The sequence below is a fragment of the Sus scrofa genome, chromosome 1 (genome assembly GCF_000003025.6).
Source record: "Sus scrofa isolate TJ Tabasco breed Duroc chromosome 1, Sscrofa11.1, whole genome shotgun sequence".
NCBI lineage: Eukaryota > Metazoa > Chordata > Mammalia > Artiodactyla > Suidae > Sus > Sus scrofa.
In genome coordinates this window covers 194748594-194892772 of record NC_010443.5, presented here as the reverse complement: position 1 = coordinate 194892772, position 144179 = coordinate 194748594, and the positions used below count along the sequence as shown (strand labels likewise).

Below are 144179 nucleotides of genomic sequence, written 5' to 3'. Positions count from 1 at the left end.
CCACGCCAGGGCTTTTGCCCTCCTCATCAACCTCCAGGGGTTGTTCATAGCATTCTCCAATGTCACTTTCAGTTTGGTAAATCCAGGTGTCCCTGAGCCAAGAAGCAAGACCAGGAAAGGATGAAGGTAACAAGCACTGCCTGACAAAACGGAAGGAGGATGCTCAGTCCAAATTGAGGGAAAAGCAATAGGGATGCCAGAGTGTGAAAGGGCCGCAAGGTGGGTCCACGACCAGCGATCTGACCTCTTGCAGTCAATGCCAGTTTCTCTGAAGCAGGCTGGGGAGCTTGTCAGCCACTCAGAAGACCAGGAATCCCAATATCAGGAAGTCCCGTGAGCTGCTGGCAAGAACAGAAACACCCACCATCAAACCTCTTCTCCCTGCTCTGCTCGTGAGATGAACTTTGGGTGTTTCTTTATTGATTAAGGTTCTACAGGCTCTCCTCCTGGTTTCAGCTCAGAATGCCAGTGCTCCAGAGAGCTGGGTAGTAACAGGTGGGAATTCTTCATGCTTTTAGCACATATTCAGTGGGCAGTCTGAAAATGTCTCCTTTTCAGCTGAACAGAAGAAAGAACCCCAGCTCGCACAGTTGTGCTACCTTCTAATGGACCACGTTAGTCAGGAACTAACACAGCTAAGCTGCTCTGGCCCAGAGGCAGTCCTGTCTAATCTCCTGTGGGACATTCTTTTTTTTAAATTTTTTTAATAATGATTTTTATTTTTTCCATTATATCTGGTTTACAGTGTTCTGTCAATTTTCTATTGTACAGCAAGGTGACCCAGTCACACACACATGTATACATTCTTTTTTCTCACATTATCATGCTCCATCATAAGTGACTAGATATAGTTTCCAGTGCTATACAGCAGGATCTCATTGCTTATCCATTCCAAAGGCAAGATTAACCCCAAATTCCCAGTACATCCCACTCCCTCACCCTCCCCCTTGGCAACCACAAATCTGTTCTCTAAGTCCATGAGTTTCTTTTCTGTGGGTAGGTTCATTTGTGAAGTATATCAGATTCCAGATATAAATAATATTATACGGTTTTTTTGTCTTTCTCTTTCTGACTTACTTTACTTAGTGTGAGAGTCTCTAGTTCCATCCATGTTGCTGCAAATGGCATTATTTTGTTCCTTTTATGGCTGAGTAGTATTCCATTGCATAGATGTACCACATGTTCTTAGTCCATTCATCTGTTGATGGACATTTAGGTTGTTTCCATGTCTTGGCTATTATGAATAGTGCTTGAATGAACATGCGGGTACATGTGTCTTTTTCAAGGAAAGTTTTGTCTGGATATATGCCCAAGAGTGGGATTGCTGGGTCATATGGTAGTTCTATGTATAATTTTCTAAGGTACCTCAATACTGTTATCCATAGAGGCTGTACCCATTTACATTTCCACCAACAGTATAGGACGGTTCCCTTTTCTCCACACCCTCTCTGGCATTTATTTGTTGACTTAGTAATGATGGCCATTCTTACTGGTATGAGGTGGTACTCCATAGCAGTTTTGATTTGCACTTCTCTGATAATCAGTGATGTTGAACATATTTTTATGTGCTTGTTGGCTATCTGTATATGTTCTTTGGAAATGTCTATTCCGGTCTTTTGCCCATTTTTCTACTGGGTTGTTGGCTTTTTTGCTGTTGAGTTGTATAAGTTGTTTGTATATTTTAGAGATTAAATCCTTGTCAGTTGCATCGTTTGAAACTATTTTTTCCCATTCTGTAAGTTGTCTTTTTGGTTTTGGGGGTTTTTTATGGTTTCCTTTGCTGTGTAAAAGTTTGTCAGTTTGATTAGGTCCCATTGGTTTATTTTTGCTTTTACATCTGTTGCCTGTGTGACAATTCTGACTTAGGAAAGACTAACCATTTCAAGCACAGGCCAGTACACATTCAAGGCCGACCCCTAGTTATATCCGAGTCCACAACATTTGAATCCCTCTTATTTTGGTCTTTTGAAGAATCATTTAACAGTTTGGTGCTGAATTCAAATTTCCAAAGCTGGAAATCTTACTTGGATCAGATCTTGCAGCATCTGCATACCAAAAAAAATCACTCCAACTGCCCTCCTGGTAGTTGGAAACATATGCAAAACAAAACATCTAAAGTATGGGGAACCAAACATCTACCTTACCAAAGGACAGCCCCTTAGGGTGCTTCTTATAGAACTGGAAGCTGTTTGGGTATCACTCCCTGACTCCACACATTTAATCTCCCTATGTAAAAGGGCCTGGTACCAATACCAGCTGGGAGGTGGGGAGTGTTGCCCTGTCCACAGGTCTCTAAATTACAACACAATTTTACAACTGGACCTCTATGCCAAAGACAAAAAAAAATGGATGAAATTCCCTGTCAGTTTTTTATGGCCTTATATCAGAACAAAGGCCTTCAAAAGGGATGTGGGCTCCCATCCATGAAGGTAACACCAGTCCTTGATCCTCCTTCTGAGTGCCTTTTAGATCTCCTCCCTGCCCCTTCTGTTCCCTCTCTGCTCCCTTCTTTTACAGGTACTGACATAGGCCACAAGCCCGAATGGCCCCCTCCATAACACCCCCTGTTCCCAGAACCCTGCCCAGCAACTACACAAATCAGGACTTATTACTCCCACAGCCCACCAGAAAAGGACTCCCTTTGAGGCAGGTGCCTGATGGAGAAGGGAGCTCATCCAAGTACATGCCCCCTTTACCACTCCTGATCTGTATAACTTTTAAAAAGTCATAGCAAGGGGTTGAGGGAAGATCCAGAGGGATTCCTGAATCTGATTAGGGGAATCTTTCAGACCACGAACCCCCAGGAGTAGCCATCCAAGGACCCTAGGACCCAATCAGTGTGCCATACGTAAACAAGAGGGACCCTGGACGAGAGATGCCTCTGCCACCCTGAAGGGGGATGGAAAGGCTAGACCCTGGCCATTACTGTTAAAGGCAGATTGCCCAGAGAGATGAATAATGATGGAGTCAGTATCCCATAAGCTGATCCTCCAACTGGGCCTGTGGAGTCCCAGCTGGCACTGGACATAGAAGGAAAGTCTGTTCAATTCTTAGTTGACACCGGTGCCACTTACTCAGTTCTAAACACCAGACCAGGAAAACTGAATCACAAGAGTTGTGAAATTATGGGGGCACCAGTGAAGGCCCAAGAATGAGCATTCACAGAGCCATAAGATACACGCACCCCCATGTTCATAGCAGCACTATTCACAAGAGCCAAGTCAAGGAAATAGTCTAAATGCCCATTTAAAGATGAATAGATTAAGAAGTTGTGGTACATGTGTACAATGAAATATTACTCAGCCATTAAAAAGACAATAAATTTGCTGAACAAATTTTCAGCAACATGGATGCAACTAGAGATTCTCATATTAAGTGAAGTCAGAAAGAGAAAGACAAACACCATATGAGATTACTTATGTGTGGAATCTGAAATATGGCACAAATGAACCTATCTATAAAACAGAAACAGACTCACAGACATAGAGAATAGACTTCTGGGGTCAAGAGAGAGGGGGAGGGAGTGGGATAAATTGGGAGTTTGAAGTTAGTAGATGCAAACTATCATATTTAGAATGGATAGGCAATGGGTGCCTGCTGTTCAGCACAGAGAACTATATCCAGTCATTTGCAATAGAACATGATGAAAGATAATATGAGAAAAAGAGTGTGTGTGTGTGTGTGTCTGTGTGTGCGCGCACGTGCGTGTGTGTGTATAAAAAAGTGGGTCACTTTGTTGTACAGCAGAAATTGACAGAACAATGTAAATCAACTATAATAAATTTTTTTAAAAAAGAATATAAATGGGATAAACACTCAACCATTCCTTCCTGTATGTCCTGAACACTTTATAACCCTGCTAGAAAAAGATACCTTACATAAATCGGAGGCTACTATATCCACCTATTGGGAGACAAACTGGAGACTGGTGTCCCCTTAGACAAAAGGTATAAGATAATGTGAATGGCTGAGGACAGATCTCCCTAGACAGAGCAAGTCAACCTCCCCACTGTAAATTCTGAGGTCTGGCCAAGGAACAGGTAGGACAAGCTCTAGGAGCCTGTCCTGTGAGCATCTATCTAAAATCTAGACATATATGGCACCATAAAAAAAAAATAAGCTCTTCATTAGGAGGCCTTGTTGGGCACTGCCCCTTCTGTATAGGGCTAACTCACTAGAGCCTTATTAGACCATGCCAATCAGCCTGTAAGCCCCCATTCTTCCATAAAGAAATTCAGTGGAGAATAAACAGATGGTATATGACCTCAGAGCAGTCCATGAGGATACACATCCATGAGTCCCTAATCCCTACCCCTGCTGGCCACTCCACTGTCCACCAGGACCTGGTTTTCTACATTAGATTTAAAAGATGCCTTCTTCTGTATTCCATTAGCCCTGGAGCCACAAGAAATTTTTGCTTTTGAGTGGGAGGACTTAAGTATACAACAAAAACAATACTGCTGAACAGTCCTGCCTCAAGGATTCAAAAATTTCCCTACCTTCTTTCAGGAATCCTTAGCTAAAGACATAAAAGACCTACCCCTAGAGGAGAGAACTCTTCTCCAGTTTGTAAACGACACTATGATTGCCAGCCCTACTAAGGAAGCCTCAGACAAAAATACTGTAACCACTCTGAACAACCTAGCTGATAAATGATGTCAGGTATCTGAGAACAGGGCTCAAATATCAAACTAGGGTGACCTACCTAGGCTTCATTCTCACAGAAGGTCAGAGAAACCTACCCCAGGAAAGGAAAGAAGCCATTTGCAACCTCAGCCTCCTAAAACAAGACCAGCTATGGTCTGACAACTAGGCCTCTCTATGCAAAGTTGAAAGGAAAGGGTGATAATCCTTTTGAATAGACTTCAGAATTTGAAGGGGCATTTTAACAATTTACAAACCAATTACTTCAGGCCCCTGTCCTGCCCTACTAGATTTAGCTAAACCCTTTGACCTTTACTTTCATAAGAGAAGGGTTATTGCTCTTGAGGTACTAGGACCCCTTACTCAGGTGGCTGTTTATTGTTCTAAGCATTTAGATCAAACTGCAGAGGAATGGCCTCCTTGCCTACAGGCAGTAGCAGCTGCTACAACCCACTACAGGAAGCTGAAAAGTTAATGTTTGGTCAGCCAATCACTACATGGACTCCACACTAGCAGGAGTAGTAAGCTCTAAGGGGACAGAATGGTGATCCCCAGAAGGTTGATTCAAGTTCAGACTGTGCTTTCAGACAAGCCAGGGGCCACCATAAAAACATGTCATACATTAAATCCTGCCACCATGCTACCCACAGAAACGGGGCCCTGGAGCATGGCTGTGTGTAAACCATAGAGATGATCTGTCCAGTCACCTTGACCTAAGAAGTGAGCTTCCCCAAAGGCCAAAGAGGGATGGTTCACAAACAAGAGTGATTTTACCAGAGAGGGAAAGAGGCTGGAAGGCTACATAGTAAGCTCCCAGACCTGAGTCATGGAGGCAAGAAGCCTAAACCTAGGGATTTCCGCCCAAAAGGTGAAGCTGACTGCCCTTCCCTGAGCCTTAGAGCTCAGGACAGGGAAGTTCTTAAATGTTGACACAGACTGCCAGTAGGCGAATGCCATCCTACCTGCACAAGAAAGGAAAGAGGTAGGCTTGCTCCAGAGAATAAACAGGTGAAACATGGCTTAAGTATATTAAAGCTCTTAGGAGCAGTATAGCTTCCCAAAAAAGGTGGCAGTGATTCATGGTAGGGTCACCAAAAGGGGGATGCAGAGGTAATAAAGGGGAAACAACAAGGCAATGCAACTGCCAAAAGGGTGGCCCTAGAACCAGTAATTTGGCTGTTATGCCTCACACCTCAAAGGCCAAATCCATCCAATTATTCCCAAATCTACACAAAGGAAGAATAATATAAAGCCTGAAAATGGGGCTTCAGTGGAGACCTAGGAGGCCATGTTTGGCTAGTTAATGTATATATACAATTCTTTCCCCAAATGCAGCCTGTTAAGACATCAGGGAGGCTTAACCACGAACTCACCAAGTGGGGGATGCCCTATGTTATTAGTCAGCTGAGGTCACAGTAACTCCTGGCATGAAAAATGTAACCAATTGGATAGTTGAGACCTGCCCCATCTGCACAATGAACAACCCCAACACCAGACCTCCTAAAGGTCCCTAGAAAAGGCCCATTCAGACCGGAGGGCCATATCCTGGGGAAGACTGTCAGATTGATTTCACATGCCGAGAGTACCAGGCACATTCAATTATTTCTTGGTGCTCGAAGACACATTTTCTGGGTACATAGAAGCATCCCCTGCTAAACTGAAATGGCAGCTGAAGGGGAAGGCAGTACTAAGAGAAAGAATCCCCAGGTTTGGGCTCCCAGGATCCTCACAAAGGGATAATGGTCCAGCACTTGTGTCTCCAGTGACAAAGCTGATAACAAGTGCCCGCGGCATGATGTAGACCTTGCACTCAGCTTGAGACCCCAGTCATGGAGGGAAGCAGAGATTCAATCAGACGTTGAAATGGGCCTCAGCCAAGCTATGACAGGAAACTCAAGAAAACTGCATTAATTTGCTTCCGATTGCCCTGTTCTGCATTGCAGTTAAACCTAAGGGATAAGTTAAAATACATCTGAACTCACATGAGGTAAACCCATTCCCCACGCCCAAGAGACAGAGCACCCTGTTCTCATGGAATATGTAACTATGTACTGCCAGCACCCACTGACCTGTCCCTGCACCCCTTCCAGCCAGGAGACTGGGTGAACCTAAAAACCTGGAAAGTCAGCAGCCCACAAGACCAGCTCATTCCTAAGTGAACTGACCCCACGTGGTGAGCACCACTCTGCCCTGAAGTTCATGGGGTCACTCTGTGGAGACACCACACTTCATTGAAGAGGCTCCAACCTCTGGAGACAACCTGGGGCAACTGATGCCCTTGACCACTCCTGTGACCTCTCTTTGACCTGAAGCTACTCTTGCAAAAAAAAGAACCAAACTGCAGGCAAAAGACTTAGATATCTGCATTTTTAGGGAAAATGTTGACATATGACTGTTATTCTCTTATCGATATTTGGGCTCGGCATCTGAAACTGTCTGGTGTCTTTTGTCTCCAAGGTTAGACAAGTGGTGTGGCTTAGGGATACAGCTGTTTGGATGAAAGCTCGGGGACAATCACACACACCGAAAGACATCCAGGAGAAGTTTTGTTCTACCACCAGGGCTTATGACCTGTGCCCCTCAGTGCCCCTGAAAAATGAGGAGCAGGACAAAAGGCACAGGAGGAATTGGTCACCAGCAAAGCTCATTAACAACTCCTGGGGATGAGTTCCCATTGTGGTACAGCAGAAACGAATCCAATTAGGAACCATGAGGTTTTGGGTTCCATCCCAGGGCTTCACTCAGTGGGTTAAGGATCCTGCATTGCTGTGAGCTGTGGTGTAGTTCCCAGATTTGGCTTGGATCCTGCGTTGCTGTGCCTGTGGCATAGACTGGCGGCTATAGCTGTGATTCAACCCCTAGCCTGGGAACTTCCATATGCCACAGGTATGGCCCTAAAAAGCAAAAAAAAGAAAAAGAGAAGTACTGAAATAGGAATCCTATAATCAAATGAACATATTTCTTCATATAAGAAAAAATAATTTTAGTATACCCTCATATATGTCACTACTTATAAAATCCATTTCATTGATGGAAATTTAACTGGAATAAAATGAATATTTGCAATTATGATGATAAAAGGATGTTGCCTTAAAGAACATCATGAATTGTAAAGCAGTCCAAAAAGAAAATCAAAATTCTAAAAATGGTTCTTTTAAGTAAATTCCCATCACTTTTTTTTTGTTTTTATGGCCACACTTGGGGCACACGGAAGTTCCCAGGCTAGGGGTCAAATCAGAGCTCTAGCTGTGGCCTATACCACAGCCACAGCAACACCAGATCCAAGCCTCCTCTGCAACCTATGACACAGCTTGCAGCAATGCTGGGTCCTTAACCCACTGAGTGAGGCCAGGGACTGAACCCACCTCCTCCTGGACACTATGTCAGGGTCTCAACCTGCTGAGCCACAATAGGAGCTCAGCATCACTTTTTGATAACAAAATATCTTTATTGTTTAGAGATATAAAAATATAAGTGTTTGTTTTTAACAATAAAAATCTCTCAAAAAGGAAAATTAAATAGCTACTGTGTTTAAGTCTGGGCTCTGATGCCTACTGATTTGGGTGGGGATCTTGGACAAATCAATTAATCTTATAAAGCCTCAGTTTCTTCACCTGTAAATTAGAGGGTAATCATAATATGAAGTCACAAAGTTAAATATGAAGATTAAATGTGACTTGGTAAATAAAGCTGATCTCTAAACTCTAACCTGCTAGATCACCATTATAACCACTGCTAATATGATTCCTATGAGGCAAATAGCTTTCCAAAGAATGACCCAGTCACTTTATGATTTCAGTCCTTACTCCCTATATCTCTTTATTATTGGAGCTGACACTGAAAGATAAAGTTTCAAGATAGTATTATCATGAAAGTGGAGAAGGAAACCTAGTATGTATAAACAAAATGTATATGCAGATTAGTATTTGGGTATACAGTGTATTTGTGTTGGACATTTTAATGATTTTTAGAAAACAAAGCCATAGGAAACTAATGCTTCAAGTTTCACCTTTAGCCACTAAATAGTATACAACAGGGTAGATATTTTAGGCTTTGCAAGCCATAGCATCTCTGTTGCAACTATTCAACTCGGATATTGTGCAGAAATAAACTATAAACAATATACAAACACATGGGTATGACTGTGTTCCAACCAAACTTCATGCACGCTAAAATTTTAATTTCATATAATTTTTGTATATCATGAAATATTATTCTTTTGATTTTTTTCAGTCATTTAACAATGTAAAAACCCTTAGCTCATGGAATATATAAAAGCAAGTGTCAGGCCAGATTGGGACAATGTGCCAATATCTAGTAAAAAAAAAAGATAACATTTCAAATTGAAGATGATACAAAGAAATGAAAAGATATCCAGTGTCCATGGATTGGAAGAATAAATGTTGTTAAAATGGTCATATTACCCAAAGCAATCTACATATGTAATGCAATCACCATCAAAATACCCATGACATTTTTCATAGAACTAGAACAATGATCCTAAAATTTATGTGGAATCACAAAAGACCACAAATTGCCAAAGCAATCTTGAGAATAAGAACAAAGCTAGAGGTATCACACTCCCTGCTTCAGACTATGCTACAAAACTACAATCATCAAAACAGTATGGTACTGGCATGAAAACAGACGCATAGATCAATGGAACAGAATAGAAAGCCCAGGAATAAACCCAAGCACCTATGATCAACTAATCAGTTAATCTACAGCAAGGGAGACAAGAATATACAATGGAGAAAAGACAATATCTTCAATAAGTTGTGCTGGGAAAACTGCACAGATATATATATTTCTTGATTGTTCCTGTGAACATCATCAGAGGAAATTTGAAAATAGCTATCCCAAGGGAGGTCACTATCTAATTTAATTCAAGTTCCACCAATATGTCCTTATGTATATCCTATACCATATCATCTGCCTTCAGGTGGCATAGCATGTAACCTGGAAAGATTTATATATACTGACTTCTCACTGTAAATTTGCATCTACAAAATCCTTGCATCCTGTTTACATATTCTATTTCCCAGGCAACGTAACATGAATGTGGTTTGTAGAGCCACTCAAACCAGGTTAAATCCTAGCTTCCCATGTGACTTGGAATTTGTCAAATCGTTTAAACTTAATTCCTCATTTGTAGAACAAGAAAAATGACAAGAATATTTTCAGAGTTAGTGGAAAGTGAAAGGAGATCACATAGGTAAAAGCACCTGGGGCAAAGTATGGTTCCTTTTCCTCACTCTACTTCCGATTTCAAAAAAGGGTCAAAACACATCTGCTACTCTAAATGAAGGTACGTTCCCATCTTTGATTTCTCTTTTATCTGAATCATTATGACCATACAAGGAACCACCTACATTTCTAAAATTTTTAACAGGCATTAGTATAAATTATCACATTTTATCTACCTTTTATTTTCTTAAAACACTTTCACAATGAAGCTGAGTGCTCATTTTATGGAAACATTTGGATGCCTCTGTTTTTAAAGAAATTCACAAGAATATTTGGATGCCTCTGTTTTAAAAAAATCCACAAGAACATCCAAGCATTAACCTCAAACATACGAAGTGTCAAAAACTTTCAGAAATCACTCATATTTTCCCTTGTAAAACATTAATATCCTTTAAATTTCTCGAAAAATACAAGTCTACTTTGTTTCCTTTTTAGACATACAGATCTTTAAAACTGTCCATCTTTCCATCCTATTTTTCATCAAACAAAAAATCTCTTGAGAATTTTCATTTTCTTTTTTTAATATATGATGATTTTAATTTTTTTCCCATTATAGCTGGTTTACAGTGTTCTGTCAATTTTATACTGTACAGCATGGTGACCCAGTTACACATACATGTATACATTCTTTTTTCTCATATTTTCATGCTCCATCATAAGTGAAATCATAGTTCCCAGTGCTACACAGCAGGATTTCATTCTCAAATTAGAAAAAGCTGAGGAAAAAAAATTCTCTTGACATTGAAAGGCCAGCAATGTACAGATATCAGAGCCAATCACACATTCTTGCCAGTTACTCTATTGCTTGGCCCTTAGATCGCTGTTTTGGCAGACAGAGGTTCTGGAGTTGGACTGCCTACACTCAAATCCCATCTCAGTTTTGCAACCAGCAGGCTGAATAACCCCAGGCAAGTTTAGTAACCCTATCTGTGACTCGGTTTCCTCTCTATAAAATGGAGCTAAGGCTTGTGTTAGCTCACAGGAAGGTCTATAGAGAGAATTAACTGTGTATGCCTCAATCTGGGTTCTCCCAAAGTTGAGACTGAAATAGGTTTGAGTTCAGGAAGCTCCCAGGGGGCAGGGCTGTAAGGAAAGGGAGGGAGAAATCCAAGCCCACTGAGGGTGCATTGTTGGAGTGGTGACTACTCTGAGCAACTGGAGCGCCATCATGTGGGGAGCCTTCTAAGGGGCTTAGAGGATGGCCTTCAGAGCTACACCTTTAAAGGATGGGAAACTGGGGCATTAATCCACAAGTCCCAACCTCATTTGCTGAGGTTCACTTCTAAGAGCTTAATTTCCCCATCACACCATGGCTGGCTGGCTGGCTCACTGACTGAGCAGCCTTTCCTAGTGCCAGAGAATGCCCTGAGGCAAAACAGCAGAGGCATGACCTTGACAAGGAATAGGGCATCAAGCACAGAACTTTTCATCATAGCTGCTCTCAAAACCAATGGAGGCAATAGGTTCAGAACTTATCTGGCACAAATGTAGGAAACACCAAGCACAGCATATGGAAAAATAGTAACTGCTTCATAAGTCATAGTTCTTAATATTAATTTTGCTGTCAGAATCAACTCTGTGCTGTAGGAAGACAAACACCATTAATCCTTTGGGTCCTAAATAACAACACATACCCAGATGCCAGCAAGAGTGCAAGTACTGGAGGGGCACAAAATAAAAAGTTCAGTTAGGACTTCACAGGGTGGCTAATATGGGGAACTGTGGTGCAGATAACCAATAGACACACAGGAATTTGGTCTGGAACTTAGGAGAGAATGGGTGAAAGCTGGAGATGGAGACTTTAGAAACACTAGTACCCCCACGAGTATTCATATGTCAGTATGTGATCATAGAGGAAGACAAATCAGATGGAGAAAAGAAGAGGGTTAAGATGCAACCTTAGGACACAGTAGCATTTAGGAAACCACAGAAGGAGGGTGACCCTGGAATGCCAACACGAAATAATCCTGTTAGGGATATAGGAAGCAAGCAGGAGAGGGCAGTGTCATGGAAACCAGAGCAGAGAGGAGAAGTTTTCAGAAGGAAGGAGTATTCAACAGTGTCAAATACTGCAGAGACTAACATGAAAACAGAAAGATGCTCATTACATATGTATTTTTTTAAATGCAAATTTTAATGGAATATAATTTTAGTTGGGAAAAGTAGAAACAAGAGCAGTTTAAAAATGGAGGCACAGGGAAGCTATCAAATTTAATTCAATACAAAAGGCTTTTACTGAGCACCTAGAGTATGCCCAGAAGGTAATTGAGACTGATTATTCCAAAATCATCTGAAAGTAATAATTTAAACTTCTTTGAATCTCTTCCTCTCATCTTTTTCTGTTCTTGAAAAATGAGTTATATAATGTGAATAGTTGATATTATGAAATTGGCCTCAAGCTTTAACTCCTTTGTACACATTATCAGCAAGCATTCCTGACTGCTCTGTCTCCACTAGAATGTAAAGCATGTCAACTGAACAATGGTAGCTATGCAAGCCAACTTAATTATTAATACGCCTACTGGTTTTCCAAACATACGCTTAAATATCTTCTACATTCTAGGATTTTATAGACTAGTGTTGCAGAGTAAGAAACCTCATTTGTTTCACTACCATAATAACCAATTGTCTTTTAGCTTTATGGTCAGGAGCCATTGGCCACTAGATGGAGAAAGATACCCAAGTGACCCCAGTAGGCAAAGGCATGAACTGAATTTTTCGTTCCCCAGACTCACTTAGTGACCTCAATAGATAGTAAGTTGGATTCAGCTGTGAACAAAAGAAATCTCTGTGAATGGTGATGCCAAGTATTCCATGCACTTGGGGGTCATTATTCTTTTCCCTGGAATCTATGCATTCACTTTCCAAGAATGAGTTCCTTACCCTTCTGATCAAGATAACCCTCAGAATCTGAATTAATGAGTTATTGTTCTGCCTCTCGGCCTTTAGCCCTCCACAGAGCACTGGTAACACAGTTCTTGCTACACGGGTGACATAGAGGAGATTATGCCCCTGCAAGAGCCCCTCCAGGCCCTGAGCCACACTCAGATACTACCCTTTCCCCCAAACACACAAACGACCAACCATAACCTCCAGATACATTTGAATTTTTACTGGGGACCTCAGAAAAACAAAAGGTCTTCTGAATCTAAAGAAATAAAACTCTCAAGGGTAAAATTTGAGAACCATGACTGGCACACCCATCACTTACCTTAAGATCTATCTTGAACTGGAATCATAATAAATTTCCCATCATCTTTGAATAACTTATGCAAATAATATTTTATAGAGAAATCTGTTCCTCTAGCCAAAAGAGTTCTATCCAAGTAAACTTTTAAAATGTACTCTATTAAGTGCCTTTATATTCATTATCATTCAAACGATGTTTTAACTTTGGCCACACCCACTGCACATGGACGTTCCTGAGCCAGGGATCAAACCTGCACAGCACAGCACTTGTGACCCGCATCACAAGCTGTGGGAACATCAGATCCTTAGCCTGTTGTGCTATAAGGGAACCTCCCAAACTTTTTAAATCACAGTATAATGTTTGTTCTTTTTCTTTCTCATGTTTTCCTCTGAATACATGTCTCTCCTAGTTTTAATGAATTAATCACTCTCACAACTTAAATACAGATTTTTAACTTTCTCTTCACATATTTTTTTTGTCTTTTTAGGGCCACACCCACAGCATATGGAGGTTCCCAGGCTAGGGGTCAAATCAGAGCTGTAGCTGCCAGCCTACACCAGAGCCACAGAAATGTGGGATCCAAACCTACACCACAGCTCACAGCAACGCCAGATCCTTAACCCACTGAGCAAGGCCAGAGATCGAACTTGCATCCTCATGGATAGTAGTTTGGTTCATTAACCACTGAGCCATAATGGAAACTACTTCTTTTTAATTTTTTAAAATTTTTTTTGAACTTTCACTAAAAATAAAATTTAACATTTATTTTCTTATCCCTCATCTAAACATGTCCAAACATATGAGTTATTAACTGAAAAATATTTTCCTGCTTTCTAACTAATCACTATTTTTAGAGAGGAAAAATAAATATCATAATTGTTTAATAGTTATGATTTTCTTCTTGCCCAAGAATTCCAGCGTCTGCCAATTTAAACCTTATATAAATTTTAAAATCTAAGAAGTAGATCTTAATTGTTGTTATCATAAGAAAAAAAGTTTTAGGATCTATATGAGATGATGGATCTTTTTTTTTTCTTTTTATGGCCACACCTGTGGCATATGGAAGTTCCCAGGCTAGGGGTACAATCCGAGCTGCAGCTGAGGCCTATGTCACATTCTTGGCAACACTAGGTCCGAGCTGCATCTACAACCTATGCCACAGCCTGCAGCAATGCCATAACCTTAACCCATGGAGTGAGGCCAGGGGTTGAACCTGCATCCTCATGGACACTATGTTGGGTTCTTAACCTGCTGAGCCACAATGGGAACTTCAAGATAATGGATTTTAACTTATTATGGAATAACTTCAAATATATATGTCAAGTCATTATGTTTATACCTTAAGCTTATTTAAAAAATGAAAAGATAGAAGTTCCCTTTGTGGCTCAGTGGTTAGCAAACCTGACTAGGATTTGTGAGAATGTGGCTTCAATCCCTGGCCTCGCTCAGTGGGTTAAGGATCCGGCATTGCCATGAGCTGTGGTGTAGGTCACTGATGCAGCTCAGATCCTGCAATGTTGCTGTGGTGTAGGCTGGCAGCTACAGCTCCAATTCAAGCCCTCGCCTGGGAACTTCCATATGCCGCAGGTGCAGTCCTAAAAGGAAAAAAATTTTTAAAGTAAAGAAAAAGAAGAAAAAAGTGGAATTGTAGATGGACAAAAATAGAGAAGTTAACAAAGCTAAAAAGAAAACTGAGAAAACGAATGAAGTAAGGACTGAATGGAAAAACATCCAATGGGGTCCTGAGGTTGTGTCTGAAGATTTTGATGTTGATTTTTTTATCCCAGGCTCGTCCTTTTCTAATCACGTCTTCTCAAATTTGATTCCTTATTTTACTCCTTCCATCTCCAATACTGCTTTCCTTAATGTTTTAAATCTTGTAAAGATAGCAATAGACCTAAAGATAAGCATTAACTTTGATTATTTAAGGAGAAATCCCTACAAGTAAATTAATAATTAATTAACTACCAACCCATTACCTTTTGTAATTAAAGTAGTTGGTCTGAAAATTGTGAGATCAAATCTTTTACTCTGCTGGATTATCTCGGCTTTTAGGAAAGCATGCCCCATGCACATGTGCAAACTCCCTATTCACACAGGATCGGGGAATTCAAGAATGGAGACCTGGGGAAGAACTAATCCCAGCCCCATCATTCAAATGACAGGACCTTGAATCTTCCTTCTTACTCCTGTCAGTGGATTCAAACCTTAAGGCAGAGCTCCTGGGCCAGTGCTATTCCACATTATGATTTTCCTGAAACAAAGAGGAGTTCAAACTATATCTCATGTGTTGGTTACACTGACTGGAGAACCGCAGACACTCTCTGGTTTCTACCAGTGGAAATAAACAGAATGTAGTCTGTGCAGCTCAGATTTCTCTAACTGCTGGAGCTTCCCACATGAAGGGCGAGAAGGCCACAAACCAAGCCTCAAATTCAGACTTTTCACTTTACTTCACTTTACATCCATTTGAGATTAAACATTCAGTTACAGAAAGACGCAAATGGAACGGAAAGACCTTCGCCACACAACGTTAAACTTGGATTCCTTCCAGAGTACCACGTAGGGCCTGAGGATCGTCTAGATAAAAGAGTCATATCCCTTGATACTTTTTGTGTGTGTGCATATGTTACCAACATTTATTTGTTAAAAACAATCATATATACTAGTATTATTTGCTTTTGTATTTCACTTCTTCCTATATCAGAAGGTTCAAACATGAAAGTGACCTCTTTGGACCTCAAAGATCTGCTGACAAGAATACCAGATTGTGTTGTGGGAAACTAGGGAATTCCTCCCGACAGTGGCACCAGCCACTCATCCTCTGCTGGACATTTCTGTCTAGAGCTTTGTGATATCATATCACGTCACAACATGATATGCCCTCTGATGTAGGTACTTTTTAGCACCCAGTTTACAGAAGAGGAAAATAAGCTTAGGTTCCTCTCTCTAGCACAGACAACTAGTCAGTGGTTGAGCCAGAACTACAGAGAACTCTTTCCTGGCTCCACCAAAGCCATGTTCCAGCCCCTCTAGACCACCACCTCTCAGGGTGGGTTATTTCCATGAAGCAACTCTAGTGATTCAGGAAACTCAGTGGAAGGTCTTTAAACCTGACTCAGTGGACTGACAATCAAGAATAAGCTCTTCCCTTCAGCTCGCACCACTCATTATCATGGAGGATGAGACAGTCTGTGAGAGTCTGAGCATGCATATTACATTCAATGCTTACAGTTAGAGACGTGAGGACCCACTGCTAGTTGATTGTCCTGTAATCTTATATCCTTTCCCTGACCTGTGTTCCTAACACATTTCTGACACTAGCCATTTTTGGACCTGTTTTACATGATAATCTATTGAATGGGTGCTATTATGGCATATTCCTCAGCTTTTCTGCCATTTCCAAATAAGAACCAAATCTCGTTTGTTTCTTTCTCTATTAACCCCAAAAGACAATGTTTTTGTCCAGTATGCTCCCAGTGTCCATGATATGCCCAACCACATCAAAGCCTAAGTTATATGAATATTCACCCCGGACTGGGACATGGTAAAGGAAGAAAAATGGGGAATTTGTCCTCAGTGGACTCTCTGCTTGCTCCCTATAATCGTCTTTTGCTCACATAAAGTTGGCCCTTCCCGGAGATATTGCCATATCTCGAGAGGATGGCTAGGCATGTGTCCCCTTTCCTGAGACAGGATGAAGCAGCTTAGGAAAGAAGAGACAGACCCACCCAGTGAAGAGAGCCAGGCTTCAGGGACACGTTGGGGCCAAGAAACAGAACACTATGTCCAGAGGACTCACAGCAATGGAGATAGGAAATGGCCAGGCAGCTGTGGACTTCAGGAACATAACACAACTTGGCAGGAGCATCCACACAGGCAAGTGGAACAGCAAAGGAAGATTCTCCCTGAGGTGGGTCACATTCTAAGCTCCAAGCAGGATGGAGCCCTGGGGCAGCGGCCATGTTGGGGAGTGGGAGCACCACTTGAATCCCTGGCAAGCGGAACCACAAGACCAAAACAGGTCCCTCACTAGAAAGGGACCAAGATACCAGGCACATCACTGAGATATCTATTTGGTTCAAACAATAACACAAGACTTTATCTCTTAAGTATAAATGGGAAACCTGGGTGTCAGGGCAGTCTCCTTGATCAGAATGCAGACACAATTCAGAGCTAGACTTGGTGCTCTGACCCCTGGATGGAGTCCTACAAGCTCTCCAATTGCAGTCAGGAAGAAGATGTGGATGCTGCTGGCCCAGCCACTGAAAGGACAGTGGTCCCAGTTTGGAGGTGAGGATCCTCAGCCACACATTTAAGCCCACATGACACTTCATGCTAATGAGAAAAAGGCATCTTGTCCGTGCAAAAGGTAAACCTGCAAACATGCAGGCACAGCTCTTCTCAAGCATCCTTGTATCCTTTATAAAGAGATGCCCCTCCCAGGTGGACACAGACCTGTGCAGGGAACAACCTGGTGTCTGGAACACAGGCTAGATTCTAGCTCCCTCCTTATTCCTCAATCAGCCACCTTTAGGCAGTAAAGAATCTGTCCAATCATACCCAGCTGACTTGGAAAGCCCAGTAACTTAACAGCAGGAGAAGGTCTGTTCTGAAAAAGTCTAGAATCAAGGGCAAGGAAAGGGTTTTCCATCGCTCATCTATGGTATAACCAAGCCTCTTCCACATACCCTATGGGCATGAAAAGTGGGATCCAGAGGAATGTACATCAAGCAACTGATCAAAACTCTTTTCCTCCCAGAAAGGACATTTCAATATGAATCCAAGCTAATAAATCTGAGAAACTCCAAAGTAAGTGCTTTGGCAAAAACATGTATTTCATGATTTTATTTTCATAGACAAGTTATGTTCCTTCTTTGTTTTTATCCAGGCCTTCCTCACAGAGTTTTAATTATCTATGACCAAGTGGAAGATAAGTTGGACAGATGCACCATTCAGAAGCCAAGATCCGCACAGCAATTTTTTTTTTTTCTAAAAGTAACATCTGGTTCTATGGCTCTTTTTTCCTTAGAGACTTAGCGGCTATGGACGTGGATGGCTGCTTGGTTTGCTTTGCAGCTGTAGAACTATGTCCCAAGTTGTTTCTGGCATAAGCTGCAGCTGGGCAACATCTGACTTTGCCTTCCACCTCCCCCTTCTGTCCTTTTACAGAAAGCATACCCCCAAGGGAGTTAGGGCAAGGTTCTGGGTGGTGTCAGCATGCTGGCCCCAGGCCCTCCATAGCCAGTTGTCATACCCAGTTGTGTGAGGACTAGCATTCTGTTCCATGTTAAAATTTAGGAAAGAGGTTAATCCCTTCCATCAGGCAGAGGCAGGGGGGTGGGGGGGAGGGGGAATGAGTTCCTGTTCACAGGGGAGATGAAATGAAAAATCTTTTTGGAGAGTGAAGACTTTCCTATCAGTGAAGCCTGAAGATAAAGAATAAAGAGAGAGGCCTATAAAGACACTTATGAGAGAAAGGAGGCCAACAGTACCTAAGGGCTCCAGAAATACCTCTGCATGGGAAGGAGTCCAGTCTGATAAGTCTTCAAAAACAATGTTTTCATTTTCCAAGTTATGCATACTCACTAAAGAAACTATAGAAAAAGAAAGGAAAAAATGCATACCTGTAGAGAACCATATTTCTATCATCTAAACTCAGCCCATTTGGGGCATTTCCTCCCTACCCTTTTTTCCCTGTATATAGAATGAATTACAGGGATCTCCATCGTTTCACTCATACATGATACATGCTTTTATATTCATGATATTAGAGTATATAAATTTTGTCATGTTAACATTCTTCCTAACAATTTTAATGGCTACCTAATCAAGCAGTTACGTAAATTTTCTAAGTTATTCAAACATAATTTAGGTTCAGAGGTCACTGAAGAGACATTTTCAAAGAGGAAATAGAATAAGTTTAAAAAAAAAGATTGGATTTACACAATGGAAAGGAAGGAAAAAGTCGATGTAAATTGCAAGATTTAAATAGCCTGAGAAAGTAGCAGAATGGTACCAACTAGATCTTAGAGCTTGTATAATTCTTTACCACTCAAAGTGTGATCCTTGAACTACCAGCCTGACACCACCACACCTGACAGTGTGTTAGGAATACAGACTTTCATCCTCCACCCCAGAACTACTGAACCATAACCTGCATTTTCCAAAGATCTTCGGGCAGTTCATATGTGTGTTAAAGACTGAGAATCACTGGTTTAGAATAAACACTTTCTGTAATCAGAGAAGTAAAATCTGGTCACAGTTACACAGCTATTAGCAGCAGACCTGGTTTCTGCTTCTTTCTATTAAACCAAAATGGATCTTATTCAACCAATAATAATATATAATATTTATCAACAACTATGTACCAGGAATTATTCAAATTGTTTTATAACTAACCCTCACAACAACCCTATTAGTGTTCCTATTTTGTAAATAACTGAGTTTTTTAACTTAATTTTATTGAAGTACAGTTGATTTACAATGTTATGTTAATTTCCGCTGTACGGGAAAGTGACTGAGCTGTACATTTATGCATATCCATTTCCATATAGGTTATCACAGAACATTGAATAGAGCTCCCTGTGCCATACAGCAGGCCCCCATTGATCATCCATTCCACATACAAAAGTGTATACAAAAGCCTTTGCCATTCCCAAACCCCCAATCCATCCTTCTCCACCCCTACCCTTCCCCTTTACTAACTTTGATGAGTTTGAAATAACTGAGTTGTAAGTAACTTGACCAAGGTCACATAGCACTTGGCAGAGCTGAGACTGAACCCTGGCCCCATTACTTGTGCTCCTAAGCCCTGAACTGGATGGATGGATGGGTGGGTGGATGTAATGGTGGGGGGGTAAGGAGGGAGGGACAATTTTGCCCAGCTTATCTGCTACATATCATATTTGAGTAGGTCAGAGATAGACTCAAAGGACAGTATGCATAGCCATATGGATTTGAGTCAGAGAAGTCTGGTTCCAAAGCCCCCACCTGCTCTGAGTCATTCACTATGCCAGCAGAACAGCAAAGAGAACAGTACACCCTGCTGGCTGAAAATCACTACAGTCAGTGTGAGGAATTTTGCATCTATAAGAAGATGGCTTCTCTCCTTATTGAATTTTCTATTATTTTTTCTTTACCCACCATCGACTTATCTCCCAATTTATTCATTCACCTTAATGCTTATCAGGCCCATATGTTCTTAAATAATTATTATGGTACTTCTCAGAAAACTATAATCTTTAAAGATCTCTGCCCTCATAGATTTTGCAATCCAGAAAGAGCATAAATAATTACACATAAATATAAATATATTGATAATATAGTACATGTTATTTATATAAATATGTATTTAACTTCAAGTAGTGCTATGAAGGGAAATTATAAGCCCTGAGAAAAACCAGCAGGGGGGTTATGGCTTCATCTTGGAGTCAACCTTATTCGGTTTGACCCACTCCCTGCAGTTTCACACATACATTACCTTCCTCCATCAGTGTCTTTCCACCCAAACATCAAACTCGTTTCGCAAACATTCTGTTTCTTTCAAATCACATAATGTCCTATCTCCCCCCATTAATTTCAGCACCTGCACAACTTTCCCACTGCTGCTATAATAATTACTACAAACTTAGTGGCTTAAAACAAAACAAATTTATTATCTTAAAGTTCTGGAGGTAAGAAGTCCCAAATGGATCTCCCTGATGTCTAAATGGCAAAAATCCAGGTGTTGGCAGAGCTGCATTCCTTTTAGAGGCTCTGGGGGTTTGATTTCCTTGCCTTCCCCAGTTTCCAGAGGCTGCCCCGCTTTTAGTCAGCAGTCACATAACTCTGACCTCTACTCCTGTTGTCATATCTCCCTCCCTGACTGTGATTCTTCTGCCTCCCTCTTTCACTTCTAAGGACCTCTGTGCTTACATTGAGTCCACCTGGATAATCATCTCTCTAACTCAAAATTCCTAACTTAATCACTTATGCCATATGTGATAATGCAGGTTCACTCGATGGGGACCATACCCCACCTACCACAGCAGGCTCGTGCTGTCTCCCTCACCCTGTTCTGAGGCTCTGTCTGTACCTATTCTCTTCATCCTATCATCCCTATCTCCTTCTCATTATTTCCCCTCGTAATGCAACCACATAACGATTCCAGTAACACACCAACCAAACAGGAAGAAGGAAGCAGAATGGGTCAACCCCTGGAGCCACACTTTTCCACTGGAGCATAGCCTTTCTTCTGTTTTTTCAAACAAAGCTTTTGTCTTGGACTCAATTTTCTAAAAATCAAAACAGCACATTTCCTGGTTCAGAATGTGCCTACAAAACAATAGAAAGACTATCATTTTTTCCAGGTAACTTTTATAAAGGAAAAAGTTACACTGCAATAGTTCATTGTATTGCAACAGACCTTAGGAAGGTCAATTAGTATATAGCAAAAGGAACTTCAATTTCAAAAATCTATCCCAAAAATAACTAGGGATGAGCACAAAGATACACAATCATTTCTAGTGATTGAGGGAAAAAAAAACCCTAAATATGCAAGATTACAAAACTGAATTATTGGTTGTTTGTGAAGTGGTTCACTATGCAGCCTTTTAAATGATATTGTGGTATATAATAAATGACGTGGAAATAAAGTAGTGATATTACTTTTCAGAACAGTACAACATGGTTAGTTAAGGTGCATGATTATGTTCAGAATAATATAACCACATATAGGAGATAACCACAGGGCTTTTTTTTAAAAAATCATTTTTGCTTTATCTGTAGTCTTCTATCTGTTCCACTATAACTTATATTACTAAGCAATCACAAAGCAGAGTTTTTACAAGTAGAGTTCACTGATAAAAACATACAAGTATTATTTAATAATTAAAAACAATAGCAGGGGTTCCCTCAATGCTCAGTGAGTTAATAATCCAGCATTGTCACTGCTGTGACTCTGGTTATAGCTGTGGCATGGGTTCCATTCCTGGCTCAGGGACTTCAATTGCAAAAATCTATGCCACGTGCCACTGACAATGGCCAAATCACAATCATCATCATCATCATCATCATCACAATAAGAACCAGAAAGCATTTAGTTACTTTCAGTTTGCAAAGCATGTTCTCATGCAAATTCTGAATCAATAAAATGATCTGGACACCAGCCTGGAATATTTATATTCAAAAGAATCAACGACAATCCACATAACCATAAACAGATATAAGATCACTCTCACCATCTCTCCCTCTCCCCATTGCAAACTATGCTCTTGTCACACAGACTATTCTTTCAATGTGCCACACTTACTGTCACCAATAGGACCTGCAGAGTGGCTGTCCCTTCTGCCTGAAATACATTTCCCACAAATCTTCACACAGTTGGCTCTTTCTTATCATTTAAGACCCAGCTCAGGAGTTCTTGTCGTGACTCAACAGAAACAAATCCAACTAGTAACCATGAGGATGTGGGTTCAATCCCTGGCCTCGCTCAGTGGGTTAAGGATCCAGCATTGCCACTCACTGTGGTGTAGGTTGCAGACACAGCTCGGATCCCATGTTGCTGTGGCTGTGGTGTAGGCCGGCAGCTACAGGTCCAATTCAACCTCTAGCCTGGGAACTTCCACATGCTGTGGGTGCAGCCCTAAAAAAAAGCAAAAAATAAGTCAGAAAGAGAAAGACAAATACCATATGATATACTTATATCTGGAATCTAATAGGCACAAATGAACCTTTTCCACAGAAAGAAAATCATGGACTTGCAGAATAGACCTGTGGTTGCCAAGTGGGAGGGGGAGGAAGTGGGGTGGTTGGGGAGCTTCGGGTTAATAGGTACAATCTATTGCCTTTGGAATGGACTAGCAATGAGATCCTGCTGTGTAGCACTGGGAACTGTCTAGTCACCTATGATGGAGCATGATAATGTGCAAAAATAGAATGTGTACATGTATGTGTAACTGGGTCACCATGCTGTACTGTAGAAAAAAATTGTATTGGGGAAATAACTATTAAAATAATAATAATAATAATAAAATTTTTTTAAAAAAGACCCAACTCAAACATCTCCTCCTCCTCAAAGAAGTTTTCCCTCACCACCTCATCTAATGTATCTCTCCCTTTCCTCTCTGCCCGGTCAGTTTTCTTCATGGCACATATCTGAAATTATTTTATCCTTTAAGTTGTCTGCTTATTTATAGTTTGTTCTTCCCTTCATCAGCGTCTTTTACTTTCCCTAAAATGTAAAGCACTTGAAAACAAGGCTAATTTTTGCTCTGTTTACCAATTCCTAGAACATGCCTCATACACAAGAAGTATTCAATACATTTTGTTAAATAAAATAAAGACCAGCCCAACAGAAGAAACTGTATGCATTGCATTAAAGAACATGTGCTACAGGAGAGTTTTCTTTTGTTTTTCTTTGCAACATTCAGTTCCTTACCATGATTCTGGGTTTTTTTCTTTTTTAAAAAATAGCATTAACACTTACATAGAGTAAATGCACAGATCTTAAGCATATAATTTGATGAATTTCTACAATTATAATACTCACTTAACCCCAACAAATACATAAAGCTTTTTAATCACCCTAGAAAAGTTTACTTTGCCCCTTCTAGGCATCTCCACAGAGGCAAAAATTATTCTGATTTCTATCACTATAGATTTGTTCTCCCTGTTCTCAAAATTCATGTAAAAGAAATAATAGAGTACTGTACTCTTTTGTCTAGCTGCTTTCACTCAACATTATACCTCTAAGATTTGTCCATATTGTTGCATTTAGCAATAAAATACTCATTTTCAATGCTATGTAGTATTCCATTGTATAGATATCCTTCTATTTCATTTTTTTATTCTTCTCTTTATGGACATGTGTCTTAGTCACAGTTTGGGGGTATTATAAATAAAGCTGGTATGAACATTTTTTGTACAAGTCTTTTTGTGAACATACATTTTTAACTTTTCTTGGCTAAATACCCATGAATAGAATCACTAGGTTATAAAGTAGTTATATATTTAACTTTATTTTAAAAACTGTCAAACTGTTTCTCCAAAACACTTCTGCCATTTTACATTCCCACTAGCAAAGCATGAAAGTTCCAGCTGATCCACATCCTCACCAACATTTTGTATTGTCATTCTTTTTAATCTGGACCATTCTGATAGGTGTGGCATGACACCTCGCTGTGGTTCTAAACTGCATTTGCCCTGATGACATATGGTGTTGAGTATCCATCTTCATATCTTCTTAGTAAAATACCTATTCAAATATTTTGTCCATTTTTTTTACAGCCACACCTGCGGCATGTGGAAGTTCCCGGGCTAGGGGTCACATCAGAGCTGCAGCTGCTGGCCCATGCCACAGCCACATTAATGCAGGATCCGAGTTGTGTCTGTATCATATGCTGCAGCTTGCAGCAACACCAGATCCTTAACCCAGTGAGCAAGGCCAGGGATCGAACCTGCATCCTCATGGACCCTATGTCAATTTCTTAGCCCACTGAGCCACAACAGGAATTCCTTGCCCTTTTTTTTATATAGATTTGTAGGGCCTTCTTAGTTATGGCAGGACCTTGACATATTCTGGCTGAGTCCTTTGTCAGTTTCACATATTACTGATACCATCTCCCAGTCCACAACTTATCTGTTCATCTTTTTAATGATGCCTTCAGATGAACTGAGATTTTTAATTTTTCTGCAGTCCAATTTATCAAATTTTCTTCTATAGCTAATGCTTTTTGTATCCTGCTAAGAGATCTTTGTGCACCCCAGAATCACAAATATCTTCTCCTATTTAGAATCAATTTTGTGTATGGTGTATGGTAGAGATTGGTGCTCATCTTTCTCATGCAGTACTTAGTTCTTTTTTTTTTTTCTTTTTTTTTTTCCCACTGTACAGCAAGGGGGTCAGGTTATCCTTACATGTATACATTACAATTACAGTTTTTCCCCCACCCTTTCTTCTGTTGCAACATGAGTATCTAGACATAGTTCTCAATGCTATTCAGCAGGATCTCCTTGTAAATCTATTCTAAGTTGTGTCTGATAAGCCCAAGCTCCCGAAGAAGATATACAGATGGCCAACAAACACATGAAAAAAATGTTCAACATCACTGATTATAAGAGAAATGCAAATCAAAACCACCATGAGATATCACCTCACACCAGTCAGAGTGGCCATCATTAATAAATCCACAAATAACAAGTGCTGGAGGGGCTGTGGAGAAAAGGGAACCCTCCTGCACTGTTGGTGGGAATGTAAACTGGTACAGCCACTATGGAGAACAGTTTGGAGAGACCTTAGAAATCTATACATAGAACTTCCATATGACCCCGCAATCCCACTCTTGGGCATCTATCCGGACAAAACTCTACTTAAAAGAGACACGTGCACCTGCATGTTCATTGCAGCGGTATTCACAATAGCCACGACATGGAAACAACCCAAATGTCCATCGACAGAGGATTGGATTTGGAAGAGGTAGTATATATACACAATGGAATACTACTCAGCCATAAAAAAGAATGACATAATGCCATTTGCAATGGATGGAACTAGAGAATCTCATACTGAGTGAAATGAGCCAGAAAGACAAAGACAGTACTTAGTTCTTCTAGCACCATTTCCTGAAAAACCATTACTTCATCTATTGAATTGCTATAGTGACTTTGGTGAAAATCAATTGACTATTTTTTTTAAGTGGCTCTATTTCCAAACTATTCTATTCCATAGATCTATTATTTTCCTACCTTTAGGTTAATATCATGCTATCTTGATTACCATATCTTTACAGTTAATCTTGGAATCAGGTAATGTAATTCCTCCAATTTTGTTCTTTATTTTTCTAAGGACTATTTGTAATTTCTATTTCTTGTACAAGTTTTATAAGTTGTGTCTTTCAAGGACTTTGTTCTTTTCAGTTAAATTTCCAATGTCTCATCATAAAGTTGTTCATAATATTCTCCTATACTTTCAATGTCTAAAAATCTATTTTTATGTCTAAACTTTCACTCCCACTAATAATATTCAGTGTTCTTTTTTTTAACTTCATCAGTTTTACTCGGAGTACATCAATCTTACTAACCTTCTTAGATTCGATTTGGGCTTTGTGGTTTTTCTCTATTGTTTAGCTTTTTTTCTGGTTAAAGATTTTCTGTTTGTCTTAACTGGCTTTTAGCAGTTTGACTAGGATTGTGTAGGTGTGGTTTTCTTTGAAGTTTGTTAAGGCTTGTGGATCCATGAGTTAATGATTTGCATCATATGTGGAAAATTCTTGGCTTCATCTTCTCTCTCCCCAAATCTTATATTCCAAATACATCATTATTATGCACTGCCTAGTATTGTCCTAAAGGTCACACTTCTGAAACCTTCTTTAATCTCTCCAATTCATTCAGGTAATTTTATTGGTATGGTTTTAAGTGCACTGATTTTTTTCTTCTGCAGTGTCTAATCTGATTTAAGCCCATATGCTGGTTTGTTTGTTTGTTTGTTTTTTGGTTCAGAAACTATATTTTTCAATTTGTTAATTTTCATTTTCTTTTTATTTAGAATTTCTAGTTCTCTCCTAAAACTCCCCCTCTATTCACACATTACACTCACTCTGTCCCATAAATTATTTTAAAATTTTTTAATTTTTTTGTCTTTTTAAGGCTGCACCTACAGCATATGGAAATTCCCAGTCTAGGGGTCAAATGAGACTACAGCTGCCAGCCTACACCACAGCCACAGCAACTGGGGATCCAAGCCGTATCTGCAATCTACACCACAGCTAATGGCAACTCCAGATCCTTAACCCACTGAGCAAGACCAGATATCAAACCCATATCCTCATGGATACTAGTTAGGTTTGTTACCACTGAGCCAAGACAGGAAATCCCTATAATGGTGTTTTAATGCCTTTACCTGCTAATTTTTATAGCTGGGTCATCTACAGGTCTGCATCTAGTGGCTCTGTTTTCTCTTAATTGTGGATCAAATATTCCTTTTTTTCATGTCTCAGTTTTGTATTGTATTCCAGACACTGTGTATAAAATAACAGTGATGATTGAGTATAATATTTTTGGTTTGTTTAGGTTTGATTTTTTTCCCCAAAAGTAAACTCTCCTCTATCAGGTAGTTGAGTTAGAAGTTGATTTTCAAATAAGCTAGGCTACAGAATTATTTAGTTTATATTCATGATTATCCTGTGTTTGGCCCCAACCCCTACTGCCTCTTTAACCTCTGCCTTTTTGGTCATCGGTGTTGGGAAACAATTTTTCATGAGTCTGTAATTCTTCTTCACATTTTCCAAGCAGGCACACTGACTGTCTTCCACACTGATAGTCTCTCAGACTATTTGTTCAAGGACATTTATATAGCAAACAGCCTTGAAAGATAAGGGTAGCTTCTCTACTTGGGACAAAGAACAAGTATGCTTACAGCCCAACATAAAACATTTGGGTTCCCTAAGCTCAGTGTTACTTTCCTGTAACAGAACCCACTGGATGTCCAGACATCACCCAACCCTCTTTGCACCATCCTGTGGGAACTGGGGCTTGTGGAATCAATGCAAATATGTTGATTCTCTGGCTACTGCTCTAGCTGCAAGTAAGAAACTATCCATTATCTTTGATCCATGAGTTTTGTGTCACTCATCATCCACAGTGACCTTTATCTCCCTCTGTTGACTGCCTTCCAGATACCTGAATTTTCCTTAGAGCAACAAGGCCACTCTACCTTGCCCTTGAGAGCTTATATTCTCTGCTTCTCATCATCTGTCCCTCTGAATTGAGAAGCATCCTAACCCCACTGTCCAGATCTTTTTTATTCGAGAAATATCTCCTCCTGGTTATACCACAGAGGAATTCTCGAGTGCTCTCTAGTGAACACAGCTAGCATGTATTCACTTTCTAAGCCTCCACATTTCTTGAACACACACCAAAATATAACACATTATACCACAGGAAGGTAATGGTAGGTATTAGCCATTCAGAACCAGATATTCCTCCTTGGTCTTTTAGTCTAACCCTGCATGATTCCCCTAGGCCATAATGAAAATGGAAAGACCACACAGAGCCCATGTAGCTCTTATGCGAATTTCAGACCTGGATCAGAGAATCTCTCAGACTATAATTTTCCTAGGTGCTCTCCAATTCTATATTTTCAGAAGTAAAATTGCCTAGTATTTGCAGTATATTGCTTAGAAAGATGGACACAATAGTATCTCCCATCCCATATACTTTTTGTAATTAGAGTTTTCCACTACTCTCATAAAGCCATGGAGCCTCCCATTAAGACTGCACTGGCTCTCTGACTTGATTTTACCGAAAGAACACAGTACAAGTGAAGATGTGTGCCTTCCTGTGCCAGGTTTCAGAAACTTTGTGGATTCTGTTTCTATGCTCCTGGAATACCTCCTGCTGGAATCCTGTCTTACACTCTATCAGGAAGCCTAAGCTGGTCATGTGGAGAAGCTACAAGAGAAAGAATCAAGGTGCCCCACTTGCAGCTTCACCTGAACCCAGCCTTGAGCCAATCTGCTAGCTGAAAAGTAGCCACAAGAGTGATTCCAGGCAACAGAAAAACCACCCAGCCAACCCACAGAATCATAAAAAAATAACCACATTATGGGTTGTTATACAGCAGTTAAACAATATTTAAGGCCAGTATTTAAGGAACAAAGACAACTTGGTTTTGAATCCCACTTACTCTTTCTCTTACTAGCTTTGTGCCCCTCACAAGTTATCCAACCTCTCTACAGAGCTAAATGTCCACCTCTTCTTTCATAGGAAGACAATTTTCACTGGATACACAACTGGCAGGCTGTACCACGTTCCCAGACTCCCTGGCATTTGGGAATTATGCAGCCAAGGAACATGAGCAGAACAAATGTGTGCCACTTCTTGGTCTGGACCCTAAGACATTGGACATACACTTCTTCATACTCTTTCCTTTCTGAAAGACTGGAACACATATGTGCCCATAACCTAGCTTCAACCATCAACAACAAAGACAACATACTAAAAAAGAGCCAGAGACAAGGTGACAGGAACCTGGTTTCCTGAATGATCATGTGGAGCAGAAAGACCCACCAGTCTACATGTACTAAACTATAGCACAAAAGAAATAGGCTTCTGTACTCCTTTTTTTTTATAGTTGATTTATAGTGTTGTGCCAATTTCTTCTGCACAGCATAGTGATCCAGTCATACATATATATCCTTTCTTTTTCTCATACCATCTCCCACAATGGTCTGTCCCATCAGATTGGAGATAGTTCCCTGTGTTGTATAGTTGGAACTCATTCCAAATGAAATACTCTTTAAGCCTCAGTATTACTAGGTTTCTTTTTTATAGTACTTTAGCCTTTACCCTAACAAATATACCCTCTGTATCTTAGTTTTAAATAATGCTTGAGATCAATTTGAAATTGTTCAATATTCTTTCCATGAAGGAGAAATAAGAGGAACATTATCAAATTATTAGGGTCTTTTGATATTTTTCCCACAGGAAAATTGTCTTGCAGCAATTGAACACTATAAGAGAGTCTAAAACTATGTTGTGCAAGAAAATGTCTTATAATTTATTATAAAGTACAATGTGTTCAAGGCCACAAAAAAATTTTCATAATTTTTATTTAGTTGAAAGTATTCTAAGAGCACTCAAATTACTCAACCTGCTATTGGGCTAGGGTTAGTTGCTCATGTCAGCAATGTGTATTTTTGAAGTGTCCAATCTCAGTACTTAACCAAAGGAGGTAAGGGTCCTGTTTCAAAATGGATATTAAACATTTTAATTTATTAATAATAAATAAGGCAATTGATTATTACCAGATGTGATACACTACTAAAGAGCATTAGATGTACTTTTCTTTCTGTTTTGTGATCCCTTCCATTACTGTGGGGTCAATCATGGAGACTATATGATTGAATGGAATACATGTCCTGTAATTATTTTTAACCCTTGAGGAGATCACTCGAGGGTGAAGCAACCAGAAATACAGGACTAGGAAAGCCAATTTCTATGGGAGTGGATTAAGCACAAATCCTTTATTTGAATATTCATACTTAAAGGGAATTCTCTCTGAAATCTCATTTAGAGCAGTCCTTATACAACAGGAATTTTGGTAAACTTGTAAGCTTTGAGCAGATGTGGAACAGACAAAATGTAGCCCGATGTTATCAAAGTCTGAAAAAAAATCACAGAACTGTACTACTTTATGTGAGTCTGCCAAAATTCATACTGGATGACTCACTAGAAGTTTATAAAATAAAAATATGCATGATTCCTTACACAAGTATGTTATTTTTCATATTTATGGCTGTTACAGAATTTTTGTTAAAACTGGTGACAGTATGTCTACGAAAATAACCATTTAATTCAAGAATAAGATGAAAACAAGCTTTGTTGCACCTTTCTTCACAAATACATGAATAGATTCTTGATGTTTTAAGGCCTGTTTTGGCATTCTAGGATTGATTAGTATCGGGTGTGAGAGACAAGGATAAAAGCCAATACCCACTTCCAGGACATTAGGAATATTAAAGTCCTCATGTAGGGGGGAGTTAAGGCAATGGTAATTTATGTAAAATAATGTGGATAAATGTTGAATAAAAATCAGACAACCTTGTGGTCCAGTAGGGGTAGAACAAAGACCAGATGTCTCCTTCTGTCTCCCAGATGGGCCGGAACCACATCAGGAATGTGATCTCTACCACCAGCCTCCAAGTTTAACCCCAGGGTGTGATGGAGAAATTTCAACAAATACATATTAGAAGCTGAAAAAATTAGCACTGGTCCCATATCACGTTCAGTGAGCTTGCTTCTATCTTCCTAGTTGCACCTTCCTCCTAGAGATCTGGCGATTAACAAACAAAATTTTGAGTTGTAGATGCAGATGTTCAGGGAAAAGTTTTACTTTAAAATTTAACTCTTTCAGATTACTTACGATAAAGGGACCAATGACAGCTTTATTCTGAAGAATCCTGGCAAATACCACTTTAACCCAGTGACTAAAGTTACCATTACCAATAATCAGGTAAATTGGCACCATCTGCCTCCTAACATGGTGCACTGGGAATAATGCAACCATTATTATATAAGTTACATTGTAACTTATATAGTACTCCTACCCAAAATGCATAACCTGAATCTGATCCTTAGAAAACATCAGCTAAACCTAAAATGGGGAGCATTTTATAAAACACTGATTTATATTCTTCAAAAATTACATCTTGAAAGACAAATAAAGGCTAAAGGACTATCCACACTAAAGATGTAAAGAAACATGATGACTAAAGGAAATGCATAATCTTAGGTTGGAACCTCTGGGGAGGGGGAATGGAGAAGATTACTATGAAGAAACTTGAATAGAGACTGCAAATTATAAAATAGTATAATAAATATGCTATTATTTACTGAATTTGATCACTGAACTATGGCTATATATGAAAATGAGCTAATTCTTAGGAAATATATACTTAAGTATTTAGGGGCAAAGGAATATGACATCTGCAACGTATTCTCCAAAGGTCAAAGAAATATCGTGTATATACAAAGGGAAAAGGCATAACAAAGTAAATGTGGCAAGATGTTAACAACTGTTGAATCTGGATTACAAATGTATGGGAGTTCTTTGCAATATTCTTGCAACTCTTCTTTAAAGTTATTCTAAATTTTTTAAATGTCTAAATTAACTTTTAAAACGAAGCTATTCAGACTTGAAAGATAAGAAAAGTTATCATTGTTTCAATGCCTACTATATTGGTTAATAACATTGGAGAATTCTAGAACTAAAAAACAAAAACAAGACAGAAAAACAATGTCTATCTCTTAGAAAACTAAGAATGCAGATCACTAGAGCTACTTATTAAAGACAGTTTTACGTGTTCATGTACATGTTCAAAATGGTTATTTTTCAGAGTGCTTTTCTTTCACGTAGTTTCATTGGAAATACCTGGGGAGTGAGGTTGTTTCAAGTGGCCATTGTTGACCACCTATCTAGAAAGATAAACTTTGATAAACTTTGAATAGTACAGGAGTCTGTACTATATATGGCGTACTCCAAATCCAAAGATTGACGCTCTTCTACAAACTCATTCAGCATCACTGTGTCCCCATTGTGTGTCAGGTTCTGCATCGTTTGTGGGCTGACTTAAAGCATAATCACAGTTCCCAGGAGCCACAGTTCCAAGATAGCTATCTTCAAGCCCAGATCTCTTTCCTGAGCTGCACTTCCACACAGGCCACAGCCTACTGTATATCTTCACTTAGATGTCTGACATGCCAAAATGCACTCCAAATCTACATATCCTCCAGTCTTTCTGTTTTTGATAAATATGGAAACCTTCTAGTTGATTCAGGGGGGAACATGGGAGTCACCTCTACCTCTTCCATTTCATCAGCACCCACAGCCAATGAGTTCCAAAGTTCTCTTGATCCTATCTTGAAATATAGCTTCATCTACTTTTTCATCTCCATCTAAGAAAGCAAATAATTCACTGATTTAGATCACGAAGTATGGAGTAAGATTACTTGGATTGAAATCCAAGCTCCAGTCTCCTAGTTTTGTGTCCTTAGACAAGTTATTCTGCCTCACTGTGCCTTAGTTTCTTCATCTGCAAAACTGGGGCCAATAATTGCATCTATTTCATAGGATTATTACAGTAAGTACTCAATAAATGTGAAATATTGCTGTCTCCTTTGCCGCCACCCCAGTCCAAGTAACCGTCATCTCTCGACCTCTTATTGATACCCATAATTCCACATTTGTACCTCTATAAGGACCACAACTAGAGGATCTTTTTAAAACACTGACAAAAGCATGTCATTCCTCTGCTTAATGTGTTTCAGTGACTTCCCGCTGCCCATAAATACAATCCAAACGTTCTTCTAAAGGCTAAATGTCCCTGCATGACCTACCTAGTATTCCTCCAACTTCTGACAGCTGATGACCACACAATGGGCAGTCAGTTGACAACATACTACACAATTTTGGTTTAAAAAAAAATAAAACCCATCCCAATATTAAATAATAAAAATATAATGTAAAAATAAAAATGATAATGATTACATGCAAGTGTAAAGTAGAATATTGCTTGTAATTTTTCAGCAAGGCATGTAGCTCCAACTTAGATCAGTTTCCATCCACAGATGGGTGATTTATTTTCTTATATTTTCTAATAAACTCAAAAATCCTAAATCGCAATTGTAGATATCAGGAATGGCAGTTAAGGATGGATCAGTCAGAGAGCTTACAACTGAATTAAGCAGAGAATCTAAAAAGTATATGATGATTTTTCACTGAGATCACTTTCAAAACTCTGTCAGATGCTAAATCAAGGAGCACATCACACATAAGGGCAGAAAGGTTAGCAAATGAACCAGTTCCAAATCCCCTCTGACAGCATCCAGTTCTGAGAGCATTTTTTTCAGGCTCTGCTATAATATTTAGATATGAATTTCAAATACACTCTAATAATATATAATCATTTTTTCTGGGTCCAATGAAGAATATAATCATGGGCTGGGGAAAAAAAAAATCAGACTCTCAGCAATGGAGCCCTTTTCACTGTAAGTCAATCTTCATAACAAATTCTACCATTTTACACCCAACATTAAAATCTTCCTATGCCAGCTTCAAATTACAGATCAGGCTATTTGAAATTCTGATATCACTAAGAGACACCACTTGAAAACCTATTTCAATACAAAGTTGTCATTATCATATCATCAAGAAGAAATATTTTTATCTCTTCCCTAGTTGAAAAAATGCAACATCCTTCCCCTCCGTTCTCACCAACAATTCTCCCTCTCTTCTGTATTAATTTTCTCCATTTTATTAGGTCATTCACACTATGCTGTTATTTCTTTCTTTAAAAGGAAAAAAATCCCTCCAATTTCTCTGACTCCTCTCTTAAACCTCCTGTCAGTTTTCTGTCCCTGTCAGCTCCACCAAAACCACTCTTGTTGAGATCATCAGTGAACTTCTAATTGCAAAATCCCACAGGCATTGTCAGCCATCCACCTACTTGAACACCAGCAGCCCTAGGCACTGTGCATGGCTGCCTCCTTTGGGGCACCTTCCTCCCTTAGCCTCCTGGACACCACGTCTTCTCATGTTCTTGATTGAGGCACTTTCCTTGCTCTCTCCATCCCCTTTGCTCCTCTGACTTCAGGAGGTTTCTCTTCTCTCCATCTCCAGCCCCAGCTCTCCCCTGAAATCCAGGACCAGACACACCATTTCCAAAAACCTAAACCTTGGTCTTCCCCAGCACTCCAAGTCTCTACTCACAGTCCCAGTTAATGGAGTTTCTCCTTCTTTTTTTTTTTTTTTTTTTTTTTTTTTTTTTTTTTTTTTTTTTTTTTTTTTAGGTCTGCATGTGTGGTATATGGAAGTTCCCAGGCTAATTTTTTTTATAGGGCTGCACCTGCGGCATATGAAAGTTCTCAGGCTAGGGGTCAAATTGGAGCTGCAGCTGCTGGTCTACACAACAGCCACAGCAACACAGAATCCGAGCCACATATGCAACCTACATCACAGCTCATGGCAACACTGGATACTTAACCCACTGAGCAAAGCCAAGGATCAAACCCACATGCTCATGGATAATAGTAAAGTTTTTAACCTGCTGAGCCGCAGTAGGAACTCCTGGAGTTTCATCTTTCTAAGCCAGAATTGTTATGGTTCATCCGTGATTCATCTTATTCTCTCATAACCTACATACAATCCTTCACATCACTGGTATACCTGGAACATGACCTCTTCTCTCCACTTCCTCTCTGGACCAAGCCACCGCCACATTTCACCCAGATTCCTACAGCTCATCTCCATACTTTCATCCTCCCCTCCTGCTCCATCTGTGTTCCTCATAGATACCAGAGTGATCCTTTTAAAATATGCCCAATACGTCACCCCTCTGCTCCAAGTCTTAAGTGGCTCATCATCACATGTGGCCAAAGTTCATACCAGGACCTAAAAGGCCCATGGCCTGGCACTCTGCTTCCCGCATCACTTTGTCCCTCCCTCATTCTATTCCAGGCACAATGGAGCACAAACATTCCAGAGATACCATCAATTAGGGCCTATTCACTGGCTGTCACTCCATCTAGATTATTCTTTCTCTACCTATCAAATGACCTCCATCAAACATTCAGTCTGAGAATTGCCTACACCCCAACCCCATCCACCTACTGAATGATTATCCTCTTCTTACTATAATCTTATTTTCCCACAGCACTTTTCACTGACTAATTTATATACTTACATGTTTATTTTCTTATTATTTATCTCTTTCCACTAAAATTCAAGGTAGCAATGTTTTTTATCTAATTTGTTCATTACAACATCCTCAGCACCTGGTTGCTCAATGGATACCTGTTGCAGAAGTTAATAAACGCATGGTAAATTATACTTTCAGCCATTTTCCTAAACCTACATTATACATTTAAAATCAGAGAAACAATAAATTACTTTAAATGATTCTAAACAGATATTCCATGTTCCTGGATTGGATATTCCATGTTCCTGGATTGGATATTCCATGTTCCTGGATTGGAAAAATCAATATTGTGAAAATGGCCATCCTACCCAAAGCAATCTACAGATTCAATGCAATCCCTATCAAATTACCCATGACATTTTTCACAGAACTAGAACAAACAATCCAAACATTTATATGGAACAACAAAAGACCCAGAATCGCCAAAGCAATCCTGAGAAACAAAAACCAAGCAGGAGGCATAACCCTCCCAGACTTCAAGAAATACTACAAAGCCACAGTCATCAAAACAGTGTGGTACTGGTACCAAAACAGACAGACAGACCAATGGAACAGAATGGAGAATCCAGAAATAAACCCTGACACCTATGGTCAATTAATCTTTGACAAGGGAGGCAAGAACATCAAATGGGAAAAGGAAAGTCTATTCAGCAAGCATTGCTGGGAAACCTGGACAGCTGCATGCAAAGCAATGAAACCAGAACACACCCTCACACCATGCACAAAAATAAACTCCAAATGGCTGAAAGACTTAAATATACGACAGGACACCATCAAACTCCTAGAAGAAAACATAGGCAAAACACTCTCTGACATCAACATCATGAATATTTTCTCAGGGCAGTCTCCCAAAGCAATAGAAATTAGAGCAAAAATAAACCCATGGGACCTCATCAGACTGAAAAGCTTTTGCACAGCAAAGGAAACCAAAAGAAAACAAAAAGACAACTTACAGAATGGGGGAAAATAGTTTCAAATGATGCAACGGACAAGGGCTTAATCTCTAGAATATATAAGCAACTTATACAACTCAACAGCAAAAAAACCAATCAATCAATGGAAAAATGGGCAAAAGACCTGAATAGACGTCTCTCCAAAGATATACAGATGGCCAACAAACACATGAAAAAATGCTCAACATCACTGATTATAAGAGAAATGCAAATCAAAACTACCATGAGATACCACCTCACACCAGTCAGAATGGCCATCATTAATAAATCCACAAATAACAAGTGCTGGAGGGGCTGTGGAGAAAAGGGAACCCTCCTGCACTGTTGGTGGGAATGTAAACTGGTACAGCCACTATGGAGAACAGTTTGGAGAGACCTTAGAAATCTATACATAGAACTTCCATATGACCCCGCAATCCTACTCTTGGGCATCTATCCGGACAAAGCTCTACTTAAAAGAGACACTTGCACCCGCATGTTCATTGCAGCACTATTCACAATAGCCAAGACATGGAAACAACCCAAATGTCCATCGACAGAGGATTGGATTCGGAAGAGGTGGTATATATACACAATGGAATACTACTCAGCCATAAAAAAGGATGACATCATGCCATTTGCAGCAACATGGATGGAACTAGAGAATCTCATCCTGAGTGAAATGAGCCAGGAAGACAAAGGCAAATACCATATGATATCACTTATAACTGGAATCTAATATCCAGCACAAATGAACATCTCCTCAGAAAAGAAAATCATGGACTTGGAGAAGAGACTTGTGGTTGCCTGATGGGAGGGGGAGGGGGTGGGAGGGATCAGGAGCTTGGGCTTATCAGACACAACCTAGAATAGATTTACAAGGAGATGCTGCTGAATAGCATTGAGAACTATGTCTAGATACTCATGTTGCAACAGAAGAAAGGGTGGGGGAAAAACTGTAATTGCAATGTATACATGTAAGGATAACCTGACCCCCTTGCTGTACAGTGGGAAAATAAAAAAAACAAATAAAATTAAAAAAATAAAATAAATAAATAAAAAAATTAAAAAAAAATAAATGATTCTAAACAGGCTTAAATAGGAAGTAAAATATGGCCTTCAGATTCAGGCATGGGCTTAAACCCCTTCTCCAGCACTTCATCTACCAGCTCTATGCCTCAGCCTGAGCCTCCATTTCCACTGAAGAACAACGGAAATCATGGCACCTGTCTTTCTGATTTGGAAAAGATTCAACACATGATAAGTGTGCAACATTTCTCAGCACAGTACCTAACATATAATTGTTGTTCACTAAATATTAGGAGATCCAGGAGTTCCCATTGTGGCTCAGAGGGTTAAGAATGCAACATTGTCTCTGTAAGGATATGGGTTCCATCCCTGGCCTTGTTCAGTGGGTTAAGGATCCAGCATGGTGCAAGCTATAGCTCAGATCTGGTATTGCCGTGGTTATGGTGTAGGCCGGCAAGATGCAGCTCTGATTTGACCCCTAGCACGGGAACTTCTATTTGCCGCAGGTACCACCCTAAAAAGAATAAATAAATAAATAAATAAATAAATAAATAAATAAATAAATAAATAAATAAATGTTAGAAGGTGCACCTCCCTCTTCTCCTTCCTCCTTGATTACAGGAAGAATTATTTGCTCCATCTGCTGAAGGTTGAGCAGGGGTGGAAAAGTATTTCAATTTGCATGCCGTCCAGTTTGTGGCAGGTGCCTTGAGCACCGTGTTGAGGACTTGGCAGCCATATCTAGACTCTGCTGGAACCAGCACACCACGATGACACCTATCCTGGCATTGGAGGGGAGAATGGTGGCATCTGAGCAGAATTTACCACCCAGGATTTAATAGCTTACCTTACTGCCTCATAGGAGAACCCTCTGCTTCTCCAAATCCTCATTTGACTTTTCTAGCATAACTGTGAAAGAAGCTATGTAATACCACAGTGTCAACTGTAGAATTATTTCAGAGGTTAAGGACAGCTTAAGGAAAGACAGTGGAAAAATCTATATTTCTACAAAGGCTTATGCAACCAATTGAGCTGTCACTTCATTTTATGGAGTCTGCTGATTTTATTCAGTTCTGGGTCTAAAACCACAGAAGGTTAGCTAATCAGGCTTCACAAATCCCATCTCCGCAACCAGATTTTGAAAGCTCACATTTACTTTAGAAGCTTTCCCAATAACATAAAGAGAATTTCAACATTTTTTTAAAAGATCTTCAGTCCAGAATAATTTAAGATTAAGCATTATATTGATTCCAGGGCTGTACAAATAACTGCATGAGACAGATGTTAACCAAAGAAAAGAACTTGAGAAGTGGATGTTGTTATTCTCCCATGATGCTGTTATTCTTCCAACTGACTGTGTGTGGTAAAGTATCTCATGTTATCATGGCATAGAGAATGTGACAGCTTAATTTTTTTAAACATGTATTATATACAAAATACATTTTGGAGAAAGGAAGCAAGTACATAATATTGTACTTAGTTCTTTGAAAAAAAAAAAAAAAAAAAAAAAAAACGTGGTACCAAAGGCAGTCAACTTATCTGACAATATGCTTTGGTATCTAAAGTAGGAGGAAATAAAAATTTCCTATTAATAATAGTGCCAAATTTACCTACCTACCAGAAAAAAAATTAGGCCAAACAAAAGGTTAGATGGCTCCTATTCCATATCAATTCAAGAATAATGTAGCTAAAGATATAGTCATAACATCCAAGCTTACACATTCCAATCCTATTTGGATTATTCAAGAGATATCCAGGAATACAAACAAGAGAGAAGGGTATTTAATTGCAATCTGTGATTCAGGTATGGTTGGAATCAGCTGCAGAGATGAGAGACTAAGAAGTCCAGTGCTTTATCAACACCTTCAGTAAGTGGAATGCCATGTAGATAATGGCCTGAGGTACTGGAGTTCAGAAACTGATGGGCTACCTCACATGGCTTCCACGATCCCTGCAAACAGATCAAATGAGGTGTGCCTTGCAGGGCACGGCACTAAATGTTGCTGCATGTTCCAGGCTCTTCAATAACAGGCCAAAGGTTACCATTGGTGGGTGGAAACTGCATGTAGAATACTCAATGTTTGTGACTCACCACCTTTCCTTAACACAGTCAAGCAAAGAGCAAAGGTTCTACAGCCAGAAATTCTGTGAATTGTGTGATTTCTGGCTTTGCCACTTCTAGCAGTATAAGCAGTGCTGTGTCTTAGTGACCTCCTCTGTAAGGTCATAAATTAATGGGACCTGTCTCATAGAGTTGTGGTAAGAATTAGATATGTTAATACATGTTAACACATAGAGACCTTGTTATGATCATCACTATGATTACTGGAGTGCTATTACTATCGTCATTAGTCATTTTTTCCACTTCCTTTCCTGACATTGTTTGAGGTTTCCTCCCTCCATCCCATTCCCCATCTTCAGCCCTGTGATTCCACAGGCACCAAGGGTAGAGCCTGATTGGCTTAAACCCACCAGCACATCTCACCTAATCCAAGTCAGAGAGAAACCTGGCCCTTGTAAGGAAATGCCAAGGTACCCACTCTCCTCCCTACCAGGCTGGGTGGCTGAAGAAGGGGCGCTTACCTCCATTGTGGCTGAGAGTGGCCCCAGGATGCTGAGAGCCCATTTGCTGAACCTGAAGATGGAGCCCACCTAGAAGTAGGAGGCCAAGAATGGATCCTAGTGGCTACATTCATCCCCAGATCAGCCAAACCCAGTCAGAGCAGCCCAGGTACATGATTATAAACTAGATCATGCCTTCTAGCTTAAGCTGGTTGGGGTCCAAGTGTGTTCCTTAAACCTTTTATATATTCATAACTACATTTGAGAGATATGAATGTAGTTTACTTTTATTTAAAAGACAAAAGGTCATTACTTACTGAAGATTCTCTTATAGTTTACACAAACAGAGGCTTTAAGTGACTTGGTCTGTTCAGGCTGCTATAAAGGAACACCATAGACTGTTATAAACAGCAGAAATGGATTTCTCACCATTCTGGAGGCTGGGAAGCCCAAGATCAAGGTTCTGGCACACCTGGCACCTGGTGAGAACCCACTTCCTGGTCCATAGACTGCTATTTTCATGATGTACCCTCACATGGTAGACAGGGTGAGGGAGCCCTCTGCGATCTCTTTTACAAGGGCACTAACGAGGGCTTCATCTCACAACCTAGTCACCTCTCAAAACCTCTACCTCCAAACCCTATCGCCCTGGGATAAGGTTTCAACATATGAATTTGGGGAGTTCCCATAGTGGCGCAGTGGTTAACAAATCCGACTAGGAACCATGAGGTTGAGGGTTCGATCCCTGGCCTTGCTCAGTGTGTTAAGGATCCGGCACTGCTGTGAGCTATGATGTAGGTCGCAGACACGGCTCGGATCCCGCGTTGCCATGGTTCTGGCATAGGCCGGTGGCTACAGCTACAATTAGACCCCTAGCCTGGGAATCTCCATATGCCGTGGGAAGTGGCCGTAGAAAAGACAAAAAAAAAAAAAAAAAAAAAAAAAAAATCAGTCTATAGTACTATGTAAAAGCAAAAGCACAAATTTGGAGAGAAAATCAGCTCAAATTACATCATAATTATCTCCTAGTGAAGCGGGCACTCACCATGTATAAGTTACCTGTATCATGTGCCCACTCCTGTGTTAGAGGGTGGGGTCAGCCCCACATGAACAGCTTGGATTGAAGGTAGAAAAGAGGTAGAAGGAAAATTGGAGTGTTATTACCAAAAAAGGAAAGCAATCTTAGATAGGAAAGAACAGCAAATTTCCACTACAGAGTCAACAACACCCTGATTATTAAAATAATAAGTAAGTGTTGTTACTGTTTTATATAGTGAATGACAGTAGTCACAGAAAGGGACACAGTCTGTGAGCCATGTTTAAAAGGAATAAAGAAAATTTCTTTATTGTTCCTTTCAGATTCAATGAAATTGAGATTTGGAAAGATTTTGAGACATAATAAAAAAAGTCCAATAGAAATAAATCTTTGGATACTTGGTGTTTGTTATACACTGGAATTAACTATGAATGCTTCATAGATGTGGGCATTTTTGAAGGACTGTCTTTCTTTGATGTAGAAATATTAAATAAAGGTTGGATGTAAAAAGCATATATGAAGTTTACAAAAACAAAACCATTTGAAGCAAACTTTCAGTTTTTCCATTATAAATTCAGTAAAAATGTTATTATTTTATCATATAAAATAAAGTAAAAAGAAGTTATATTGAGACCTCCAGAACAAAGGAGATACATATCTCATAAAATTGATTATAATTTTTTAGTTTTCCAAAAAACAAGCTAAAGTAAAAAAATAATTGACAGATATTATATGACAAACAAACAATAGATGCCAACTAGAAACCATTATTTAACACTGTTGAAGTATTCACGGTGTTTTTAATAAATCAGCACAATAAAAAGTGAATAGAAAACAACAGAAAAGAAAATTGTATAAATTTGTCTGGAATTCTCACTTCATAGGAATACTCTGTCTTAACAACTCTTATTGTCAACAGGCTGCTTTTCTAGGGCACTCAACATGAAAGCCATGTGTCCTTCTCCATAACGACTCCATCCACCCTCTGCCCAGGGGTCTCTTCCTTTCTCTGTCCTGAGGATTCTCATAGCCTTGCTTGAAGGTGTTTTCATCCCCTAACTCCCACTCCACTTATCCCACTGGGAGTCAGTTTCCAGATCTTTCCTCTCGGTCCTTTCCATGTGCAAACCCCGAATCTGAGAATGGAGCTGTGATCTCATTTCAGCCTTGGTAGTCTTTACGTCCCTTTCTTCTGATGCCCATGATTTCTAGATACAAATTAATTATCAAACGGGTGTTCAGGAAATATAAGCAGACATATTAAGTCTACAAAGTAGAATTTCATTTCCCTCCGCATTTGCTAAATTGTTTCACCACAAAGAGTTGGCCAGGAATGTGCAGGCTCTCAAAAGGATTCATTTTTGTGTTCAATTCAGTCACTACAACAAAATGCCTCCTTGTACATATCCCCTTAAATTTTGTACATATCCCATATCCTGTCATTGTTGAGAGGCCCTTCAATCCTCTATGTATTAACTTTTACATGACAATAATGCATCCTAGATAGAGGTCTAATTTTTAATTTTTCAGCAGAGGTGAAGAGCTACACCAATATTTTTCACTCTCCCAATAGATCCCACATGCAAACCAGGCAATAGATGGGGTGTGGTCCAGAATCCACAGAAGTTCGGCTGTGGCACTGACACTGTGATGCTTGTCTGCCCAGACAATGACCAGTCCAATGACCTTAGGCTTCTTGGGCTTATATCGCTAACCAGTTGAGACAATCATCAAGGATCTTTGTTTGATTCTAAGATGGCTATTCCCACAAGCTATTTCCTGCTCCATGAGCTCGATGAGGAACAACCCAGGACCACCCCAATTTCAAATTTCTCCATCTTCCAAAACACATCTCTTCAATATGGGGAATCAGGAATCAGTGTTTCTTTCTACACTGTTATCTGTCTGCTTTTTTGTTTGTTTTGTTTTGTTTTGTTTGGGGGAGGGAGGCGCACTGTGGCAAATGGAAGTTCCCAGGCTAGGGGTGGAATCGGAGATGCAGCTGCCAGCCTACAACACAGCCACAGCAACACGAGATCCAAGCCACATCTGCAACCTAAACCACAGCTCATAGAAACGCTGGATCCTTAACCCGCTGAGCGAGGCCAGGGATCAAACCTGCATCCTCGTCGATTTTAGTCAGGTTCATAACCTGCTGAGCCACAATGGAAACTCAAAATTCCCTAACCTCTGGGTTTCTATTGAGAGAGATTTAAAAAAAAAAAAAAAGTCATGGAAGTTCCCATGGTGGCTCAGTGGTAATGAGCCGGACTGGTATCCATGAGGATCTGGATTCGATTCCTGCCTTGCTCAGTGGGTTAAGGATCCAGCTTTGTTGTGAGCTGTGGTGTAGGCTGCAGATGCAGCTTGGATCCTGAGTTGCTGTGGTTGTGGCAAAGGCCAGCAGCTGCAGCTCTGATTTGACCCCTAGCCTGGGAACTTCCATGTGCCACAGGTACGGCCCTAAAAAGCCAAAAAAAAAAAAAAGGAGTTCCCGTCGTGGCGCAGTGGTTAACGAATCCGACTAGGAACCATGAGGTTGCAGGTTCGGTCCCTGCCCTTGCTCAGTGGGTTAACGATCCAGCGTTGCCGTGAGCTGTGGTGTAGGTTGCAGACGCGGCTCAGATCCCACGTTGCTGTGGCTCTGGCATAGGCCGGTGGCTACAGCTCCGATTGGACCCCTAGCCTGGGAACCTCCATATGCCGAGGGAGCGGCCCAAGAAATAGCAAAAAGACCAAAAAAAAAAAAAAAAAAAAAAAAAAATCAGATCACCCAGAGCTTTCTGGAACAAGGCTCTAAGGATTAAGGTAGTGAAACACAGAAAAAACACACACACACACTTTGACCATTACTGGCCAAACTGGCCTAAAGAAGTTCTTTAGCTTTGCAAGTAACCTATTTCTATCAGAATTAAGAGATTTGGCAAAGAAAATTCCTTCAAGCAAGAAAAGTGAAAGTAATCTCTATAACTATAAAAAGATCACATCTAAGAAATCATGGCTGATACATGTTTATGATATGATCCATGATATATGACATGGGCAATAGCCAGAGGCTGAGTGCAGGTGACCTGACAGATTTAAAAAAAGGCAAGGAGGGGGGGTGGATTTGAAAATGTCCCCAATGGCAATGGCTCCCTGGCCTTGGAGAGGAGTAAGTCCTGCTTAGGCCAGTCCTAGGACAACCTGGTAATGTTTAGCAGTGCTCCAACAATCTTGAGGTTTAGTCTCCATGGGAGATTCGGGTCAGAACCGCTAGAACTAGGCAGCCCTCCTGCCTCACACGGTACCCTCCGCCACCAGAGGCCGGACTTCCATGTTACCGCAAAGGGTGCTTCTTCTGGAGTGGGGGTGACTCGAGGCTGGGCTAGGCATCCAACATTCCTAAGGCTGAGTCAAAACAGTCTCCTACATAGAGGCTAATCCAGAAGCAGAGTAGCTGACCCAACTGCATTATTTCCCTATGTAACATCTAGTTTCAAGCACAAAAGAAAAAAAAATAGATGGGAGAGAAAGTCTACGCTTTTTTATTAAAGTCAGATGAAAACTGGACTTAATCAGAGGAATCAGAACTTTATGTAAAAATGCTGCTGACATTTGGGAAAATTCATTTGAAACCAAAACTCAGAGGACAAGAGGGAGCCAGGGAATTAAGATCTCTTGGAAAAAGCTGGAAATATCGCCCAGCAAGATTTCAACAATGTGCTGGTAAGTTTGTGTAAACTTGGTGCTTGAGGTAAACCAAATAATGAATAGCTACAAAACCACCACTCAACCACAAAATGTCATTGACATCTGGCCCAAGATCCTAAAGTACAGGCATCTAGTAAAGAATATTTTAGCAAGTGGTCTTCATACCACTTTTAAATTCATACCTATAAACTTCTGAAATTAAAGTATATTCTTAACCATTCTATCTGGACAAGTAGTTGCAATTCTATGAAATCATGGACCTATATGAGCAATGCCAAATTGCTTTTATTTTTTTAAGATTCTATTATTCTGATTCAGGTCAGTTTTTTAATATTTAAAAAGATTTATTCTCACATGGACTCATGATCCATATAATCAACAGGCTAATAAAATGCTCATCTTTTTGACCACTTTCACTAGGATGTCTCAAAGATTTTCCCTATAAATAATCAATTCAGTGTGTGGGGTGGCGCAGGGTGCAAGGGGGAGAGTAAACAGCAATGAAACAAGTCTATCTTGAGAATATTGCCAATATTCTCAATGGCCATGATTCACTTTTGTGTATAATCCAATCTGCCAGATCTTATTTTTGAGATAGAGGTAAAAGACCCACAATTGGCTGCTTCAGGTTTCAAACATCTGTTGAATTGCCCTCCACATAGCAATAGGCATGGACTTAAATATCTTGTCTGCTGGTGCACGGTTTAGGTTAACACAGGTGTAAAAATGTTCACCCATCCAATTTCTCCTTTCTTCCTAGGCCAAGTGCTCAGTGGGCTGCGGTGTTATTTAGGTACACAGGCTGGGCTACCATGTTTGAGAACTCTCATGTCATGTTTCCTGCCTGATCTTAGAAACCTCCACGATAGTCCTCAAAGTGCCTCCTCCGTCTTTGGGATGGGGGTTCTTGACACTGTCAATCACTCCTTCACCTGCATGGATTTGTTTGGTGCAGCCTTTCCACTTGAACCAATTGCAATTTTATTACTACATAGTCCAGATGTTTCAAGTAGACTAAATGAAAATACAATTATCTAAATCACATGCAACCATAGGGGCCTTCAAGTGCTTCAGAAAGGCACTAAACATAAACAACTTAACTTCCATACTTCTTGCTTAACTTCAGCTAAACCCTCTCTGGTTGTCTACACTATCTCTAAATTATTCAGGCTGTTCACCAAAATTTAGTTCCCTCCTTCCTGGCACATGGCAGAATGATACTCCTCACCCTGGTGACCCTAGCCTCAGTATGTCTTGCCTTGGTCACTGAATGTGAGCTGGAGTATAACCTCCAGAAGAAAGCTTTAAGAGCCAATGTCACTTACTATGTTAATTTCTTCCTCTGTCACAGTAATCAATATCCTCCATGTGGCTGCTCCATCAGCTGGGATTCCTGGATAAAGATGACATACACTATACAGATACAATGAGAGCAAGATATACACATTATTTATCTATTTTATTGAAGTATAGTTAATTTACAATATTAGTTTCTGATGTACAAAATAAAGATTTGGTATTTCTGCAGATTATACTCTTTTATGGGATATTACAAGATAATGGCTATAATTCCTTGTGCTATATAGTATATCCTCATTGTTTATCTATTTTGTATGTAGTAGTTTGTTAATCCCAACCCCTAATTTGTCCCTCTCCTACTTCCCTCTCTCCTTTGGTAACAATGAGTTTGTTTTATTTCTTTTTCATATACATTCGTTTTTTAGTTATATGTCAACAAATTTGACAACCTAGAAGAAATGCACAACTTTCTAAAGACTTACAGCCCGCCAAAACTGAATCAAGTAGAAGTGGATCAACTGAACAAATTTATCACTAGAAATGAAAATGAATATGTAATAAAAACACTCCCAATAACAAAATTCCAAGACCAGGTGAATTCTACCAAACATACAAAGAAGACCTTATACCCTTCCTTCTTAAACTTTTCCAAAAGGTTGAAGAAGAAGGAACACTCCCAAAGACATTCTATGAAGCCACCATCACCCTAATACCAAAACCAGACAAAGATATTACAAAAAAGAAAATTATAGGCCAATATCTTTGACAAATGTAGACACAAAAAAATTCTCAACAAAATTTTAGCCAACTGAATCCAACATTCTTTTTTTTTTAAGATTCTACATATAAGTATAACATACAATAATTGTCCTCTGTCTGGCTTATTTCACTAAGTTTAATGTTCTCTAAGTCCATTCATGTTGCTGCAAATGGCAGAATCTCATTTTTTATAGCTGAATAACATTCCATTGTTCTATGCATCACATCTTCTTAATCCAGCTGTCTGCTGATGGACACTTGGTTTGGGTCTATATTTTGGCAATTGTAAACAGTGATGCTATGAACACTTGAGTGCAGGCATCTTTTTCAGTTAGAGATTTCATTTTTTCAAGATATATACCCAGGGGTGGAATTGCTGGATAATATGATAGAACTATTTTTAGTTTTTCAAGGAAACTCCATATGTTCTCCATAATGCCTGTACTAATTTACATTCTCACTAACACTATACAAGGGTTCCCTTTTCTCCACACCTTTTCCAGCATTTGTTACTTGTAGACTTTTTGATGATAGCCATTCTGACAGGTCTGAGGTGATATGTCATTGAGCATGTTATTTTAACTTGAGCATGGAGAGTTGTTACAGCAACATAGTCTTATAGTTACACAACCTGACCTAAACACCATCCCTCTATAGGATAGAAATATTGGGATACTTAACACTATGGCAAAAGTTACTATATGCCAACACAGTAGAAATGTGAGGCCACATCTATTACACAGTGGCATATGGATATGGATATATATCAATATTAATACAGACTTATGCCCCCCCCAAAAAAACCCCTCCTCACATCGACTGGATAATTTGAATTCATAAAACTCCATGCTCAAAATTTCAAAGAAACACACAGCTCCCCCATCAAAAAGTACTTGACCCATTTGTCAAAATCACTTGCAGAGTGCCACTTCTTTTCTAAAACCAAGTACATTAATCAAACACAGAGCTTCAAGAGGGCTTCGTTTTGAGTGACCCAATAGACAAATAAATGAGCTGCCATGGCTCCTTTGTAACTGAAGAGGGCCAGGCTGACCAAGTGGAGAGAAGACTAAATCAAAAATAGGACTGTTCAAACAAAAGCAGCGTTTGGGGGCCAGAATCAAACCAATAGAGCCATCCCACATACTCTCATCTCCAAGAATGAATATGAGCCAAGTGCATGTGTGTTTATTCACTAATAAGAAGATGCAAACATCCCACATCTGGTTGATTTCTTATGTGCTACAGCCATAAAAATGTCTGTGTCTGGAATACACATTTGAGCACTGTGCTCCAATGTGGCAGCTTATAAACCTGATTGCACAGCTTATACCTATGATCTACAAGAATGTTTCCCTTGGAAACAATGAATCTCTGGAAGGTTTTCCTCTTCATTGCCAGGACAAACTGCCTAAAGTTTCTCATTTAAGTGTGTGAAGAACTGTCCATTTTTAATTTGCAGGCTTCTAACAGGTCGTGACTCAGTGAGGGATGACGTCAGATGTTATCCTACCAGGGCTGGTGTGGTGTTCTCCACTCATTTAAACCATCCCCTCTGTTTCTAAGGCAGACAGTTCTCTCCAGTTTCCATCCTCTCGTCAGCTTCTTCCCAGCCAGCTACAGGCAAACAGCCTCCCCGGCCAGAGATGAAACAGGAAGTCTGACAGCTTGAGTCGGCAGTGGGACCCCTAGTGTTTTCCCACTCCAGGTCCTGGCAGCCTGCCCCACAAGTACAAACACACACACACACACACAGAGCTCCCATTGTTGCAGCCTTCTCCAGCCCACTGATCCTAATATGGAATGCAGCAGGAAACCCATGATTTCCTGACACTCGGCAAGCTGGAGGAAGCAAGGGAAAACTCCATTAAAAAGCCCGGCTTTCCTCCATGTTAGATGTGAATTGGGAAATGGGGAAGATTTAGCAAAATTCCACTGTGTCTTCAGCCAAGCTTGGAGAACAGGAGACCAGAGTGGAAACCCTCAGGCGGTTGAAATTTCTAGACGGCCAGGAAGCCACTAGAATTCGGTGAAAATGAGGGTTTCTTAGTTCTAACTGATGGGGAAAGCAGACAGATGCTTTTAATCATTCTCCCCCGTGTGTGTTACCTTTCTTGACCAGTATGGTGAGGGAGAGGGCATGTGCCAGACGCCTGGGACACGACCCCAGGTACCCAAAGTAAGACAGAGTGATCCTCAGCCTGCCGCTGGCTTCAAGGGCTTGAGGGGAAGCAGGAGAAGCCCCGGCGGCAGCAGCCTCGGCAGCTGGAGCGGCGAGAATGAACTGCCAGGAGGGAAAGGATAGGAGCTGCGGCTGCGGCCACGAGGAGAAGAAGATGCTCAAGTGTGTGGTGGTGGGGGATGGCGCCGTGGGGAAGACCTGTCTGCTGATGAGCTACGCCAATGACGCCTTCCCAGAGGAGTACGTGCCCACCGTGTTTGACCACTACGCAGGTAAGACAGTGGAAAACCTGCCCCTGCCTGTGGGGTACATGCTGCGGGAGGCGACACCCCAGCTTCAGAGGGGCCTGGCTTAGCTCTCGTGTCAGGACTGGGTGCGGGCCTGGCAGGAGCCAGGTAACGGGCATACGCTCCCACCACTGTCCTTGCTGGAACTGTGAGAACAATGTGTGTATCAACTTGATCGTAACACACTGCTCCCCCTTAACCAAATGAATAAGCTTGGGAAACTCCCTGAACTGCCCTGTAGGTTTTGGGGCCAGAGATTTTATTCAATTTTTGCCTGAAAATTCATCAACTTTTTTTCATGTGGACATTTTAAAATGTAGTGTAATTGTATCACAATTCTTTAAAAAAAAAAAAAAATCACCCCCTAACCACATAACTGGTTAAAAAAAAAAGTGTTCTTGTCACTTCTCATATACACACTGTATGCTGTTGATACATGAAATGCTGAGATTAATAACATTACAACATTCATTTTTCTATAACAATTGGTGCTGTCCTACTGTACTTTCATTTTCCTGTGGAGGTAGGTTGTAGGAAAAGTATTCAAAGATTTTAAATACCTATTAGGTAATCTGTTTCTTAAGTTAAAAGAGACATTTTTAATTAATTATTTTAAAAGTAAAAATAAAGAGAAAAATAAGATTTTTGGTCATTTCAAAGTATGTCCCCAAAGGATGAAACATGCCATAAAATACTTTAAGATCTGATAGTTAAGATACTGTGATCAATAATTTAATTCTTTCAGGTATATATATATATATATAGTTTTCTAAAGTTTATAGTGTGATAGCTTATTTAAATGTTTCCATTTTGACTTTCTTTTTTTCTTAGTCTCCAAAACAAATCTCACTAAATTTCTTAAAAGCAAATTCATAAAATGGTTCAAGTTTACAATAGCCTAGATCGTATAACTTTTTGGAATATGGTAATCCACTTGATCACTGTGAGATCAGCTTGAGTTACAGATTTGAGATTTTGCCAGAGGAAAAGGTCTCTTCCTCCCTTTGGCTTTGGGTCCAGAGCAGCAGAGGGGAAATGGCCCACAGGAAACCTGTGTGAGTGTTGACTTTGCTGTAGGGCCATTTGAGATCCTTTCTGTAGGAAGGAGCTTCTTTTCCAGAGTTAAACAATCACCTTTGTCTCCTCTTACGACAACATGTACATGACTGATGGCCCTATTACCCAGCAGACAGGGGGAGAACCACACTGAAAATAGTATCTACTTCACAGCAAGTTTTTCTATAGTTGGAGAAATTAAGAGCAAACTTGAACGCTGGCTTCCTTAAGTTTTTCTGAAAATATAAGACTATGCCCAGAGAAGAATATTTCAATGAGAACAGAATAAGGAGAAGTACAAATAGACTTTCACTTGGAGAAGGAAAAAAAAAACTAATCATAAAATCAGGTTTGCAACTTCAGAAAGTTATTAGGATACTTGACTTGTAAACATCTTTGCAAAAGTTATTTATTTTACAACTTCTTTTTTGCCAAAAATAGGGAAATGGCTCATCTAATTTCAAAAACATTTAGATCAAAAATGGAACCCAAGGAGTTCCCTCCATGGCACAGTGGGTTAAGAATCTGACTGCAGTGGCTTGGGTCACTGCTGAGGTGTGGATACAATCCCCAGCCTGGCCACAGTGGGTTAAAGGATTTGGCATTGTTGCTGCTGTAGCTGGGATTCAATCCCTGGCCCAGGAACTTCCATATGCCACAGTTGCAAACGCTAAAGAAAAAAAATAGAACCTGAAATCTACTAAAGGGAGAGGTGTCAAGTGCTTTTAAAAATTATGGGAGTTCCCTTCATCGCTCAGGGGTTAATGAACCTGACTAGGATCCATGAGGAGTCAGGTTCCACCCCTGGCCTTGATCAATAGGTTAAGAATCCGGTTTTGTTGTGAGCTTTGGTATAGGTCCCAGATGTGGCTCAGATCCCATGTTTCTGTGGCTGCGACTGTGGCGTAGGCCAGCAGCTGTAGCTCCAATTCGACCCCTAGCCTGGGAACTTCCATATGCCACAGGTGCAGCCCTGAAAAGCAAAAAAAAAAAAAAAAAAAAAAAAAGAAAAAAAAGAAATAAAAAAAAGAAAAAAATTGTATATCCTATCCTCATCTATTGGGTGAACCAATTACAGTCCAGGGTCAAGGAAAAAGGTAAAACCATCTTTAGAGATAAAGTCATCCGATTAAAACAAAAAAAATGTTAGAGGTCAAACAAAGGCTGAACTACCAGTAGATTTCACTAGGATCAAATTACTTTCTATTTCAGTCATGTACATGCTTACTGTTATTTGAGCATCAAAGTATCTTAGATTTTGGCTACTCCATATTTTAGTGCTCAAGAAATCAGTCACTGTACCCAAAGCAATACTTTGCACGTAGGAAGCATTCCCACACACTGTTACTTTGATTTACACTTTGTACTTTTTTAAGTACACAATTATCTCATGCTCTTTCATCTAGGTTATAAGGGAAATAAAGATATGAGCCAAATACACCTAGGAGTGCAAGGAAGTGAGTGTTTCCATAGGAGAGGGATCTTCTCATCACAAAGATGCTAACTCTCCTGCCACCACCCTCCTCATATAGGAACTGATTGAACTCTTACACTGTCACATAAGAATCTACAAGGCACTCCATAACTTGTCCCTGTTTCTTCCCCAACCTCATCTCCTTACTCTCTGCTCATCAGTATTTCTGCTCTAGCCACCCCATCTATCTTGACATTCCTCAAACACACCAAACTCTTTCCTTCCTTGAAGATGTTGCACTTGCTCTTCCCCCAGCTTGACCTTATTCCCTCTACCCAATCTTCCTCAGCTTCAGTTGATCACATTGCTTAATGCATTCATACAAAATAACACAAACACAGGCATGCAGAGTTACTCTTTAACTTTTTATCCTGCTTCATCTTTCTTCATAAGATGTTAACACTATTTGACATTATATTTATTTGCTTTCCATTTCTATCCCACACTGGAATGTAAACTCCATGAGGGCAGACTTTGTGTTCACTGCTCTATTCCCATCTTCTAAAACATAACTCAACGTAAAGCAGATGCTCAGTGGATAGTTACTAAATTAATGAATTAGTCTTAATCATTTGAGTCCCACTACTCCTTAGATAATTCCTGGTCCGTCAAAACTTTGATGCATAAATGAACAAATTGCTAGCCCAAGAGATGTATCTTTGCAAATGAACATATAAAATATTTATGTATTATAAAAAATGTATCATATTTTTGAAATTTTTGTTCACATTTTAAATAATCATTTTATCTCTACTCCAATTGTAATACAGCATTGAATTTTATCGACCCAAGGGTCGATGTCACATTTATGGAATAATGTATTTCTACAATGTCTAAGTTTCATTTGGAAATAGATGGGATGTACTTAAATTCCTCCACTTACATTATATTCAAAAGCTTACCTAAATTTTGAGTAGCCCATTCAAACATTTATAGTTCTTAATAAAAGAGCATGTTCCCAAGAAACCCTGGGTCTAATAAGGAGGCAGTAGAAGGAAGGTAGACAGGGCCACTCATGATTTTTACAATTGTGCCTTATAAGAAACATCTCTGGGCACTACTACCTACTCCCTTCCAGGATGTCTCAAGACAGCCTAACAAGCTTTAGAGATTTCATGCTTGCTTGCTGTAGAAAAACCACATTTCTTCTTCCATCCTGTTTTCATCTTATCTTTAGCTTTGAGCTTTGTGGCAGACCACTCACTGATAAAGTATAATTGATGTTTTATATGACACAAAGATAACACTTCCGTTTCTAGTTTAGGTTATATGTTGAGTTAGATTATACTCATGGTTTGTATGTTTATGTGCATGACTGTGTAAATTAATCCCATTCAAATTGAAGCCTTGCGTGACATACCTCATTCACCATTTCCATCATCCTCTATGTGAGAAGTGGTCTTATCTATTGCTCTTTCTTCTGTTATCCATCCCTCTAAGAAAACCACCTGTGTTTCAAAGCTTAAGTCGCTATTTGCAAACCCAGGCTGCCTGTGCAGGAAATTAACACAATTTGTGGAAAGGGGGAAAAAATCTAGTTTGTTCTATCAGCTCAGTGAGATGTAAAAGGAATCTCTCTTCACAAAGAGCTGAAAGTCAATTCTAAACTTTTTCCACCTAATTAATCGGTGGTTGGTCCCAGGTAGACTCAATCATAACCTTAATGGCCAGAGCCGGGAGGGTGGGAAACTATGTCAAATCCACAAGGAAAAAAAAAAACAAAAAACAAATAACAAAGATTGACAAAAAACAAAGCCTGAGGCCTATAAAGTTATGACATAGTTCTGCCCATTTGGGAATATTTACTCAGGAGTTTCTCTTTTGTTCTTTTTAAAGACCTCTGAAGGTCCCTAGAGAATGGGTGAGATTCATCTTTTGTAAGCCAAAAGGAAACCTAAAATACCTCTCATGGGACTATGAAATAAATCACAAAGTTTTTTACCTTAGGCAAAAATACAAAGGAAATATGTGAAAAAGACAAGACAGGGCCAGTTGAATTACTCACTCTGTTTATTCTAAATTCCATGATGGTCAAAAATCCAAAGTCTTATTGCATTTAGAATGGATAAGCAATGAGGTCCTACTGTATAGCATAGGGAACTATATCTGGTCACTTGTGATAGAACATGATAGAATATGAGAAAAAGAATGTACATATACGTATGAATGGGTCATTTTGCTGTACAACAGAAATAGACAGAACACTGTAAATCAACTATACTTTAATAAAAAAAAAACTTAAATAAAAACAAAGTCTTGTAGGCATTCAACCCAATATCTCTTCCTGAGGCAGTGTGATGTGTATCTGATGCTTTTTCTGGCCTCTTGGATGCCACATCAAAGGTGCAGTGCCAGGAACTATACAGACAGTTCCTTCCACAGTCTGCACTGGATGCCTATGAGAGCAAGTGCATTCAGGGTCTCCTGGCATGGAAATTACACTCAGAAAGCCAAAGCATACTGCAGGGGTAAACTGTGGGCTTCATTTCTTAGAAGTAAGAAAGAGTAGAAGAAGTAAAAAGAAAATTAAGTATTTGCGACCAGAGTGACTCAAGAAAAGTCATGCTCCTGGGATCAGAAACTGCATCTGCAGTTCACAGCCCTCTTGCATTCCAGCTTTAGCTGGCAACAAACCAAGGCCTGCGACCAATTCAGGCTTCAGTGGTCAGGCTCCCTGTAACCAAGACTTTTAGTCCCACATGGCCTGGATCCTTTCACTGTCCAAGCCAGGAAATCCTTCATAAATTTTACTAACTGTCCAATGAGGTTGGGCTTCAGGTAAACAGTACATTATTTGCAGGATAGGGTTTTCAGAATCTGCCATCACTCCCTCTTCTCATAGGGCCAAGAACAAACGTGGCTCAGAGATAGCTTAGTACATTGGCTATCTATGTTTTTGGATATAGTTGTCCTGTTCTACAAAGCCAGCATGACTTTCTGCTCTGGCACAGCAGATTAAGAATCAGACATTGTCTCTGCAGAAGCTCAGGTCACTGCTGAAGCACAGGTTCAATCCCTGGCCCCATACAATGGGTTAAGACTCTGGCATTGCCATAGCTGTGGAGCAGGGTGCAGCTGTAGCTCAGATTTGATCCCTGGCCTGGGAGCTTCCATATGCTGCAGGTGTGGCCAAAAAAAAAAAAATAAAAATTAAAAGATAGCATGACATTGGGCAACTAACATGAGGCTTGGGAGAAAAGGACAGGTAAGAAAACTCATCAGAAACTATCTCCCTCACCAATCCTGAGCACAAGATCACAAGGATCTACAAAGGCCCTACCCTCTGTATTAGGATACACATTCTAATAAGGCTGAAAAGTTACTTTCCCACAAACAAAAATCCATGCCACCCTTTGGGTTAGTTATCGGAATTCGAACAGTTAATTTTCCGGGTATAATGCACTCAGGATAAATTCCACCATGAATTCAATATGACCCACTGTGAATCACAAAGTGACTTGGCATTGCTCCTGAATAATCTGAAGTCTACCAACTTTTTGGATGTGCCTAATTTTTACAAGACAAAAGGACCTGATTCATGTGTATTCATTCAGTGTTTTGTCTTGGTTCACAATACAGTTTTATTTATGATGTTATCCATTTGCAATATCACTGTGAATTTCATTATGGCCATGTGTGATTCAACAAGCAGTGTGGTATTTAGCTATGAAATTCAAATGCCACTAGTTGTTGTACTAACAACAACAATAAGAGCTACACACTTTCATAGTCCTTGCTATGAGTTAGCATATGTGAGATACTTTCATACATCAGTTCATTGCCTCATCACAATGATCCTATTAGGTGTTATTATTCTCCCAATTTTTACTGATGTGGAAACCAAAATGCACAGTTTCTTGTTTTTTTTTAACTGAAGTATAGTTGATTTACAATGTCGTGTTAGTTTCAGGTATACCACACAGCGATTCTGTTATATATGTATACATATATTCTTTTTCGGTTTTTTTTTCCTTAGAAATTATTAAAAACATTGAGTATAGTTCCCTGTGCTCCTTTGTTGATTATCTACTTTATATACAGTAGTGTGTATATGTTAATCCCAACTTCCTAATTTATCCTCCCCCACCTTCCCCTTTAGTAACCATAAGTTTGTTTTCTGTGTCCCTAGGTTTATTTCCGTTGTGTAAATAAGTTCGTTTGTATGTTATTTTAGATTCCACGTATAAGTGGCATATGGTATTTGTCTTTGTCTGGCTTACTTCACTTAGTATGATAATCTCTAGGTCCATCTATGTTGCTGCAGATGGTGTTATTTCATTCTTTTTTGCAGTTACTATGTATATATACCACATCTTCTTTATCCATTCATCTGTCAATGGACAGTTGGTTTCCCATATCTTGGCTATTGTGAATACTGTTGCTGTGAACATTGGCATGCATGCATCTTTTCAAATTATAGTTTTCTACAGATATATGCCAAGAGTGGGATTGCAGGCAGCTCTATTTTTAGTTTAAGACACATCATACTATTCTCCATAGTGGCTGTACCAATTCACATTCCCATGAATAGTGTGGGAGTGTTCCTTTTTCTCCATACCCTCTCCAGCATTATTATTTGTAGACTTTTTGATAATGGCCATACTGACTGGAGTAAAGTGATATTTCATTGTAGTTTTGATTTGCATTTCTTTAATAATTAGCAATGTTGAACATTTTTCATGTGCCTGTTGGCCATCTGTATGTCGTCTTTGGAGAAATGTCTTTTTAGATCTTCTGCTCATTTTTTAATTGGGTTGTTTGGAGTTTTTTGTCATTGGCTTATATGAGCTTTTTATATATTTTGGAAATTAAGTCATGTCAGTTACATTATTTGCAAATATTTTCTCCCAATCTGTAAGTTGTCTTTTCATTTTGGTTATAGTTTCCTTTGATTTGCAAAGCTTTTAAGTTTAATTAGGTATCATTTATTTATATTTACTTTTATTTGCAGTAGTCTAGGACAAAGATCTAAAAAGATATTGCTATGTTTTATGTCAAAGAGGATTCTGCTTATGTCTTCTTCTGAAAGTTTTTATAACATCCAGTCTTACACTTAGGTCTTTAATACATTTTGAGTTTTTTGTTTGTTCTTTGTCTTTTTAGGGCCACACCCATAGCATATGGAAGTTACCAGGCTAGTGGTCGATTTGAAGCTGTAGCTGCTAGCCTACACCACCGCTGCAGCAGTGCCAGATCTGAGCCACAGTTTATGGCAACATGAGATCCTTAACCCACTGAGTGAGGCCACAGATTGAACCCACATCCTCATGGATGCTATTTGGGCTTTTTACTGCTGAGCCATGACAGGAACTCCTGTTTTGAGTTTATTTTCGTATATGGTGTTAGAGAATGCCTCCAATTTCATTCTTTTACATGTGTCTGTCCAGTTTTCCTAGCACCACTTATTAAAGATACTGTCTTTTCTCCATTGCATATTCTTGCCTTCTTTGTCATAGATTAACTGACCATATGTATGTGGGTATTTTTCTGAGTTCTCTTTTCTTTTCCAGTGATCTATGTGTCTATTATTGTGCCAGTACCATACTGTTTTGATTACTGTAGCTTTGTAGGATAGTCTGAAGTTAGGTAGCCTGATCACTCCAGCTTTATTCCTTTTTTTTTTTTTTTTTTTTTTTTTGCCACACCTGCAGCATATGGAATTTCCCAGGCCAGGGATCATATCCAAACCACAACTGGGTTCCTAACCCACTGTGCCACAGAAGGAATTCCATTCATCTTTGTTGTCTCAGGATTGCTTTGGCTATTTGGGGTCTTTTGTGTTTCCATATAAATTTTTAAATATTTGTACTAGTTCTATGAAAAATGCCATTGGTAATTTGATAGAGATTGCACTGAATCTATGGACTGTATTCAGTAATATAGTCATTTTGACAATATTGATTCTTCACATCCAAGAACATAGTATATCTTTCTATCTGTTTGTGTCATCTTTAATTTCTTTCATCAGTATCTTATGTTTTTGGAACAAAGATCTTTTGCCTCCTTAGGTAGGCTTATTCCTAGGTACTTTATTTCTTTTCATCCAAGTCATAAAGTTATTAACCAATTCACCCAATGTTAAATAACTTAAAGTAGAGGCCATGAAATAGTAAATAAACAATATAAGCAGTGTGTAGGTTCATAGGTAATAACGTTAATCAAAAAAACCACTCTTAGTTAGGGTATGATAACCTGCTATATAACAGGTAAACAGGTAAAGGATTAACACCATGGCCAGGATGTTCCTTGTTAATTTATAGTCCTGAATAGGTACTCAACTCAGTGAGGCTATTTTCCTCCATTTAGTCATTTAGTGACCCAGATTCTTTGCATCTTGTGACCCTCCCATCCCTTAAGATCTCATAGTTATCTGCATCCAGCAAGCCTAAAGAAAAAGAGATGGAGAAACCTGAATAGAAAGTTTTATGGGCCAGGCCTGGATGTGATGGACATCATTTCCAGTCAAACCCCAGGGAAGGTAACTTAGTCATAAGGCCACACCTGGGTCTAAGGGAAGCTGGGTAATAAAACCCACCTACATGTCCAGAGAGAGAAGAATGGATTTTTTGTTTTGTTTTGTTTTTTATAATTATTTTTATTTTTCCCATTATAGTTGGTTTACAGTGTTCTGTCACTTTTCTACTGTACAGCAAAGTGACCCAGTCACACACACACACACACACACACACACACACACACATAGATACATTATTTTTCTCACATTATCCTCCATCATGCTCCATTACAATTGACTAGATACAGTTCCCAGTGCTACACAGCATGATCTCATTGCTTATCTGTTCCAAGTGAAATAGTTTGCATCTACCCCAGATTCCCACTCCATTCCATTCCCTCTCCCTCCCGCTCCCCCTTGGCAACCACAAGTCTGTTCTCCAAGTCCATGAGTTTCTTTTCTGTGGAAAGGTTCATTTGTGCCATATATTAGATTCCAGATATAAGTGATATCATATGGTATTTGTTTTTCTCTTTCTGACTTATTTCACTTAGTATGAGAGTCTCTAGTTCCATCCATGAGGAAGAATGGATTTTGATGAAAACTTAAAAACATCTCTCTTTGTGTCAGACCCTCCAGCCACAAAATATCCTTGCCCACCTTTTCTCACATGTAAAACAAACTCACCATTTTCCCAAGAGGGACCACCCAGAGACCCTAGTCTTTTACCAAAACAAGTTAAAGTCCAGCATCTGTAGGTGATGTCTAGTATTTGCAAACATGGATCTTGGGGTCCAATAAAAGATACATTATGGAAAGTACTGTACTTGGGTACTTGGCTTCTTGGGGTTCAGTCACCTCTTAGACAATGACAGAACAGGGATGAAATAACCACAATATTCAAACCCCCTTTCAGAAAGGAAAGAATAGGGGAGACATAGCAATAACAGAATCCTGATGGCAAACATTGGGAAGATTCCTGCCCTGGCAGTGAGGGAAGTTTCTTGAATTTACCCTCATGCTATTCTCTGGGAGTAACTTCTTCATCAATTATTCTCAACTTTCCCTGGCTTGGGTTTCTAGAAAGTTTTCCCTATCTATTATTCACCATAACACATGTCTGAATTGGGCCTTGGGGATTCTGAACAACTTTCACGGTTGTGCAATTTCAGGGCTCAGGTGTTGTTTTATAGTCATAGGACTATTTAGGCCAAGTTTGGAGTTTCTTTGGAAATACAATTCTCTCAAAAACTTATTAGGCTTCTGGTAAATTCCCTGTACCAATCATCACATTCAAGACCAAAGTATGTCCTTACTAGACATACTTCTTGAACATACTTTGTCTGCTTCTTCTAGCCAATGCCTTTTGCTCTCAAAATAATAATAGCTACATAGAGGCCATATGGAGCAGAATGCTTAGCTTTGAAGACAACATCCTAGATCTTTGACAGAGAATTTTTTCCCTATTTAAACAGAGAAATGGATGTGTTTTTTGCTTAAATCCTTTTTAAATTATATCTACTACTTGTGGAACCCCAAAATAATCAATTTTCCAACTCTATAAGACCATTAATGTTTGTGTTCTATTAATCTCTGCTTTAAAAAACAACAATTCAACTCTTTTCTTTCTTGTAACACCTTGATAAACATAGTAATAATTAATATACTCTAATATTCTGGCTTTTCCCAATCTTTTCTTTGAGTGCTATAGACTCAGTAAGAACTAGGTTTACCTTCCAGACAATAGTTTTTCAAAATGTCTTGACATGGTGTAACACAGATCTTCATCTTTCTAGTCTGTTCTGTTTTTTGTTGTTGTTGTTGTTGTTTTTTAAACCATCTGCTACTTAAGAATTAAGCTAACACCCTTTTTTTTTTTTTTGGTTTTGTAATGATGGCACCACACTAGATAAGCTAGGATACTGAAGCAAATAGACTCAAATATATAATGATTCAAACTATTATAATTCTGTTTTTTGTTCAGACAACAGGTGTGGACAGAGTCGTGAGATGGTTCTGCTCCATTTGGTCATTCAAGGATCTACTTTTTTCCATCTTGTGGCTCTCCTTCTGGGTAGGACTTTGTGGTGCACTATATCTAGACAGTAGAAGATGGAAGAATACAGTGGAGTGAGGGGAAGGAGGGGTGGTATTAGCCAGGTCCAAAGGCAGCAGGCATGGCTTATATTCACATTTCATTGGAAAGAAGTTAAACTGTAGGCCACACACCACTGTACGGGAGGTTAGCTATATCCCCAAAGAAAGGGTGAACAGATTTTAATGAACACTTAGTAATTATCACCACATCAACATACTCAGTTTAACTTCCTTACTTCAGGTACAATAGACCCATAAACAATATAAATTGCCCTACATGCCATATTTAATTGGATGTTTATTCCACTATGAATGACATGTTGTGCTTCCCACATTTGCCTGGTCATCATAAAAACCTGCTTGTTAAAAATGCAGATACCCCGGTTCCCGTCATGGTGTAGCAGAAACAAATCCAACTAGGAACCATGAGGTTGCGGGTTCAATCCCTGGCCTCTCTCAGTGGGTAAAGGATCTGGCATTGCCATGAGCTGTGGTGTAGGTCACAGACACAACTCAGATCCTGCATTGCTATGGCTGTGGCGTAGGCCAGCAGCTGTAGGTCTGACTGGACCCCTAGCCTGGGAGCCTCCATATGCTGTGGGTGCGGCCCTAAAAAGCAAAAAAAAATGCAGATACCATAAATTGGTGCAGCCACTATGGAAAACAATATGGAGGTTCCTTAAAAAAACCGACAAAGAGCTACCACATTATCCAGCAATCCCATTTGGATCATTGATTGCAGGATCAATCCCATTTATAGGCATATATCTGGAAAAGACAAAAACTCTAATTTGAAAAGATACATGCACCCCAATTTTCACAGCAGCACTATTCACAATAGCCAAGACATGGAAACAATCCAAATACCTATCAGACAACTGGTTTAAGAAGATATGCTATCACACACACATACACACACACACACACACACACACACACACACACAATGGAATATTACTCAGCCATAAAAAAAGAATGAAATAATGGATTTGTAGCAACATGGATGGACCTAGAGAATTCCTTAAGTGAAGTAAGTCAGACAAAGACAAATATTATATGATATCACTTATATATGGAATTGAGAAAAAATATAAATGAATCTATATACCAAACAGAAACAGACTCACAGACATATAAGACAAGCTTATGGTTACCAAAGGAAAAAAGGAGGTGGGAAGGATAAATTAGGAGTATTAAATTAACAAATACAAACTACTGTGCATAAAATAGGTAAGCTAAGCAATAAAGATTTACCATGTAACACAGGGAACAATAGTCAATGTCTCATAAAAACCTATAATAGAAAATAATCTAAAAAAAAATTTACATGTATATATTTATACATAATTGAATCACTTTGCTTTACACCTGAAACTAACACAACTGTATACTTCAACTATACTTCAATTTTCAAAAAGGAAAAAAAAAATGCAGATTTTTTTTTTTTTGTCCATACCAGGGCTATTATTCCAGACCCACTGAAAAAAAGAGCTGTAAATATAAATTTCAACAAGCAACCTATGAAATGACCATTTTTTGTTAGTTCAAAATGATTTAAGTATCATAAGTACATATAGTTCAGTCTATTGTAATTTAGAAAGTTTAAAAAACCCTTTATGCTATAATTATGCCTTCAAATCAAGTAAAGAGGAACAATTCTATAATCAACTATTAATCAGTAAAAAGCAAGTTAAAATAGATATACATATATATATATAATTTCTTGACTTGTTAGTTTCTAGTAGGAGAAATAAAACAGAAGAGGCCTTTAAAGCCTATCAGAAACAGGTGGCAAATTCCTAAATGAGGATCCAGAGTGTGTTTTAAAAAGTTCTGGGCATAGAAGAGACCCTGGAAGAAATAGAATCTACAAGGCTGAAAATAAAAAAGTGTTGGTTGCATCCATGTTGCTACAATAGCATTATTGCCTTCATTATTGTGGCTGAGCAGTATTCCATAGTAGGTGTACCCCATCTTCTTAATCCATTCATCTGTCAATGGACATTTAGGTTGTTTCCATGTCTTGGCTGTTGTGAATAGTGCTACAATGAAATAGGGGTGCATGTATCTTTTTGAATTATGGTTTTGTCCAGATATATACCCAAGAAGTCAGAAAGAGAAAGACAAATACCATATGATATCACTTATATGTGGAATCTAAATTATGGCACAAATGACCCTAACTACAGAACAGAAACAGACACAGACATGAAGAGCCGATTTGTGATTGACAAGGTGGAGGCGGGAGGGAGTGGGATGGACGGGGAGTTTGGCATTGTCGATGCAAACTATTACATTCAGAATGGATAATCAGGAGCTCCCATTGTGGCTCAGTGGGTTAAGAAACAGACTAGTATCTGTGAGGATGTGGGTTCAATCCCTGGCCTCACTCAGTGGGTTAAGGATCCAGCGTTGCTGCAAGCTGTGGTATATGTCACAGATGTGGCTCGGATCCCATGTTTCTGTGGCTGTGGCAGAGGCCAGCAGCTGCAGCTCCAATTAGACCCCTAGCCTCGGAACTTCCATATGCTGCAGGTGCAGAACTGAGAAGAAAAAAAAAAGGATAAGCATCTCTTGGGATAGAACATGATGGAAGTTTATATGAGAAAAAGAATGTATATACATGTATAACTGGGTCACTTTGCTGTACAGCAGAAATTGGCATAACACTGTAAATCAGCTATACTTTAATAAAAATAAATGAATAAAAGCACTAGCAACAACCCGAAAAAAGGAAAGAAAGAGAGAGTAAGGCAGGCAGACAGGCAGAAAGAGAAAAAAAGCAAGAAAGAGAGAGAAAGAGTACTGGGAGAGGGCTAGTGTGAGGTGGGGAAAGCTAGGAGAGTCAGAACAGGGAGTCGTGGAATTTATAAAGCAGAGCAGAAAGAAGACTAACTAGGCAAACTCGGGTGCACCAATCACCAGCTGCTGGGAGCACAGCCTCAGGCATAATTGGCAGAGCTGTCTAAATGTGAATCACTGAGCCTGCTGTCTGCAAAACAATAATCAGCATGACTGTGAGGCCTTCAGAGCCATCACAGAGGAAAACTTAGAGAACACTACTGCATGGGAAGAAGCAAAGTAGTTTTAACAAAACAGGAAAGAGCCTAAGATCCTTGGGGTGGATTTGGTGCAGTTCTGTCCTGGATGCTGTTCTTACTGCTCCTTTTCCACCCAGCCCTACGATTGTGAAATAAGCATAAACATCTGTTTCCCCTCTTCAGATCCTTCTATCCCTCATGCTTTGACCTAACATTTGGGGAAAAAGAGGAAAACAACAAAAATGGAAAGATGCCTAAAATTCAGTTTCTCAGGGTCCAAAAACCTTCTACTTAGGCTAGAGTCTGCCTCCTGAAAGAGAGAACATGTAAATCCTGGAAAAGGCAGAAATTTTTAGCTGGGACTCAGGCACCCTTATTTGAACAACCAGCTCACCAGCACTCCTGCTAGTGTGGACCAAGCTTTCCTTTCAGGGTCTCTCCAGCTGTTTTAATACAAATCAGTCAATCAGGCCCCCAGGATGGGATTCTCCTTGCCAATAGAGAGAAACAGTGCTCCTTGAGGCCAGAGCGGAATGTACCATCATGAAAAAACTGCTTCTTGGTCCTTTTGGAGTAATATTTACTTTATTAGCAAAACAGTAATTACCCGTTATTAATTAGCTAAGTATTTAATATGTGCTACCCTGTGTTACTTTGCTATCTTCTTTGGGCCTCATATTAGCTCTAGGTAGTATTTTCATTTCATAGATAAGAAAATTGAATTCAGAGAAGTTTCAATATCACAGAACCAGGGAGAATTGAGATTAAAATCTGTCAGCTCAAATGTTACCTCTCTAGGAGGTCAAATCAAACTACCCTGATTAAACTAACCACTCTTTCAGAACCTGTTTATTTTCTCTATAGTTATTATTTGTTTATTTACTTGTCCATTGCTTGTCTCACCCTATAATGTACACTTCCTAAAGGCAAGCTTCTTTCTGTCCTGTTTATTCTTATGTCCCAAATGCCTGGGATTAGCCTACAATGCAGTAGTCAGCCAGAATGTCTACTGAATGATTGAATGACTAAGTGACACCCAAGAGTCTTAGTTTTAACCACTGCACTACACTGAAGTCAGCACCCCATGTGAACAGTGAGGATAATTTTGGTTTTTTAATTTTTATTAAAGTATAGTTGATTTACAATGTTCCTTCAGTTTCTGCTGTACAGTAAATTGACCCAGCCACCCACGCACATCCATTTTTTTTCATTTTCCATCATGTTCTAACCCAAGAGACCAGATACAGTTCCTGTATATACAGCAGGACCCCATCACCCATCCATTCTAAATGTAACAGTCTGCATCTACTGACCACAAACTCCTCATCAGTCCCCTTCCCTCCACCCTCCTCCCTGGCAAACACAAGTCTGTCCTCCATGTCCATGATCTGTTTCTGTTCTGTAGATAGATCATTTGTGCCCATATTTTAGATTTAGTGATATCACATGGTATTTGTCTTTCTCTTCCTGACTTACTTTACTTAGTATGAGAGTCTCTATTTCCATCTATGTTACTGCAAATGGCATTATTATGTCCTTTTTATGGCTGAATGGTGTTCCATCGTATATATGTACCACATCTTTTTAATCCATTCATCTGTAGATGAGGATAATTATCTATGTTGAAATTTGATCCTCTCATATCCTAAAAGGATATATATCCTAAACATCATGAACATGCATTCAAAAATAGTGTATTGGCTTTGTTTAAAACTTGTAGAACAATTTTATTTTTCTGGGAAAAAAGTTCCAAATGCTCTTGCTTTCCAGTCAAATTTCAAACTTGTGAGTTGAGTGGTTTTACTAGACAAAAACTGTTTCCCTAATTATATTAAAGATTTCTACTTTATCTCTTTTTTTTTGGACACTGTATACTACAGGCAAAAAGAAAAATTTATTTCTCTAAAGTATGTACTATATAACTTTTTCAAATAATTAAGAGAAAAACAGTGAAATCAATATTCTCCTTAATGTATACCAAGTATAAACTTCCTAAAAATTACGAATGATGTTTGTAAAATGCAACCATTGATTTTCTAGAAAGTAAACTAATTTTCAGCTGGTATGTTTGTAAGAAATGTAATGAACATATGTACCAATAATGGAGCACTTTATCCCTGTTACAATAGGATTTATTAGGATAAAAATGTCTCTACTCTCTCTTCTCAAGCCTCCTCTCTGCTCACATTGGATAAGCCTGCACTATGAACCCTAAATGCTTCTTTCCTCCACTAAAATGAATTTCATATGATATTTACAATAAGTCAAGCTGGTAAATAAGAGCATCAAGAATTTTCAATAGTCCACATGTTTTTAACCAAACTTTTCACAAGAGACAGAGAGTGAATGTTAAATCTTAAGTGTCAATATTAGGCATGAACTTTGCTGTAAAGGTTATACTCTGTTCATTTCATTCACTGACCCTCCTGATAACTCTCCCCACCAAGACCTCCCCTTTAAACTGAATCTTTCAGGCTACAGATCAAAGTAATTTCCTCTCAAGTCAGCAAAGATGGAGAAATCCTTATTATCATGCTTAGAATAATGGCTTTGAATGTATGTGAAGACCAAGGAAATTTTCATCGCTATCTTCATCAGATAATATACCCACATCTTCTTATTCAATTTACATTTCAAATCTATAGCCAGCATACAGTCAGTAGCTTTTGTATTTTTGTGCTTGTTGTTGTTGGGTAGGAATGAGTGTCTTATCAACATGGCTAGGTATAATCCTAACAGGATGTAGAAATGTAGACTAAATAATCTTTTAGATCAGCCCTATCTTTTTTTTTCCTTGATAATGGGGAAATAATGTGTCTGTAGGTTGATACATTCTTTGGTTTTATAGGAGACATTTTGGTCCCTATGGTTACCATAGGTTACTGTATTTTTTTAATATTGAACACTCTACCATTGTAACAGATGTGCCAGTCTTACCAGGCCTTAGTATATCATAGATTGTAAATCATCCTGAGGGATTTTTAGGCTTCATTCACTTCCTACCAGTGAATACATTAAAAACATTTTAAGGATAGTGTACATCAGAAAAACATCCTACTTATCATCAATTACCACAGACTGAATTCCACCTTCACAAAAGATATTCTGTTCCAGCATAATCTATATTTTGCTGGACACAGGAAGAAATCTTCAGCTCTGGACTATAAATAAACCCTGATGTAACTACAAAAGAGCCAGGCTACACCAATGATTAACCTTCAGCAGGGTAATTTATACAGTAAAAGAAGTTACTTTACATTGTGTCTATTTATATATGTGGCTCCTTGAATGATTTCCAAAATTTCAACTGGGTATCAAAGTGCGGGAGCTTATGGTGATGGGGAAGGAGTGAGAAGGGGTTGGGGATGTAGATGAATAAATGCCTAGCTCTCAAAGCATCCAAATGACATTTGGAAAAACACATTTTATTTGTGCCCAGTGTCCCAAGGATCCAGTAAACCTATCATCATTTCCCTACCTAATATTACTGCTTCAACTTATCTATCTTTTACCATGTCACAAACAGTAGAGAAGCCTGTTCCCTATGAAATGAGGAAGGCAATTTCTATTCCATTGACAAAAACACTTACTTAGCTCTACTTTTACAGCCAACATCTGGTTACTCCCACAAACCCCAAAATCACACAAAGCCCCAAGATAAAGAGCACCAAGTAAAGCATTTGGAGGATGAGAAGGATCAGCCCACAGAACAATCCATTTTTCCATTAAAAATTGTTAGCATTATTCTAGGAGTTGCCATTGTATCTCAGCAGGTTAAGGACCTGACTTTGTCTCTATGAGGATGCGGGTTCTATCCCTGACCTCACTCAGTGGGTTAAAGATCCAGCGCTACCACAAGCTGCAGTGTTGGTCACAGACGCAGCTTGGATCTGGCATTGCTGTGGCTGTGGCATAGGCCAGCAGCTGCAGCTCAGATTCAACCCCTAGCCTGGGAACTTCCATATGCCACAGGTGAGGCCCTAAAAAAAACTGTTATCACTACTATTTTTTTTCTTCCTTTTTAGGGTCATATCTGTGGCAAACTGAAGGTCCTGGGCTAGGGGTTAAATCAGAGCTGCAGCTATCACCTACATCACAGCCAGAGTATTGCCACATCCTTAACCCACTGAGCAAGGCCAGGTAGAACCCACATCCTCCTCATAGATACTTGTAGCCACAACAGGAACTGAGCCACAACAGGAACTCTTTGTTAGCACTATTTTATTTCTTTGTAAATGGCACCAACAACCATTGAACAAAGTAACTAAAAAGGTGACTTCAGAGAATTTAGTACACATTTTTTTCTTGTTATGGTTCTTAAAATTAATAATCAGCCATTTAAAGATATGTTATATAAGGGCTTCATAGGAGTTCCCTGGTGGCACAAAAGGATAAGGATCCAGCATAGTCACTGCTGTGGCTCTGGTTGCAGTGGTGGCACAGGTTCAGTCCCTGGCCCTGGAACTTACACATGCCATTGGCACAGCCAAAAAAAAAAAAAAAAAGAATGGGAGCGGGGAATGCTTTATTTAAAAAGAATTATGGCAAAGAAACCTCTGGTAATTACTAATGTGTGCCTTTCCATCAGAACTGGGTTTCTCAGACTGTGCTTGAGTGACAAGGCACAGAAAGAAAAGGGGAGCTGCATCCTGCAACATCAACTCCCAACAAAACAACCCAATAACACTTTATTTTTCACATTTGAACAAAGAAGGATATATTATGAATGCCAAATTCATAAGGATGTTAAAGATAAAACATGGATCTTCAAAGAAATTTTCCACTTGTGGGTGCATTAAAAAAAAAAAGAGTTTACCTCCTGCTGTGAAGTACCTCTATGCACTGAGTTCTCCAGGAAAGGGGATGCATATCTTCTAAGAAAAAGGCTGGGGTATATTAACCTGACACACAGCTCCTTAAGTGCCATTTCATGCTTATAGTATTTAAATTGTATCCTTTATTAAGGAAAAAATTCTTAAGAAATATTGAAATGGTATACATGAAAATCATAGAAATTCAGCTGTGGAAATTACACCGTGATACAAGGGACATGAGGAAGAATTGCATATTTCTTCCTTAGTGACTTAATTAGTGATTCAGAAGAAATAATGCAAATCTACTCCTGAGTGATGTCTATGAAATCTGTGGAAAGAGAAACTCAAGTACCATTTTTCTTCTTGATTCTTTAAGAACAAGGTTTCTTTCAGCTCAAGGTCTTTGGTAATTTTTCCACTGGGATCCATGAGTATCCTTTCTTTAGTACATAGGAATATCTTTCTCTTTTACTCTCCGAATTTCTTCTTTTTCTCGTTTTAACATCAAGCCTTACAGATATCGTATGAGATCACTAATATGTGGAAGCTAATAAAAGATTATACAAAGGAACCTGTTCCCAAAACAGAAATAGACACAGGGATTTCAAAACAAGACTTACAGTTACCAAAGGGGAAACATTAGGGGGAGGGATGGATTGGGAGGTTGGGATTGACATATACATACTACTATACATGGAAAGGATAATAATGGGGACTTATTGTATAGCACAGGGAAATCTACTCAATACTCTGAAGTGACCTATATGGGAAAAAAAACTGAAAAGGGTTGGATATATGTATGTGTATGGCTCATTCACTTTGCTGTGCAACTGAAACTAACACATTTTAAGTCAAATATACTCAAATAAAATTTGAAAAAAAATCAAGTCTCAGAAATAAGAACATTCTTGTATTATAGGAATGAGGACTAGCACTGGAAATTCCTAGGGAATTCTGGAATCCCTGACTAGGTAAACCCATCTCACTGCTCAAGAGGGATGCTTTTTGAAAATAGGACCTTCCTGGAGCCCTGTTCCATTAGACTAGAGCATGCACATAACCTGAGAAAGCTAGATATTTCTAGCAAAGATCAAAATATTCTTGAGTTATAAAAGAGTTGTGGTTTTAACTTCAATTCCCAAATTCCTTTCTTCTTCATACATGCTATCACTCAATGGCCAAAACTGGAGAAATTCAAAGAGCAGAACTAGAAATTTTTACTAAATCTGACATTATACCCTATCTTTAAATATCTATATTGTTGTTCTTGGTCTCTTGAGACAATAAAATTCCCAAAACTTTCTTACTCCTCCTTCTCTGTTGTCTTTCAGCTATGTAAATACTTCCATTAAAATACCTACTTTTTAGTACTCACAATAGCCAAGACATGGAAACAACCTAAATGTCCAACAATAGATGAATGGACAAAGAAGATGTGGTACATATATACAATGGAATATTACTCAGCCATAAAAAAGAACAAAATAATGCTATCTGCAGCAACATGGATGGACCTAGGAATTATCATACTAAGTCAGACAGTAAAAGACAAACATATGATGTCACTTATATGTGGCGTCTAAAAAAAGGATACAAATAAACTTATGAAACAGAAACAGGCTCACAGACTTAGAAAACAAACTTATGGTTAACAAAGGCAAAAGGGGTAGGGGAGAAATAAATTAGGAGTTTTGGATTAACATATACACACTACTATATATAAAATAGATAACCAACAAGGACCCATTGTATATCACAGGGAACTATATTCAGTATCTTGTAATAATCTATGAGAAAAAAAAATCTTAAAAGAATATATATATGTATGTATATATGTGAATATTACTTTGCTGTATACCTCAAACTAACACAACATTGTAAATCATCTATACTTCAATAAAATCTTTTATTTAATTTTTAAAAAGGTGCTTTTCCCCCCCTCTGCCAGTCTGCTCCTCCTAGGGAAACCAAGCTCTATCCCCTATCACACCTGGGCTTATAGTAGATACCAGGTCACAAATGCTGATTATATTTCTAGTACCAGAGAATGGTGATAAAGGATGTAGTACCTTTTCCAGTGTCTGGAACAGAAATGGATACCCCAGGGATGAAAATTGCATGTACACCTCCCTGGACACACCTAAAGAAATCATATTAAACTACAAGATGGGAGATTTCGACTAGACAGGTTCAAATATGACATTGCTGTACAGCTTTCAAAGTAATTTTGGTATCTTCCCCTTCAAAGAATATGAGATAATTTCAGTGTGAATAAACCCACTTCATGATGGGAGCAGGCTGATGTTTTAGTGGATCTGAAGGTCAAGAGAACAGAGGCAAAGGAATGCATCTTCTTTAAAAGTGTTTTTTTGGCTACCTCTTGCTCTCCTAGGCTCTGTTTATCCAGAGAACACAAAGGATGTAAGGTGAGGTGAAGGAAGGACATAGCATAGCTCCTCCTGCTCTGAGCTCACCTCTCATGGTTGAATGACAAGTGATGAGAATAAAGAAGAACAGAACAGAGGGCTTGTGTGTAGATGAGTGGACCTTAGGTTTGATTTTCAGGGAATCCACAGCTAAAAGCCATGTGTGAAGATGTTCCATCATGGAGGCACTTCCTCCAAGTCTTAGCCACACTGCTGGGTTTATTGAAAAGCCATCTGGACATCTGCCAGATTAGAACCTATTAGTGTGAGGAAGAGATCTTTTTGTCCTGCTGTCTCTAGAGCCACTGCATCTTCTCTGCACAGAACCCCCAGCATTGATAGATGCTCTTCCCCAGGGTAACAGATCATCTCTATCCAAGTTCTGCATTGACACAGAACATTTGTAACAACTGCCCTACTCAGCCATCATCCCAGGTGATTCATAGAGGTGCACAGAAAGGGGAGGGGAGGGCGGAGCATATTCAGTGAGTTGCTTATATTGCCAAAAAGCCTCATTCTGTCCTCCCAGGATCAGTGTTTTCCTTACAAGGAGATTACTGTCTGCAGAGTTTCGTGAGAAAGTCGTGAAATATTCATAGAAAGTAATTTCCATACCTATTTTATCAGCTCAGTGCCAGCAGCAGTGTTTTCAATACGAGCATTCCAATCTTTAACTTCATGGACACCTCCAGGAGACTAAAATAAGTGCAATCCAACTCATTGTTGATCTTGACTGTGCATGTGAAAGAGAGAGACAGAGACAGAAATCCCAACTCTCTTGATAGAAAAAAGAAGGAAGGATATATATCGATATACTTCTGCCCTTACAGAACTCTGCTTTTTCAGATTTGTGTTCAATCTCATCCTTACAATATGACTTCTACATGTTTTATTTGTTTTTAAGAAAAGAAGGTCTTATCTGTAAAAAAACTCTTTAAAAGTTTCCATAGTTACATTTCATACTCCAATTTTCCTCTATCCTGAGTCTCTAAAAATACTTGTTAAGCAAATTTAGTACCACTATAACTAATTCTAACATGTAATTTTACACTGAAACCAGGTATGTAGGAAGTAAACTATCTTCTTGGTAACAGTGTTATAGAGGCCCCCAGGCAGCTAATCTGTGTTAGCCAAACATCCTCAAGAAATTATAAATTGTAAAATGTACATCAAAGTACTTTGTGTGCTAGAAAACATTATCAAATGTTGTTTCTTATTAGTAATAAACTGCATTATTAAATGCTCCACGAGCATAGAATGACATAAAGTGTAACTAGACACAAAGCAGAAAACCAACACATCCTCTTTCCCAGGACTGCATCTTTAAGAAAGCAGTTAATCCTTATTTGTTCCCTCCCACATGCAGAAGCAAGACAGATGCATGAGTGCCAGAAATAGGACTGGGAACCAGAGGTCTCTGCTCCATGTACTGTAACTTGTGCACACTGCCTGCTTGTTCCTTTTATGGGTGGAAATGCCTCAGAACTGTTGGCATTATCTCAGCAGCAGGTGTGTGAAGGGGGCAGGCTCCACAGCCCAGATCACCCAGCTGCAGTTCAAGAAGAATCATTTCTACTCGAGCATGTAAATCCATTTTATGACCTTAAAAAGACTCACCATAAGAACATTTGGATATTAAAACGTTCTATTCCAAAGACATAGTTGTAATTGTACTGTTTACTGTTGACAATATACCTCAAACAATTTATTGCCTGGTGAAAAATCAGAGCCTACTTCATACCAAGTTCACAGAGCAGTTAATAATTAGTTGTGACTAGGATAGATCCGGAAGCTTGTTGTTTGGAATATTTTGTTTGTATTTTTCCTGATTTTCCTAGTATTCTCTGACTTCTTAAGTTAATGTTCAGACTTACCCTGTACCCCCCCACCCTAGGGACCTCTCGTTAATACCCAACCTTGTTCCCCAGCTCCTCAACCCCATCACAATTTTTGAAGTGATTGAGGTCAATCCTCAAGGAAAAGTATTTTCTTAATTGCAGTCAAGTATGACTCAACCTCTATCACTTATACAGCTATCATCTATACATTAAATTTTTAAGCTATAGTTTGAGGTTGATGGAGGAGAAAAATTTTCCCATAGAGCAATATAAATTACCTCTAGCTTTCCAGGAGAGGGCTGTATTTGCTACCAGGGAAAAGGTGGGGAGTTCCCATTGTGGCCCAGCAGGTTAAGGACCTGATGTTGTCTCTGTGAGGATGCAGGTTCCATCCCTGGCCTCACTTTGTGGGTTAGGGATCCTGCATTGCCCCAATCTGTGGTATAGGTTGCAGATGCAGAAAGAAAGAAAGGGAGGGAGGAACAGAGGAAGGGAAGGGAAGGGGAGGAAAGAGGAGGGGAGGGAAGGGAGGAAGAGAGGGAGGAAGGGAGGGAGGGAGGAAGGAAGGAAGATAATTAAGATATTAAGATAATTAAGATAATTAAGATATTAAGATAATAATAATCACACAACAGCCCCTGTAAACATTGAAATCTTTTACTTCTCAAGCAATTTCAGCTCTAAAATGTCTATCAAAGGTCTGTGAAAATCAACTCAATATTTTTCTATTTATCTCTATTAAAATAACAGTATTTCATTGTACTTCTGATGTGACCATTATTGCATAAATCCAGTTTTCTCCTCTTCCTGAAAACCATCCAAAAGAAAAATGGAAAACAAAAATACAAACTATATTTTCAGTAAAACTAGGATATAGATTCCAAAATATTTTGAAAAGGATGCCAAAAACAGAAGAATTTACAGAAGAAACAAAGGAAGGAAATAGAAGCTGAGTAGACAGAGCCTACTCATGACAGGTCTCAAAAACTGCCAACAAAATATAATTTTCAAAGGTGAGGGAGACATCTGGAAGGGAAAATAACTATATCCCATTTATATAAAACAGTGAAACAAAGAGAATAATCTGAAGACTTTAGAAGACTCCATATATCTGATTCAGATAGGAGAAGCTAAGGACCTCATAAAGAGTCACACAGATACAGCCATGTGCAGGAGAGGTTTATTCCAAATGCTTAAGAATAGTTCAAGATTAGGAAATTTATTAGTAAAACGTACCATATTAATAGGCCTAAGGAGAAAAATAGTATGCTCACCTTCATGGAGATTGAAAATGCATTATACAATTTAATAATTAAAATTTGATTTAATGAGTCACAACAATAAAATAGGGAATAGATGATATGGTAGCCTCCAAAAGAGGACGACTGTCAATTCCTCCCTTCCTCTATAAATCTGTCACTCCACCATCCAAGGTGAAGTTTATTCCTCAGCCCTTGAATCTGAACTGGTTCTGTGAATGTCTTGACCAAGAAAGTGAAGAGAAATTGGTTTTCTGGTACATCAAAGTCCAGGATTTACTTCCTCGAAGAACCCACCTGTTGATACTATGAAGCCCAAGTAGTATAGAAAGACCAAAGTGAGAAGATCTAAGGGACTCTGGTCCACAGCCCCATCTGCGCTCCCAGACAAATGAGTACGAACTGCCCCACACACGAGTGAGCCATCTCAGAAGCCCAACCTAGTCCAGGCCCCAGACAAGTGCAGCCCAAGATGATTTAGTATAAAGTCTATCCAAGCCCAGTCAACCCAGAGAAACATGAGATAATGAAATAATTATCGTTTTAAGTCACCAAATTTTGATACAGCTGCTTATGCAGCAATAGACAACTTAAAACACATGGTTATGTTGTCTGTATGTTTATCTCAGGCCAAAAGCCAGGTTAATACTTAATGGGAAAAGGCTAGACACATTTCCAACAAAGTTGGGAATAAGGCAAGGGTTCTCATACTAACATTATTATTTAACATTTATAGAAAGAACAAGATGATTGGAGTTCCCGTCATGGCGCAGAGGAAACGAATCAGACTAGGAACCACGAGGCTGCGGGTTCAATCCCTGGCCTCAGTGAGTTAAAGGATCTGGCATTGCTATGAGCTGTGGTGTAGGTTGCAGGCATGGCTCGGATCTGGCATTGCTGTAGCTCTGGCATAGGCTGGCAGCAACAGCTCCAATTAGACCCCTAGCCTGGGAACCTCTATATGCTGCAGGTGCAACCCTAAAAGGTCAAAAGACAAAAAAAAAAAAAAACTAAAAAAACAAAAAAAAAAAAAACAAGATAATAAGTTTGGATAAAAGAAAAGCGTTAGAGTTCTTTAAAAGCTTCCTTTCTCTCCTCGATTCATTCTAGTGTCTTTGATATTCCTTGAAAAAAAAGTTTCCCCTTTAGAGATTTTGCTCTTGCTGTTCCCATTGCTTGGAACTAATGCCAATTATGCTTCCAAAAGCCATATGATTGGCTTGCTCATTTCCTTCAGGGATCTACTCAAATGTCACTCTATCAGCAAGGTCTTCCCCAGTCACACTACACAGTAATGAACTACTCTCCACTCATCCTGCTTTATTTTTCTGCAGAATTTATCACCATGTAATATATTGCATGCATACGTACATGCTTTGTCATCTATCTACATTTCTTTATCATCTATCTACTAAGGTGACAGGCCATATCCCTGGCATTTAGAAGAATGCTTGGCACTCGCTAAATACCTTCTGAATAAACAAATATAAGTTTATAACAGTACCGTACCTTCACTTTCTAGTTGTTCTTTTTTAAATATATGTTGGCCCTTCCTTAATTCCAACAATTATTTGTATCCATCTCTACATTTTCCCCCAGATTTTATAAGTCCTTTGTAGAGGATGTTAGGCTACACTTCTGAATAAGCACAGAAAAGTTGACCTGTTCCAAAATTCAGTGAACCCAACTCTCTTGCTGGATAATATTAACAGCTAGTCCAATAAATCAGAATTATTTCTTATAACATGCTGGGCTTGAAATTATTATTTTTCCTGGTAATGTGGGCAAAGAACTTGTCATGCTTTTGCAAATTTTCATCTTATAATTACACTGCATAACCATGCTAGGAAAGGATACACACACATACAGAGCAGTCAAGATGTACTGTGCAGTCATTCAATACTCTGTGAGAGGCTATATGGAGAAAGGATCTGAAAAAGAATAGATATATGTATATGTATGGCTGATTGACCTTGCTGTACACCTGAAACTCACACAGCATTGTAAGTCAGCTATACTGCAATAAAATTTATTTTAAAAAAATAAAAAGAGGTGCTGTGGATCAAGCATCCCTAAATTAGACACTCAGCTGTGTCATTTAGTAGTAGTTTGATCTTGACCAAGTCACTTAAATTCTCTAAGCCAGTTTCTTCGTAAAAAGAGAATATAATAAGATTTATTTCATATAGGACATGTGAGGATTAAATGTGCCAATGTGTCACAAGATGTATCAGTGTTGAATAAATTTCAGTGGCTTTCTTTTTTTTATGAGTGCACCTGCAGCATATGGAAGTTCCCAGGCTAGGGGCTGAATCGGAGCTGCAGCTGCCAACCTACATCACAACCACAGCAACACTGGATCTGAGCCACATCTGTGGCCTCCGCTGTAGCTTGTGTCAACACTGGATCCTTAACCAGTGAGTGAGGCCAGGAATTAAACCTGCATCCTCAGGGAGACTTTGTCAGGTCCCTAACCTGCTGAGCCACAATGGAAACTACATGTCAGTGGCTTTTCTATTGTATTTTTGGTTCATGTGGGAGAGATACTTGACTCAACTTCTTTGTCTTAATGTACATCCGGCTTCAGAGATGTATTTCCCTTGACAATTGTCAGTTTCCAATATCCAGGGAAGAGCAAACAATGCAAAAGCCTATAGACTAATCCAACATAGATTAATCTTAGTTGTTTTGGTTCCTAAGACAATGAAATGAGCAAAGGAGTTATGGGGCGTACATATATGAAGATCTCTTCAGGAGTTCCCATCGTGGCTCAGCGGAAATGAATCCAACTAGGAACCGTGAAGTTGTGGGTTTGATCCCTGGCCTCTCTCAGTGGGTTAAGGATCCGGCATTCCTGCGAGCTTTGGTGTGGGTCACAGACATGGCTCGGATCTGGCGTTGCTGTGGCTCTGGCATAGGCCAGCAGCTATAGCTCCAATTAGACCCCTAGCCTGGAAACCTCCATGTGCCACAGGTATGGTGCTAAAAAGACAAAAAAAAAATCTTCATACAGACGATAGTCATAATACCTATGTGGCTGGGACACTAACATGCCTGAGACAGTGATGAAATGATATCCTGGAGTCCCTTCTAGATCTCTATTTTTCTTTGTAAAGCCTCCCCACAGTGTGGGTTTCATCAGAGCATTTTCAATTAGAGAATTATCATAGCCTTCCTCAAGTGCATTCTTACATTCTTGAGTATTCAGGCATACTTTCTTCCTTTCGTGTATTTGAAAAGATTAATTTTCACAAGCGCTTATTGAATTTAAATTCAGGATAGAAAGGACATCTTCCTTCCCCAAAACTATACTGTGCTTATACAACAGTCCCAAGGAAGATTTGTTGATACAGCAGCACAAAGGAAAAAGATATGTTAGGGTGCCTGGAAAGTAGGCAGTAGGAAAGCAAACAATATATTTCTTTGAGCCATGTCACTTAAGGAAGTTTGCCAGAATATAGAGACCACAGCTGATGCAGAGTTGGCCCCTGCAGAAAGCTCTTTAGTGCACAGTCTACATTCAAAAGCAAGAAGCCATAGTTAGATTAACATTAGGTCAGATTATTGTTTCTCATACAACGTTGAGAGGAAATAACAAATAAAACATGTTTCTTGTAAATATAACAATGATATAAATGCCTATATTTTTCGATCAGTGAGCCTTATGCATTTGGTTAAGTGGTTTAAACAGCTATCATCTTGACCCATTTTCATAATGGAGTTTACTCATAACCTCAGCTGAAGGATGGAGGGACAACGAAATTCTTGGACCTACCATCTCTTAAGAAAGACATTTTCCTGAGTTTTCCTAGTTCTTCAAAAGGTAAGGTCAGTAGCCAAAATAAAGGTGATCCATTCAAAGTTGAGAAAAATGTGAAGATCATAAAAAGTGGTATACAAAAAAAAAGAAATGGAAACATTAATAAGGAATAAAAAAAATAGAGAGCTTTGTATTCTCAAACAGTAATCAAGAATATGGCTTTTTAGTTCATACCAAGTGAATATGAAATAAGAAACTTCTTGCCTAATCCTTAATTTCCTTATTTGTAAAAGAGTTAAATACCTACTTCATGGATGTGTTTTAAGGAATAAATAAACTAAAATTCATAAAGCATCTAACAAGTATTCAATTTGTGAAAATATTATTACATATTGTTGGGATAAGTAAAAGTAGCATCATTACTGAAAAAGTATCTGTATCGGACCTCTCATGCAGCTCTAAGCACTTTTACCTTCTCTAAAACTTTACAGACAGGGGGAGAAGAAACCCTCAAAGGATTTCTTTTTCTTGCCTCATTGTTCTGGCCAGGACTTCTAATACTATATTGAATAAGAGTGGTGAGAGTGGGCATCCTTGTCTTGTTCCTGATCTTGGAGGAAAATCTTTCAGCCCTTTACCATTGAGTATGATGTTAGCCACGAGCTTGTCATATCTGGCCTTTATTATATTGATGCACTTTTCCTTTATCCACACTTTGTTGAGAGCTTTTATCACGGATAGATGTTGAGTTTTGTCAAGTGGTTTTTCTGCATCGATTGAGATGATCATGATTTTAAACTTCACTTTGTTAGTGTGGTGTCTCACATTGATTTGTGGGCACGGAACCATCATTGCACCCTAGGACAAATCCCACCTGATCATGCTGTATGATGCCTTTCATGTATTATTAGATTCTGTTTATTAGCATTTCAGTGAGGATTTTTACATCTATCTCCTTCAGGGATATTGGTCTGCAGTTTTCTTTTCTTGTGCTGTCCTTGTCTGGTTTTGGTATCAGGCTAATGTTTCCAAATCAAATGAAATGTTCCCTCTTCCTTTATTTTTTGGAAGAAATAGCTTTTTTTCTTTAGCCACACTTTCTGTTATAAGTCCCAAACCAGCATTCCCCACCATTTGCTAAACATATCCACAGAAGAATGATGACCTGTTAAAGAAATCAGTTCCCTTTCTTTTGATTTTAAAATATCTGAAAACCAGTGAACTTAGAACACTGTGCTCCCAAAATACTATTATGTTTCCTGCCAAATTCATTCTGTCCACTTTAAATCTCCTGGGATTTCTATATCAATATGAAAGCATTCACCACTTGGGTGACTCTCTCTTTAATAATCCAAGTTCTTAGGCCACTTATTTTGTGATTATAAATTATCAAAAGGCATATCAAAACTATTACTAGTTCCACAATGTAATGTATTCCACAAGAAAACTGGCCTAGACTTTTTGAAAAAATCAGTAACATAGCAAGGGGAGAAAAAAGATGAACAGACCACTCTAGATTAAATGTAAGGCTTTAATCTGATAGAATCCTCATTTGGGAAGGGAAAAAAACTACTGAAAGTATTTTGTGGGCAATTAAGGAAATTTTAATATGGAATAATTTAGATTATATTAGGAAATTAATGTTAATATTCTTGGGTATAATAACAGTACTTTGGTTTTGTAGGAGAATGCCCTTTTTTAAGGAAATACTAGTAAAGTAGACAATGATAAAATGTCACTATGTTTGCAAATCACTCTCAGATTGTTCAGAAGAAAACAACTAACTTGCACATACAGAGATAAAGCATGTGGCAAAACGTTCACATTGTTAAATCTAGGTTGGGGGTGGAGGGTGTTCACGTCATTCTTTCAACTTTTTAGTATGTTTTACATTTTTTGAAATAAAAAATTGGGATGAAAATCTTTGTTAAAGGAAGATTTTTTTTTTTTAATGATAGTTGTGCCCTGTGCTACAATACACACTTTTTCAAACTGAGATGATCATTTGGTATTAGAGATAAGGAGGTCTTTTCTTAGAATCGATGTTATGGCGATGGTCTTGCTTGTTACTGATTGTTAACTTTGGAACTTTGTTTAAATCAGAAGATTAAATCCTCTAATCCTAGTTTAGAACCTACCAAAAGGCTAGAGATTACAATTTTTTCTCCCAGAGAAGAAATATTAAAATGCAAGTGTATGACTTTAATACTTTTTTCCTCTTGGATAGATATTTCCCCAAGAGAAAATTGTGCATATGGGACACGTGGAAGAAATTCTCCTTCATAAATACATTTCTTCATTTTTTGCCATGTTCCAAAAGCTAGACACAGCACTCACAAAGAGTTCAAATTGTTTATGCATTTTTCTACATGGATTGAATCTTCACTTCTACATCCTTTCTTTTCACTCTGACTCCAGAAAGCAATGTGCATACACGCACGCATGCACACACACACACACACAGTCTATTTTAACAAACTTTGAGTAGACAAAAGAGGGTATTTCATGAGATATACTTTGCCCATGGAAATGAGAGAAAATATGAGCAAAAGGAAAAAAAATCAACGTTTCTCTCTTGTTAAACAGCTTGGCGCTAGCAGGAAACAAGATGACATAACCTAGAAAGTATGATCTGAAAAAACACTGACCAGCTCAGTTTAATCACAAGAGGAAAAAAAAATGTTAAAACCTAAAAAGAATAATTTTCTTTTGTTTCCCAAGTACTCGATATAACACTGGAAGCAGTTAAAATGTCAGATCAATATTGGCCCCTAGAAAAATTTAATTTTTAGCATTAAAATGCATCTTCTCTTGTGAGTCATCATTATTTCTTAAAGCCTCTTCATTTCCCTCTTAGGACAATAGCAGAAGAGCAGTGTGTGACATGGCATTCTGTTAGCTATATGTCAAAAACTCCAATTACACACTTAAGTTTCAGTTTAATTATGGCTCCAAGGGGTAATTTCCTGTTCTGTTTTCCAAAGTGTATCTAAATATGGTAGAAATAGGACATTATCACTGAGAAACACTGATGAAATCTAGGTATACATTTTGTAAGTTCAATTTTAGTGCAAATTTCTGCTGTCTTTGAAGGTGGGGCTGAATATATAGATGAGTATCATCAGACCATCTCCATCACACCTGTTCTTGCTATCACAGCACAGTGAGATCAAGGGATGCTTCACATGCTTCTCATTCTTTAGCAAGTACAACCTAGGTGCAAAAGGAATTTTCATCTCCACTTAAGCCTGGCTGTTCTCCCACCTTGCTCTGTCCTGCTGGTCCTGCAGCTGCCAAGCATTGGCAAGCTTCAGACCATATTTAATTCTCTTAAAATTTACTCTAATGCTTTCACCTCTTGGCCTTAGTTTCTACCAGCAGTAGCTCATGGCCTACCATGGCAATTCTTTCATGTAGGGAAAAAATTTTCCTTGATAACTCGTAAGTGTGAGATGAGGAGGGAAAAATTGTAGAGTTCAGGCGTATTTAGAAAGCTAAGTCAGATTTATCTTAGACATATTATTAAAGGTAACTCCGATATGTTGCTTGCTTGCTTGTTTGTTTCCCTCAGGCATAGGAAACAAATATAGTTCAGACCAGACCACTTTTAGAAAGCCGTGGAAATTGTTAAAGCAATAGTCATCAGCAGCACAATAGACAATTAACTTTTCAAAAACAGGGTCATGGGAAGTCTTGAGTGTGTACCTTTAGTTATGCTTAGGATAAGAATACAATACAATCAGCATAGAGTTTATGGAGAACTTCTCGTGTTTCAGAAAAGGTCATGAGTTGTATGTCAATTACACCATAAATTAATTAATTAATATTTTAAAAAATAAAAATCAATGGAGTTCCTTTTTTAAAAAAGGGAAAAGAGTATGTGAACGTACTTACATTTTGAAGTAGTCTAAGTGTAGTTGTTTTTAAAATAAAGAAGCTAAAGATCCCCTTCTTTTCTAAGGTATTGTCATCAAAACCATTATATGTTTTTGGCATGAAATATTACTACATTAGTGCTTATTTGGAGCAATTTGGACATCAATCTTCCCCTTTCCTTTAGGAATTATAGCTTCATTTATGCAAAGCCTGTTACAGCAACAATATAAAAAATAATCTCTGGTGGATCTCAGAAAAAAAATTAATACGGATGAAGATGTGGAGGACTCCAGGCAGCAGAAGAGAAGTAGTCAGTAAATAAAAAGATACTGGAGTATTTGCACTGAGTACATGGCAGAAGCAGTAAGCAAGTGAGCAGGTGATCAAAGCCCAGCACAAGCTGTCAAGAAAAATGATCAAGCCCACAATCTACAGGACCACCATATAATCATCTTGTTATTAAGCCTCACAGGGCGCACGCCACCTCCTGGCTCTATAGAACATGTAAAACATAATGAAGTCAAGTTATGTTAGGATTTTCAGCCTTGTAATCGATTATTCCAGGAAAATTATTCAACTCATTTAATATAACTTAGACATGTATAACAAGAATCCACTGTTTTCATTTTCTCATTTGCAATAATGGTTCCCTGAGATGAAAATTATATTTTCTTAAGAATATGTAGGGAGTTCCCCTTGTGGCTCAGCAGTAACAAACCTGACTAGTATCCATGAGGACAGGGGTTCTATCCCTGGCCTTGATCGGTGGGTTGAGGATCCAGCATTGCTGTGAGCTGTGGTGTAGGTCGCAGACTTGGCTCAGATCCCACATTGTTGTGGCTGTGGTGTAGGCTGGCAGCTACAGCTCCAATTTGACCCCTAGCCTAGGAACTTCCATATACTACAGGTATGGCCCTAAAAAAAGAAAAAACAAAAAGTGTGTGGACTAAATATCTCACACTTTGGATTTCAAATTCAATGATTTAAATTTCAAAACTGTGGCTGGCCTTCTCCCAATATTTCACTTGCTTTCTTCCCAGAGTATTTGTGAGAAATAAGGACTAATATAACATGAATTCCAGATATCAAAGATATTACCCAGGAAAGTTCCCTTGAAGTGATTATCAGTTGTAGAGTATCTTGAAAAACTCAACTCAGGACAAGTTGACCACAGCAGGGCTGGGGTGGGAGTGGGCGCTGGGGGATACACAAACACCATACATGTGTTTGTTCCATGGTCACTGGAGATCTGTATATATATATGTATATATATATATATATATATATATATATATATATATATATATTTGTCTTTCTGCTATTTCTTGGGCCGCTCCCATGGCATATGGAGGTTCCCAGGCTAGGGGTCCAATCAGAGTCCACCAGCCTACGCCAGAGCCATAGCAACTCGGGATCCGAGCCGCGTCTGCAACCTACACCACAGCTCACGGCAACGCCGGATCGTTAACCCACTGAGCAAGGGCAGGGACCGAACCTGCAACCTCATGGTTCCTAGTCGGATTCGTTAACCACTACGCCACAACTGGAACTCCGAGATCTGTACTTTTTAAGTGTGGATTTTAAATAATGAGTCAGAATGCAATGCCACCCTAATAGTATTGATCATCTATCCTCTAAGGTTTCTGAGAAAGCAAGGACCAAAAATTTTGCATCCTCCCAAGTATTGGATACAGCCATAAATAGACAAAGACAGACATTTCTAATCCCATCAGTGACTCGCCAATTTTTTTTTCTTTATTTTTTCCCTTGCCTTTTCCTCTCCCTGTGCATGGGTGACATCTGCCTGTTTTCTTTGCATGTCTCATAATACTGGTAGAACATTGGACATTTTAGCAATTCTAAGTACCGATTCCGCTTCTCTACTCTGGTCTTGTTATTTCTGCTGTTTGTTTGCTTGGTTGTTTTGAGACTGTTCCGTGGGCAGCCTCCACTGTTACTCCTCCGAGGGCACAGCTTTGGCATGTGTATGATCATCCTTGGGTGATAATGATTTCTGCAGGGCTTTTTCCCTGATTTCTCTACTAGCTGCCTATTTCTGTTGATGGCACAGGTTGCTCCTTGCCTCCACTCATGACGGCTGAGTGTGTTATTGTTGTTGACAGTAGCTTGGGACCTATATTGCTCCACAATCTGATACAGTAAAGGTGCTCCTCTCTGCAGGGGTTGTCTCTGAGGAGCCTTTCGGAGGTTGGTTTCAACTCTCCAGTTCACCTCTCAATTGTCTCCGTCTCTGTTTAACCTCTAGGTCAGCTACATTATGGCTGGTTTTCCTCAAGAAGCCACCAGCCTCCTTTAAATGGCTCACCATCAAAATCTCAGTTGTTTCCCACAACACCCTTAGGCATATACTTCCCCACACTCTGTTCAAAACAAAGTTAATTATCTTACGCAGAGTTGTGCTCTTTGTTCTTTTAATATTCCCCTCTCTCTAAACAAAATTTCTGTGCCTCTGCACTGGAATTGCAGCCAACCATGTGGCCCAGTTTCCCGGAGTGATACCCTGGTCTATGAGTAGAGCTCTGAGTGGAAACAGTAGATCTGCATTTGTTCTTCCTGGCCTGGAATCTTTGTGATCTGAGCTTGATGAGAGCATTTAAGAGTCAGTATTGCCAGCCTACTGATCCTGGATTAGAACTTCTCTTCTGAGTGGGATATGTGTCAGAAAGGAGACGGTTCTTGTGGCTATGTATTTCGAGAACAGTGCTTCTGCAATTCAGAACTGGGAGCTGGGGGCGAGGCTGCTGGGGGCCTGCCCCTTCCAGAGTGAAACCACATCCCTAGATGGGGAACAGGGTAGAAAGAGCCTTGCCTGCTTGGCTGCACATGCCTAGGTAGTTTTATGTTTTAAACAAATGCCTGTCCCTCTGTCTCTGGGCACACATTCAGAAGAATGACTTGCCAGTTGTTTTTGGTGACTTCAAGGGAGGATTTAGGATTTATTGACATAAAAGAAAGCAAGTACAAGCCAAAGACACTCATATTAACTACCTTTATGTGCTTTCTGCAGCTTTGCAGATGACAGGGACATCAATATCCAGTTAACTTTGCAGAGCAGTAAGTCATGTTGTTGAGAGTTTAAGAGGAAAACACGGGCTGGAAACATTGGGGGTGGGGGAGGGGCATGTAGGGGAATATACCTAATAATGGCAAGTGGAAAATTTCTTTGAAGTTCTGTTTTATCTTTAATATCCTTATGAATTTAGAATTCATAATATATTTTTCTTTGTTTGAATGTGAAAATGAAGTGTTATTTGGTTGTTTCGTTGGGAGCTGACAGTGCAGGAAACAGCTCCCCTTTTCTCTCTGTGCCTTGTCACTCAAACCCAGCCTGAGGAGCCTGGTCCTTTTGGAAAAGCACACATTAGCAATCACCAGAGGTTTCTTTGCCATAATTCTTTTTAAATAAGCCATTCACCAGTTTGGGGGAATTTTTTTTTTTTTTTTTTTTTTGGCCATGCCTGCAGCATGGGAAAGTTCCTGGGCCAAGGATCAAACCCAAGCCTCAGCAGTGATCCAGGCCACAGCAGTGTCAATGCCAGATGCCAGATCCTTAACCACTGAGCCATAAGGGAGCTCCTGCCCACTCCCATTTTGCGAGAAAAAGCTTTATTTAAGCTCTTGTCCAAACTAAGTACAACTATCAACAGACCTATATAAGCAGTTATATCATATAGTTATACAAAGGAGATAACTTAGAGATGTAAGATTAAATGACCACAATTATTTGCTACGTGCAGTATTTTCATATAAATGGAAAACTCTGATAAACAATGCAAAAACAAAGGTTCATGTTCTATTGCGTTTTTCAGCTCAAATCGATAGAGGGTATGTGGGATGTCAAACCCATCACCAAATGCAAGGAACCCACCATATTCTGGGATGCATGAGAATGTATAATGTGGGCACTGAGATGTTCAGAAGGATTGATGGCCAAATGGAGAACCATAGTACCTTGTACTTTTTTTATTTATTTAAGCAAAAAAACAAATGGAAGAAAAACTACCAGAAGAAAAAAAATGATCAAATACTCTTTCAGGCTCTCTCAACTCCCAAAATGAGCAAGCCCTTCGAAAAGCCTAGGAAAGAAATCTGTTTCTCCCCTGTCTGCCTCAGGGTAATCCAGATGACTTTAGCTGGTCTCTCAGCTGGGCTGACCCACCCAGAAGCACCAAGGCTAGCTCTTCCCTACCCCTATCCCCCACCCTGCACAATAACACACAGCATGAAACTCAGTACTTCTGAAGGATCTGACTCAATGACGAACCTCCTATTTTGCCTGAAAGTTTAAGGATAGCCTGAGAAGTACTGCCATGAAACAGCTCCCAACAATTAAGGAAGGCTTCACTTATGGCTCCTTTAAACATGATGTGGGAAACACAACAGTAACTACTCTGGAGAGCTGGTCTTTTGAGTTAGGCTGTGAGAGCCATAAAGTCTTTCCCAAGACAAATCACAGTCGTTTCCACAGTTGCGCAAAGGGCACATGTACAACATTCATTTCCGAAACAGATGTTTCCATTAATTTCTCATCCTCAATCTCATCGTCTCTAAGACGGGGATGGTAGAGCTCTGACTTCATAGGGTTGGGGAGGAACACATGAGATAGAATGTGGGTTTTTGTGTGTACACAACAGCAACACAGCTTACTGGAAACAGCATGAGCCTTGGAGTCTAATAGCCATGAATTTAAATAGTGTTCAGGCTTTCCTGGCTGTGTGACCTGTGCACATCAGTGTCTTTCCTTAGCTGTAAAATGGATGTGTCGGCTTCATGAACATTGTCTCTCATCCTTCAACCCTCTTCACATTGGCTGCAGAAATCACAGGACCAAATTTGATCCCACAGACCAATACACAGGAACATACACAGTGCATTTTACGTAATAACATATTCTTTGCCTTCATTTTTTTCTTCATTAATTTTTTTTCTCCCTGATTCCTTCACTTTACAAAAATCTTGTACTGGGTTGGCAATTCCTTTTAAACTCTTTCTGGAAAAGCATAATATTGAACATAAAAAGAACATAACTGAATAGCTTATCAATTATTGCTAAATATTTTTTACCAAAGTGTTTCCATCTAGTTTTACAGAACTCTGTATGCATCCAGGTACTAAACCAAATTAGACTCTCAGTGCTGTTGCTTCTGAACATGACTTTTACCTCCGAGTCATCACAGCCTAAACCCAGCCATGGAAAAATGATCCAGATTGTTTTGCTTCACTGAAAAGAAGGTCAGAAGACCCCTTTGGTTACCTTAATACACCGGATATATTATTTAGTAAACCATGTATTTTTTAAACTATACAAGTATGACCTCAGTCTAGACCAAAGTATAAATCTAGGACTATGATCTTTTCAGGGGCAAATGCTTATAAATGGAAGGGTCTGAAAAACTTCTAAAGTCCATGACTACCAGTGGCAGGGTCCTCACAGAGGACATTCAGTCAGACACAGTAAGTAGCTCAGACCATCAGAAACAAAAAGGAAGGGAGCAGTTAGAGCCTTGGTTTAGAATTCTAAGAGACTGGATTCTAACCCTGGCTTTGTCACCTATTATCTGTGTACCTCTTTTTACTGTGATTTATGGCCTTTTTATCAGCTCAAAGAAGACCTCATAGTGCAGGGATTCCTGACGTTTCAAAGACTCATTTCAGGAGTGTCTCACTCTTCCCTCCCCCACCCCTCACTCTTTCCTGGCAAAGACCGAGGGAACTGGGCGTGAATCCAGGGAAGGGCCGGTCTGTTTCCCATCACCTTCCCCTCCCTCTCCTCCTCCTCTTCTTACTTCCCACCACTCACTTGTCTCCACCTTTCACCTCTATCTTCAAAATATTTCTCTTTTAGTCTCTCCTCTATTTCATGTGTAAGCTAAAAGTACAACATGTAATAAAAAAAAAAATCAAAAGGGTCTTGAGTGTTTAGGAAAACTGAACTTAATAATAAGCCAGTGACATCAAGCTCCTGGTAAGTTGCCAGAAGCTGTCTTCAGAAATTCTGCAAAGCCACATAGTGGGTAAAGGCTGGGCTTTGAGAGCAAACAAACCCACATTCTACTCCCAGCTCTGAGTCTTAACTACTAGTGTGTTCTTGGAAAAATCAGATAACCAGAGACGCCTTTTTCCTTAACTGTTAAAGAGAAATTAAGTGAGATAATTAAGTGCTTTCACCTAAAGCACTTAACAGTGTCTACATGGCAAGTAGGCAGGGAAAGTTAGCTCTTATTAATCCTATCACCCTCCACCTATTAGCTTTTCTTTGACAACCAGGATTCAAGATAAATCGTGTGTGTGTGTGTGTGTGTGTGTGTGTGTGTGTACTCGTGTGCTTTTTAGGGCCACACCTGCTACACATGGAAGTTCCCAGGATAGGAGTCTAATCAGAGCTACAGCTGCTGGCCTACACCACAGCAACACGGGATCTGAGCCACATCTGCAACATACACCACACCTCGCGGCAACACCAGATCCTTAATCCACTGAGTAAGGCCGGGGATCGAACCTGAATCATCATGGATATCAGTCAGATATGTTTCCAGTGTACCACAATGGGAACTCCCAGATTCAAGATAAATTTTTAACAATTTTTTTCTGGAACAGTATATAGAGAAAATTTTCTACTGTTTTTAATACACGTTTATAAGAATTCAACTTTATTATATGGTATCGTGGGCAAGCCTAGAAATCTAAACATTGTTGGAAGGTGGGGAGTGAGGCTGGATTCTGAGCTGTTCCTTCAACTTAACAAACTTCTGATCTACAATCTGCTTGCAGGTTTATAAGAGAAGATGTTAGGGCAGCCCTTAGAGGAAAGGGACTCATTAATTCGTGTCAAATGTTCCCTGGGTTCCAGCTCCATGTCACAGGTCTGCAGACAGAATTAGAAGGGAGTGTAGAACACATCTGGCATCATGAAGAAAAGAAGCTCATCAGGGAGGCTCTTAAGAGGCAAAGGATCTTGGCCCTAATTGTTAGATGAAGTGAGGAATGGAGTAGCCAGATCACAGCCTGAGCAGAAGTGTGTGTAGCTGTGTTGCGGTAGTACACCGAAGCTTTCTCAGAGTACACACGCCTTATTCACCGGCTCCACAGACCTTCAACAAGTTTCTTGAGCAGTTAGCTTGGCAGGTACATCCAATAGCCAGTACGTAGTTCCAGAGCAGCATCTCAAATGGTAGTTCATCAAATGTATCTGAATTGCCCAAAGCATGAAATTTGATATCAAAACCTTTCCTTCACGCTGACTCTTCCCTCTTTCCATTATTCTTCTGTTACCACTTCCCTCTAGACTGTAGTCCTAGAACCTAGTGTATTCTAGTAAGTAGGTGAAAAAAAGAGGAAAAAAAATCAATAAGAGAAGGAGTTCCCTAGTGGCCTAGTGGTTAAGGATTTGTTAATGTCACTGCTGTGGCATGGGTTCAATCACAGGCCCGGGAACTTCCACATGCTGTGGGCACAGCAAAAAGAATAAAAAATCAGTAAGGGAAGAACGGATGACAATTTTCACTGCTTTTTGTCTGGGAAGAAACCATATAAAGTGCTCTTGACAAATGCAAACTCTTTTCCCACTTATGAAAGTGAATTGTCTGCTTCTCATGCTTGCATATGTCCTTGGGTAAAAATCATCACAGAGGTTAATGGTCAATCTTTGCCTACTGATTACCTATGTGTTATGTCTGAAATGAGGCAGATTCCCTATATGAAGTATGCTTGTAGCCGCCAGGAAAGTAGCACATAAGAAATTCTGATGTAGATCATTGACTAGGTACATTTATCTTTTGACTAGTACATAAAAACATGTGAACATATTTTCTTTTATGATATAATGATTCTACAAATTCATATTTGGGCAAAATTTTAATAACATATCAAGGTAAATGTGATTAAATTAAGTAGAACTTTTGTAAAGCTAAAGAAAAAATAAAATACTTCAGTTTGTGAACTCATTGACTTAATACTTTAAATCTGAGTCAGATTTCCCCAGATACTAGTGTTATGGGAAACAGACTTTCTCCCCCTCACCCGTCCCAGTATGTTATTTATTATTGCTTTTTCCACTTAAGCTCCCTTTATCATCGTAAGGTAATCAGAAGGAAATTCCATATTTTGCTATTTCAAGTAGTGTCAGAATCAGAAAAATGATGGGAGTTTGGCCTATTAGTAATGGTCTTTTCTTCTGTAATTACCTAAACTCAATATTGATTTCTATTTCCTAACATTGCTCTCTTTCCTATATTTACCATTCATTCATTCAACAAATGTTTATTGTCATCTGGAGCCAAAGTGAACAAGGCAGACATAGTCTTTATATCATTGTGAGTTACAGGGGTAGTCCTGACTTCAGATGAAGCTTTATACATGACTTACACAACATCTTTCAGCCCTGCTTTCTCTGGATTAGCTCCACTCTCAAAGCAATTTCTTTTCACTGTTCCAAAATGGTGATAAGCGACTACCTCCTTACATTTTCACTTCCAGTCAGAAAGAGAGTCTATTCCCCTCCACCACAAATAAAGAACCTGGAATTGAGTCTTATTGGTCCCAAATGGTCTGACGTGGGTCATGTGCCAACCCCTGAACAATGAATGTGATCAGGGATATAGGATATCTGATAGGCTTAAGGGAACCACAGCTCACGCTTGGTACAGTCAGAGCCCATATTGCATAATGCTGAGAACCTCAGAGCACTTTTAGGAAACAGATAAGGTATGAAATTGATGCTGGAAGAAACAAACTACATCCACGGTACTCCCAAACTTATAGAGCTAATAGGCTCTGCAGAATGGGCAGGATGACGGGAACTCACCAATTCAGTGTATGTGTGAATCACTTCTGATACACGAGGGCTGATGAGTGTGTAGCCCTGAGAATCTTCCCATAGCAACAGGATGCAGGCCAATTGTTCTGTTAAAAAACACCACTCAGCAGCCACCATATGCTCAAAATTGTTGGCCTCTGGCAAGATTTAGAGGTGAAACCTTTCATGTTCAATTAGCCTTAACTTTGATTCATGCAGTGCCTATGAATTTACCTTTATTTAGAAAATCCGAGGTTTCAGATAAATTTGACAAAAGCTGCTGTAAATTAAAGCATCTACAAAGATGTTAGTTTCCTCAGTTAATCATGCTTTAATTTATTTTCCAATGTAGAGCAGATTAGGGAAAACTGCAAATGGCTGGCTCCGTTCTAATCTCACACTAGTAAAAATAATCTTTCTTCACCTTATTTACAGTCTTGAGTATTGGGTTTAATTCTAATCTCACGTTATACCTCATCATTAACCTAATTCTCTATGTCAGTGGTTCTTAACTTTAGCTGCACAATGGAAGCATTTGGGGAGATTTAGAACATGTCCATGCCTAAGTCTCAGCCCCAAAAATTCTGTTATCATTGGTCAAGGGTGTGGCCAAGGTTAAGAACCATGGCTCTGAGTAGAAACTTGTTTCTTGTTAAAGATGATGATGTGTCTCCTGGGAAACTTCTCCAATGTGCACAAGCATCTAATTTAAATCCTAGAGCCAATCAGTTAAGAAACATTTGAAGTTGACAGGATTAAGTCAAATTCAGAAATAGGGAGAAATGTTCCCTATCAACAGCAAAATACCCACCTGTGCCTACTTTTGCCCCAATTGCCATAGATACATCTCCACACCTCTCCTGCCATCCCCTGTCTAAGCTACCATCACCTCCCTGGGCCGCTGCAACAGGCTCCCAATTCTCTCTTGCCTGCCATCACACAGCGGCCAGAGTGAGTTTCTTGAAATATAAATAAGGACATGTCACTTTCTTCCTCAAAAACCTTCAAAGGATTCCCTATGCTCATGTTAAAAAATATACCAGCTCTCCAGACCACTGTCTGCTCACCCCCTCATTCATTACACAATGGCCACATTAACCTTTCGATTCTGCCACATACTTTCAATCTTAATGCATGTTTTTCCTTCTGCCTAGAATGCTCTACACACACATCCACACCCACTACACACACATTCTTTGCCTTATTCACTTAAAGTCTAAGCTTACATGTCACATCCTCAAAGAGATTGTCCCTGACCCCTAATCTAAAGTGAGTCCTCTGCCTTATACTCTTAGTGCCCAATTTTATATCTTTCTGTTGGCAGGGGTAGGGGTGTTACTTGTATAGTATCTGGCTCCCCCTCTAGACAATAGGCTCCCTGCAGACCGGTATGGCTCTGTTTTCTCACCTATGTATGTCCCAGTACTAAGCCCTTGCCCCAACCCATAGAAGAAGCTCAACAAATATTCCATGTAAATGAAGTAAGTATGATTTATTATATCATCTACTTACAATGGGGGATATTGGAAAAATAGCTTAGAAAGGTGAGTATAACCACATTTACTCAAGATGATGTTTAGCATCCTGTTCACATTATATAAGTGTTCTCTTTACAAAGAGCCACAGGAGAAAGTTTTTCAGTTTCAGTTCTAGGAATAGTTCTGTTTCTCTTGAGTAACCATTTGGTGTTTTGCTACCAGATTCCATAAATCATTCTATTTTGATTCTGTATGATTCTATTAATCATTAACCAATTAGGCTTCCCTCTTGGCTTTGACTGATAAGAAGCTCAGAGTCAAATGTGTAACCCTCCCCAACCCCACCCCCTGCCAGCACGAGAACAGCCTCTCCTGAGGTGTATTTTCTTTTGAATCTTGCCAAGTTTAATCTAATCAGTCCTTCCTTCATTTTTGCCTCAGCTTCTCATTTTTAATTATACTGCATTTGTAAACCATCTTAAATACCCTCTGGAACTAAGCAAGATATAGTAAACAAATTAAATAATAAAAAATAACTTTTTCAGTGAAAGAAAAAATGTCTATGCAATGAGTTGTGTTTCAGATATTTGAGTAAATGACACCTTTTTTCCCTGCTTGAGAGAAAAAAACGGAGGCAAACAGAAAAAGAGCAAAACGAGTTTAAGCATAAAACACATTGCAAACAGTATTGGAAAACAAAGGTTTATGGAGGGAGGGAGAGAGAGAAAGAGATCTTTTACATCTGTGGCTGACAGATCTCAAAGGGAGAAGGGAAGAGCTGAGTAGAGCATGCCTGGTAACTGTTCTCAGGTTTACCAGTGAGGCTGCTTCCCTGGGGGCAGTCAGGTCAAGAGTGTTAACACTAAGTGTTGCCTTTACATGGAAACATTAAGCCAAGGGAAACAAACATTATTGACTTTGTAACATTTATTTCAGCTCTTAGATATTTTATAACATAAGTTACTGTATTAGTTTCCTATGTCTGCTATAACAAACTACCAAAAGTTCATTTTCTTATGATCTTATTTCTGACTTCCAGAAATGTATCTCATTGAGCTACAACGCAGGTGTCAGCAGAGCTGTGTTCCTGCAGGCCCCAGGGCAGAATCCACTTCTGGTCTTTTCCAGCCTCTAGAGGTGCTCTTGTTTCTGGGCTCAGGGTCCCCTTCGCATCATTCCAATCTCTGCTTCTGTTCTCACATCTCTTACTGACTCCCCTGCCTCTCTCTGTCCCTTATAAGGACCTTTGTGTTTGAGTCCACCAAGTAATCCAGGATAATCTTCCCAATTCAAAATCTGGAATTTACTCACATTTATAAAGTTCCTTTGGCTATATAAGGTAACACAGTCACAAGTTTGGGGATCAGGCATCTTTAGAGGACCATTATTCTGCCTACAATTATTACATTAAAGAGTTAGGTGTCTTTAAATATCCCAAGGTATGACTTTGGGATATGCTTAAAACCATATCAAAGAACTGTCTCCAGTATCTGGTACCATCCATTCAAACCAATTCATGTATTCCAACAGTTCAGTCCAAAGACAAGATATGAAATGTTTTTTCACCCTGAAAAATAGTTCAAGGACATTCCTAAGCTGCTTTTCAGCATAAGAAAAACCTTACTCCTTTCCAGTTAAGAGGTCTCTACATAGAGCTGTGATGAAAGGAACTACTTAGTTATTCCTCCTGCCTAGAATTCACCATTCTCTCTATGGTCCCCAAGCTCTCTCCACCCTCTCCACCCCCCACTCCTAGCACTTCCTAACCTCCCTTCACTCCTCCACTCCCACTCCCTGAAATGCTAAAGTGTCATGAAGATGAGATAAGGAGTATCTCTTAAGAATAGAAACATGAAAATGAGATAATATTTAACTGAGAAATTAGGAAATTCTCCATAATTGTTCAGGAAGGAATTTATGCTTATTCCTCTTGCCTTTCCTTACCATCTTACACTTATACTTACTTATAAGCCCCAAAAGGTCAATGCCTCTATAGATCTCAAGGTGAAAGCCCTTTAGAACCCAGGGTAGTGTCACGTAAAGGGACATTCATTCAACAGAGGCATGTTGTTAACAGATGCATGGTGTCCAAGAGCTGTATCATCTGCCTGAGTGTCAATTCCTAATTCCTCCATATGCCAAAAGTACACTCACTTGAATACTTCAGAAGAGTATAGGTTTCAATCTTTTGAACAATTTGTTCAATATTTTCTTTCACTGGTTTGGACCACTGCCCCCATCTTGCCTATCTCTGCTTTTCTCTAGGCATTTCAAGCTTTAAGGAGCTCAGCATTTATTAACTTGTAAGAGTCTTCCCTTCTCACTCTTCTTGAGACTATATGCAAAAACAGCTAGTTACAAATGCCATGCCTCACCCAGAGCCAAAAGACCTGATCCTCAGACCAAAATCTAAAAGAGAAACTTTTTTGTTAACAGTTGAAGGGTCAGTCAATGTGATGATTTTAAAAAGACTGTTTGAATTTGTCTCAGGAGGTACCATTAGTGCTCATTTACTCCCATTAATTGTCTATTTTTAGTAAAATCTGTAACATAATGAGTATGTGTGCTTTGCTATTTTTCTCTCCGCTTCTTCACTGGGAGCCAGACTGGGAACAGAACTTACAGCTCTAGAACCCACACCCCTGCCTCCATACACAGTGCTCCTGGCAACATGGTGGTTAGAGGGATGGTACAGCCAGTCCCTGGCAGAGATTAGGGTCAAAGGTTTGGGCTGCCCCCACCCAAACAATGAAATTGACAAACTTAAAGGCTGCTTTATGTCACACAAGGCTGTGTCCAGGGTTGTCTCAACTGTCAGTGTTGGCAATTAGCCAAACACTCCATCCCTATCCATCTTGGAGTGTGTCCAAGACAGGGGTTCAACAGCTTCCCTTGTTTTCTAAAACTGATCAGCTTCAATTCAACAGTGGTGTCTCTGTCATGAAAAGTGTCACCAGGGCCTCCTGCTGTGATTTCCTGGGTGCTAGGAAAGCTACCAGTCTCACAGAAGCTCTGCCCCGGCATCCACATGCTCCTGAAGTCCCCATCGGCTTCACACCATTGTCTCTACAAGTGGAGACCCTCTTGGGAGGGGCTAGATTTTAAGCTATCCATTTATTCCACAAACACCCATTTACTGAACACCCATTATTTTCAAGACACTGTGCTGGGCCCTTGAAGTTTGTCTTTGCCTGTAAGGAGTTCACGGTCTAGTCAGTTATGAATCATTTGTAGAACCTCAATATGTTGGAGGGGGGAAAAAAAGAGGATAGATTTTGATAAAAAAGAAAAGGGAAGAAGGATACCAATTACTAGGCCAGGGAAGAAGAGGAAACAGGGAGAGGGAGGCTCACCCAGAGAAAGATAAATTTGTCTGACTTCACCAGCTGCCCCTAAAGCCATGTCCACACAGACAATTATAGTGGACAGGTGGACAGACGGACAGCAATAGCAGTTATTTCCACAGGTTATAGAGCACACTTGGGAAATTCAGTCACAAAACTTACAAAAGACACCCAGAAAATGCCACATAGAAGAAAGCGCATTGGTTTTTATTATACTCCAAGGTGTTGAATACAATCTACTGAAATACTGAAATAAATGGCTGAGATAATCAGCCCTTTTCATGGGCTCATTTGCCCAAATCACTTGCCTCCCTCCTTTGACCCACACTCTCATATTTTAAGGTCAATGTCCCCTCAGTAATGACCTGGTGAATGAGACAAAATTTTCCAAGCATCTAGATTATTTATAATTTCATCTTTGCACAGTCCTCTTTTTTGGCAGCAGTCCCTTGTGTACCACAAATCCCCACCAAGGAAACTGGCAGCCCTGTTAGGAGGCTCCCCCCATGGTAGATGCTTTGGGCTCTTTGCAGGAGAGCTGAGGCGACTGTGCCCACACTCTTAATTTCTGGAGCCCTGGGAGGAGCAGGTGAGAGTAAGTACTCCAGTGGCTATCCTTTCCGCATTTCTTTGGTGGGTATCCTTCCACACATCTGTCAACCACCCAAGAGTGCTCAAAAGAAGCCCTGTTTCAAGAAAGGATAAGAGCCCTGTCCCTGAAAGAGTGGCCTGCAGACCAATATCTGGGGCACCACCTAGAAGCTTATTAGAAATGTAAATTCTCAAGTCCCACACAGACTAACTGAATCAGAACGCTCATGTTACCAAGAACCATCAGCTCCACCCACCCCACCTCCCCATCCTTCCCCTCCATCCTCATGATTCAGGTGCACTTCTTGAAGACAGCAGGGGATAAAAACCGCTCCTACTCTGCTCTCTCCCCATCTCACACTCAGATGAAGGGCTACCTGCCTGTGTGCTTTCTTTCCTGTCTCCATTTTGGAGCCACATTTCTTGGAGCCTGAGAAGTAGTTGCTGCCTTGGCTTTACTGAAGATGCCTCCTACACCATTCTTGGAGGAATGCTCTAGGTCTGTGGTGACCAAGTCTATCACCAGCACCTTTATCTATCAACTTCACACTGTATCCCTCATGACCTGTATCCCTCTTACCACATGATACACTTGTATCAATTCTCACCTAACACACTCTGTCACAAAAAAATACCCATTTCTTTACTACCCATTTGTTGAATGGCTATGGTAGGCCAAACACTATGCTAGACATTTGTCCTCTACCTGCAAGCTTGTAGGTCAGACTATGCAGTCCTACCATCTGGCCCTGTATTAGGGTTCTCCAGAGAAAGAGAACCAATAGGAGGGGAATGTATAGAGGAAGAGGTTAATTACAAGGAATTGGCTCAGGTGACTACAGAGACAGAGTTCCATATCTGCAGCGTGAGCCAGCAGGCTTAAGAACCAGGAGAGCATATGGTACAGATGGAGCCCAAAGGCAGCCTATTGAAGAATTCTCTGACTTTTCATTCTATTCAGGTCTTCAAGAGTGATGAGATGAGGCCCACCCTCACCGTCACTGTGAAGGACAATCTGCTTTACTGATTAGAAGGTTAATCTTATCAAAAAACACCCCCACAGAACTACCCAGGATAATGTTTGACCAAATATCTAGGCATTCCATGGTCAAGTTGAGACATAAAATTCATCATCACAGCCCTTATTAGAAATTCATACTGGGAGGAGAGGGAGAGGCACAGGCATGGCAAGGTAGAGGCAGCAGAGCTGCAGCAAAGGAAACAGACCTATGTTGGTGTGGCCTTCATTCAGGTCTTCTGCAATGTCCCTGGTCTACTTTTGTCCCTTTATCAGTGTTCTCATGGAAGACAGGACCTGGTGGTGTATGACTCCATCCAAAATAGAACAGGCCAGACTGAAGTGACAAGAGTTTCTTTGTCAACCCTGGTGCCACCCAGTCCTAGGCACCCCAGGAGTTACCATTGTGGCTCAGCGGAAATGAATCTGTCTAGTATCCATGAGGATACGGTTTCGATCCCTGGCTTTGCTTAGTGGGTTAAGTATCTGGTGAGCTGTGGTGTAGGTCACAGAGGTGGCTTGGATCTCTCATTGCTGTGGTGTAAGCCAGCAGCTACAGCTCTGATTCAACCCTTAGCCTGGGAACCTCCATATGCTGCGGGTGCGACCCTTAAATAAAAATAAAAAGAACCAAGCCCAAGCCACACACCCTTCCTGACACAGCCAGCTCACATCAGGAGCTTAATAATCCTTGAGAATAGGTTTGGATTTTCCCAGTTGGAGAGTCATAGGTCAAGACTGAGGGAAGGACAGAAAAGCCATAAGTCATAGAGCTGTCTGGGTGATGGCATCAGTTTAGGGCGACCCTGGAGAAATCCCAGAGAGGCCCAAACAGCCTCAGTACCCAGCCTGAAACTGCCCTGGACTGGAGCATACAGTGGCTTTCAAAGACTGATGCTGATTAGAGAGTAACACGGTCTTCCCAGGTCCATTTTCCTTCTACTCCATCTTATTTCCCATTCCCACCTCCAGTTTTTGTCCCCAGCAAATTCGATTTCTTTTTCCCCCTCTTGATATTGACATCTCTCTGTAGTTACTGGCGAAGCCTCCCCAGATTCACTGCCATACAGGGTCCTAACTTCACATTGTCCCAACCACAGTGCTAGTGGTCTGTGGTTTTCACAGCCTCCCCACACACAGTCCTATCGTACATCCACGTGGCTTCCTTGTGCTTCTGACCAATAAATGATGACCCAACAGGACCCTCACCTTACCTCTAATTACCCCTTCTACCCTTGAGCCTTTAACCTTCTGGTCTAGCAGACTTTGCAGTTCTATCTGCCCCTGGTGTCCTTGATGATGTGGTTTTAAACTGCAGAGTATCTATGGGTTCCAAGAGAAAGACATGGTGCAAGAGTTTTGCAAATGACCCTTTGACTTATAAAGTAAATACATTTATGATAAATGTGTCAGGGACACAAGAACAGGTATTAAATTATAAATATTAATTATCCTTCCCTCCCCCCCAACCCCGACCCTCACACACTCCACCTTCTGCTGAGGACAGAAAGTGCCTTTAATCACTCAGTTATCCTCTCCTCCAAAGGCCGAAGAAAAGCACCAATCAAGCCTTGGCTGTCTTATGTTGGCAGAAAGGAGACAAAAATATTTAAGGAGGGAGTACTGGTGGTGAATGGTGGGGAGAGGCAAAACTTTAAGGCTGTGGTAGGCCAGGAAAAATACTAAGCAGATGTTGACTTTAAGAAGTAGTGCTGTGGTTTATAGTTTGAACTCCCCTTCAGTGTCTTTTCTTTTCACTTGGGGTCAGAATGGTTTACAAGGACTTTGAGTTTTTAGTGTTGTGTGTTCTTGAATGTGAAACCACAAGACCATACTACATGGTCATGCTTATTTGTTATAATTTTAAATACTTGAAAATGCACAGAAACTCTACTAAATTAATTGTACCCCGCCTAAAATTTGACAGAAAAGCATCAGCAAAGAATAATTCAAAGCCTCAGATTGCTAATATACTGGCCCAGTTGACCTCAGACGGCAGGCATTTAAAGCTTCTTTCCAGGTTAGGGTGACAATGTGTACCACAGGTTCTGATGCTACCTGGCATTCAAGGCATCTCTTTACTGGCTATGAAACTCTTCTTAATAGGACCAGATTGCCATGAACAATGCCTTGCTGATAAGCATCCCCATAATTATACTCTTATTTTTCGATGGTTCAAGGAAAGACAATTGGGGAAAAAATATGTGAACAAGGACAAAAAAAGTGGTCGATGTTATCTTATGCAAACTCTGAGAAAATACTTAATAAAGTTATCAAGATGGCCTCTTAGATATTCATTGCAGAAAAGATCCAAGAACTGTTTTACCTCAAATTGTCGCATATTCTTCCTCCTTTGGTCACAATTAATCAGCAATTATTAATATTCCCTGACAGTTCTTAAGAACTAGAAAATAAAGTTGTTATCTGAAAAGAACCCCATTTGACTAAGATAAACGAAGTAAAAAAAGAGAATACAAATACATAAAATTCTAAGATCCTGAATAATGAAGAAGCAATTGAGTAAATATAACCTAAGACAACAACCATGAACAAATGTAGAAAACAGAGAAAAATTGATTAATGTTCTCCAAATTATCTTGTAATACTGTGGAAACAGAAGTACACACTCTAAATATTTGCTTGGCTAGGTTATTTCACTATGCCTAGACATTGTCAATAAAGGGCTATATTTAGAACCAAATTACTACTGTCGTCTTTATAGCTCATACACTTCTTTCAGGTTACAACTAATATATTTGGCAGATTCTAACCTCCTCAAATGCACAATATTTTCTTGGCACCTCTGAAACACAAATATAGGTAGAGCATTATTGGTTCATCATAATTCTCTGAAAAAAGATGAGTTCTCCGCAAAATGCAGTTCATAAACCACTGCAGTAGACCTATGCATCACATGTTTTTCCTCGTAAAAATATAAGCCTAAAATAAACCTGGATAAGCTGAAGATGAAATTAGGGAATGAACTAAGAAGGAGTGCTAAAACAAGTAATAGGAGACAACTTAGATGCCACAGAATCCAATCTACATATAACAGTAGTAATAAAATAACCACTATTGTTATGCACTCAGATACCTTTTTTTTCCTGATTTACATGTTCATGGTAACCAAGTATTGAAAAAAACAAAAAGTATTTTCTAGAAATATTTTTATATATTCAGTGTAGAATTGAATCTCCTATCTAGACATGATATCCTAAATATTTTACCTCAATGTTCTTTAAAAGTTTCCATTGTAAGGTTTTTCCATAACTGATGAAGGCCAATCTCCAATTATTAGATATACAGATTGTTTCCAACTGTTACTATTATAAACTCTTTGGTGATGTATACATGTGCATATGTACCATATATACTTACACGTGTCTGTTGTTGTGCACTTGTATGATTATCCCTGGGGATATATTGCAGAAATAGGATTGCTGAGTCAGAAGTAGACCCATGGTTAGGCTTCTGATCTATATTGCCAAATGACTTGCCAGAAAATTTGAACCAATTTCCATTTCCTCCAGCAGTGTATAAGTGCTGTATTTTCACATATTCAGCAGCCCTGGGTATCATTCTCTACTTCTTTGCTAATTTGACAGACTAAAGATTGCACCTTATTTGATTTTTTTTACACCAATATTCATTGGCCCTTTGTTTATTTGTAAATTACCTCTAGTCTTTTTCGGAGTAATTGCTATCATTATTAAGCAGAAAACACCCTTATGCATCACAGATAATAACCTTTTTTTTTTTATAATAACCTTCTTGACCCTCATACACAGTGAGCATTTTTCACAATATAGGTGAAAATATGTGGTTTTTTCAAAGTCAATATACCAATCATTTTCCTTCTGGTTTTCTTCAATTGCTTTTATATTTTCAGAGTCCTTCTATTTCCAAATAGTAACCAACTATCTAAATACTATACATTGACTACTCCATCTTTCCCTATTGCCACTTACCATATACTAAATCCTTCCAATATAGTTCAGTGGCTGAGATCCCTATTCTGATCTATTGATCCTTGTGATGATGCTTTAATAAGTTTATAATACATGTTAACATATTAGCACAGTTATCCTGTCATTCTTTTTTAATTATTAGCTATTCTAACTAAATTTTGAATATAACTGCTATCATTACTCTATCATGTTCCCAATTTAAAAATCCTATTGGAATTACTTTAAACATATTAAACTGGGACGATCTAACATCTTCACCAAAAAGAGCTTCCCATCCAAGACCATAGGCTCTTTCTCCATTCATCTTCTTTTCTGCATTCATCAAAGTGCTTTTTTATGCTTTTTTTTCATAAAGGTCCTTCCCATCACTAGGCACTTTATCGTTTTTGTTGTTATTGTGAAAAAGATACTTTCCATCATCTTTCCTACCTAGTTATAGCTAGTACCTGATAGAATTTTTATGAGCCTAATAATTCTCTGAAAATTCTTCACAAGAACACACTATTCCACTTTTATCATCACCCAAGTGTTTAAATTTCCTTAGTGACTAGTTCTAAACATGGCAGGGAAAGTGCTGTTCCACACAGACCACCTTGTTCCTATATGTGTCAGATAGGATAGAAAAGATAATATATATGGGTAGCACTTCATAAACTAATTTTTTCCCTTGTGTTACCTCATCTAGTATTCACAAAACTGTCTAAAGTGGATGAGATATTCTAGAGAAATCGAGTTGTTTTTATTCTCATTTTAAAGATGAAAAAAACTGAGGTTCAGATCTGAATCACACACTTGGAGGGTGTGATCAAAATACAGATTTCTGGGCCCCCCTCCAGACCTATTTCCCTTGAATCCTAGGGTTAGGGTGTGAAACCAGGGAGTCTGTGGTTTTAAACTTCCCCTGGTGGTTTCCCTGAAACATTTATTTTACTGAGTCCAGGTCAAGGCCGAAGTAGAAAGTTTCCGTCTCTAAGTTAGGTATTTATTCCACTAGACCTCGATGGCACCTTGATTATTACAAGTTTAGTGACATATGATTGTGACTAAAGGAGCTGGCATGTGTTTTTTTCAGTGTCTCTTTATACAAGGGATCCTGCAAAAAGCACAGCCTAGTTTGCAGACCACACACCTCTGCCTGCAGGCTTCACTTATAATTCAGACACTTCTCCCCAAAGTCTAAATCAGAAAACAGCTTCCTGGTGCTCTGTGGTTCAGGCCACGGGGGCTGGCGACCTCAGCTCACAGAGCCACAGTGAACCCCAGGATGCATTGGCAATGGCCCTGCCCCACTGGTGGAGTCCAGCAGCCCCATGGCTGATGAAAGTGGCCTGGAAAAGTGGCAAAGTGCCCCAAGTACTGATCCCACCCAGTGGTGCCACCTTTCCATGGCATCCTCTCAAAATAGGTATGCCAGCTCTAGTGTAGGACATCATTCCCAGTGATCCCATCCTGTCACTTAGTGTCCAGAAAAGCTCCTGGTAACCCTTTGGGAAAGATCAAAGACTCATCTAGAGAAAGGATATGCGTCAGAGAAAACTTCCACTTTGGGTGGAGTTTACTGCACTTTTCAGTCACTCAACAAGTACGTACGGAGTTACTTGCCAGGTCCCAGTTTGGTGTTGGTGTGAGAGAATAAGTAACACAGCACTTTAAGTCTCAAAGGACGAGGAAGTATGGAAAGAGGCTTAAAGTACGTGGGAGACAACAAGGAGGAGTTATGAAGCCAGTGTTCCAGCTTATGGAAGTTTGCTAGGCTGACAGGTGTGGGAGAAGCATTCCAGAATTTCTTTTCCAGATTTCCAGAGGGAACAGCTTAAGCAAAAGCATTGTGAATATAACAGATTGCAAGAAGTTTGGATTGTAAGAGGGGAAAAAATAAGAGATCTGGAAAGGTAAACCAGAGAGCAGATTACAAGGAGGCTATACACTCTTGAAAAGGATATGAGTTTTATGTGGGGAATGATTGGGAGCCACAGCTGTGGGACCACTGGTGGCAGTGAGGAAAAAGCAGCATGGGAGATGGACCCTAGAGAAAGCAGTTTGGATATTAGGGGACCATGTAATTGACAAGGTTGGGGGTGAGGGGCTGCATGGGGACAGCTGCGTGGATGGTAAAGAGGAGTCTGATTCTAAAGAAACTGAACAGGTAGAACTGCCAGGATATGGAGATGGAATGAATGCTGAGGAAGGAAGGGTGAGGCCCCGCGAGACTCTAAAATCCCAGGATATGAGTGTTGGGCAATCGTGGCCTCATCCCCAGTCAGTTCCAAGAATCCTGGAACTGCACAAGCTCCAAGAATCCTGGAACTGCACAAGCTCCTCCTCTTCCTGCTGACTCTCATCCTCCCCCTCCCACCTCCCATCATCAAACAAGTACTGACAAGGACAGACCTTTCCTGAACACCCACCCCACACCCAACTTTGTTCCAACAAGCTCTGTTCCCAAAAGTATTTGCTCAGTCATGGCACCTTACAACTATCTTAGCTTTCTTGTACAGAATTTTTATATTTATGATCTCCTTTTCTCCTCAAACTTCCATTAAGAAAATCAAGACTAAGGGAAGCTGTGACTTGCTCAAGATCCCAGAGTTCATTCACAGTGAGCCCAGGCCTCCAACCTGTTTTCCTGCCTTAAAATCTGGGGTGTATATCATATCACTTCTATGTGGAATCTAAAATAGGGCACAGATGAACCTATCTACAGAACAGAAACAGACTCACAGGCATAGAGAAAAGACTTGTGGTTGCCAAGGTGGGTGGGTGGGGAGTGGGATGGGAGTTTGGGGTTAGTAGATGTAAACTATTACATTTAGAATGGATAAGCAATGAGGGCCTGCTGTACAGCACAGGGAACTATATCCAATCACTTGTGATAGACCATGATGGAAGATATATAAGAAAAAAAATATATATATATATATATTCAGACGTTTTACTGTACAGCAGAAATTGGCACAATATTACAAATCAACTCTAATTAAAAAAAAAAAAATCCAAGTGGTTGCAACTCCAAACAGGTACAAACCAAGCCCCATGTGGACACACATGAAAAAGAAAGGAGACAGAAGATGCTCGGCAGATGTACAACACCCTGTTCAACTGGGACCCTTGTTACTGTAGGACAAACATACAGAACTAGCAAAAAAAGAAGAAAACCCTCTGCTCAGAGGCCTGTTTGTTTTTGCCTCAGTCTTTGTTCTATGGAAACAGGACCTCCTGCTGACACATCAGAGGCTTGCCTGAGCAACTTTTATTTCACACGCTCACACACACACAGTCAGGAAACATAAGGCAGTCTTTGCAAAGAAGGGAAACAAGCTGGCTGTGGCGGGACCATGTAGATGGATGAGAAGGTTTTGAAGCCACATTAAGAGGAACACCAAAGTTGGAAGGATGAACCCCAGAAGGATGGAATTCATCACTATTCATATTTATGAAAGTGTATTGTCTATTTCCATTGTCATTCTGTTTCCTAACTTATTTTGAGGGTAATCTCCTTCCGAGGCTCAGAGTTGCTTCCTTATCAAATGTACATTCTCCTTTGTGGGACTGAAACCATGTCACAAACACAAGAAGCTCCTAAAAGTAGACCCTGGTGCTAAGTCAGCTGGGATCTTCCAGAAAGAAGATCAGGGGATGAGGGTCAGTTCAGAGATGGAAATGGACTCTGCTAATGATATCCAGTGAGAAAGCCTGATGAGGGTCAGAACTGAGAGTGTTCATGTAAACACCCCTTTCTTTCAGCACCTTAGAGATAGAAAAACTTCAGGGATGATTACCCCTCACTGTGGAACAGCTTACAGAGTTTTTTTGCCCTTATGAGGTAAACACAATTTGTTCATTTTCCAGGTGAGGGATAAACATACTGACATGCCCAAAATCTCCCCAAATGAATAATCCAGTTTTCTTTTTTTCTTTTTTATTTATTTATTTATTCATTCATTCATTTATTTATGGCTGTGCCCGAGGCATGTGGAAGATCCCAGGCCAGGGACTGAAACCATGCCACAGCGGTAACAGAGCCGCTGCAGTGACTATGGTGGATCCTTAACCCACTGAGCCACAAGAAAATTCCCCCAATCAGTAGATAACCAACTATGCACTTGAATTCGGACATGAAGAAAAATTATCTGAAACTTGTATTTAAGGCCAATAGCATGCCAGCTGTCCTTTCAACATCATTCTGGAGCTATATTTAACACCCTCGTCTGGAGGATTAGTAATTTAGGGGAATATACCTTTGTCTGACTCTGCTATTAACTAAAAGTTTAGATTTTCTGAAGTTACAATTAACTTATAAATCTTATTGGGTCAGGTTGCCAGTAATTCCCATTTGGGAGAAAGGAGAACAACAAAGGTTGTCTTTTCCATAGGACAATACCCAGTTTTCTACTGAATTTAGCCATCTTATTCTAACATTTTGCTTTTTAAGTACCTATAAATGCCCAGTTCCTGAAAATGCTCTTTGAATGAGATTCATCAACTTACTGAGTCTCTGTCTTGGCATATCCTCATTCTATATTTGCAAGAGAGCCAGGGTTTTCACGTTCTTAAAATTCTATTTCTTGCTATGTCTATAATCTAGTATCTCTTCCACCAAAATAGTTCCTTTATGGAATTATATCCACACACCAAGTCAGGTCTGCCTCAGAGTGATACAGACACATGGCTGCCTATGTGCTGGGAACAGAGAGGCACAGGGAGGCCTCTTTCCACCAGCCAATTCTCTGGATTCATCACATATTCATCACACTGACTTCAGAAGACTGCTCTTGGCCAGGGAGAGGGCCAGCCCACCACCTAACAGTGAAAGGGCTGTGAACTAGGTCCCTGTAGCGCTGCTTCTGGGCTATAGTGACAGTCTGAGCTGGCTTCCAGGGAGTCCCCAACACTCCCTCATCCAGGTTTGCAAATGACATACAGTTTTATGAGGTGATTGATGTGTTCAGGTCCTGCCTGGACACTTTCTCTCAGGGTGAAACCAACTGACCCTCAGGAGAGCAAACCCGTGATTTCTACTTCATTAGCACCTTGCTCCAACTCCTAAAATGAACCATCCAGTCTGCACCAACAACAAGCACAAGGCAGCAAAGCGCTTAATGGATCTGGGAAGGAAGGCCTTCATTTTACATACTTAACAGGTCACTGACAACTTTTCACACTTTCTTGAGAGAACCGTCTGAGCCATTAGCAGGTCATCTGACCCACTCTCTTTAAAACCTTTCTAAGCCAAAAAAGAAAAAAACCTCTAATAGCTCCAAGAATAGAAGGTGACCTGGGATTTTCACCTGACCACTGTCTGCCAGGCGGGTTTGCTGGCTGCAGGCTCTTCCCAGAAGTTAGTGTCTATCTGGGCATCTCTGAGCAGCAGCTCTGCACATTCTGAGGGACCTTCTGCATGAGCTGTCCTAAGCTTCCTTTCTGTTCTGTGTATCACCATCTACTGTGCATGCCAGGAACTGTGCTGGGTACAGTGGGGTGTCGGGTATGGAGTGTTTGTCCTCAAGCATCTTCCTGTCCAGTGAGAGACACAAGACATTGATCTAAGTAGCTGTCATTGAGGGAAGAAAGTGACCAGTAATTCACAAATATGATGCATTTGTTGTGCCATTTCCTGTGCAGGGAGTGTACAGGGGAGAGCAAGACAGACTGGCCCTACCTTGGAAGAGGTTTGATAAGCATTGGTTGAAGGAGGGAAAGAAATAGTTGTTCAGCCCCTACTATGAGTCAAGCTGTGTGCCAGGTATTTTCTCATTTAACCTCCTCCTCACAAGTATTGTCTTTGGTGGGTGATATTATCCCCCCTCCTTTTTTTTTGGCAGTACCTTTGGCGTATGGAAATTCCCAGGCTGGGGATTGAACCCCCGCCTCTGCAGCAACCCAAGCGACTGCAATCGGATTCTTAACTCACTGCCCCATGTCAGGAACTCCTGTTATCCCCACTTTTTTTTTTTTTGTCTTGTTATTGCCACACCCATGGCATATGGAGGTTCTCAGACTAGGGGTTAAATCAGATCTATAGCTGCCAGCCTACGCCACAGCCATAGCAATGCCAGATCCCAGCCACGTCTGTGACCTACACCACAGCTCGAGGCAATGCAATACCCACTGAGAGAGGCCAAGGATAGAACCTGCATCCTCATGGATGCTAGTCAGATTGGTTTCCACTGAGCCACAACAGGAACTCTGGTTATCCCCATTTTTAACAAATAGGGAAAGAAAAGCTCAGAGATGTTAGGTGACTTTCCCAAGGTCACTCAGAGTGACCAGCAAAGATGGGATTTGAATGCAGAACCATCTGACTTAAAGAATCCTGCTCTCTCAACTCACTAAATTTACCATGAGCATCTGAGGGCAGACCTTCCTTCTGTGCTGATCTAATTCATTTCCAAACTGAGAAGTCTCACAGGAGGGGTGGGGTTGGCTAGCAATAATGCATCCATAGCTGGTCAAGAGAAGGACTCACAAAGCCATTTGTATATCCCATGAGGCATGAGGAAGGCTTGGGTCTGTCTCTGGCACCAATGTGTGATCCACTTATCTTCCTTCTGATAAAATGGGAGGATCAAAGGAGAGCAAAGAGAGAATCAAAGTGATTTCCAGAGAGAGGGGCACAGGCATTTCCCATTCCCTTAGGAACTGTCCAGTAGGGCTGGGTGAACAGAGTAAGCACCGACTCCACAGCAAAGCTGAAAGCCAACCTGGCTTCCATCCCAAAATGTCATCCTGATTCCTCCTAGGATTTTGCTATAAACCAAGAAAATTAATTTCTTCTCTTTCACTTTCTTTGGGAAAACAATTCAGGACTTTCAATAGCTTAACAAAGCCTTCAGAATAAAGCCTACATTAGCAGGTCAGACCTGCATTCATCACCCTGCATGTTCACCTGTTTGGTCCATCTCCTCCAGTGCACCCCAGGTAGCTCATGAACCATATCTATCCAACCCCAATGCATCTTGGGCAATTCTTAGCCATCCCTGGGGCTCGGCTCAGACATGTCCTCCAGAAAGCCTTCTCGGACCACACTACTGCAGGGTGTGTGTAAACAGGCAGTAACGCCCCACTGTGTGTTTCCACACCCCACGAGTACATACACATACACACAAACACAAACATATGTGCACACGCCCAGTAATATCCCTACTGTGTGCTCCCATCCCCATCCCCAAGTGTTTAGTGCATTGCACTATGTCCTTCTCTCCACCCTCCACCACAGGAAGAGCTGCATCTGGTCTTTATGCTCCAACACTGAGGGCAGTCCCAAGACCCCATAAACCTGTGAGGACAGAGGGAATGGAGGCTGGACTCAGGCTCTCAGCCCAAAGCCCAGCCCTCTGAGTGGGCACTCGCCTCAGACCTGGTGCAGTTCCCTGCCTCAGAGCTGCCAAAGGAGAAAAGAGTGAGGCCTGAGGAAAAGCAAGCTGGCAGGCATGTTCACTCTCAGAAAATTCAAGCTCAAGCTTCAGGGCTCTGGTGCCAAAGGTCAGAGCTGTGGTTCCAGAATATAACCCAGTGGGGACATGAGCATGAGGCAGCGTCTGGGGCTCACTGCACAGATGGTCCCAGGCCTGGGGGTCTGGGGACCATCCAAGGGAGATCTCCAGAGCTGCTGCCCCCATCCTGCTTGCTAACAAGAGGCAAGAAATTCCATGCTGTAATGGCTGGATTACTCCCCTTCATTCCTGACCCATGACTAGGTGGTGAATTGGCCATTAAAGAAATCATCTAGATTTCAGGGACACCTGTCTGGGCTCCAAATGTGTGGGAAGAGGAAGATACAACAGGACAAAGAGCTTGGGGTGTTCACCATCTCACCTTCATCTCCATTGTGAGCCTGGCTTTTGAAAGGAAGTAAAAACGTGTAAATGCCCCCTCTTCTGTCAGTGTTTTCAGCATTTGGTGGAACTGTGTTCACCACTTAAAAATACACATTTAAAAGCCCATCTGAGTGGCTGCTGCCATGTTACCAAGCTGAACACATGTTGATCTGAGCAGATTAGAAAAAGGGTTCCCAGGGTCTGGGGAGGCCTTACTTTTAAAGAAGTCCTGTTCTTCAAAGAATGAGCCATTAAGAAGCAATCTTCAGGAGTTCCCGTCGTGGCGCAGTGGTTAACGAATCCGACTAGGAACCATGAGGTTGCGGGTTCGGTCCCTGCCCTTGCTCAGTGGGTTAACGATCTGGCGTTGCCGTGAGCTGTGGTGTAGGTTGCAGACGTGGCTCGGATCCCGCGTTGCTGTGGCTCTGGCGTAGGCCGGCGGCTACAGCTCCGATTCAACCCCTAGCCTGGGAACCTCCATATGCCGCGGGAGCGGCCCAAGAAATAGCAACAACAACAACAACAAAAAAGACAAAAAAAGACAAAAAAAAAAAAAAAAAAAAAAAAAAAAAGAAGCAATCTTCATACCTGTAGCCCATGAACCTGAAAACAAATAAAAGTAAAATCAGTACTAAATCAGCAACTCTGAGCAAAGGACCAGAGAATTTAGCTGGAGTTATGGTTATAAAAGGTTGCTATTCCATTTATCATTCATTTCCTGCACAGCTAATGGTAAGAGGAATCGAAAATCATTTTTATACTGGATTTGCACACTTTATTGAAATACAGTTGATTTACAATATTCCTTGAGTTTGAGGTGTACAGAGAAGTGATTCAGTTGGGTTTTTTCTGATTATACTCTGTTATTGGTTATTACAAGATATTGAATATAAATCCCTGCATTTGGACCTATTTGGGTCAACTAAGAAAAAATCATATTCTCCTTCATATTTTACTTTCTTTTTCAAAAAGAGATTAAATTTTTGTGGAAATTTAGATTTGCTCTTTCCATTTACCAGGAGAATTATATTAAGCCTCACATTCTATCTGTTCCATCTCAGTTTAGTTCCAGGTTGAGACTTTATTTCATGTCCAGCCATGAAAAGAGTGGCTGGTATCCCTCTATTACCTCTCATTTTCAGATACAATTTCCTGGCGAGGCAGTAAGCCCAGTGGGTAAACCAGACCCTCTACTTTTCCCTCAGGTCCGGGAGCCCAAACCTATATAACACCTTCTTTGGCAACCAAGGTTCCAATGGTAATGAATCAGCTAGGCTAAAGCACAGAGCTATTTAATTAAAAAAAAAAAAAAAAAAACTTAGTGAAATAAATGTTAAGCTCTTCTCATTTCATTATGAGCTTTACCTTGGAGACGGTAAAATAGGCAGGTGGGTTACTATCTTGGCTTATTAGTTTTTTTTTTTTTTTTTAACATTTCAACCACAAATAAATGCCAAGAGATTCCTAACAGAGAAGTTGCTTACGTGAGTCTATATTCTGAAAAGCTGGCTCAAACCCAATCAAAGAAGAAAATAACATGGCCCAGAAAGAGTCCAGCATCCTTCTCCTTCAGGAGCTGGATCTGGTAGGGCCCTCACAGGTTTGGTGACCAGGCTGCAGAGTGTCCTGGTGACACTGGAGTGCATACCTCTCCTTAGACATTAGGACTTGGCTCAGCCCAGCTGCTTTCACTGCGGCCCATGCTTGCCTTTCATTCAGAAACCATGCTGTCAGCTTGGTTTAGAACGTACATGGACAAGGCATAGGCTTGTCCTAGCTGCCCAGGGAGATGCTGGTGGGGAGAAATGCAAAGGCTCCTGATTGAAGCTTTTGCACTTACAGACTCTCCCTTCTCTTCTCCCCTAGTTACCGTGACAGTGGGAGGCAAGCAGCACTTGCTCGGCCTGTACGACACTGCAGGACAGGTATGTTTTTATTCTTTGGTTCACTAAGGGTTTAGGAGGCTGGGGAGACTGATCCATTTGGTTAGGCATCTGGGGACGAACGGTACACATATTACCTCCTGTGATCACCTGGGGCAAATTTACAGTCTAACCAAATGACAACCAAAATATTTTTACTATCTTAAAATATTCATCATTACAAAAAAATCATTATAAGACTCAAGGTGTTGACAGGCAGATAATTCATTTACTGACTGATGATGGTCATGAACCAAACAGCATATTTGGTCAAGAGTTCCCATTTCTTCCTACCAATTCCAGACCCAGGATTGCTGAGTCAATTTAATAAGTTTTAGTTTCAGCCATTATTTCATTTATGTTATATCCTTTTTTTTCTTGGCTGTGCCTGCAGCATGTGAAAATTCCTGGGCCAGGGATTGAACTTGCACCACAGCAGCAACCAGAGGTGCTGCACCACAGGGGAACTCCATCATATTATATTCTTTCCTGCTCTTTATTTGAATTGCCTAACAGGCTGTGGAGAAGTACAAAAAAAAAAAAAAATAGGAGATAGGAATCTGGGAGTAGGAAAAAGATGGATTAAGTGTTAGAAAGAAGAAAAGCCAGGATCCTAGATGTTTTCCCAAAGTGAGGAATAACTGAGGTTGACTCTAAACTCTCTAAGATTCTTGAAATAGTCTCTTTCTGTCAGAAATAGTTCTTCAAGTTGGAGCACCTGGCCAACCAGTAATGTAAGGCCATGGGATGGCACTCTTAATGTTTTCTTAGTTAGCACTTGCTCTACTGGGTAAAAATGCCACCTTATCTTTATTCCCTCCTGCCCCACATACTCCACTAGGAAAAGTTTCAAATGGTACAAGTTCACGGGCTAGAGGGGAAGTGGTTAAGCAATTGATGGCTGTGGCCCAATTTCTCTGACAGAGCTTTTGTAATCGTACATCCTGGGTCATTTATTTAGGTCAAAATCAGCGGGTTGCTCAGTCTGTCCAAATTCATACATCTTAAGTCCTTTGGAGTGAACGTTTGACCATGCTTATTCCCACTGTGAGCTTCCTGATAATAGTCATTTGCAGTTACACATTTTTTTTTCACAATTATCTGGAGATACGTCTTTTTGCTCAACTTGAAACCTCTCTACTAGAAAAAAAACCATAATAAATAAATTTTCTTTGGGGTTTCTGTGTACATTTGCAAGGACCACTGCAGAAATGTCTTGGGATGTCAGAGGCTATGGAGAACTTGGCAATCTAGCACCACCCTGAAGTTTCCTTCAAACTCCCTGGGAGATGGCTGGTTTAGCCAACTCCTCTAGGCCCCGGAGAGTGGAGGAGACCTCTTACAATAATAGCAAGACACAGGACTAGGAAAGGCTGCCCCTAGCTACCCAGGGTGGAAAACTGATGTGGCCCCTCTGAGCAAGGGCTCACAGCACAGCTCCTGCCTGACCACACTCCACTGGAAAGCATTGCAGCAGCAGAGGAAGTCCTTTGGGCTGGAGTTGCCTACTCTCCATCAATCACATGGTCACTGAGGTGTCCACATTCATCAGGACTTCACAGCCTGGAAAAGAGTCAACACCCTTCTCCCCCATCATCATATTGTCTTACTATCATCCACTTTGAAAAGTACAATACAGCAAGGACTGCCACATGACTCAAACTCCTCTGCTTCCCCCACTTGCTACAATAGCCCTCTGTGCCCCATGCGCCCACCCAGCTCTCCCCAATTCCATAGCAACCCTCTGCAACTCTTAGCTTCTGTGCATCAAGTGTTCCCCAAACAACCTCCCTTCGCCTCTATTTAATTCCAAATCCAATAAAACCACATAAAAGCATAAAAGAAAGTTTATTCTTTTCTACTGCTCAGTCCTTTTTAGAAAATTTTAAAAAGAATACTAGCATAAGAGTCGAGCCTCTAAAGCAGTAGAAAAAAATATCTTTGAACTCCAAATGGACACAAACCTCTGACACCAGAGAAAGTGACATGTGCAGACAGACTATAACAACAAGTGGGTTGTAAATATTGCTTTTTCAACTTAACTTCCCCTTTAATGTTTTCCACCAGCGATTTTGAAAGCCCAGAGGTGGACAAGGTTGATAGGGGAGCACAAATCATGGGGAAAAGAAATCAGAACACATCTTAAGGTTCCTTCTAGGACTAAAATTCTATAATTGGAAACTTTAAAAATGACCTCAAAAATGCCTAAAAGAACTGGAATAATTAAGCAAAACAATTTGAAGCTAGACTCAAGGGAGAACTTTCAGCAGTAAAGAAGGGTGAAATATTGAATTGCCTCCCTCAGAAGGATGACAGGTTATCCTTTTGTGGAACAGTGGTTCTCACATGTGAGCAGGGATCAGAAATCACCTGTAGGGCTTGTCAAAACCCAGCCACTGGGTGCCACCCTCAGAGTTTCTGATTCTACAGGTCTGGGATGGTGCCCGAGTATTTACCTTTCTGACAGGTTTCCTCATGATGCTGCTGCTGGTCTGCATACCACACTTGGAGACCCACTCTTCTAAGTCTGGTTCAGGGACCAGCATCATCGGCATCACCAGGGGCCTTATTAGAGATGCAGAATTTCAGGCCCCATCTCCAGCCTATGGAACACATTGAAAATGCATTGTAAGAAGATCTCTAGGTGATTCGTCTGCACATTAAAATGTGAAAATCTCTACCCTGGACGTCTTTGGTGGTTGAAACATTGTTCCCAACATTAGGAGGATGCAGTGGAAAATAACCATTACCCATGGTTCTATAACTCTTCCAATAAGGCTTTGTAACAAATTTAATTTTGAAGCTTTGTCCCAAAATTTCCATTCCCAGCCTCAGAGAGAATAACCTAGCCTCTTCAGGTCTATTGTAGCAACTGCTGTTGAGGTCACAAAGCTAAGGGAAATCTATGACTAATTCAAAACTACTCACTTGGTCAGAGTTAAGAACAAGAAAGAGAGGTGGGTCTCAAAACCAATTGATTAATCCCTGAGCCACTAAAAAGAAATAAGTCTCTGAACCCAGCTATAGGGTTCCATCTTGCTGGAATGTTCTAATTAGATGATCTTATATGAGCAAACCAAGAAGCAGTGCCCTTGTCTTTGTCTCGTACTAACTGTGGCTCAGAGTTAACATAAACAACCTCAAGAAGCATCCTTGTTCAGAAAACTAAAGGGATAGGAACTCATTCCGTCTACCCTCAGAGTCCTCCCTGGACAAAATCATTTGACATGGTTCCCCTCACTCTGCACACCTGTTTGCCTCAGACACCACAGCAGCCCCACCAGCCCGGCCAGACACATGCTTCCAGCACTTCCCAAGCCAGACAAGCATTTGCTAAAGAGAGTTGATAACGAAATCATGTGTTCACACTGAGAGCACAGGGCAGTGCTGTCAGACCAGAGCTCTCTCCCCCAACCCCTGAAACAAACTGACATCTGGATTTGGAGTAGAATCCTCTGAAGACAGACAGAATTAAGGGCTTGGGTTCTTCTGTTAGGTAGCATTTTCAGACACTCTGTGAGGCAAGGACATGGAGGGTTTTCCGCAAGGTGACTCTGTGTGTTAGCCCTCAGCTTGTCCTGGGGAGGCAGCAGGGCCAGCTCTGTGAGCACCTTGGCCTGTGCAGCTCAGGCCCCTGAAGTGTGTTGGTGAGAGGATCCCTGTGACAGGGATTCCTGAGCTCAGATCTTTGGCTTCACTGCAGAATCTGAGAGCTGACTTCTACACAACGTACTTGCTGGCCAGTTTGTTTAGACTGTGTGAGATAGACCAGAGGAGAGCAGGGAGCTGGGATAGGGTGTCACCGCAAGCCTGGGCATCTACCAGCATGGGGGAAGGGTCTCTCCTAGGTCAAGACTAGAGTCAGGCAGCCTCTCACTCCCAGCTGGCCATCTGGAGTGGAACCAGCCCTGGTACCAAGACACCTTGCCCCATTCTCTCGTGGGCCCTGACCTAAACAGGCAACATGGGTAAAACCCTGCTCAGGCTACAGCCTCTCAGGCCAAACTCCATGATGGACATGTCTTAAAGACAATATGTGCAAAAGGTGGCCATTAGCAGCAATGCCAGGGAGGAATGGGACCCTCCTGGGGTCAGGACCCTGGCTACTCGGCAGCAGCGTAACCTCTGCGTCTTCTGCACACAAGCCCCACTGGGTCAGGTACTGTCTGCTTTCAGGCAAGCACACAACGATGCCTGTCACGAGAAACCACAGCAGATCAGCTGTCCCAGAGACCATGAGCGTGTGGGAGCAGGAAGGCCATCAGCTGCACCCCCTCACTGAGCCAGGGCTGCATGATGCATGTCATTACCCACCCTGAACTCTAAAGCCTGTTTCTCTCCCCTTTCTCCCCAGGCAGGGAGGCAAGGATTTTGGGGTGGGGGTGTCATTAATAACAACTCAGGGTCCACTTGGAAGGACTTGCTATTGGCTAACCCAATGGGGCCATCTGGAGCAGAGAGTCTGACATCAACCCTCTATGGGAAGTTTGCCTAAAACCTCAGGACAAATGTTCTTCCTCAAAGAGCAGCTCAAATGTCCTTGCTCACATGCCTCTTAACATGGTTTCAAAAGTGCTTAAATTTGGGGGGATGAAGAAGTCAGTCCATGTGACAAGTGAGTAAAAGTAACCTCAGGACACAATCTTACTTCTCTCCAAATGATGATAAATGGAGCCGTAGGGACATTGATTCAGAGGTACACTCAGAGAGTGTGAACATTTGGGTCTCATAACTATTCCATGTAGGAAAAGTTTATCTCAGTTTCAGCCCCAGTGTCCACGAAGGGTAGGAACACTGTACCAGGACCTGCAGCTGTTGGTGACACAGATGGAGGATGGACTCAACCATGAAAGAACTCGCTCTGCTCAAGACACTGTCCTGGAGTTCCTGTCGTGGCTCAGAGGTTAACGAATCCAACTAGGAAAGATGAGGTTGCGGGTTCGATCTCTGTCCTTGCTCAGTGGGTTAAGGATCCAGCACTACTGTGAGCTGTGGTGTCGTTTGCAGATGCGGCTAGGATCCCACTTTGCTGTGGCTCTGGCGTAGGCTGGTGGCTACAGCTCCAATTGGACCCCTACCCTGGGAACCTCCATATACTGCAGGAGCAGCCCCAGAAAAGGCAAAAAGACCAAAAAAAAAAAAAGACACTGTCCTAAGTGGTCTGCAAATATTATCACATTTCATTCTCATAGCAATCCTCTGAGGCCAGCTCTATTACCAACCTGTTTTACAGATAAGAAAACTGAGGCAGAGGGAACTTACCCAAGATTCCCACCAAAGTCCCAAGCAGGGCTGGGATTGAACCCAGAGAGTATCTTCTTCACCCATGCTCGTAAACACTGTGCTGCACTCCTGCCCTCTGTGAGGTGCCCACATTTTCCAAACCAAGCCTGACAGATATGAGTATATTTATGGGAGAATATTAAAGTGAGGCTGTGCTGATAATCTGGAATAAACATCACTGAACCCAAGAGGACTTGGAAGCAGAATTCAATTTCCAGTTTAATGAGGGTAGGGGGCTGGGGAAGGGCAGCACTCCTTGCCACTCTAAGCGTGGCCCCTGGTCCAGCAGCATCAGTGCCACCTGCAAACTTGTTAGAAATGCAGATTCTCAGACTTCATCCCAGATCTGCTGCTGAACAAGAATCTGAACTTTAACATGATCCCAGGGGATTCAAATATGCCTAAAGTCTGAGAAGGGGTGGTCTAATGGTGCCACCTGTGCCATCATGAGGCAGCTGTGACGGACATATTTCGAGCCCAGGTATTTGGCCCATCTGAGCTTGAGGCTAGCCCTGAGCTTTTATTTTTTAACTATTACCCAGAGTTACCCCAGAAAACCAGGTTTGCTTTCCAACCACTCTTCTGCCTTCAGAGTGAAGTTGGGTGGAAAGCACTCAAAAGCCTACCCTATACATATCCCTCCCTACACCACCCCCACCCCCCACCCCACCTCTCTGTCCATTTTAGCCCCTGAAATCCCCATTTGAGATACTCTTCTAGTCTTATACTCTCAATATCAACACTGTGGTCTCATATACCTCCTGGGACCCCCTTTATATCACCTCAACACGTGGGCATCCAACAAAGAAAACATGCCCCATTGAAAAAAAAAATCACACAAGTTAGCAAGTGGCACAGATTCAAGTCCCTCAATGTCCTAGCACCCAGTCCTCAGTCCTGAGGGGACATTTACTCTGATTCATTCTGAACCCACTGCCATGTCTCAAAGCTGCAGCCAGTGGTGATCCAGGGATGAAAGGAATCAGGCCAGCCCAGGTGTGAGCCTTCTTTACAGGTACATTTGCTATTTAGTCCTGATTAAATCATTCAACGTCTAGACTCTAGTTTCCTAAACTATAAAATCTGCCCAGGGCAAAGGGAAGCCCAGTAACCTGTGGTTCTGAGACTTGAGCTACAATGGAGTCACCTTATGGACAACTGAGGGCTTGTTAAGACACAGATGAAGTAGCCCTTCCCCCAGAGCCACAGCATCAGGAAGGCAGGGCAACACCTGGGAATGTGCATTCCAACAAGCTCCCAGATGATGCAAATCCCACAGGTCAGCACCCATACTTTGGGAGCCATGGCACTAGCTGATCTCGAAAACCTCCAGCCTTGAAACTGTATTTCCTCAATTCAGCCAAATAACTATTCTACATTATTCTGTTATCAGACCACTAAAAGCAAGAGAAACTTCACCTCTCTCACTTTCACACAAATCAAACTGTTTCCTATATTTTTGTTTTCTTTCCCCCACTAGATTGCCAATTCTCAGTCACTTTACATGGCTCATAGAGCATCCTTAATGCTCCATGCTAGATGTTTGGTAGGCAATTAAGAAATCTTTTTAGGCAGAATCAAACAACAGGAGCAAGGTTTCCACAGAAGAGAGAGGCAGAATACAGAGCAGGATAAATCCCCATGAAGGGCACAGTCAGAAGTCACTCAGCTGGAGGGCCCTACCTAGCACAGGGGAGATGATGGAAAAACCAAACCCCTCTCAGCTTCCCACTTGATGTCAGTCCAGCAAAAGTCTTCCTAACTTTTCTATCGTGTGAGCAAGCAGAATTTCTTTGATAGCTTATGGGTAAAGACTCAAATAAACATGATCTTTTCAGACTACCAGTTATTCACTTATCTAGCTGTGATCCAGGCTTACCTAGTTTTGACATTTCTCCCAGCTATTTTGTTTCTTTGCTTTGAGGTTTTGAACATACAGTGTCTGCTGCCATCTGGTGGTGATTTCTAGCTGATGCAGGCCTGGCGATAGGACTTTTATAGACATACAGAAATTAGATACTATACCCTAGAGTCTAACATTTCTTTGCTTAGATCCTTGGGTAAAGCATGAATCCATTTTAAGATTGCTGGATAACTGAATTTTCAAGAAAATTCTTAATCTTTCACTTAAAATCCTGAACTGAAACGAATTTCATAGTCTCAATTAAGAACCAGAGCCAGATTCAGGCTAAACACCCCAGCCTGGCATTTAATAGCCCTGTTACTGAATTTCGCTAAACCTTAACTTCCTCCTTTCTATGAAATTTAGATGTTGATGGTACCACCTTTATAGTGCTAGTGGGAACATTCAACGAGATAATGCATGAAAGAGCTTGAAACAGTGTCTGGCCCTCAGTAACAAGCCCTTGATACATCCTCAACTCCCTGTCAACCTCAGACCAATGAAATCAGCAAGCTTAGGTGCCCAGGCCCACTCTGCAGAGATTCTGATTCACTGGCTCCAGAGGAGGGAGGTAGAGGCAGGTAGGTGGCTAGCAGGGTGTTAGGATGTTTTTAAAGCTCCCCAGGGGCTTCTAATGAAAAATATTGCAGTGAATAATCCACAGAAAAACCGTATGTTCATTTGCAGGTCACTATAGACCCAGTGCCATCCAGTCTGTCAAAGCATTTATGAAATATTTGTCACAGGCATCAGTGGGGCATGAGAAAAAACCTAACACAGACTCCGTCCATTTATAACAATCCAGAGGAGAGGCTGGAGTGGCAGAGCCAGGTGGTAGCAGGAAGAGTTGTAGCTTATGGGCTGGGAAGACAAGGTCTCAGCTTGTGGACCTCACAGTTACTGTCAGAGAGAAAGCCCCCAAGAGAAAGGAGAGAGACCCTGGGGGAGGGTTGGTTTTCAGGATGAGTTGTGTAAAGAAGAGGAGGTACTGACAAGAGATAAGCTCTCCCGTCTCCCACCCTAGCCATGTAGACACAAACACACATACACATGCACTCAGGCACAGGCACAACTCAATTGAGATTCAATCAGTGAGCCTGGCCCAATCACTGTTTTAGCAAAGTTCTCAACTCTCAATTATTTGCCTTAATATAAATGAGATAAATGAGTCACAGTAACTGATTTTCTGGGTGTTCTTTCAGTTCACTTTGTAGGATTTTAGGATTTTTCAGCATCCTTGCCAGCTCTCATTGCCTTTTGCTTAGTTCTTGATAGTACCAGAAGCAATAATAGTGCCAGCCATGCACACTGAGCCTTTGTGTTCTGGGCACTTTTGAGCAGTGAAATGACAGACAGTTGCATACCCACCACACTTGACATTCCAGGGGCTTCCCCCTAGGCACACATGTACATGGCTGTGTGCACCCCTTTTGTAAAGATGTTGTTAGCATCAACAGAAAGATAGTGAGGTTGATATTGTAAAGCATTCATTGCATTAAGCCTAAAATAACAAGTGTCAAAATAATGAGCTATGCAATCAATTTTTTTTTTTTTTTTTTTTTGTTTTTTTTCTTTTTAGGGCTGCGCCCACGGCATATGGAAGTTTCCAGGCTAGGGGTCTAATCGGAGCTGTTGCTGCTGGCCTACGCCAGAGCCATAGCAATGCCAGATCTGAGCTGCATCTGTGACCTACACACAGCTCATGGCAATGCCGGATCCTTAACCCACTGAGCGAGGCCAAGGATTGAACCCAAAACCTCATGGTTCCTAGTCAGATTCATATCTGCTGTGCCAAGATGGGAACTCCTTATTTTTAAATAAACATGTGAATGTTATATATGTAAACAAACACTAAAGATTTTGGAAGGCTACTGTTATGTAGGCGCTCCCTCTGGGAAGAAAGGAAAAACTATTAAAGTTCAAGTGGGGGATGGAAACAAAATTTTACTCCTAACTCGATGTCCTCGGGGAATGTTTGAATTTTTGCAATGAGTTTATATAAGTTTTATAACTTTTTAAACGTTTGGAAGAGTAGTAAGGTCAGACGTAATAAATGAATTGAGATATTACCCATGTCTATGTACACAAGTATAAGTGTGAACATACAGACATAGTTGTATCTATGTATGTATGCCTGGACGTAGTGTGTATATGTATATGAGTTATATGCAGTGTGTATGTAAACACAATATATACATATAAAATACACACACACACATAAGGTTCCTCTGGGCTTATGTGTTACTAAATTCTATAAAAATACATAAAACCCTCTGATAAATAGCTGATTTTACCTGAGAACCTCCTGAAACACTTCACATACAATAAAAGGTAGTTGCTGACATTTCCCCAAAGTTGCGGTAACGCAATGTTTTACCTTGTCTCTGTCACCTCTTGCTGAAACAGCACATATGTAAACATCTTATGCAACCAGGAACTCTTCAACCAGAACACATTCCTGCCTGAAAGGTCTTTGGGAAGAAAATAATTAATCTGCATTTGATTTCTTAGGCCGCACTGTGGCTTTTCAGTAGACTTAGAAACAAATCCCCAATTCTTAGCTCTAAACCCTCACACAGTACATTTCTTCAAAAATGGTGATGTCTGATTTGGCCACAACTCTTTGGTCTTCTTTTTAGTTGTCTTGTTCTAAATGAAATCTGAATGCAATTTTTTAAAATTATATAAGGAGAGAATTTCTGACCTTGGCCCACAGCCCACTCCTTTAAATACATATTCAATACAACACAATTCCCATGTGACAAGAGAATTGCAATAATTCTGATTGAGTCATACACATTAAATGGGTGAACTTTATGAGTAAGTTATCTCACCAAAACTGTTAAAAATATTTTAAGATTTTTTTTTTAGTTCATCTTCAAAGGGAGGCAATTCATAATCTCTGTGCATAACAAACAGGTGTTTTCCTGACTGATGGTTCCTCTGCTTCTAGTAATTTAGAGAAACCCCAGATTCTGGGGTGGGGGAAGGGATGGGATCAGGGGCGCTGTGGTGGCACCACTTGAGCCCCACCTCCCAGCCACTGCACAAACGCATACACCCTGTGCTCTCCTGCAGGAGGACTATAACCAGCTGAGGCCGCTCTCCTACCCCAACACGGATGTGTTTTTGATCTGCTTCTCGGTGGTAAATCCTGCCTCTTACCACAACGTCCAGGAGGAGTGGGTCCCGGAGCTGAGGGACTGCATGCCTCACGTGCCTTACGTCCTCATAGGGACCCAGGTGAGAAGGTGGGCAAGCGGGCAGGGTTGCCAAAAAGGAAAGGCCCTTTAGGCCTCTCCTAAACATCCTCTTCTACCAAAGCCTGCTTAAGAGTGTCTCTGGTCCATCAAGCCTATCAACAGCTATTTTTAAGAACTGAGTGGTTATTTAGCCCCTGATTGAAAAGACAATAGGGCTATTTAATATGAAAGAGGGCGTTCCCATCGTGGCTCAGTGGTTAACGAACCCGACTAGCATCCATGAGGACGCGAGTTCCATCCCTGGCCTCGCCCAGTGGGTTAAGGATCTGGCGTTGCTGTGGCTGTGGTGTAGGCTGGTGGCTACAGCTCTGATTAGACCCCTAGCCTGGGAACCTCCATATGCCGCTGCTGATTAGGCCCTAAAAAAACAAAAAAACAAATAATATGAAGCAGGAAGTTTTGATAGGGCCTTTAAAAATTAATCTCTCCACTTTTTGTCTTTAGATAACAAAGTCATTTTTTAAAGAGACACCCTTCTCCAGGCCAGAGCCAGAGGAATGAGGTGCAAGCGTCATTTACACTCATTATCTAATATTTTTTATATCTAAAATCCATGATTGTTTGAAAGTCACAAAATTGGTGTGAATGTCAAAGTAACCCCAGTGATCAGAATAGACTCATTATAACAGAAACTCCTTAACAACACGCCTTGAGAAATGATACAGAAGTCACTGTTCCCTATTCTCTTCAAGGCTCCTGGTTTCCCAGATCTTAGAAAAGAAGTTAAAATGGATATATACCAGATAAAACTGTGATTGTAAACGCCTTTAGAGTGTTTTGAAAGTTAATAAAATTCCACAGTTTGAATTTTCAGCCATAAGCCAGTTGCACAAATGCATTAAATATCATTGCAACTTTTCATAGTTTTAAATAGATTTTGTTCTTTGCTATTTGGGTTTTAACCCAAATTATTGTCTCAAAAATATGGAAATGTAATAATACCAAAGAGCGTTATTGTTAGCTGTCTCATATGCTGCTTTCTATTTCTCATTTTACATTCTGCTGGACAAGAGAAAGATTTTTTTTTTAAATATAAAAGAAAAATACTTCCTAGGGTGTATATGGACAGATAATTAACACAGTCATAAATCAGAATACAGTAATGCTTTTGCTCTAAAGATCATCATTTGTTTGCTTAAATGAAGTCTTTTGCCTTAGGTCCAGATGATAATGTTTGACCACGTTGATGGGAAAATCAGTGATGGGACATGCAAACATCCTTGTATGATCTTAACTCATTTTGTAACAGGTGGGCACAAAGTTGAAAAATTGAGGCAAAAAAACCCACCTACTAGTCAAGCTGAGCAATGTACTTACAAGTAGGACCCTAATGTATGAATTTTTTTTCTTTAAAACACAAACCTGTATGTGCTCACATTTACACCCATGCATATAGTCATGGGTCCACATACACGGTATGATTTTAAAGCAACTACAATATTTAATTAAATTATTACCCCTAATCCAAACATAGATGCTATTTTCAAAGTAGTTCTACCTTTGAAAAGATTAATGCTTATCCTTGAGCAGGCCCTTTGGAAGCTCCTTTTTAGGACTTGACTTCAGAGCCTGGAGCATATTTGTTAGGCTATCCTCATAGGTGGCAACCTTCATCCCTTTGAGGGTGAAGATTGGGTTTGGAAAACCTCTCCTCTACAAAAAAATCTTTAAATATATATATAAATATATTAGGATTTTATATATATGTGTGTATATATACTACATATATTATTATACATTGTAATATATTATTATATATTATATATTTTAATATAATAGATATTTTATATATTAATAATATATAACATTATTATATATATATATAATATGAGTTCCCTGGTGGCTCAGCAGGTTAAGGATCCAGTATAGTCACTGCTGTGGCTCTGGTAACTGCTGTGGTACAGGTTCAGTCCCTGGTTAGGAATTTCCACATGCTACATGTGGCCACATGGCCAAAATTTATATACACACACACACACACATATATAAATAAATATATATATGTGTGTGTGTGTGTGTATATATATGTATATGTGTATGTGTGTGTGTGTGTATATATATATATATATTCAGAGCCAGGAAATAAACTATTAAACAATGATTTTTTTGTTTTGTTTTTGTTCTTTTAGGGCTGCACCCACAGCATATGGAGGTTCCCAGGCTAGGGGTCTAATCGGAGCTACAGCTGCCAGCCTACGCCAGAGCCACAGCAATGCCAGATCCGAGCCATGTCTGCGGACCTATACCACAGCTCACGGCAACGCCAGATCACTGACCAAGGCCAGGGCTCCAACCCGCAACCTCATAGTTCCTAGTCAGATTTGTTTCCGCTGCACCATGACAGGAACTCCTCAAACAATGATTAATATAATTAGGGAGCAAATGAGGCATTACTGTTCAGTAATAAAACTGATTATTTTGTATATCCTATAAATCAGGTCTAGAAATAAAAGGAAATTTCAAAAACATTTGAGACAACTATGGAATCGTTGGAATAAGTCCCTAGCTCCCAGGGTAATAGCTTTGAAGGGGAAACTATAAGGAAAGCTGATGTATACATTTATAAAGAACTCACTTTAATTTTTAGACATAATATGGGCATGTGTTTGTGCTTCCTTAAAGAAAATTCAACAACTTCATAGTGTCAAGGAGAAAAACATCTCTCTTATGTTACAGTTTACAATATCTGGTAAGGCCCGAAAATAGAAATGAGTGTATCACATGTGTGTCTTTTGCCAGATTGATCTCCGAGATGACCCCAAAACCTTGGCCCGTTTGCTGTACATGAAAGAGAAACCTCTCACTTACGAGCATGGTGTGAAGCTGGCAAAAGCGGTACAGATCTGAATTTCATTTTGAATAGCTGCTGAGAGAAGAGTGTGCTGTATGCTTTGGAATGGAAAAGCTATGTAGGCTTTTGCTTTCAAGTGTAATGTGCTCAGAATCACCACTCTGCTTTATACACCTTCCCCTCCGCCCCCACCGCCCCTGTTCTAGTCAGGCTGGAAGGGACCATTCAGTTAGCATTCTTGTCAGCCAGCACTCTTTTCATTAAGAAAGAAACTTGGTGAATTTAAACAGCTGGGGCACTTATCATTTGATTTAGCAATATCTAGAATATCCATTTTCCATATTTAGTGTGAATAAAGGGAGTCATTAGATATATATATTTGTAAATCTCTCTGCTTATTATCGGTATAACTCATTTAAATGACTCCATAAAAGGCATTCTGCGATTTTCCTGGGAGAAACTTAGATTCGCATCTGGCAGGGTTATATTTGTTTAGTATTTCTCACTCTGTAATGAATAGCCACTTAGAGAAGCTGGATTATGTCACAAACAGCATCCAGAAAAGTAACATAGATTGAAAAGTAACTCGGTAGAGAAACTAAGCGGCTATTGCACAGATAATAGCAACTTGCTCACAGATGGAAATGTTTCCACAGACCATTCTTCCATTCCCAGAGCTTAACAGTGATTCTGCTGGAAAATGATCTAGACCAAATCTTATACCTCCCATTTCCCCCCAAGATGTATACAAAAGCAGACGCTCAATGGACATGAGATGAGGTACTGTGTGTGAGGTTTCTAAGTCGTATTTCTGCAACCTGAGTCCACCTCCTCATTGATTTAGTCACAAACCCGTGAACCCAGGCCAGAGGTTTCAGAATCTTCCCTTTCACTTTCTAAAGTAACTAACCCTGCAGAATGCATGACCTAGGCAGAGTTAGGGTCCCCCTTTGCAATTGGTCAAGAACAACAACTACCAATTCTTCATGAATAAAAAAATGCATGCATTTCTCTTAGTAACGTTTTCATATAGGTAACAAAATTAAGTGATACACTTGAATAAAAGTGAATTCAAAGAAATTATGTTTTTATGGACGCAATCCATGAGAACATCTCACAAACATTTGAGAGACGGTATGCTTCCTAGTTCTGTGAATAGCAGTGTTAGAACCGGGGAGGGTGAGCCATTCATCACATTCTTACAGGCTCTGTCTCATTTCAGCCCCTTGCTAGCCTTTTTCAGCAGATAGCTCTTGTCTCCTCTTACAGGTGAGCAAACAGTGTCTTAGGGACATGAGCATGTTTGAGTCACACAACTGATAACAACACAGATAAAAACAACACTAAGCCAGCTCTGTGGACATCACCTGCAAGCACCTGACCATCATGTAAACTGTCTCCTCCACTATTTCCTTTTCCTCCTATGAAATGGGCACAGGTCATAGCTACCTTTTCCTCAAACATCCAGCTTCCATTCTCTCCCTAAGGTACATAAATATATAGCTCCATTCATGATCATATGGGATTCTCAGTTCACATTTTTCACAACAAGAAGGCCCCAAAGACTCAGCACCAGCTTTTTGCAGGAACTTGTTTTCTGGGTCCGTAGCTTCTGGCCTCTCTCTCAGCACCATCCTGTCAGTGTCCTAGACTGACTTCTCATTTGGGAAGTTGTTTCTTCCCTCTGAAAAGAAGTCTTTCCAAAGCCTCCATCTCATTTCATACTTATTTTGGGAACAATAGCTGTGTTCACCACTCCATTGCCGTTTGCCAGTTTCTCCTAGCAACTGCTCTTAGATACAGAGAGAATCATGTTTAGCTTACAAAATCCAATTTAGAAGAAAACCAAGCAAGAGTTTAACTTGTTTCATCACAATTCATGTAATTATAGAGATGCTTTAAGTTTCTCTGCTCCCTGACTTTCCTGTCAAGTAGTTTATAATAACAGCTAGTGTTCATGGAGTGTTTGCTATTCACCGGGCTTCCTACCAATCATTTTACATGCTTCATCTTAATTAATCCTCACAGCAACCCCTGAGGTGTGTATATTGTTGCCTCCACTTGCCTAGAGGAAACTGAGGCTCAGAGAGGCTAAGGTCACACCACCTGAAAGTGGCAGAGGCAGGATGGGAAACCATGCTTTAACCTCCACATTCTGCTTCCTTCCTGTCATCTGAAAAGAAGCCCTTAGGTTTGGGGTTTGTTTATAGACTGAAGCCCTGTATTTTAATGTGTATACTCTCCCCCGTAGCCTAACAGCTTTGCCAGTTCAGATTTTTTTATATCCTTTTATTCAATACTTTTTCAATTCCAAAAGATTTTTCATCTAACATCTCTTTTTGTCTCAAAGGGCATTTTATTTATAAAGGACAGTTTCATATCATACATATTTCCAATTCTTTACACTCCAAAGTCAACTACATTTACGTAACTGTTTTGTATCAATTTAGAATAAATATCCCTTGTTATCCCTTTATCTTCTCTCTTTTCATTATTGTATTTTTTAATCTTAAGCCTTCCTTCCCCATGATTTTCTCACTTGCATATGTCCATGCTGTGGCTGGACTTATTTGCAATAATTGATACCTAATTTATGCCATGTTCTGTGCTATACTTTAGCTCTAAGGTGATACGTCTTCATGCATGTTCTCTTTCCCAACTCCAAAGCATACACACTAAACATGATTTCCTAAGCTCAGACCCCCTAAGATAGTTCTTGATATCAACACGTGACCACGTTTCCTTTTTCAATCTTTGGCCTCTTTCTGATCTCTCCTGCCATCTTCTTCACCCTGTGCCATTTTTCTTGCTGTTCTCACTCCTTGTCTTAGCACCTGTTCCCCCCAGGTTTTTAACTTGACCAGTGGGGTTTAAAGCAGAAAAACGTAGCAAAAATCCTGTCATCGGCATTCATGGAGTCTTTAATACCCTCCTTCTGTCATTGTCACCTTCCTTGCTTTGTATGCCAGCCATTCCCTCTTTCTCCTGTGGTGACTGGAAATTGGTCACTTCACTGCTAGGGCTGGACAACAAAGAGAGAGACAATCCCTGCCCTTCAGAAACCCATGGGCCAGAAGACCAGAGAGACAGGCCAACAAAAGTATGCCAAGCTAAACACATACAGCGGACACATACACAAAGGATTGAGGCAGCAGAAAGGAGAGTGATGGACAGATTCAGGGACCAGGGGCTTGGAGACAATTTCTTGCAGCAGTTGACAACTGAGCCAGGTTTAAAGGACAAGGACATGTTTATCAGGTGGACAAAGTTAGGGGACTATGGAGACAAAATTCCAAATAGATGGATCAATACATGCAAGTGACAGGCCAAATTTCACCCACAAATATTTTGTTCAGCCCACACAAGTATTTTAATGTGGTTTATGGCCAGCATCAAACAATATGGAGTATTTATGTAAATATACAGATTTCTGGCTTCTAAAGAAATATCAGTACACCTGGCAGCACTCTCCCGCATTTCCTCATCAATTGCAACTTTGACTCAGTCTTTTGGACAAAGTCTCTCCCCTTCATATCTACATTCAAGCAATGCACTTACATTGTCCACCCTTGACTTGGCAATTTCTGCCAACTCTTGAAAAAAATCAGCAGCAAACACATCCAACCTAGAAATCCAGTTCCTCTTTCAGCAATTTGGACATAATGCTGGTTTGCTGAGATAGAATTTCTCTCATTTGGTTCTTTCCTTTGCTTGGTTCTCAAGCCACCCTCTCACTATGTGTGCCTTTCCTAATTCTTAAATAAGAAATAAAAACTTCTCTGCTTTTAGCCATTTTGTTAGATACCAGCTTCCTCTGTTTATTCCACTAACCTCTTCTCTCCATTTATAGGAACTGCCTTACTTTTCCTTCCCTTCTTCTCTCATTACCCTCACTCAGTCTCCATTTGTTCATTGGTTTTGTTCTTCCAGACACATTTCTTTACATTTGCTGCAGAGAGCTCAACAGAATGGTTAAGACTCTGGCTCAGGAGACAGATAAATTCAAATTTATGCTGTTTTCTTCAATGTGTGGCCTTAAGGAGGCCACCTAACCTCTTTGAACACCAGTTTTCTGAGGTGCAAGGGAGGATGGTGATAGACTTACGCCATGAAGTTCTTATGATGATTCAATGAGCCAAGGTACCTAGAAGTCCAGCTCAGCAAGCTAGTTGTTGCTGAAACTTCACCCTTTTAGACACATTTGAAACTAGAAAGACCTCTTTGCCTGTATTCCTTCCAGTTATACCTTAGGTTTTGGTTATTTTTTTTGGGGGGGGGTTGTTTGTTTTTTGGCTGCACCTGTGGCATGTAGACGCTCTGGCCCAGGGAGTGAACTCATACCATAGCAGCAATAATGCTGCTAGACCACCAGGGAGCTCCCCAGTTGTACCTTATTTTAATCTAGAGCATGCCCCACCCCCGCAAGGATGACCTAGAAGAAGTACTAGGTTTTCTTCCACTTGATTGGCCATTGCAAGTTTGTTTTCTGGCTTTTTAATTTCTTCTTGTCAGACTCTTTTCTGTTATATACACCTCCGATACATTTCCCAGCTTTTGAGGCAATTTTTTGACAATGTTTTATGTATTATAGAGTTGTAAGGAAAATGTTCTCTCAGTTTACATTCCTCAATCTCTATTTCGTTCTTAAAAACAAATCATTTTGCTAAAGCATGTCCCAGATTACTAACATGTGTATCTAAACAAAGATTTGCAAGTCCTGAGCACTTACACATTGGTTCTAAATATTTAACTGTGTGGATCACTTTGCTCCAAGAGGCAGATGAAGTTACTGCTCTAAGAGAGGTTGTATTTCCTTGAGGCAGTTTTCCGTTTCTCATCTTTGAGGGCACATTTTTTTTAAGCAATCTCTAGAACATGGCTGTGCCTCTTCCCTGAACCAGGATGATTTCTGCTCTCCGGCCCTCAGAGTACTTGATACGTGGTTAACAAAACTCACCTCATAACTGGGTTCTGTTTCACCCATATATTTCCCAAATCATACCCAAAATCAGTTTGCTACTTTCCTGGAACTATCAGTACAAAATAATATGATATTATCCCAGTTACACAATAACAATCTACTATTTTATGATCTTCAGAAATGTCTGAATTGGGAAAATTTGGGCACCTCCTGCACCATCAAAAGGCAAACTCTGACATGCTGTCAGCAGTACATGGAATAGGGGTGGGGGGCAAGGGCAGGACCAGACAGCCAGAAGGCCATATGTCACACCCCCTTCTCCCCCCTCACCCCTGCTCAGCCCAGCTCTCCAGCCATTTACAGAACCAACTGAGGCTTGTGACCATTGGAGGGAGGTATTCTGGATAGAACAGCCCCACAGCACTTTTTGGATATTTTTTCAGGATAATTGACAAGAGCTAGCACATTACAAGCACTCGTTCGATTGTTCATTAGATTAGTGTGCTTTCCATGTGTGTTCATTTCAAGTACTGAACAGACCCCAAAATGCAACAGATGACTTTGCAGGACATTATTGGAACATTTCTTTCTCCTGTACCTCTCTCTTAAATTCAACTGCTTTTAATTATATATAAAAAGCCACTTTCTAATCCAAAGGCCAAACCATGGTCAAAATGAAACCATAAAATAAAATTTCAATATCTAGCATCTTTTCTTTGGATATTTGCCTTTGGCTCATATAGTAACCATTATTGACAAGGAAGAAAGTACACAATGTCTGGACCCCACCAGGACACTTTTACCTCCACCTTGTTTTCTCACCTGTGCACTTTGAAGTGAGTAAGCAGCTCCATTTCATTCATTCTCAACTTGACCAGCTTCTTGCAGAGTTGAGTGCTGAGAGTTACAGTTTCCATCATGGAACTAGGAAAAAACACACATCAAGTGACCCAGATTGTACATCTAGATCATTCACTTTCTAGTTGGATGTCCTTAAACTACACATGTTACCTTCCTGGGCTCCTCCCCCTCTAATCTATGCTAAACCACCAGTCCCTCTAATCCACACATGGCAACCTGGTAGGTTGCTGCCAAAGACACCCCATGTCAGTGTCTTGCTTAGCCCACAAAGTGTTTTCAATGGGTAAATATTAACTAAAATCCAAATGACCAAGTCGTCTTGAAAAACACAAAGATGAGCAACAATGAACCAACATTCCTGCATGGCAATAATTGTCTAAAATCCAGTAGACTGCCCATCACAGAGGGGTGCCCACCTCAGAGGCCACCACAATCTCCCAGCTCCCTGTTTTCTGCACCAGCCCTGTTTTATTCAGTTACATAAGTTACTAGCCCTAATTGGCATGTGATTTTGCTACCCTGCTGTCGTCATGTATCTGCTGTTGATTTTGAGGAGCTCACCATCCAGCCATCCTCTTCTGAATATGCTTTAATTTCTAAGAGTTATTCTTATAATGGGAAGCATGCAATAGAAGCATTTCTCCACATGTCCTTAGTATTAAAAGGCCCACATCAAACTGTTAGCTCATATTGAGCTTGGGAGCAATTAAAACCCCAGGTGTCCCTCACATGAATTATCTCATGAAGTTGCCTGCCAAACATGGTGTGTTCTACCCTGCAATTTTTTTTTTTTAATGTGAATATATAGCCCTGGCCTGAATTTTTCTCTCTCTCATAGGGATTTGTGATTATCAAATACACCATAATATGAAATCATCCAAAGCTTTGAAATAAAGCCCAAAAAGCACAAAATATTTTATCATTTTAATATACTTAGACTATATAATGACAAGGAGGGTGTCTGTGTCAGTAAACGCATTTTATGATTTTTATTTTTACATGTTTTGGGGCTTTTTAACTGCTTTAATTTATACCTTTTAAAGTATCTTAAAACCAAAACAGTAATACCAATCAGATATTACTTTGCTGAAAGACACCTTGTAAGAAATGCACTTTAATCAGGAATGACCTGGAGTTCCCACTGTGGCATAGCAGGTTAAGAACCGGCATTGTCTCTGTGGTGGCTAGGGTTTGATCCCTGGCCCAGTGCAGTGTGGGTTAAAGGATCACCGGCCCAGGAACTTCCATATGCTATGGGTACAGCCATTTAAAAAAAAAAAAAAAAAAAAAAAAAAAGACCTGTAAAACCCTATCATCTACTCTCTTTTCTATGTGCTTTATTGACCAAGTTAACACCGTGCCTTACCATATTCAAAAGGGAATACATTTTTCACTTATACCAGATTTGTTTTTACTGAAGTGTAACACTTGTACCATATTTACATGTTCTGCATACAAATGAGAAGTTACTAAAAATATCACATGCCCTGTGGTTTACAAAATAGACTTAAACCATGTCACTAGTTCTGAATCCTCAATTTTTATTTTTTTTTTATATTCTTATATTTAGGAATAAATGGTTAGGGATCACTTAACAGAATTTGTTGCCTATCAAAAGCAATCCACAACCATTTGTGGTCAATGTCAGAAAGCAAAAAAAAAAAAAAAAAAAAAAAAAAACAGAAATCAGGATCACAGATACAAACTGAAATGCTAAAGAAAAAGACATAATATTAATGCACACAAACACACAAACACACACACAGCCTGTTGGTGGGACAAGCTACAGTAGCACTTGGCTGGGCAGAGGACAGACACCACTGTGCTTTTCTCTCCTTTCTCCCTCTCAGTCTTTCTCTCTTTTGTGTTTAAGATCGGAGCCCAGTGCTACTTGGAATGCTCGGCCCTGACACAGAAAGGTCTCAAGGCAGTTTTTGATGAAGCGATCCTCACCATTTTCCACCCCAAGAAAAAGAAGAAGCGCTGTTCTGAGTGTCACAGCTGCTGTTCCATTATCTGAGGCGGCTTGAGACCCACCTCCAGCCCATCTCAGGGTAAGAAAGGCAGCCAACCTCTGCACCAAAAGCAAAAGGAGGGCATGACCAGAGAGGAAGCTGCGGACACAGGGGACTGTCCTCCGCCCTGAGAGCCCTCCCAAGCACAGCACACGACCAGCCACCTGCCACGTCCTCCCCACCAGCCAAAAGAATCCACGGTGCACACCTACAAGAATGCCAAACCCAAACTCAGCTGCTGAATAGGTTGGAAAGAAAGGCCACCTTGCATTTTGCATCTCCCCCTCCCGGAACATGAAGCTGATAGGAAATCATCACAGGAAAAATGAAAGAAAAAAAAAGAAAAAAGAAAAATAACTTGGTTCCTCCTCTACTGGTGGCCTTACTAGATGTCTCTTTACAAAACATGGGAATACAATGATAACCTTTTTTTTTTTTTCTGAATCTGCTGTTCTACTATGTGTCTTACATTTGTTTGTATTATTTTAAGAATGTCACTAATTTACTCAGGCCTTGCAAACCCATACCAAATTAGCCTAAGACAAAGGGTTTTATATTCATTCCTATTTTCAGCATGTTTTCTACCAAAGCTAATAGGACCAACATGAACTTCTGAATGCCTGACTATAAGATAGAAGAAAACATTAAACACTTTTGGAAATATACAGAGCCATGATTTTTGAACCTGATTGAAATTAAACACCATCTGAATTGTAGGTCCATATTTTTGCCAAAGATTTACCCCAGAAATGCATACATTGATAGTAGCTTTATTTTTTTTCCACATTGTATTGTCATGGAAAAATTACAAATGAACTGTATATAAGAAAGTAGTATTTCTGCTTTTCAACCAAATTGACTAGAGGGAGAAGATGGCAGACCTACCTTTTAAAATATTCTTTATTCAGCAAAGTGAACTTTGCTGCTCCCTCCTTTCCCCATTACAAGCCTCTTTCCTCTCTTGATTTCACACACCCTGTGCCTAGTGATAAGCTGATTCCAAAGAAGGATCTGGACAGGGAGCACGAACAAGTTAAGTGTTTAAAAGTCCCCAGGAATTCCCACTGTGCCTCAGTGGGTTAAGAACCTGACTAGTATCCATGAGAATGTGGGTTCAAACCCTGGCCTCGCTCAGTGGTAAAGGATCTGGCGTTGCCGAAAGCTGTGGTATAGGTCTCAGACACGGCTCAGATCCCAAGTTGCTGTGGCTGTGGTGTAGGCCAGCAGGTAGAGCTCTGATTCCACCTCTAGCCTGGGAACCTCCATATGCCTCGGGTGCACCTGTAAAAATAAGGGGGAAAAAAGTCTCCAAAAGTTAAGCTAAGTGCCTCAATTTTCCCTCTCACTTCAACTGAAAGTGTTTTTCAGTTTGTCCTATGGAAGCTCCCATTCTCTTTAAATGATATTCTCCAAGTACAACTGGTACTAAAATATTTCCTCTTCCTACTTCCTGAACTCATCATTTCAAATGTGTATTTGGGGGCTAGAACTGAGGGGAACCAGCTCTGATCTCTCTCACCCAGCTTCCAAAACAATGTGCTCCAGGGAATAGGGACTTCGGCCTTGGGAAGGTGACCCTTCCGAATGTCCAGGGATTCTTGTATCTCAGAGTTATTTCCTGGCTTTTAATTAGAGAGTCTGAAGACTTCTAATTAGTTTTATCTGCTTCCAATTTCCCTGTAAATAGCCAGGTAGGCACTTGGTTTTTTTATTTCAACGGCATAAGCAAAATGTCTCTTTGCAACATGGAATTACACCAATTTTAGTTTAAGAATTTCCAGATTTACACTCTTGTTAGAAAAAATATGCTAGTTTCTTCTGCTGCTGGAAGAATTGCACGAAAAAAAAAAGTATGTGGTGTGGGTCTTTTCTATTAAGACCTTTCATGATACTCCCTCAGTTTGGGGGTGGGGGGAGGTAGTTTGTTTGCTTTTAATTTCTGAAATATGTTTTCCCTTCTACATTTCAAATTTTATTTTCTTTCTACCCCATCTAGTTGCTAAACATTTTCTTAAACACACACACACACATCCCTAAAAACGGGAGTTTTGTAAGTCAAAGCTTGACATTAAGAGAAAACAAGGACTTTCTCTCTTTGTAAGTGGAAATAAACCATGTATAAACTAACTCTGCACAGGTTATGAATTCACCCTTTACAAACAATAATGAGCTTTTAGCCCAGTAATAAATGAAATGCCGTTAGCTGGTTTTGTTACATTACTGTGTGGTTACGTCTTGCTAAAGAGCCACTCCTCACTTCTCATTGGTGTGGGTGACAAATTGAGGGCAGTCTGTTTGCTCTGCCGAGGAGAATTCCCCAGAGTGTGCACTCCACGGGCCGATGGCTCCTCAGACCTTCGCCTCCCTAATGGGCCATAGGGATTAACTTGTTCACAGTGGGAAGATCACTCTCTTGCCCGGAACCAGAACCTGGAGAGAGATGCTTGGGGTTGGGGTAGAACACAGGCTCTTACCTGCCTTAGGCGCTAACTGTTGAATAAAATAATGAAGAGCAAAGCAACTTAAATGAGTTAATGTTATTCCACCAAAGCAATCATGGATTCCCTATTTCGTGGCAAGTGGTAGTACATTTCACTTAAAAAAAAAAATTTCTGTCAAAAGATTGAATAAAACTGTATTCTGAAACCAAAGGTAAAGAGACAGAAACCCCAGAAAGGATGCTTTAAAAGTTAACACTTCCAAAATGAAGGGGCAGCTGATCTCCATTGGACGGGGGAGACTTTACTTCCCAGAGACAGAGGAAGAAATAGTCTGATCCCCTCATTGTATAGACAAGAGAACTCAAGCCCAATGAGTTATAAGAGATGTGTTGCAATTAATCTGGAACAGATCTCAGCTTTCCTTCTTCCCATCCAGTGTCCTTCAACTCCATACTACATTCATTACCAACATAGTAACTGAGATTTGGTAGGTGTATTATGCAAGCTGCCTCAGTTTATCCTACAGAGCCTAGTCACACTTCAAACACATGACATGGGCCACTGTAAATAAGATAATCCATCAAACTAGTCATAACCTAGAGACAAGAAGAATTTTAGTGCATAATATTATGCCCAGAATCCAGAGTTCCTGCCGTGGCTCAGTGGAAACAAATCTGACTAGCATCCATGAGGACTCAGGTTCAATCCATGGCCTCACTCAGTAGGTTAAGGATACAGCATTGCCGAGCTGTAGTGTAGGTAGCAGACCCAGTTCAGATCCTGCCTTGCTATGGCTGTGGTGTTGGCCAGCAGCTATAGCTCTGACTTGACCACTAGCCTGGGAACCTCCATATGCCGTGGGTGCAGCCCTAAAAAGAAAAAATAAATATGTGTATATATGTGTGTGTGTGTGTGTGTATGCCTGGAATCCACAATATGCAATGTAATATCATCTCAATCCAATGGCTTAAACAAGTAGCTAGTCTCACAGATACTCTTTTCAATCAGCTGGGTGGTTGATTGGTAGAATTAATAGACTCCTTTGGAAACACAAAAGCACCAAGACACAAGTCAGAGCTGTGTTAACAATACAACTCTGGGTTGCTTTCTGCCAAGAAAATTTATACTCAAAGAGAAATTACTGAAAGCAGTAACTAGAGCAATCCTCAATCAGGAAGCCCTAAACTGGGGAATCGAAAACTAAATCATACACATATGAAAGAAAGAGAGGGTGAACCCTGAGACTTCAATAATAAAATATTAGAACATGATATGCAAAGAAACATTTTGGATATTTCCAGTCTATAAGAGGAGTGGATGTAACCAGAAGAAGTGGATGTAACCATACACAATTTTGCAGAACGCCAACAAGGAAATAATATTCAAATGGTGGTAAAGCAATCACAACTATGCTCCCAACTTTAGGAAAAAGTTTTTAAAAGTTAAAACCCATATTTGAAGCCAACAAAATGTCACCATTCAGAGTGTTAGGTTCTATGAGCAATAACCTTGCAAAGTAGAGAGTATTTATGAAGTATTTGACTTGCAGCCAGCCTTTAAAGAGGCAGTACTGCATTTGTAAAGGCAAACTCATCCATAAGATCAAACTGATGGAAGATTAGAAACTGAAGTTGAGCTTGAAAGCAACATTTGACACCACACCAGAGATGATTAACCATTTATGTCTTCATTTTAAATCTATCCCTACGTTTAGATGCCAGAAAGGAAAACATGCATTCTCCTCAAGAGAGAGGACCACAGGTCACCAGATATTCTCCTAAGAGTCACTGAGTAGGCAGTCCAAGGACAAATAAGAAAACTCAAGAAAATATTTTCACTTCAAGGACCATTAGAAGCAGAAAGAAGGTCAGAGAAACTAAGTTTCTTGCAAAGGAATTTAGGTGGTTTTAAAAAGGAAACATTTAGTGAATGGAGAGAAAACTCAAACCAAACAAGGCAAAAACACATAGCTGACAGTTCTTCCAGGGAACTGCCAACTTCTGCCTCGTCTCTAAGGCATAAGGAAAGAAAGTGGCACCATACACATGAAAAGCATTTTATATTTCTAAAGAGCTAAGCAGGGTCAGCCTACAGAGTTAATCGTGTGATAACCCTAGATAATTCTACTTCATGATTCATTAAAAATGGATGAGATGCTGGACAGTGTTCTTTGGGTCCTTAATAGCAGTGCAAGTCATCACCCTTGCACCGTCCCTGCTAACACAGACCAGGCAGCCAAGGGAAACTTACCGAGAAATACAAGTGAGTAAATTATTTTGGGTTTCCTTGAGAATGAACATAACTTAAAACCTGAAAAGGATAATGTTAGGATATCTGGAATGACAGTTTCTTATATGAAGGATATTTATTCATCTTGGTGGAGTATCTCTAATTTAAAATGCACAACAGCAATAACACAATACAAAAAGTATGAGATAAAGCAATAATTCATGGTGCTCCCATGATCAACAAAAACCAGAAAGGAAATTAAAGCACCAAGGTCTACACAGAGGTACATCAAGCATCAAAAGCTCAGCTCTGCTCTTTGGACATCTCTTTGGGTTCAGACAGGAATAAGTCAAGGAGGGTTTGGTTCATCTGTGAATATGTAGGCTGCAAATCCAATAACAGCTCTTGGTTTTCAACTTCCACTACAGGAAATTAGAGGAAAAGCTGCATGATTAATCTTGATCACAATCTCTCTCTTCTCCTTAGGGAATATTATGTTAAAATCCAGAGTCAAGTTGTGTGTATGTGCATGTGTGTGGGGTTTTTTGTTGTGTGTTTTTGTTTTTTGGGGGTTTTTTTTTTTGGTCTTTTTAGGGCTGAACCCCTGGCATATGGAGGTTCCCAGGCTAGGTGTCTAATTGGAGCCGCTGCCGTCAGGTTAAACCACAGCCACAGCAATGCCAGATCCTTAACCCACTGAGCGAGGCCAGGGATCAAACCTGTGTCCTCATGGATGCTAGTTAGGTTTGTTAACCACTAAGCCATGACAAGAATCCTGTGTGTGTTTTTTAAAACATGTTCTACCCCATAATTTCATTCTGTTCTGAGTTCTGCGGTGCCTCAGAAACTTCATGATACTATAGCTGGAGTGATTTTTGTGGTGTTTTCAGCAATATCCCCCAGCACACGCAGTTATTTTTGATGAACCAGATCTGATTGGTGTTTTAGGGGATGTGACATCTGGGGTAATCTGCAGACAGGGTCCCTAAAGCCCAGAGCTGATTCTCGCCTCCCTGGGATCCTGAACAGGTCAGTCTTTATGTTAATTTTTTGGAGAAAAAATAGAAACTCTTTCATGGCAGGGTGGTATGTTTGTATACCTTTGTATACACACCTAAAAGCACCATCACCTGCCTTTTTTGTTTGTTGTTTGTTTTTGTCTTTTTATAGGGCCGCACCCGCAGCATGTGGAAGTTCCCAGACTAGGGGTTTAATCCAAGCTGTTGCTGCCACCTACACCACAGCTCATGGCAACACCAGATCCTTAAGCCACTGAATAAGTCCAGGGTTCGTACCTGCAACCTCATGGTTCCTAGTCGGATGTGTTTCCTCTGTGCCATGACAGGAACTCCACCTGCCATTTTTTAAGCAATGGGATTTTTTTTTCTCCTAGAGGATCTGTGTGTGAGAAGGTTAAAGAATTCTACATTCTTCTCATCTCTTGGCTTAAATTAAGTTTTTTTTTTTTTTTTTTTTTGCTCTGAGTAAACAGTAATTGCTGTTTAAGTACATCTTGGCAGAATTTTACCCCAATGGAAACAGTCCATGTTCCTCCCCTCGTAATCCCCACAGGGGAAATGATAGACGAGGTAAGCATAGCTGACTTGCTCACGGGTTGGCTTTCTTACAGTTTCTTTCTTTCTTCTGATGTAATGGCTGTTCTGTGTACACTTTTCATAATTAATGGAATATTATTTCATGTACCCTAACTTTGCAGTTTATTTTGGGCCATGTTCTGACTTCTAAATCATTAAGCAGTCATTTTTCCCTGCTCTCATTTCTGGGTTATCTTAGGGGGTCTCCATCAACTACTCAAGAAAACTGCCTTCCCCAGGCCTCTGTTAGAATGGGAAATGTGCTCCTCAAATTGTGGTCTGTGGCACCACCTGCGAGCTAGTTAGGACCGTAGAATTTCAGGCCCAGGTCAGACCTACTGAATCTGAAGGTACGTTTTAAAAAGACATACATACATATATACACACACACACCAATGATTTATGTGTACATTAGAATTTGAGGACATTGGTCTATGAGACAACCAAGTTTATCATCTGTCTTTACACCCAAACAACCAGCTGCCAGATGATAAAACCATCAGCTTCATCTATCTTTCTGATACTAACTTTTGGGTACTCCTTAGGCTAATATTCAATTGTTCATATTTACTGGAAGAACAAAAATGCTTTCAGAAGCCCTTTCTTTTGCTTGTCATGTGCTTCCCAGCTGCAATAAAAGAAAAAGCATATTTTGGAATCAAAAGCAGAAAAGCAGCATCTGGTTTTAAAGATCTGATAAATCTCAAGTATTTCTTTTCTGAAAGTCTTTCTTGTGTTTATAAAGGAGATAAAAAAATGCCCTCAAACATTATTTTCCATGAATAAATAGGAAAGATTTATATGATGGAAAATTATGAACTTATAAAATGAAAATAAAACAAATTTCAGGGACATAAAACTTTTGGTGAAGCTTCATTCTTCAGTTCTTAAGACAATACCTAGTGCTCCAGAGGCCAGAATAAGGATTGACTGCAAACAACTTGTCCTCTAAAAAGGGCATCCCACAGATTCATATCTTTATTGCCCTAAGCACAGACCTGAGCTGATATTGCTTATTCAACGTTTTCACTAAAAGTCACAGGGGACTATGTTTTGCCCTCCCCACCCACATTTCTCCTTGCATACAACAGCCCTTAAAAAATTTAAAATTGTACACAAAACACATACACCTATTGTTTTATTAAAATTCCACTGTTGCCAAAGAAGTTCCGAAGGCAAATCGTACTTTCAAAGCAAGAAAGGGCATGGGGAGTTCCCATCGTGGCTCAGCAGAAACAAATCTGACAAGCATCCATGAGGATATAGTTTTGATCCCTGGCCTCCATCAGTGGGTTAAGGATCCGGCGTGGCCGTGAGTTGTGGTGTAGATCTCAGACACCGCTTGGATCTGGCATTGCTTTGGTTGTGGCATAGGCCAGTGGCTACAGCTCTGATTAGACCCCTGGCCTGGGAACCTTCATATGCCACAAATTTGGCCCTAAAAAGACGACAAAAAAAAAAACAGCACGGGATTACCACTTATTTTATGGCTACAAAATGGCCCACTAATTTTCTGGCTAGGATATCAGTGACTCCATCCCAGAATAAGAACCTGATGTCATTGTACCAGTACCATCATTAAGGGACCATTTCCTTTGAGAAGGACCATCCTCTGCCCCTGTACCTGGCTCCCCCTCACTCTGCTGACAGAGCTCTGAATCTGGTCCTGTCAGTCAGCTGTTCCTTCAGGCTCAGCTTCAGGAACACACCTGTATCCCAAGATACCTTAAAACTGGGGCAGCTTTTAAACTGGGAGCTGCTTGGCCACCCCAAATGGCTAAAATTCTTGGAAGAGTTTAGTCAAATCACAAACCATGGTCTTATCAAAGACAATTTTCATTACTGCAAATGTATCCCTGACTTCTCGCTCATAATAACTCATGTGAGCTGCTGAAACGTTCTTCTTGCACCAGGGATTGCATATCTTCCAACAGTCCTGCACCCTGAGACAGCTGCTTCCTTCCCCAGGCCTCAGTATAAAGTCTATTTTATCTCCCTCATAGGAAACATGATAGAAGATAATATGAGAAAAAGAAAATATACATATGTAGGACTGAGTCACTTCACTGTAGAGAAGAAATTGGTATAACATTGTAAGTCAACTATTTTTTAATAAAAAAAAGAAAAAGAAAAAAACTACAAGGGCAAGAAAACTGGCATCAACCATCCATCAACCATCCATCTCTTTTTAAGAATCCATTTATTTATAATTTTTAAATATTTGATTCCCAGTCCCTTTACTACAACAGTAAAACCCAATCCCAGTGCATGAAATCTGAAAGCCCTCTACTGAATAAAGCACATTGAAACATCAAGTGCTGAAAAAGAGAAGCCCCCTGGTCAGAGCCCACTTGCTTCTGCTCCTCTGCTCCTCTGTAGCTTATAGTGTAGAGACAGGCATGAGTGAACTTCCAGTACATTAGTTTCTTTCAGTTTGTCCTGAAAGGACTCAGATTTTGTTAAGGCTGAAACTTACTGGTGATTTCAATTGGTCCTCATTAACGAGTGTTTATTTTTTGTACAGTGTTAGCTTCCTGAGCTTGTTTAAACGTGAGCCAAAAGCTGAGCAAAATCTTCCTCTTAGAGACATTTCCAACATATTTTTAATGCTAGAGGTCTTAATTCCACCCAGTAAAATTAAGTTCCCCCCAAATATTTTAATTTTGATATGCAGATGCCAAGAAGATAATGGAAGATGGAGGTTCAAAACAGCCTAGAAACTTAAATCACCTTCCTTTGAAGGTGCACCTCTCCATGCTGCAGATGTCTTGATAATCTCTTCATAAGCAAGAATGAGGCCAAGAAAGTGTGGTCTGTTCACACACTTCCTGCAGAAAGAACTTGCAAACTCACAGGATTAAATTTCTATTTTAAATGCATAATTCTGCATGTGTATTTGGTAAATAATGATTATTAATAATTCATCACTATCCTTTATTTTGTATTTACAGAGTTTAAGTGAATAAATACTCCTCCAAGTGATTTTAAATGGTATAATATTATTTGTGACTCAGGATATTTACATTTATTCCTAGTTGGTAATCTCTTCCAACATTAGCAAAAGAAAATTAGCATTCTCATCTTGGAAATACTGATATTCTTTGTTAAAGCCAAGTGTTTTTTTACCTTTGGGGGAAGGTTGCTTATGTGTTGGTTTGTTTCTTTGTTTAGAAAAGTTTGTATATGGGGTTTGAGTGGCTTTCCAGAAGTCATTTCCAATGACCCACAGTCAAAGTCAAAGCCTATACCTGATCCTTGTATCAGAAAGCATTTTTGTTTTGTTCTGTTTTGTTTTTTTAACTGAATTAGCGTGCTAAAGAAATTGTCAGCCAGAGAAACTTAAAGTCAAAAATAAAGCAAAAGAGCTTAGGAAATATTTACTTTTCTCCTGATAATGAGGAGCTGGAACAGAGAGTGGAATAATCCCTCTAAATTCCACAACATTGGGACATATCTCTGCCTTACACACTCTGCTCTACTACTAGTTACAGGGCTGTGCACCTACTCCTCTCTTTCTCATCCTTTCCCTGTTGCTTCTTCACCACCTCAGAGGTCTTTAGTGCCCCCTTCAAATATTCCAGGATCACCACAACCAGCACAGTGCCTTTTATATCTCCCTGTATACAGTTCCAAACAACCCTGTTCATTGAAACAAAGGGAGATCATGGTAAAAGAAACCCCAGAAGGTTAATCTTGCCAATAAGGACTAAAACTCCTCTAATCCAGAAACTATTTCTCTAGTAGAAATTTTCAACCAAAAATAACATTGGCCAGATTGGTAAAAGGATCATTTTAAAGTTATTTACTGGGAGGGTGGGAATAACCTATACACACTACCATATAAAAACAGATGATTAATGAGAACCTACAGTATAACACAGGAAAATCTACTCAATAGTCTGTAACAACCTGTATGGGAAAAAAGAATAGATATATTTATATTTATGACTGGTTCTCTTTGTTGTACACCTGAACTTAATACATCATTATAAATCAACTATACTACAATAAAGTTAAATTTAAAAAAGTTACTTCTCAAAAATTTTCTTTCATATTTTGAAGAAAACCAAAAAGCATAAAGTACATGTTTTTTTTAAGAAAATATTTCCTGAATGAAAAAGACAATGGGAAACAGGATTAATATGACAGAATAGAAGGACTGAAGCTCACCTTCTCTCATAAAAACAAAATTACAACCAAATGCTGAACAACCTTCAACCAAATGGACTGGCAACTTTCAAAAAAGATATCTTACTCCAGAAGACAAAGAGGAGGCCACTTCAAGACAGTAGGAGGGGAAATTGATGTGATAGAACAACCCCATACCCACAAGGTAGGAAGCCCACAGACTGGAAAGTAACTATATCACAGAGCCCCACATCAGGTCCCCATGCCTGGGAATCTGGCCTTGGGAGAAAGAGCCCACAGAGCATCTGGCATTGAAAGCCAGTGGGGCTTGTGCACAAGAGCTCCATGGGCCTAGGGGAAACAGAGATCCCATTCTTGAAAGGAACACACAGGATTTCATGTACACTGGGTCCCAAGACAAAGCAGAGACTCCACGGGAATTTGGGTCAGACTTGACTGCAGTTCTTGGAGGATCTCCTGGGAAAACAGGGGGTGAATGTGGCTTATTGTGGGGGAAGGGCATTGAAGGCAAAAGTCTCGGGAATATTCATCAGTGTGTGTTTCTCTACAAGTGGCCATTTGGGGAAAATCTGGCCCCACCCATCAGTGCTGAGAAGACCTAGGCCAAACAACAATCCAGGTGGGATCACAGCCCCACCCATCAGTAAAAAGGCTGCTTCAAGACCCCCCAGGCACACAGGGCCTCTAATATCACCCAGAGACAAAGCCCCACCCACCAGTTCCCCCCATCAGGAAGCCTACAGCAAGCCCCCATACCAACTTTAGCCACAAGAGGGGCAGACATCAGAAGGAAGAGAGGCTACAACTCTTACCTGAAAAAAGGACACCACACCAAAAACCTAAAAAGTGAAAAGACAGAACTATAACTCAGATAAGGGAGAAAGAAAAAAACCCAGAAAAACAGTTAGGTGATCTGAAGATTATCAGCCTCCAGGAAAAAGACTTTAGACTGTTGATGCTGAAGATGATGCAAGACAATGGAAATAAACTGGAGGCAAAGACTGATAATTTACAGGAAACATCCACACATAAATATGCTACCAAAATCAGAAATCATGAGAAAAGGAGGGTACAAATGCAGGACACTGGAGATGCACTTGCAGTTAAGAGACCAACAACTTTAAACAATCTCGTATACATATAGACTCCTGCATCAAAACTTCAGGGTAACTGCAAATCAAAAATCTACAATTGATATACACAAAATAAGAAAAAATCAACTCAAATACAATACTAAAAATAGTCACCAAACCACATGAGGAGAGAATAAGAGAAGAAGGGGAGAAAAAGACGGAACAAAAACAAATCCAAAACAGCTAATAAAATGGCAATAAGAACATATATACCAATATACCTTAAATGTAAATGGACTAAATGCCCAGCCAAAAGACATAGACTTGCTGAATGGATACAAAAACAAGACCCATATATATGCTGTCTTCAAGAGACCTGCTTAACTTCTAGGGACACATACAAATTGAAAGTGAGAGGATGGAAGGAAATATTCCATGCAAACAGGAATCAAAAGAAAGCTGGAGTAGCAATACTCATATCAGACAAAAAAGATCTTAAAGAATATTGTAAGAGACAAAGAAGGACATTAAATAATGATCAAAGGATCAATCCAAGAAGAATATATAACAATTTTAAATATATACACACCCAAAATAGGATCACCTCAATATATAAGGCAACTGCTAACAACTTTAAAAGGAGATATTGACAATAACACAATAATAGTGGAGGACTTTAACACCCCACTTACAGCAATGGACAGATTATCCAGACAGAAAATCAATAAGGAAACACAGGCCCTAAATTAAGCATTAGTTCAGATGGACATAATAGATATTTATAGGACATTACATCCAAAAGCAGCAGAATACACATTCTTCTCAAGTGCAAATGGAATATTCTCTAGGATTGATCACATTCTGGGCCACAAATCAAGTCTTGGTAACTTTAAGAAAACTGAAATAATATCAAGCATCTTTTCTGACCACCATGCTATACAACTGGAAATCAACAACAAGAAAAAAAACTGCAAAAAACACAAACATGTGGAGACTAAACAACATGCTACTAAACATCCAATGGATCATGGAAGAAATCAAAAAGAAAAATAAAAAATACCTAGAAGCAAATGACAACAAGCATACAATGCTCCAAAACCTATGGGCTGCAGCAAAAGCAGTTCAAAGAGGGAAGTTTATAGTACTATGAGCCTACATCAGAAAATAAGAAAAAGCTCAAAATAAAAAACGTAGCTCAAATAAACCAACATAATTTTACATATAAAGCATCTAGAGAGAGAATAACAGACAAGACCTAAAGTTAGTAGAAGGAAAGAAATCAAAAGATCAGAGCTGAAATCAATGAAATAGAAATGAAGAAAACCATAGAAAAGATCAACGAAACAAAAAGCTGGTTCTCTGAAAAGATTAAAAAAAAATGATAAACCCTTAGCCAGACTTATCAAGAAAAAAAGAGAGAGGACTCAAATCAATAAAATTAGAAATGAAAAAGGAGAAGTTAAACAATGGACATCACAGAAATATAAAGGATCATAAGAGATTACTACATGC

At 40.1% G+C, this 144179-nt stretch overlaps 1 protein-coding gene across 1 annotated transcript; it reads left to right on the top strand.

Moving 5' to 3' along the window:
- RHOJ (ras homolog family member J) lies at positions 48906–131185 on the top strand. Its single transcript, NM_001168417.1, is given in 5 exon segments — positions 48906–49080; positions 110088–110146; positions 120408–120572; positions 123332–123427; positions 131039–131185. Coding segments are annotated over 5 exon segments (642 nt in total).